Below are 144,179 nucleotides of genomic sequence, written 5' to 3'. Positions count from 1 at the left end.
GATGATGACATTCATACATAAAATAGCATATCTACAAAAGATGACACTCATATAGTGGTAAATGTAACTAAAAGCATCCGTATATTCAAACATGATGACATACATATAATGGTAAATGTAGCACAAAGTATCAGAATATTTTAACAACAAATTTCTTACAATTTATACCATATATTTACAGTCTTTTCTCCAGCTTTCACATCATTTTAATTGAGTCAGACAGTGTTGCAATAAAAAGTCCCTGAAGCAACAAACTGTCAGCTGATGGTGGCTGCTGGAATAACAAGAGCACCACCTACGGGTGCCATCGCTTGTCTGCAACTGTTGGACAATATGTAAGAAAAGGGTTATAGTTCAGATTTTCGAAGTACAAAAAGGGCCATAATTCTTACAAAATGCAGATTAGAGTTATGGCTCCTGAAGTACACAGTCCCATAATGATGATAAACGTGTGTGTTAAGTTTCAAAGCTGTAGCTCTTCTAGTTGTTGAGAAAAGGTGACCTAAACAAAACATTTTACCAAGAAACTCAAATTTTCAAAGTACAAAAAGGGCCATAATTCTTACAAAATGCATATCAGAGTTGTGGGTCTTGGCCTACACAGTCCCCTAATGATTATAAATAAGAGCTCGTAGAATACAAAATACCCCTCCAGCCCTCCCCTTGATGCATTCAGTAAATGCACAAGGAACAGACCTCAAATCAATAATTATGGGTCATTTACCAATCATAAGTAAACTGTATCAAAAGTGATCTTAGACCAAAGCATTCTTTACTTATTTGGCAAAAAAAGTTCTACTGTTCTGGGTCAATGTGACCTTGACCTACTGACCTCAAAATCAATATGGGTCATCTGCTGGTCATGATCAACATCCCTATTAAGTTTCATGATCCTAGGCCAAAGTGTTCCCAAGTTATCGTTCGGAAATAGTTTAACTGTCCCGAATCACTGTGACCTTGACCTTTGACCTTTTAACCTAAAAAAATTAGGGGTTGTCTGCTGGTTATGACCAACCTCCCTCTCAACGTTCATGATTTTAGGCCCAAGCATTCTTCAGTTATCATATGGAAACCGTTTAACTGTTCAGGGTCACTGTGACCTTGACCTTTAACCAACTGACCTCAAAATCAATAGGGGTCATCTGCTGGTCATGACCAACGTCCTTATCAACTTTTATGATCCTATGCCATAGCATTCTTGAGTAATCATCTGGACATTGTTTAACTGTTCAGGGTCACTGTGACCTTGACCTTTGACCAACTATTCTCAAAATCAATAGGGGTCATCTGCTGGTCATGACTAACCTCCCTATCAACTTTCATGATCCTAGGCCCAAGAGTTCTTGAGTTATCATCCGGAAACCAATTGATCAATAGACCGACCGACATTGCCGACTGACCGACATCTGCAAAACGATATACCCCACCTTTTTCGAAGGGAGGCATAACAAGTGTGAAAAGTTTCAAAGCTGTAGCTTTTATAAGTTTTGAGAAAAGGTGGACCTAAACAAAAATTCTAACAAAAAAAGGTCATAATTTTATCAAAATGCATATCAAGAGTTATGGTTCTTGGCCTACATAGTCCCCTAATGATGATAAACAAAAATTTTAACCAATGCAAACGCCGAAGATCAAGGGATGACAATACCTTGTAGATTTTTTTCAAAAGTCAGACAAGCTAAAAATGCTATACCTTTGAATGATAACACACAGTTTTCATATCTAATGTCCAATAAAATGCATGTATCTCATATGAAATGATGAACACTCCACACTTAAAGCCCTGCACAGCAGCTACTCAAATTCTATTGTGTGTATGCAACCCATGATTACAATAGGTAACAGTTAACGGCCATGCGCCACACTTTATTTCATAGTTCATAGTCAGGATTTTCATGCTTTTTCAATGACAATTTAAGGTTAAAAGGTAGGACTGGAGCAGGTCTTTAAATGTCATCATAGCATGCAAGTTCACTTGAAGTTGTACAAACAGGTCATGCAGGTTTATCATAGCAAATGCTACACACAGACAAAGAATCAATGTAAATATCCAGTAATATTCAGTAATACAGTAGATGTTTTCATGAATGATGTCAGCAATAGTGGTAAATGTAACTTAAAGTACAAGTATATTCATGAATGATGTCAGCAATAGTGGTAAATGTAACTTAAAGTACAGGTATATACAAGAATGATGTTAGCAATAGTGGTAAATGTAACTTAAAGTACAGGTATCATGAATGATGTCAGCAATAGAGGTAAATGTAACTTAAAGTACAGGTATATTTATGAATGATGTCAGCAATAGTGGTAAATGTAACATAAAGTACAGGTATATACAAGAATGATGTCAGCAATAGTGGTAAATGTAACTTAAAGTATAGGTATATTCATGAATGATGTCAGCAATAGTGGTAAATGTAACGTAAAGTACAGGTATATACAAGAATGATGTCAGCAATAGTGGTAAATGTAACTTAAAGTACAGGTATATTCAAGAATGATGTCAGCAATAGTGGTAACTTAAAGTATAGGTATATTTCCATATGAAGGCCCTTACACAGCAAAATTTAAGTGTCAGTTATGATTCTAAATTTACAATGCCTGTAAATCAGATCAACCTAATACAATAGTAACATTAATGAGTTTCAGTCCTATTTGCTAGTACATGTTAACAGACAAAAGCAAAATGAAATTGGCATAGAACTTATTCCCTGTCCAGTTTACTAGAAGCCAACACTTGCAAAATTCTGTTGTATAAATTCTGCTCCTGGCAAATTTTGTTATTTATTTTGCCAATCTGAATCAAGAATTACTATAACAGGATTCAAATTTAAGCTCGCATACTCACAAAATGCAAGTACATTATAAAAATTGTGAGTGACTGTTGCCCAAGCTCGCAAAATTTTGCGTGTCAAATTTTCCGATTGTGTTTTTCTCGGAGCAGAAAGTAGCGTGCACATCCTCATCTGCAGATTGTTGTGACATATAGGTAATCTCAGATAATAACGCACTGCCATTGGTTGTATTAAGTTTAACATTTTTAACCTCTAATTTTGTTTGCAAGCTGTTAAATAAAATGGACAAGTTTTTAATCAAACGTTCTGCGCCCGAGTCTGATCCATCTATATATTGGCTGCAAAACAATTTAAACCAGGTCTAAGTAATGATACCGAAAGTAGTTTAAAGTTGGTCTATTCTGCCAGCGAAAAGACAGTTAAATAGTGGATAAAAGATATAAACATTGACCTTGACATAATGGTTGAAAATGGCATAGTGACAAAAATGACCTGCAAAACATGCACCCTCATCTATGTCCTTGTCAATCCCATTTTCGATAATTGTTTTACACAAATATTAGCCAAACGTTTGAACATTGATTAAAAAAGTAGAAAATATTATTGAATCAATTGTTTATAATTACCTCCCTTATGGCCCTAACAGTATAAGTTCACGACAGTGTAATATTGAAAGTAGTGATTTTCTTACCACATAATTATGCATGCATTTACTGGATACCTGCTGCTTTACCTGTTTTTAACATAAGATTAAAAGCTTTATGGAGCTTTAAGAACAAGGTAAACATATGATTTTTCAATTGCAGGTTTTTGTGATACAAGAGGAAACATGTCTGCCTACAAACATGTTTTGGGTGATTCACGCCATGTACCCGGATAATCTTAACTCTGTTCAGCAACCCTAACTCAGTGCCAACATGGCGGATGTAAAGCCGACACAACTTTGTTTTCTCTGTAATTACGATGTATAAAGGAATGTTTCTGTTGTTATATCTATCTCCATTGATCAAGTGTATATTTATTTCAAAATGTATCATGTTAAATATATCAACCTTTGTGTATTCAGGTGGAAAAACGACGAACAAGGCAACTTTTTCAATGAAAAATTTTACAAAAAATCTTTAAAAATACTTTTATGCTTTTGATGCCTCGACTATTTTGTTGTTTGAAAGCAAAGATATACTGCTTTATAGGCCCCTTTACACTATGTTGTTAACCCACTACATGTTGACACAATACATGTTCAAATGTACTGACAGCGAGAAAAGGGATAAAAACCTAACTTTGATTTGATAAAATCCGAACTCAGTTTACATGAGGAATGGATAAAAACCTAACTTACACGAAACTGTGTGACGAATAAACACCTAACTGACTAGTATTCTATAGAAATGAATGAGTTGACATGTACATGGTCTGATTATTGTAAACATTACTTTATAAGCGGTATTGTCTTCAAACTTTGTCGTTAATTTTAAGATGTTATATGTATGCCCACTACAGTCAAATATTTTTCCATAATTTTAATATTATGCAAATAGCAATGTTTGGAAAAATCTGGATAAACCCTAAAAAATAACTCAGTATAAAAGTCAAAATTATTATATTTACATAAGAAATTATTTTAGTTGCGATCTCTGTGTGCTTTTCATTTTAATTTGGCTGACTACTGGGTCAAATATTTCCTTTGACAGTGACTTATTGTCTCAGCAGTTGGAATTCTACTTACAAACTTGTCATAATGCTTTTTTAAGTTGTTTATGTTTCTGATGTCTTTAAATGTCCTTTTAGTTCTCTGTGTGTAACCCTTGTTTTCCCTTTTTTAGTTTCAGTTACAGAATGCTATATGCTGATGATGCAAATATTTTTCTTCAGCTACTTTAAGTAGTTCTTATGTTCCCTTTAGCATGTATATGGTTTCTTCTTTTATGTTTTTTTTTAAATGCATGTTGTAAAATGCGACTCTTCTTATTTTTGTGTAGTGTCAGCTATTTTTTTATGTTGCTTTAAATGTGCTAAATCTGTCTGTGGTAAATTACTTTTTCGTTTTATTTGCTAGTACATATGTGCTATTTTGTTTTAATGCGCTGTAACATGTATGTGATAATTTGTGATTTGTTTCTTATCTACTTAGAGCCAGATGCTTTATTTGCTTTAATGTGCTTTAACATATTTGTATTTTATTACAGCAGTTTTACTTATGTTGAGCTTATTTACATGTGTTTGTCGGAAAATAGCTTTAAGCTAGTGTTATATGTTGATACTTTTCCGACGTTAAATAAATCTTCTTGTATCTAAATCTTCTCTGATATTTTATCATAGTCACCGAATTACAGTGTGCGCGAGACCTAGTCAAAGAACCCATTATCTTTATCACCTCCATACACTTGAGGCAACACACAATCTAAATGATATTTTGTTTTCTCATTTTATACCTGAAAAAGTATGCTTGTCCGCGGACACACAGAATGAAAAATGCACTTGTCCACCGACAAAAAATCATGAGTCGGATAAGTTGGACATAGGAATCCCACATCCCTGCAGGGGTGGGTAGATCAAAGAACTTCGAGCATCAGCAGTCCATAAAAAAGCACAGACGAACAGCAGTTTTCGTTTGGTTAGGTGTTTATACATTCTAAGTTCATATTTATCCAGCACTGTTTCCTATATCAGTTAGGAATTATCCGCAAATTTAAACCCACCTCATAATCAATACAATTTTTAAGCTATAAAAATCGATTTCAAACTTTGATACTGTTAAACATTGTCAAAGAGATATTTATAGAACTAATACATTTAATAAGCAAGGTCTTACTGCAATTTCTGGTACTTTAAAACAGTTAGAAACATAAAACATGTTCATTTTGAAGACTTTTGAGTACATTTTAATGAATTCCAGCCACATAATGTGACATTTCAATTGAAATAATTAGTACACAAAGCATGTTATCAATACAGGATATTATGACTATCAAAAGTTTTACGCTAACATTGCATACTCACATAAAAACACGAAAAAAGACAAGGAAATTAACTACATACATCGTCTTTCTGTCAGCCATGTTGGCACTGAGTTAGGGTCGCTGAACAGAGTTAGGATTATCCGGGTACATGGCGTGTGATTTAAAACAAAACATTACTGCAGAAGAAAGACTTTACTGTGTCAGGCTATGCTTTGAAATACAAACATTACTGTCAACAAGGTCCAGGTTTTATCTTGTGTTGAAATAAGAAAAATGAGGTAAGACTGGAACAACATCCCAAATAAATAATATCACACGAATTTTCAGCAAAATATTATGAATGTATAGATTTATTTGTTAGTCCTCTACTGGTTGAAAACCAGTTTCTGGGACTATATGATAATGCTTTTCCATCAGTCAGTCCACACTTGGTCCATAACTCTGCCATCCTTCAAGAGATTTTATTAATTACCAGACATGGTAAGTACACATGCCATGTGCAACACCCAGGCCTGCTCAAAGGTCACACTTAGAGGTCAACAGGGTTTTCTTGTCTGGCTGTAATTGAGGAGAACACTACTCCTGAAGGATATCAGCTGCTAGCCCCTGGAGTGCCCACTGCTGAGGTTTTGGTCAGCATTGGGCGCTACAGAAGTAGGAAAGAAAAGAGGGCAGAGAGAAAAAAATAGAAGCATCAGGGAGGACAAGTCGTGCGAAGTCATAAAGAGACTTATGGACAGCTTTTTTTTTAGCCTAGTAAATTGGCCAAAGAGGGGAGACACAAGTCTTTGCTACACACCCAGTGTTTGTTGCCTTGAAATGTAAGTACACACAAAATGTCTTTTAAATTTATGCAAAGGTTGGAAGGTATACCTTTGTGCAGTTGCACAGATGAGCATCAAAATGATTGTGGTAGATGACCATAACAATTAATATGATAACATCTATATGATTAAAGGAAAACTGGTAGGCAGTAGCTAAGAAAATATCTTGAAGAATAGAATAACATTGATCAAACTAGGTGAGCAATATTTCACTCAAAAAGAAAATGAAGATGATGCCCGCTTATTAATTTGTATCTGTGTTAATTAGCTATGGATACTTTGTTATGTAAACTCACAGATTAGATTCCTCTAAACTTTGTGGTAATCTGACTATTTCAGATATTATTAATTGTTAAATACAATGTACTAATTACTACATTATTAAAGCCAATTCCCTTTTCAATCATTGAAAAGATTGACATTTTTTTCTTATGTAAGTCATTGATTTATTATTCAGAAGATTTTTTCAACATTTCAGGCTATGCACCCCACATCCTTAAGGTGGATGTTCCTACATTTCATCGTTGCTGGAACACCAAAATGGCCACTGCAAGGGCAACGATGAAGAGACTAAAAGAATCATCATTATGCTTGTAATCATGTCTGAACGACTGAAGTACCTCGATTACGCCAATTTTGAATAGTCGTTGCTTGTGACTCTGTGGACAGACCGTCAGGGGAGGTAACTAGAGTCACGGATTGGGACTAGTATCATACTATACCATCTTTTTCAGAACTTTAGTGGACTCTTTAAAATTTTCGATACACTTAAAAGCACGTACCTACTTCCAGTAAACAAAACGTAAGATAAACTTTAACAAATATTAACAACAAGTCGTTCTCTTTTTTTTGAAACTCTAAACAAAAAGAATCGTAAGTTGAAACTTTTGAGAATCTACACTCACCGGAAAAATGTAACAGAACATGTTCTGCATGATTCGGAACTTCTGCAGTTTTGGCTCAGTCTATTCAAAGATAAGAAATCTTCTGATGATGATGATGTTATCATTGATGTGTCAATACTAGAAGAACTCTTCCATGAAATCTGTCTAAAATTCATCACTGTTTTGGCGTCTCATTTTAGGAAAGACTTTCTATTGCATATAAAACATGAAAGAAGTAAAGCTCACAGGAAGAAATTATGGACGAAAAAGAAAAAACATCCAAAAAAGTTAGTATACAAGAAATTCGAGCAGATAAATCTGAGGAGAAGTACTTCATTGACAAATTCTATAAGAAAAGGGATATTCAACTGTTTTGTGAAACATACGAAATCCCCACTCTTAAGAAGCATTTACTAAAGAACTTTTAAACAATGTGTTAGTACATGTGGTAAAAAATTGTGATGTAATGTTAACACTTAAGTGTTTTCAGTCCAACAACAGCAAAATGAAACACCGGAACTGAGTGATGTACATGAATCTGCAAAAACATCTGCATTCCAAGCCACTGTTGAAACAGGTAAAGGCAAGGGAAAGGGAAGTCAAAAGATCAAAACCAGCCTGTAAAGTTTACAAGACTAAAAGAAAGAAACTTGAACAAGAGCTTGTAGAACATGAAATGACCCCCTTGATGCATTCAGTAACTGCACAAGGAAAAGAAATTATTTGGTCACTGTGCACAGGAAATTTGACATACTGACCTCAAATCAATTATTATGGCTCATTTACCTGTCATAAGTGACCACCGTATCAAATGAAATCGTAAACCAAAGCATAGCCCCTTCTCAAATTATATGCATAGTTTACATTCCAATGCCAGAACGAGGCTTAGAAGGGTCAAGTGTAAACATTATCTCAGATCAATATGGCTACTATTTTAAGTGAGAATACTGAGGCGCGTTCAACAAACCAAGCGCTTGGTCGAGCACCTGACGTGCGTAATTTTGGTTAATTGAACGCTTGCGAGCGCCCACTCTGAATTTCAAAATGGCGTCGAATGACAATGATTTCAAGAATGTGATGTTACAAGTTGTAATTGACGAATTATCGGACAGTATTGACATTAATCAGTACGATCCCATATTGGAGCTAGTTACTCGCAAAAGAAAGAGACCGGCCGTATTGTTGGGAACGGCCAGGATAGAAAATTATTTCGAAGAAACTGTGCCAACATACAGCGATCCTTTGTTTAGGGCACATTTCCGTATGACGAGAACATCGTTTCAGGTGAATATTGTAGGAATCTGAGTATTTCTTTATAGCAGAGCTACCGGCGCCGACAGCGTCGCATTACGGTTAAACGTGTGAAAAACAAAATGAATGAAACTGTGTAAAGAATTACTATCGAGTTGAAAATTTGTGGTACTTTTTTGGAATCGGAGTTGTTCGGGTTTCTTCCAGCACACAATGCTCATAGTAATTAATCAGTAAGACGTCAGTAGACGCTTGCTGTTTACGGTTGACAAAAGCATTTCGCTTACTGCTTTGAACGTTGAATAAAAATGTAAATGAGCGTTTGATAGTAAGAATTTAGTGCTAAATACATTTTTTAACGAAGAAAAAACAGATAAAATACAATATTTTCAATGCGAAACGATTTTCATCACGCTTCCATAACTGAAATTTATTATATATACTTATATTTGAGTTGAGGACGTCATACTTCCACACTGGTGCAGTGGTTAGCGAGTTCGCTTTGAAAACAAAAGGTCGGGAGTTCGATCCTCTGCAGATGCATTTTTTTAAATTGTTTTTTTGTTGTTTTTTTTCAGTTTTTGTTTTATATTTATTATGAGTTTTAAAAGCATTGTAAAAAAAAAAATAAAGTCATTCATGGGAAATTTAACAAGTGTTTTGTTAGTGATGTCAGGTTCCAAAGTACTGTCTGTAGATAAAACTTTAATACTTTTAAAAAAGTTTTGGGATCAAAATATACAGGCATTGAACTGTGAAAAGCACATAATGCTCTTCTCTCCGTTCACATATATTTCATCAACAAGCTTAAAAATCACTGACAAGAGTTTATTACTAGGAAAAAAACCTATTGCCTATGAATTATCAAACATCAAAAAGGCTCCTACTACCATCCCTATTCTATACCAGTAGTGCTATATTTAACCATGTAAAATGTCATAATGATTTTACGTTCTAACATAACAGAAGTACGGTTTCATAGCAGTATTTTCTCTGGGTAAAATTCTCATCACTAACTTTTAAAGATGGCTAGTCTTTTGGATTTTAAGCAAGCTTTGTACATGTAAATGATTTTCGTTCTCCCATACCAGACGTCTATCATAGCAGTATTTTTGCCATAATTAAAGTTGGACACATTCTTCCTTCCTAAAAGAATCGTAACTTCCTTTAGTTCGTATATAGCATATTTGTAGAGTTTTCCCATGTCAAGATTTAATCTTAATGCATTCTAAGAAATTCATTCAGAAATCATGAATTATCATCAATTCTTAAAATTTTAATAGAATCTAGATCTTAATGAACATAAACTTCCTAAAACGGATTCCAGATAATTCCAGCAGCAGTCCTTTAATTTTCAAGGGGCACTGGTGACTTTTTCAAGGGAGCTCTGCCTTTAAGGTGGCACCTAAGTTCATATTAATTAAATCTGTAGAGATACACATTTATTTATTCCTCGTTCTTTTTTAATTCCACGTTCTATATTAAGGAATAGATTTGAAAGCATGTGGAATCATAGAAAAAATTTCGGGACAGTGTTATTTAAAGTTTTGACTAAAGTGGTCCAGACTTACTCTGCATATTTATGGAATGAAATCCACGGTGAATGTTTTCCGGTTGATGTACTGTGAATTTGTAATAAATACATCTCTGATAATGCATTTATCTTGACATAAAAGCATAAAATGGCCTTGCTGACATTTTCTGTCTTTTGTGTTTATAAGTGTCTAGCCATCCGGTAACTGGATGCCTAGCCAGCGTTCTAGCAATCCGGTAACAGGACACCTGTCATATCAGCTAGGGTTTTCTCTAGCCTGCCGGTAGTCTATTTATTTAGAAAATAATATCTAATTATTATTATTCCATTATTATATACTACATGATTTTTTTTAAAACTCTTGTATGTGTCTGAATTAAGAATCGATTGTGTTTTTACTGTCAACTTTTATTCCATAATCCATATTCCATATCAGATTTGTTTTTCTCCAGATTGAAGGGTTAAGGTAATGAACTAATTCATTAACGGTTGTGTATTGTATATGTAACAATAAACATCTAACGGATGTTTGGAATCTGCTTGGCTTCTTCATTAAAATAATTGGGTCATTCCAGTCAGATTCATCAGTGTCTGACTCTAGACTTGCTGGTGGTTTTCATGTAAATCTGAAAAATATTTTTTTATCATTTTATCATATAACATAACACTGAACATTTATATGAATTGTTTCTATTTTTCAGTCACTCTTGGAGCTGATAGGACCACATACAGCAGTCAGGTCAATAAGTCTGGAGCGAAAGACACTCGCCTGTCTTTGGTATCTGAGTAACCAAGAAACTTTCCGCAGTGTTGCAGATCGCTTTGGTCTAAGTTAAGGCTCCCTACATTACTACTTGGGAAACTTTTGTCGGGTGATGAGTGGAGAAAGTGTGCTCCCATCACTGATATCATGGCCAGAGAAATCAGAATATGGGAGAATTGCAGAAGGTTTTGCCTAGCGACAAGGTTTTCCAGGAGTAATTGGAGCAGTTGATGGAACATACATTCCTATCCCAGGACCAACAGAATTCCGTGACTCTTATATCTGCAGAAAAGGTTTTCCAGCATTTCATTTACAGGGTGTGTGCGACAGTAATATGAGATTTCTTGACGTATATTCTGCCTACCCTGGGTCAGTGCATGATTCCAGGGTATTTAAAAATAGCCCTTTGAATCATTATTTACAAACAGAATGTCCACAAACATACCACCTTCTAGGAGATTCAGCATACAGCCTAGCATCACATTTGCTTGTTCCTTTTAGGGATAATGGGCACCTAACCGAGGAGCAAAAGAAGTTTAATTTTGTCCACAGTTAAACAAGAGTTGATATAGAATGGTGTTTTGGACTTTTGAAGGGCAAGTTCCGCAAACTGAAGTTTTTGGATGTGAGTAAAGTGTCGGTGATTCCCAATATTATAGTTACTTGATGTGGTCTCCATAACTTCATCTTGGGCAAGGAATCATACATGGAAGAAGAACTTATAAATGTGCAGGAAGATGATGTGCCTATTACGAACCAACGTGATGATACATCAGCAGTGGGTGCCACCAAAAGAAATGACATAATGAACTTGTTGGTTTAAACTCTCAGAATTGAAAAGTGTGTGCAAAGTGACCATTCATGCGGATAGAAATGATGTGAAGGATGATTTTTTCATTTCTATAAGCCTTAAATTGTAAACATTACTTTTATTAAGATAGTATCAGACAAGTTATAAGTCAATATATGTGTAAATCTGAGGTCTGCAAAGTTTGGATATTCTGCTAAATTAACTTTGCAAATTGATTGAGAAAAATGCATGTCAGAGCTCTATCTTTGTTATTTAATGTTCTGAAAAGGTTTTCCTGTTATTTTCTGATTTTATATTTTATTACAGCCAACAAAACAAATTGCATTTGGTTTTCCTTTTTAATTATAAGTTTGATTATTTAAGGTGACATACCTTGGTTGAATATTTGCATGCAAGTATATATGGCTTTCATTCAAAGGCACACAGCTTTGATTGTTCTACCTGGGTAGTCCATTAAAGTGTTTTGGCCTTATTAGTCCCCATTTTTGGCTTAGAAAATCCTTATTTAAGTTATTCATGCAAGCTACTTCTGCAGATATTGAACCTAAGGTAATATACCCATTTCTAAACAATTCAAATAACTGAGCATTGGCTGTCTTACAGACAGCTCTTGTTCACAAGTAAACTCTCATTATGGTAAACATTTATGCCAAGTTATTTCAAAATCCCTTCATGAATGGCAGAGTTACAGCCCAGACAAAAAGTTACATGGACGCACAGGGCGATTTTAATATACCCATCTTTGGGGCATGAAATAAAATCTGTTTAGGCAAAAATACAATTTCTTACCACTGATACATCGATTGTATACTTTCTCGGGGACCATCTCGGGGACCATCATCGTATAATACTGCTTGGCTGCTTCATTACTTAATGTTAACTCTGTCATTTGCAACAAGTGACTTACAACGGACGCCATCTTGGAAATTTAGCCGCAACACCTAGTGAGTTGAACTGCACGCAATTGCAGGTACTCGCGGGAGCACTTGCATTCAAAACGAGAGCGCCCCGATTAAGTCCGAGCCCTTGCATTGTTGAACGCACCTCTGTTATCAATCAGACAGAGAAAATTAACAAAAGCAACAATTACCATTGTTGTGTTCCAAAGTGTAGTTCAAATGGCAGATATGATTTCAATCTAAGCTTTCATAAATTTCCAAAAGATGAAGGAATTAAAAAGAATTGGGTGGTTAAAATCAGACGAGTTGTGGGTCCTAATTTCCAGGTATGTACCATATTGTTTATTATTATACACCTTTTATTTCATTAAATGAAATTTTGCAGTCAAATAAAATTTCAATGGAAAAAAAAAAAAAGAATAAGATTTAATTTTAAAAAGTTATAAGCCTAATAAGAGTAAATTGTATTTTTAGAAATTTACATTTCCAACATAATGATTTTACCATATTTATTCTTGATACCATGGATTTCTTTTTTTTTTTAACAGATCTCAAAGTCAACAGTTGTTTGTTCAAAACACTTCAAAAAGGAGGATTATACAGGCTGGACACCCCTTAAAAAGAGGCTTAAGAAGGATGCAGTACCTAGCATTTTCGAATGGACAGATGACACAGTACCAAGAAGAATTATAAAAAGAACACCTCCAGGACCTAAATCTAAAAGGTACCTATAATTGAAAAATAATTAAATTATTGCTTCACCATTTTCTTGTCATTCATTCTTTTTTGTATTGTACTTCAGTGATTTAAGCTTTCAGATATGAAATGAGGAGTTTTTTTTTTTAAATTCTTTTAAAACACCTTATATACATGTATCAATTATTTTATTTTCGGACAAAAATGTGAAACAATGACAAGTTCGACAGAACCATCTACGAGTGGAGAAGAAACATTGACTGCAGTTCCACTCTATGTAGAACAAGAAGAAGAAATATCAAAATTAAAGGATCAGTTGAACCAGAAAAATTATGAATGTGCAGCTTTAGAAAGCCAACTGAAATTTGAACGCTTCAATGTTAATCGATTTTCAAATGATGACACTATGATTCAGTTTTATACAGGATTTTCTTCATACATGATGTTCGTAACATTTTTTCAGTGTATCGAACCATCAGCAAGGAATATGTTGAGTAAATACTATGAAGCAGGAGAAACCATTAGTCTTGCAGGAAGGAAAGGAAGCATGTTGTTAATTGTCGAATTTTTAATGTTTTTGTGTAGGTTGAGGGTTGGTCTCTTAGAAAAAGATTTGAGTGTACGTTTTAATTCTACAATTCAGTGAGTCAAAAAGTTGTTGCATGGGCAAACTACCTGTATTTGACTCTGGGACGAATACCAATATATCTTTCAAGGGAAGTTATAAAAGCAAATATGCCACAGTGTTTTAAGGATGTATACCCCAATACTAGGAATATAATAGACTGCACGGAAATTAAAATACAACAGCCATCTTCTCTTGTACTAAATTCCCAGATGTATTCAACATATAAAAGTGCTTGCACTCTTAAATGCCTTCTTGGGATTGCACCTCAGCTTAAAGTCGCAAAGAACATTGAACAACAGCATTACAATTCAACTCTCCCAACTATATGACACTCATAAAGACAGTCTGAAAGTGTTAATTCCAGAAGTTGAATGGCAAGAGAATTCATCCAACTGTGGTGCTTTTGCAGTGGCATATTTGACCAAACTGTTAATGACAAACTTCACAGTCCATGTTTCAACTATTAGGTTCTACATATCCAAAATTTGAGCTCATTTGTACGAATGTATTGGCAAATGTTCTTTCAGTGCATTCCCAAAAATTAACAAAATGCCAAAAATGCCATGTAAAGATCATGCACAAGTTCAAACAGTAAGACTGCATTGTACATGCAAATTACCAGACACTGTTGGGGATATGGTTAAATGTGACAATAAACAGATAAAGTGATATGTCAATATTTATGTCATGATGAGCTTTAAGCCTTAAAAAATACATAAACCATCTAATTGTCAATGGATTATTTCTCATTTTATGTTGATTATTATGCAATTAAATTTATCTTTATACGTGTGTGTTTCTTATTAATAACTAGACATGGAGATAGTTAGTGAAAGTAAAAAAAAGGAAACTTTTTACAAAGTTTTAGATTTCCGTTTAAATGTCTTACAAGGAAAAACTAACAAAAGATTTTCTTCCTATTTCAACTTTACATACTTGAAAATGAAATGAAAAATATGATAGGTTAAAATAATTATATTTCAAAAAGAAAGTAAGAAACTTAGTACTTGATTTCTGCTTTTTTTATTATGACGATTTTGACGGCTAAAAATGCTTAACTTTGACAGACATTTATTCTTTAAATGTAGAGTTATTTTCATAATTTTTTCTACTTACCCCATGAACAGATGTTCAGAAAGGTATCATATCAGAATATTTAGATTTAAACAACAACTTATAGCCATATAAATGATTTCTGGCTTTTCCTAATATGACAAATTCACGATAAACAAGAGGGCCATAAAGGCCCTGTATCGCTCACCTGACCTATTGACCTAAAACTTAAGATATGGTCATAAATGTAGCCTCTAAAGTGTTAACTAGCTTTTCCTTTGATTTGACCTGGTGACCTAGTTTTTGACCCTACCTGACCCAGATTCAATACTGACCTAAAGAATATCAAGATTAACATTCTGATTAAGTTTCATGAAGATATAACCATAAATGTGGCCTCTACAGTGTTAACAAGTTTTTCCTTTTATTTGACCTGGTGACCTAGTTTTTGACCCCAGATGACCCAAAATCAAACTCATCCAAGAATTTATTGACGGTAACATTCTGACCAAGTCTCATTAAAATTTGGCCAAAATTGTGACCTCTAGAGTGTTAACAAGTTCTTCCTTTGATTTAATCTGGTGACCTAGTTTTTGACCCCACCTAACCCAGATTTGAACCTGACCTATGGATCATCAAGATTAACATTCTGACCAAGTTTCATTAAGATATGGTCATAAATGTGGCCTCTAGAGTGCAAACTAGCTTTTCCTTTGATTTGACCTAGTGACCTAGTTTTTGAACCTACATGACCCAGATTCAAACTGGACCTTGAAATCATCAAGATTAACATTCAGACCAAGTTTCATGAAGATATAGTCATAAATGTGACCTCTACAGTGTTAACAAGCTTTTCCTTTGATTTGACCTGGTGACCTAGTTTTTGACCCCAGATGTCCCAATATCGAATTCATCCAAGATTTTATTGAGGGTAACATTCTGACCAAGTTTCATTAAGATTGGACCAAAATTGTTACCTCTAGAGTGTTAACAAGCTTTTCCTTTGATTTGACCTGGTGACCTAGTTTTTGACCCCAGATGACCCAATATCGAAATAGTCAAAAGATTTTATTGAGGGTAATATTCTGACCAAGTTTCATTAAGATTGGGCCAAAATTGTGACCTCTAGAGTGTTAACAAGCTTTTCCTTTGATTTGACCTGGTGACCTAGTTTTTGACCCCAGATGACCCAATATCAAATTGGTCCAAGATTTTACTGAGGGTAACATTCGGACAAAGTTTCATTAAGATTAGGTCAAAATTGTGACCTCTAGAGTGTTAACAGCCTAATTGTTGATGACGGACGAATGTTCCTACACTATGGATACTTATGTGGCTACTCTTTTGTTCTCTCTATTGTTCTTTTAGCCACGTAAGAGAAAAATAGCCACATAAAAGCCTCACGGAATGAATGACATCAAAGAAAAAGTACAGTTACCTATTGTTCCTATAGCCACCTAAGTATGCAAATGTGAGCTCGGACGGATGCATGGACGGACAAAAGCAAATCTATATATGCCCCACCACTCACTGGAAAGCCTCTATCGCAAAAACAAGGTTTTTCTTTGATTTGACCAAGTGACCTAGTTTTTTAACCAAGTGGGCACATATTCAAACTTGGCCTAGATTTCATCAAGTAAATCATTTTGACTAAATTTCATGAAGATCAATTGAAAAATACAACCTCTATCACATACACAAGGTTTTTTCTTTGATTTGACCTAGTGACCTAGTTCTTGACCCCAGATGACCCATATTCAATATCGACCTAGATTTCATCAAGGCATTTATTCTGACCAAATTTCATGAAGATCAACTGAACAATAGCTATCTGTTGACAGTGCACTCGACTATTCGAAGCATTGATAGAAGTATACAATCAAAATATTACCTGAGATTTTCAGACAAAAGAAAAGGAACAGATAAGACAAACAATGTACCTGCATTTGTAGATCTGGTTTAGTCCTGCACTATATGGAAATGTGTGACCATGTTCGTAAGCAAGTGTTCAAAGTTTCAAAGCCATTTATCAAACAGTTAATAGATAAAATATTGAATGGTAGGAACCTAACTAATTTCTATGTCTAAACATGTACTCTTGCCTACAGATGGGAATCATGATGATGAACAAATGTTAAAAGTTTCAAAGCCACATGTAAATTAGCTTTGACAAAATGCTGACTTGTATGAAAACTGAACCAATTTCCAAGTCCAAAAAGGGCCATAATTCTGCAAAATAGTTGACAGAGATTTATACTCTTGCCTACAGATAGAAATCAATATGATAAACAAGTGTTCAAAGTTTCAAAGCAAAATGTCAAATAGTTTTGACAAAACGTGGACTTGTACAAAAACTGAACCAATTTCAAAGTCAAACAAGAGTTGTTGGATGACAGCGCGCTCGACTATTCGAAGAATTGATTGAAGTATGGGGTCAAAATATTTCCATAGATTTTCAGACAAAAGAAAAAAATGGATTAAACAAAAAATGTTCCTGTATTTGTGGATTTCGATTAGTCTTGTAGTAAATGGCAATGTGTGACCATGATGGCAAATATGTTAAGTTATATGTTAGGCAAAATATGGACTTGTATAAAAAATTTAACTAATTTCCAAGTCCAAAAAGGGTCATAATTCAGTCAAAATAGTTGACAGAGTTATGTACACTTGCCTACAGATGGAAATCATGTTGATATACTAGTGTTAGAAGTTTCAAAGCCACAGTTCAAATAGTTTTGACAAAAATTTCAAAGTCCAAAAAGGGCCATAATTCAGCCAAAATAGTTGTCAGAGTTATGTACTCTTGCCTACAGATGGAAATCATAATGATAAACAAGTTTTTAAAGTTTAAAAGCCATATGTCAAATAGTCTTGACAAAACATGGACATATACGAAAACAGAACCAATTTCCAAGTTCAAAACGGGCCATAATTCAGCCAAAAAAGATGACAGAGTTATATACTCTTGCCTATTGATAGAGACTATAATACTGAACAAGATATAAAAGTTTCAAAGCCATATGTCAAACACTTTACACAAAATATAAACTGGTACGAAAAACTTAACCAAGATTTCTAAGTCAGAAGGGGCCATAATTCAGCCAAAATGCTTGATGGAGTTATGTACTCTTGCCTACAACTGCACATGGCCATGGTAAACAAGTGTTGAAAGTTTCAAAGCTTTATCTCAAAAGACTTTGTCAAAATATGAACTGGTATGAAAAACTTAACCAAGATTTCTAAGTCAAAAGGGGCCATAATTCAGTCAAAATGCTTGACAGAGTTATGTACTCTTGCCTAACTGGACATGGTGATGGTAAATAACTGTTGAAAGTTTCAAAGCTTTATCTCAAAAGACTTTGTCAAAATATGAACTGGTACGAAAAACTTAACCAAGATTTCTAAGTCAAAAGGGGCCATAATTCAGTCAAAATGCTTGACAGAGTTATGTACTCTTGCCTATAACTGGACATGGTGATGGTAAACAAGTGCTGAAAGTTTCAAAGCTTTATCTCAAAAGACTTTGTCAAAATGTGGACTGGTACGAAAAACTTAACCAGGGTGTGACGCCGACGCCGTGGTGAGTAGGATAGCTCTACTTATTCTTCAAATAGTCGAGCTAAAAAGGGCCATAATTCAGCCAAAATAGTTGACAGAGATATGTTCTCTTGCCTACAGATAGAGACTGTTATAATAAACAAGTGATAAAAGTTTCAAAGCCATATGTCAAACACTTTACACAAAATTGGAACTGGTAACTTAACCAAGATTTCTTAGTTAAAAGGGGCCATAATTCAGCCAAAATCCTTGATGGAGTTATGTACTCTTGGCTAAAACTGGACATGGTGATGATAAACAAGTGGTGAATGTTTCAAAGCTTTATCTCAAAAGACTTTGTCAAAAAGTGGACTGGTACAAAAAATTGTAAGGTGTGACGCCGACGCCGTGGTGGGTAAGATAGCTCTACTTATTCTTCGAATAGTCAAGCTAAAAATACAGCCTCTATCACATACACAAGGATTTTCTTTGATTTGACCTAGTGACCTACTTTTTGATCCCAGATGACCCATATTCAGTCTTGATCTAGATTTCATCAAGGCAATCATTCTGACCAAATTTCATGAAGATTTATTATAAAATACAGCCTCTCTTGCATACACAAGGTTTTTCTTTGATTTGACCTAGCGACCTATTTTATTTATCCTAGCTGACCCATTTTCAAACCTGGCCTATATTTCATGAAGATCAGTTGAAAAATACAGCCTTAATTCCATACACAAGCTGTATGTTGACAGACAACAGACAGACAGACGACGGACATCAAGCGATCACAATAACACCTGAGCATTGGTCATGTGAGCTAGAAGGTGGAAGATAAACAAACAAAGGCTGTTACTGTTAACAACTCGGTAGAAACTGAACAGGCAGTGATTGCTAATGCGGTTTTGGTTGCCTTGGAAAACAGAGACGTAATTGCCCCTGCACCTACTATTCTAAGCAATCAACACCAAGGAACGTGCTAAAGATACAAAGGACTTGACATCTACAAGTGCAGGAGTATAATCACCACAACCCGAAGAAATCACAAATGAAGTGCGTCAGTCACTATTTATCTCAACTATAGAAGGCTCTGCTAGTGTTCCACATACTCAAAGTATTGTAAATGTACATTCGCATCCTCTGCTACTTGGTGCACTTATACTGGATGAAACTAAAAGTGAAATCTGGAACAACAAACATATTGATTTGGCATCACTAAGTGATACACATTACAGCAATGATGAAGTTATTGTGAAATTTTCAGCAGCAGGCAAAAATGTATCAGTATCTTCCAAAGAACAAGGGAAGAACTTGTCCATTGGAAAATGGCTTACAGTTTTCACAATCTATATGGAAATATACATACAACACTATCCCCATGAAGCCTCTGGTTTATTGTAACACATAAACATGATTCGGCATTTGGAAAGAGTGCATGGGGTTGCAGCATTCAATTTCTATGACCGTAATTTTAGAGCACACAGGCAAAGCCAGCCATTAGCTTCAGGAGCTTTACATCATGAATTATGAATTCAGCCTTGTCAGCTCTCTAAGTCAAACAGTTTTCATCCGATCTTCATCAAACTTGCTGACAATGTTTGTGGGCATACCTCATATTAAAATACAGGATCCCTGGGATGAGACTTCCATAAGTTTCATGTGATACTGTTTTAATTCCATGTTGCTAAAGGGAAAGACGAGCACAAAGCCAGTGCTATATTACATGTGTCTTTATTGCATGGCTGAATTCAAGAGTGATCTTTCTTTTCCATCAGGTTTTATCATAAACTGCTGTTTTTAATTTCTCAAACATTTCAAGAACAAATGTTTTTCACTGGAATTTCATGTTTCATTTCAGACCCAACCATAGGAACATTTGGTGACCATCTGCCTGAAATATTCAAATAAAAAATTTGCAGTGCAACTCAAGCATTTTACTTGGTTAATGATTTTGAAACTGGGACTAAGTTAAGAGAACTCATGCCAGATATACCAGTTACTGTATGGGAATTCCACTGTGACATCTATCCAGCAGGCCTGCAGAAATTGAATAACACTGAGAAAAATGGACATGGAACAAATCTTAACAAATGCATGTACTAGATTGTACTCTACATTATTCGATTGGCAGAACGGATGGAACTGTCGGAACTTAGTTCCAGCACTGTTCTGACTGGCCAATCGAGCGTGTCCATTGACAACCTAGAGTTCAGAACAAACATAATCAAATCAGATAGCACAGAAACACTCTACTCAGACGAGAACAATATCGAACATTTACACACTGTTCAATTTGAATATTTTACAAGGGAAAATTTCTATTCACTTTGATGGGACACTTAGTACATATACCCGACTGGTATTAATTTAAATCATGATTGCATAACACTGTGTATTCAATTGTTTAACCATACTGACTGCAGCACATACAATTCATTTTGATAAGCATGTTTATACAAATTATTTATTGACATACTAACATAATACTTTATGATTGCTGTAGGCCAAACATCTTCCCTCATTTCAAGAAAGTCCCACATACACTTGCAGTAATAGAGGAAAACCTGCATCTTCCTTCATTTCAAGAAAGTCCCTAATACACTTACAGTAATAAGAGGAAAACCTGCATCTTCCCCCATTTCAAGAAAGTCCCACATACACTTACTGTGATAGAGGAAAACCTGCATCTTCCTCCATTTCAAGCAAGTCCCACACACACTTGCAGTAATAGAGGAAAACCTGCATCTTCTTCCATTTCAAGAAAGTCCCACATACACTTGCAGTAATACAGGAAAACCTGCATCTTCCCCCATTTCAAGAAAGTGACACATACACTTGCAGTAATAAAGGAGAAAGTCCCACATATACTTGCAGTAATAATGCCAATCTCCGCCAATTCATCAAACACGATGCGCTGCTCTTTGTAGAATCTGCCCGGATACTCGAATTTGTTCTTCTTATCGCAGATTTTGGCGTGCTGCTTGAAACTGCCTTGATGGTCGAACATCTGGTCGCACAGCTAACACTTGAATTTTTTGGCGTAGTTTGCGAAATCTGTCACGTAGGAGCAGTGATATTCTTGCTGACTGATGTACATCGTGTGTGCGAATCTGTCTGTAGACTTGAACACGGGTACCAACACGTCATCTTCATGCAGACTGTACATGCGCACGTTAACCGCAAAACACGCTCAAACTCAGGGAGATCTCGCAGTTGTATGCCTTTAAATTCCAAGTGTGGGGTGACCTGGACTGTACTGCGACCGTCGAAAAAATATTCATATTCTCGCTCATAAAGAAGTTTTTCCCACTGGTTGTACACTTCTAAATCTTTGGCTTTGTCCGCAGATCCGTACCGATGCAAACACAGACACCAGAAGAGGGATAGGTTGTCTGTGTAGGGCCACTTTGTCACGGGGTCCTTGTCCAGTGGCACGATTGACATGTGTCTGGTAATGTAAACCAGCAGTTGTTTCGCGAAAATCGCGTTGCCCTTACTGTAATCCCGCTGATTGGGAAAATTGGTTAGATTATTAACGATGAAAGCTATAATTAAAGCTATGGTGAAGGAAGGCCTGTCCGCGGAGCAATTTCAAGCCTTTGTTACAGACTGTGGTATTCAAGATGACCCTTACATATGGGAAGTCTTGAATCAGTTAGTGGCTAAGGAGACGTGTCCCGCCACTCCTCGACCATGGACAGCTGACGACACCAACGATATTCTGGGTATGTTAAAATCTCCGGAGAAAAATGCCATGTATCTAATAATTAATGTTATCAGTCATTTGTTAAAACAACTTTTCATTTATTTATTTATTAATTTAAGGCATATAATAAGGTTTTTTATTAGGGCATGTCATGTGATAGGCAAAAATAAAATGGTCGCCGGTTGGTATTAACGTAGCTAACAGTTCGATTTATACATGTCTGGAGAACAAAAGTTGAAAATTTCAAGCAAATTGGTCGTTTCTTTCACTTGCCTAATTGCCCTTCAAAGTACTCCCTATAATTAGGAACTTGGTATCTGAGTTACTGCCCTTGAATAGTCTTCATTATTGTGAAAACGGCGCCGATTGATATTCGAAACTCTGCAGGTGTTTTTTTTTACAGTATTCGGTAAGTACGACTTGAATATTTGGTCCACAAAGTGTCCTAATATGTTGTTTTAACTAATGGTACCTTAAATTTATGATGACATCTCCGATTTGCACTTTAATTTATGAAGAATTGAGTGGAATCCGAATTATCCGAAAATGGTTAAACTATTAGTTGTGTAGACTGTAGAAATGCCATAACAAGTTTGATATGCATAATTAATGCATTTTGTTTATGTAGAGATTATGTGAATGGTTTAGTCAGACCTGTTTCTTTGATATCTAGCCCTGGCTACACATGGGACTTGTGGTAAATATCCAATAATCATAAATCAATCGGGTTAACTACAGTTCAACTTCCAAGTTCTTGCCATATTCTTGGCATGTATTGTATATCTTTCAGCTGAAAATCATAGGCATATATACATGCATAAATCATGTATCCTATTTCACCTTTTTACAGTTATGTACAGTGGTGATTTGTTTGATTCACAAGACTCGTCTGGCTCTGGATCTGGACCGTCGTTTGCTTTCGATGTTTCCCTGTATCAAAACCAGTTAAATGTAGTTGAGGTTTTTTTATGTCATATATAATATATCTTGTAGTTTATACTAAATTTAATTTTAGCTTGATTGCAATGAAAGCTGTCACTCTCGAGTTCGTTTCCTAGAAAAACCAGTACTGGTGTCATGAGAAAGTGGGGTTGAACCAGTGACTCCCGGGGTGTGCAGCTGACATCACAACCACTTAGGTCTGTGTCAGAAGTTGAATACATCTTGTAGACGATATATATTTTAAGACGATCAAATTGAGCTTGAGCTTAGAAATGTATATACATTGTATTATTGAAGATATTTGTAGTAACTTGTAATTTTAGTTCTATACAAATTGCTGATCAAACATTTATATGCATTTTTTAAAAATTTGTTCAATGCATAATTGAAATGTTTATTTTACTTCTTCGGATGCAATATTAATTAATTCTTTTACTTTTTCAGTTGTCAGAGCAAGATTACACTGACCAATCAGAGCAAACAGAAACAGGATCCAGCCCATTGACTGACTTGATTGACTCACCGTCTGTAAGCATAATATACACTAGCATCTAGTAATTCATTTTATGGTGCAATATGTGGTTATGTTTACTTACTTAGATTTAAAAAAAAAAAAGAAGTTGGTAGTCTACTTGGTTAGGATATAAAATAAATTGACATATCTGTATAAATGAAATTAATTGTTCTTTTTAAATTTTGTTCAGAATAGCCCACTTTTTTAATATTGTTCTGAACAGCCCAGTGTTTAAAAGGCGAAGAAGAAGACATGTCGAGTATGTAGAACTGTCATCCTCTCCATCTGTTGTGGTAAGTTTTCCCAAAATATCAGTATGTACCTAACTCTACACGATGCAAGATGCACATACTACTTTGATTGTTTATATGTATATACATTTGCTGTAAAATGATTTCTCAAAACAAAAACAAAATCATAATGTTGCGATAGTTGTGCTTCTTGTGATGTTAAATGTAACCTGGTAATGGAGTGTAAGATATATTTACTCTTTGCTTGTCTTAACCTAACTGTATGCTTTCTCCTCTAATATATTATTATGAACTACCTGATATATCGTCGTTGACGTTCGAAAAGGACGTAACTGCAATTTTCCGAAAATTGTATTTTTCGATTTTTTACCCTACTTGAGGTTTGCCGCTCTATCTGGGAAAATATATAACTACTGGCCAATAAAATAACTGAGAAACTGTCATGTGACAAAACGCTGTAAAATCATTGGTTCTTGAAATTGACGTTGAAAATATCGTAACTGCGCGACATGATAGTGCGCAAAGTTTTTCTTCTTTTTATGGATATTTTGGAAAATTAGCTTAAGTGTTGACTGTTTCTTTTCATTTTAATATAAAGCTACGTATGATAAATGTCTTCTATGTTTATAAATGCAAACAAGAAAGATTAAAATGATCTTGAACGGAGATCAAAAAACACTCCTGTAAAATGTCACTTTCTGAGCCCCAACAGTATATTAGTAGCACAGAATCAATGCTAAATGTTGCTGTATTGGATTTAAGCGAATTCCATCCTTATTATAATCATTAGTTACCCTTACCTCCATAGTTTCTGTAGATACGACATTTTCAAATACGGCATTTATATGTCATGTCGCAGTTACGATATTTTCGCATCATTCGGCAACAGGTGTCCAGAGATTAGTTTAGTTCAAACTTGGTCTAAACCTCTTTCCTTTATATTGTTTCAGATGTCGTATATTGACGAGTGGTACTGTGTGTTATGTTTAAAGAAGCCTATCGATGCATTACATCTAGAAATTCAACTTATCGAAGGAGAAAAAGTTTTCCTTAAAGACAAAAATAGTGAAGTTTGGTTGTTTTGCCGCGGCTGCAAATTCCGCTTCCATCTTAAATGTGTTGATAATCTGCCTAAATCTGTTCAAGAAGGAGACCTCCGAAATGGTAACTATTACTGTGGTGACAAATGTGGAATGTTTTTATCAGGCGCATATGATTCCGAATAATTTCATTTGCTATAGAATTTAATATGTCGACTTCAAAGTGGCTTCGAAGCATTGAAGATCTTAATCACCGGACAAATGAACCTATGTTAAAATCACTCTACTTGCGAGAAATTGGGTATTATTCTCTAAAAGGAAAACAGTTAAGATTTTTAACAAATTCGTATTATAGTTTATACCCTGTTACAATGCCTAGGTACATTGTAATTGAAAATAAAGGTGGCAAATACAAAACTATTGAACTGAAATTCCATGAAAACTGCAAAAATGGATGTTAACATGAATAATTGTATGTTGTCTAGAGGTAAATACTTAGTAAATCCAAGTCTTCAAACATTAAATCAGGGTAAGACAACTCAAGAACAAGAAACAGCATCAAATCAGGTACGTACTCCAGATGAAACTCCAGATAAAGCAAACGTTTCAGAAACAAACAGAGACATCGATTTTACATGTTACGAAAGCGACGATACAATTATAGACAACGAGTATATAAGAGGGGACAGTACGCAAACAACATCTTTCGACATTCAGCCAAATTTCAAAGAAGTCAATGAAGAGTTTGATGATTTTGACTTCGACGACGACGTTATCGATCCAGACTGGAGACCTCTGAAGAGAAAATGGAAAAGTTTGGATCCGTTAATTGGTGGGTTTGAAATGCAAGACGGTGATGATTCAGACCAGGAAACAGTGACTTATGAATCACAGCAAAATCGAGAAGATAACTTGATTCTAGGCGATGATACTGAAGTAGATCATGAAGAAGTCTATTATGCGGCGACTGAATCAGAAGCCATGCGGCAAGAATATGAAGCGTCCATGAATAAAAAAGAAGCCCACAAAAATTTGAGAATGAAAGGTTTGAAATATTTAGGTGTTAAAAAGGTTGACGGTAAGAAAACTCACTGACTGTATTGAACGAGAGGTAAGGTCCCTGACTGAGCGCCCGTGTTCAGATAAATGTGACAAGATGAAAGATGGTCGAAATTGTAAACTGATTGACGCAAAGTTGAGACAGGACATTTTTTCCTCTTTCTGGCGTAACATGAATTGGGACCAAAAGAAAATGTATGTGTTAGGTCTGGTGGAGCAGGTCGAAGTGAAAAGGCGCACGAAAGATCCAGGAGATGATAGTCGCAGAAACTACACATATAAGTATTTTCTGAGAAATAATGAGCAGCGGGTGCAGGTGTGCAAAGGAATGTTTCTTTCCACATTAAGGCTGAAAGAAAAAATGGTTTACCAGTGGGTTAAATCTACAGATAAGGGTATTCCAAAAGCAGTCAATCCAAATCAAGAACCTACGAAACCATCGGATGCAAAGGACTTCACCAAAGTATATCTTACAGAACTTCCCAAAATGCCATCGCACTATTGCGGCATATCTACATCAAAGCAATATCTGGAACCTGTGTTCAACAGTATATCCGAATTCCACAAAGAATACTGCAACAAAATGCGCTCAGAAAATAAACCATTCCTGCATAGAACGCAGTTCTCAATACTCTTTCATGAAATGAACCTAGGTTTATATCAACCAAAAAAAGACCAGTGTGATACTTGCTGTGCGTTCAAAGCAAAGACCCTAAATGAAACAGATTATAATGAACACATACAGAGGAAAAACGAAGCTCGACAAAACAAACAAAACGACAAGGATATTGCACATAGAGACAAAACGATTAAAATGTATACACTTGACTTACAGAGCTTACTGCTTTGTCCTAAACTTGCAGCAAGTAGCATCTATTACAAGATGAAATTGTCTTGCCACAATTTTACAATTTATGACATGGTTACAAGAAATGTTATGTGCTATTTTTGGACAGAGATAGATGCAGAGCTAAATGCAAGTTCATTCGCGTCGTGTTTAATAGATTTTCTTGAAAACGAAAATCTAGAAGGGGTGACCAAAATAATTATCTATAGCGACGGGTGCACATATCAAAACAGAAACGTCACACTTGCAAATGTTCTTTTGCGATTTGCAGTCAAATCTGGCATAACCATAGAACAGAAATACTTAGAACGTGGTCACACACAAATGGAATGCGACAGCATCCACAGTGTCATCGAACGTAAGATAAAAAAGAAAAACATATACTTGCCACAGCAGTACGTAGATATCATAAAGGATGCAAGGCCCCAAATGCTGTATCAGATTAAGTATGTTGATTACACATTCTTTATGGACTTTACCAAACTTGCGATGTATTCTTCAATCAGACCTGGATCGGGCGTCGGATCAGCTGTAGTCACTGATATCAGACTTCTACAGTACACCACAGATGGAAAAATTCTGTATAAATTACACTTCTCTGACGAAAATTACAGCGAAATACCTCAACCAAGAGCTGCTCGAAGGTCAGAAGTTGCAGATGCGACCGTAACCAGGCTATACACAAAGGCCTTACTTTTGAAAAAGACTAAATTCCAACATCTGCAGCAACTGAAACTTGTGATTCCGAAAGATTATCATAGTTTCTATGATAATTTACCACATCACGGATAAGCCATTTGGTTCGAAACACTATTCAATACTGAACCAACTGAAAAGTCAGTGATCGAACTTTTCGGTCAGTAGTTTAATGAAAGCAGTTGTGTTACGGTTTAAATAGTTCATCTCATGGCCAGTACATTTCGTTATAGTCCGACTACTTAGGAACAATATGCAAGTAGTTCATAATTAGTAAACATAATTGCAAAAAATCCAAAGTAATATGTTGGACATGTTTGACGTGGTTTTACACGTAACATGATGACGTGTATGGCAAGCCAATTGTCCAATAATTACGTGAACACTAGTTCACGGTCGAAAAACTAGGATTAACGATCGATAAACTAGGTTTTTCGAACGTAAAACTAGATTCTTCGAATACTAACCTATATTTTCGAGCGAAAACATAGGATAACGCCGTGAACCATAGTTCACGCTCGTAAATGTAGGTTCACGATTGTAAACCCCAGTTCACGGTCGTAAACATAGGTTCATGAGCATGAATTTCTATGAATTTCGGTCGTTATCCTATGTTTACGACCGTAAACTTGGGTTTACGAGCGTGAACGTAGGTTTACGTTCGATAAACCAAGTTTTTCAAACCGTAAACTTAGGATAACGACCGAAATTCATAGTTCAATCGAGAAACCTAGTTTATCAAACGTAAACCTGGGTTCATGAGCGTAAACTATGGTTTACGCCCGGTATCTAATGTTTTCACTCTAAAATATAGGTTAGTATTTGAAAAACCTAGTTTTACGTTTGAAAAATCTAGTTTATCGGTCGTTAATCCTAGTTTTTCGACCGTGAACTGGGGTTCACATAATTATTGGACAATTGGCTTGCCATAGACGTGTATGTTTGTTGTTTTACTGTTACTGTTAGATAATTGTTTAATCACGGATGGTACAGGTCATTTTATATTCAGACTTCTTAAAAGGTTTAAAATGTTTTAACTCTGATTAAGTGTGTGTTTTGACGTTTTTACTTTAACGCCAATCTGAAGAGTATTTAATGATTTCAGCACGAGTTGAGAAAATTCTTAAAATTCGTAACACAGTGATATGTAACTGTAATTTTAAAGAAAAGTGTTTTAGAAATGACTGTTTAACACCGCTGAGATTCGGCAAAAGTTGCTTAGGTTTGAGAGAGTAATGGTTTTTCTTAAGTTTAGCTTCTTTTTTTTCAAATAAATTGTTTCACACGATTTAGATTTATACAAATGTGTATGTACTTGTTAAATTGACACGGTACAGTTGGATATTGAGTAAATGAACAAAACAAGCGACTGCCGAACTTATGTATAAACATGTTCATCAGTTACAAAATAACTCAGTGACAGATGTTTTTGAGACCTTGATTGTATTACACGCTACAGAAAATGTTTAACTGGTTGCATTCACAGACACTTGGGGTCTAGAACTACCAACCCCTCCAGCCCAAACTACTACGCACCTGTGTATATTCTTATCATCATCATCGTACATCCAGACCCAAACTATAATCACACATGCAATGTTAAACTTATTTGAACTGATTTGAAAATATAATTATATAATCTCTAACTAGCTTAAAAAATGTATTTTTAAGCTAGTGACAGGTTATATATAATTATTTTCAAATTAGTTCAAGTAAGTTTTAAGTTTGCTTGTGTGATTATAGTTTGGGTCTGGATATACGATGATGATGATAAGAATATACACAGGTGCTTCCAGATACGCAAAGTTAAAAGAAATGAAACATCGAAGGCGGCTTCTATTTGAAAACACAAAGGAATATAAAAAACAAAATTAAAAGAAACTTAAAAATCATTCATCAAACATACAGAAAGAATTGCGGGAGGGTACAACTTACAAGCCAGCCATTGCTACTACTGATGTGGCGGATATAAGAGAAATTCCACCATCTCAAATCTGCCCAGTTCAAGAGAATATTCCATTAAGTGATGATTACAACAATGTGTATTGTGATATTGAAACTACATCTTTAAGGAAAGACTGAGATTTTGCAGATAGCAGCAGTGCGTGGCAGTGAAAGTTTCAATCAGTATATTTTACCAACCCAAACTATAAGCCAAGGAGCATCTACAGTGACTGGTCTGTCATATACTGGAAATGTGTTGTTTTTTAATGAAAACCCGATAGAAAACGCTTTGCATTTGAAAGAAGCACTTTCAGTATTTCTTGCCTGGCTTTCTGATATTGGTAAATGTGTTCTTATTGGTCATAACTTCAGAAAATTTGATTTTCTAAGGCTGATACGAGCATTTGACATTTGTGACCTGCTGGCCTCCCTCAAGACCTGTGTTGTAGGGATTACTGACACTCTTCCAATGTACAGAAACTTATACCCACAACTAGAAAAACATACCCAAGAATTTCTTTTGAAACATAATATAAATGAAACGTATAATGCACATAATGCCATTGCAGATGTTGAAAGTCCGAGAAAGTTGGTGTTTGTCTTGAATATTTCAAAGGATAAACTTTTTAATCACAGTGTGACAACTGACTCGGCCATCAGCTTATATACATATTACCTAAAAGGTTCATGCAAATTATTCTACATTACTTGTTTTACAAGAGGAAAAAATGCTTTCTAAAGAAATTACAATGAAAATGGCAAGAAGTGGGCTTGTCTTTGGTCATCTAAAATTGGCTGTTTTAAGGTCAGGATTTGATGGGTTATTTGCATTATTGTCTGAAAAAGTGAATGGTAAGCCAAGGGTAACTGTGACAAAGCGCATCATTGAAAAACTCTTCGGTTATTTAAATATGACATGAGGTACAGACAAATGTAATACATGATTGTACGTTCAGAAGATATACCAAAACCGAGACAAGTAAGGCCACCCTGAAAAAAATAAATGTTAATTTGCAGTTTCGTAACCTTGAAGTTTTTAGAAGGTAGGTTGATAGGGATCAAAATCACTGAAATGTACTGCAAATCCCAAGCTTGGATTTTGAGTAGGGGCGATTTTGATGGGGTGGTCGGGAAACTGTGAACAAAACTTTTTAACAATGGCCTCTGTTAAAAGTTGGAAATTTCTGTGGCAATGTATGCAAAATGTGGGAGAATGGCTTTTTGTTTAGGAAAAAACTAGGTCCGTTTCCGGTCGCCCTACCTACCCATTTTTTTATCCCTGACCCTATACTTTTTATTGGAGATAATTTTCCTTCTTTCCATTTTTGTAGAGCCCGCTTGCAGATGCGAAGACATAGTTGTCCAAATGGCTGTTCGGTGTATGTGCGTGCGTATATGCATGTGTGCGTTCCGATTTGTTTGTCTGGACCATAACTTTGACATGCACAAAGCAATCTTGTTTATATTTGGCATGAATGTTAACCTCAATGAGACGGAGTGTAACCAAGTTCCTATCTCAAAGGTCAAGGTCACAGTTATGGGTCAAAGGGCGGGCTCCACATGTTGCCCGTGGGCATCTAGTTTATAAAACATTTTCGTTTCATTTTAAACTTATCATGTTGTTTCGCAGAAATACGGGATTCTGATTGGTTGGCAGTTATATCAAAGATGGCAGTGCCCGTGTTGCCAGCTTCATCAGATTTGGGGCTTCGATTTAAAGCTTGTTTGCATTATAAAACGACCAAAAATTTATTTACCACGGTTCCAGATCACAAATTAGTTGATGACATAATTCACCAGTACCATGATTTACCTGGCAGCTCTAAATCATCGGAGAATTTCAAGGCCTCAAAAAAACAACAAAAAAACACGATTCCTACCAACCTACCCTCTATTTTTTGAAGGAGACCAGAAACGGACCTATTTTTTTGGCCTTAGGTCCATAGTTCATCTGGCCAGAGCTTCACTTTGTCAAATGCAGCGAAAAGTAAGAAAAAATGTATTGAACACTTGAAGTTTTGATTTTTATTGGCCTTTATGACCAACGATTGCATACTGTAAAATGAGAAATTTTCATGAGGGATTAATTTTTGCTATGTTGTGGGTACATCGGTCTCACAAATTTTGATCAACGTTGATGTATTACCAATTTTTTAAATAACTGTATAAATACCGATTGTGTGTTTCTCTGCAAATATTTGTCCTTGCGAAATAGTTCTGAAACATGTTTTCGCGAAATTTGTGCCTCTTGAAAATTATGTATGATTTTACAGTCAATATTGCAGCTGATCAGGATCTACACTGTTCGCTACATACAGGATATTTGTTTGTTTTAGTGTAAGATCGAAATATATTTCACCGAGTGAACACTATAAAGCAATATTTTCACGAGTGGCGCAGCCATGAGTGAAAATGTAAATTATGGTGTTCACGAGTGAAATATATTTCGATCTTACACTAAAACAAACAAATTTTCTATTTATTTTATGCATTTTTAATGGTTTTAACCAAATTATATCCAGTTTGTCCGCGTAACGTCACGTGCATCGTATCTTGACGTCATAATACCGTGACGTCAGAATATCTTTGTAGGAAAAATGTAAATAGTTCTATTATGTTTCCTGATTTGTTTTACATTTATTTATAAAAGCATTTAAATATTTATGATCCTGTTATTATCTTTATACATTTATACCTTTACGGACGTACATTTTGCAAGGAATTTTCTTTTATTTGTAATTCATATTCTTTCGCATTCAAGTGTAGTTCCGTACCAGTGAAAAATAAAAATGATATTTTCACTGTTTCAAACAGTGAAAATATCAATTTTATTTCATTGACAAATTTCAGTATTCCACTGAAGAGCATAAAATAAATTGACCTAACCAACTGATTTAGGGGCACACAGTGCCTTATCAGCGGACTTGTTTGCATGCTGGCTGAATATGGGACATTTAAAATTTTGAAGTTTATTTGCCTTTGTGACCACTGAACACTCAAATCACTTGAAATCACATAACCATCCCAGCTGATCAGGATCAACAGTATTCACTGGGCTGATGCTAAGGCCATACCAACTGATTTAGGTGCTAACAGTGCAGACCCTGATCAGCAGGAGTCTTTGCATAAAGTGGGTTTACTCTGATTACCATGATCCAGTTCAAAAGCCTTATGGGTTAACAATGTCTAGTAGAAAACTGAATTCTGTTGGGAGAGTAAATGGCATACAAAATCCATGCTGCAACAAGGCAGTAGATTCATTACTGTTATCAACTATATTATGGAAGACATCTGCATTTAATGAAAACTGATGATATGGAAACATGTTTATTTTAATGTATTTGGTTTTATGGAATCATTTCATCCACATGTGACTGTTAAAAAAAAACTGCAGTATTTTTACGTTTTAATGCATCATTGTTTTAGTATTAAAGATGAATGTTTAATTTTCTGCTATATTGGAAAATACTTAAAATTACAAATGTACCTGTAAAATGAAATTGATATTTTCACTGTTTTAATTCAATATTTAGTACGGAACTACACTTAATGTGAAAAAAAAAACAACAACAACATGAATTATAAATGATTTTGAATCTGACTTGCGTGGGGTCAAAAACTAGGTCATTTTGTTAAGTCAAAGGAATAGGTTGTATACTCATTAGAGGCCACAATTTTACTCCGATTTCCTTGAGTCTTTATCAGAATGTTGGTTTTCATTAAATTTTGGACATGTCTGAATCTGGATCATATAGGGTCAAAAACAAGGTCACTAGGTCAAATCAAAGAAAATGCTTGTTTACACTCAAGAAGATACCTTTTTTGTCCAATGTTAATACAAATCGGTTATTTGTCAGTGGTAAAACAAGGGAAAACATGTTTACACTGTTATGATGTGTTAATCAGGTGAGTGGCCTAGGGTCATCCTGGCTCTCTTGAAACTTCACACACTATTCCACTGTCATGATATGACAATGTAGTGCACACATTTCATAACTCTACTTTGCATTTGTACAGAATTATTCCCCTCTTCAACTTCCGTATTCATTCAATTGACAAGGCTGTTAAATAGTTCCTGTACCAGTCATTGTTTACATTTGTGTTTTACAGGAACCATCTTATATTGAGAACGAGTATGAAATATCAGATCGAGATGTCAGCATTAACAACTCTAGTTTTGAAGATGCTCTGAATAATTTCAAATTACCAGCACCCACTTTAAGAAGAAAAAAATCAGTCTTACACTCCAAGGCACTCCAAACAACAAAAAAGTTGTTACATTCAGTTGTTTAAAACAATGCATGAAGCGTGTGACAGAAGATGATATTTCAAGAATGAGGAATAAATTTTGGAAAAAACCTTTTGAAAACAGAGTAGAATGGTTCATAGACAAAGTGGTTGAAAGTGTAGACAGTTTAGGCAGAGTGAAGTGGTTGTCTTTCGTGACTGAGGGAGGAAAGGTGTGCGGTACTTGTTTTCGCAAATTATACAGAATAGATAAGAACTTTTTACAATAACAAGAGGGCCATGATGGCCCTATATCGCTCACCTGTTATCATTGCACTTGAGGACAAGAAGGTCCTCAGAAAAAATATCTAAGCCCAAAGGACAGGAACAACAAAGGAAAGAAATTTAACCAAAAAGAAAAACAAAATTTTTATAAGGTACAGATATGTCAAAATACACCTAAAAATTGGAGGTACCATCCATGTTGTACCACAGAAAAGTGGTCTCGGTTTTTCCCTACGGCCAATAATAAAAAAGTTACTAAAATTAGGCTATTTATACTAACGTAAAAGGGAAGTAATTCAAAAGAAAATTATTGAAGTTAACAAAAGAAGGATCTGCCAAATAAATCTGTTAACATAAATGAAATTTCAGATCAGTATCTTCATTAGTTACGGAGATATACCCACTTTAATTTCAAAAATAAAGGGAGGTAATTTGACATAAAATCAGTCCATAGTTATCTACCCTGATTGCCTCGGTCCAACTAATGACAATAATGAAATTTCAAATAAGTCCTGTAAGTACTTACTGATATAAATCCATTTTGACTACAATCAGGGGAGGTAATCAGATATAAAATAACTCTGGAAACTACGAATGGATCTGATTTGTCATGGAATCCAAGATTTATTGTTGTTGAAGATATTTTGGAAGTTTGTAATCAAATAAAACCATAAATGAAGTCTCTATATGGCTGCAAAAGCCAAAATAGCCAATTATGGACATTTAAGGGGCCATAACTCTGGAACCAATGATGGAGTCTGTCCAGTTTAGGAAAGGAACCAAGATCTTGTGGTGATACAAGTTGTGTGCAAGTTTGGTTAAAATCAAATCATAAATGAAGTTGCTATTGTGCAGACAAGGTCAAAATAGCTAATTTTGGCCCTTTCAGGGGCCATAACTCTGGAACCCATTAGGGGATCTGGCCGGTTCAACAAAGGAACTGAGATCTTATGGCAACACAAGTTTTGTGCAAGTTTGATTAAATTCAAATCATAAATGAAGCTGCTATTGTGCAGACAAGGGCAAAATAGCTAATTCTGGTCCTTTCAGGGGCCATAACCCTGGAACCCATAATGGAATCTGGCCAGTTCAAGAAAGGAACCAAGATCTTATGGTGATACAAGTTGTGTGCCAGTTTGGTAAAAATCAAATCATAAATAAAGCTGCTATTGTGCAGACAAGGTCAAAATAGCTGATTTTGGCCCTTTCAGGGCCCATAACTCTGGAACCCGTAACGGGAACTGGCCAGTTCAAGAAAGGAACCGAGATCTTATGGTGATACAAGTTGTGTGTAAGTTTGGTTAAAATAAACTCATAAATGAAACCACTATCGTGCAGACAAGAAATTGTTGACGCACGGACGCACACACGACGGACGAAGGGTGATCACAAAAGCTCACCTTGTGACAGGTGAGCTAAAAACATTGATGTGGTCCTTTAAAAAATTTGACTGCAAAGTATAATTGTAGACCACTGAACCATTTCATATAATGTGTGAATTTCTATTTTGAAATAGCCGAAACCATTACAGTACAAGTATTATTTATGATGGACAACTGAAAATAATAGTCTTATTGTATAATAAACCTTTTGCTGAGGTTTCAACTGTCAATACCTAACCTAGTATTACGAAATTAAATGAATGCTAGTAATCTGCCTGTTCAAGTAATGATAGTTTGTTTATGATTTTTAAGGGTGTAGATCCAAACAGATTTTTGAAGACTCGTGTACAGGGGATTCTAAACCATGGTTGCAGTACTTTTAAATGCAATGTCAACATAAATGAATACAGCCATGATTCCAATCTTGTGATAAACACTCTACTGCGTGTCATTCATGACTCGCAATCAAAGGTATGTCTGTGCCATTATATTTTTATTCGATTTTGTCTGAAGTAAAAAACAGGCATGTAATTATAAGAAACATTGCAAATACAAATTTGAAACAGCATAGTATCACACGACTTACTGATGAATTTCTAAACAATTATTTTCTCCTTTTCTGAAAATAATCTCGTGAAAAAAGAATACCAAATAAAAAATCCCAAAGTTTATATACTATATAATGACAGTTTACTATAATCTCTGTTTTTAGCTGCTCCATGTTTATTGCTTATGCTTACTCATAGACAAGTTAACGACCAAATGTGCTAATTGTATTAAAATGTTTGTATTATTCATCTTATAAATTAAATTAATTCTGTTTCAGCTTGGAACTTTACCAGAGGTGTTGTTTCTTCAGGCTGATAACTGTGGAAGAGAGAACAAGAACAAATACATGATGTCTTTTTGTGCATTACTTGTACGTCTACATGTATTTAGTGAGGTAAAGATAGTTAGTTGTTCTGCACTTACTTTCAAAGTCTGTATACCGTAGATACCCATGTATAATGCGCAGTTTTTTGACCCCCGGGACCACCCCCGAATCGTGGGTGCGCATAATATACAGGTATAGACAATTTTCCTACTTCAAAACAAGTTTGTTACAGATGTTCGCCATTTTGGTAAAGGGAAACTACTCCCCGCGCTTACTGTCTCCGCTAAAATCTAAGATTGCCGTTACGTTCCGTAAGAGATCGAATTGTTTATTTTTCTTTGAAACAAAATTAATTTCATATAAATTTAAAAGTATTTTGACGAAAGAAATGTTTATAAATCACAAAAATTATGATACTAATTAAAGATCGAGAATTATCTTTAACCGAGATCAAACTGTGAACAACATAATTGACACGAGGTGACACGTTAATTGCCGGTAATTACTGGCTTTATGATCGTGACAAAAAGACTATCACACCTTTTGTTATCAGTTTGAATTGAGAAGCTCATGTCATTTTGAAAGATACCATTCCGAAATATTGAATCAGCTGCTATTTATTTATTCAAAATAGTGAATTAAAAAAGGTAAAACAACAAATATAACAATAATTTACTGGTTTTATTTCCGAGAAAACAAAAATCGATAGTACCGTGAGACTGATGCTGCTCTCCGCCGCGGAGATAAAATTTATTACCGGTGTCGATGTAAACTCTACTTTCGTTTTCCATCCACCTCAAAAATTGACCAAAAATTTTTTTTTTTTTTTTTTTTTTTTTTTTTCCCCCCCAGGATTTTGGACTAAGATCGGGGGTGCGCATTATACACGGGTGCGCATTATACATGGGTATCTACGGTAATTTGAATTCAGAGATTTTCATTTTGTTTTGTATTTCTATACGCTGTATATCATTTAGAGAAAAATGAAGGCTGGTTGTACTGAAAAGGACGTAAAGGGATGTTCCCCTATGTATGGCTATACTGTATATGCCATTTGAAACTCGAATTGTAAGGTTTTCATGCATACCACGATGTTAAATATTATATATTTTGAAATGATTTTGTTAAATGAGACGTGGGGTATCTTCCCCTAAATATGGCTCTACTCTATGTGCTATTTGAAATTCGCTTCCTGAATTTTATATGCACACCTAGACGTTGTATACTATTTAAAGAAAAATTAAAAGTGATTTTTGTGAAAAGGATTAGAGGGAATGTTTCTCGATCTACGGCTATAGCTAAGTGTCATTTAATACCTGAGTAGTTTGTTTATTATGCATGCTAAGAGGCTGTTCAATATTTAAAGAACAAGGCAGTCTGAAAGACAGCTAAATCCCCTGCCACTGCTATGGATAGTGAAAGGGTAAACCTTTGATTTTAGCTGTGACCTTGACCTTGAACTGACATGGCTGACTCATGAATTCTGCACAACGTCTTGATGAGGTGATCATTTGACCCAAGTTTCATGAAAATCCTTCAAGGGGTTTAGGAGATATAGAGCTGAAACCTTTGACCTTCAGTTGTGACCTTGACCTTGAGTTGACATGGCTGACTCATGAGTTCTTGATGAGGTGATCATTTGACCCAAGTTTGATGAAAATCCTTCAAGGGGTGTAGGAGATACAGAGTGGACACAAAATGGAAGGCTCAAACCTTCGACCCTTAGTTGTGACCTTGACCTTGAGCTGGCATGGTTGACTCATAATTTCTGCACATCGTTTTGCAGAGGTAATCATTTTACCCAAGTTTTATAAAATTCCTTCAAGGGGTTTAGGATATGAGCGGACACAAAATGGAAGGCTCAAATCTTTGACCCTAAGTTGTGACCTTGACCTTGAGCCGGCATGACTGACTCATGGGTTCTGCACATCATCTAGATGAGGTGATCATTTGACCCAAGTTTGATAAAATTCCTTCAAGGGGTTAAGGAGATATAGAGTGGACACAAAATGGAAGGCTCAAACCTTTGACCTCGAGTTGTGACCTTGACCTTGAGCCGACAAGGCTGACCCATGGGTTCTGCACATCGTCTTGATGAGGTGATCATTTGACCCAAGTTTCATGAAAATCCTTCAAGGAGTTTAGAAGATATGGAGCGGACACAAAATGGAAGGCTCAAAACCTTTGACCCTAAGTTGTGACCTTGACCTTGAGCCAGCATGGCTGACTCATGGGTTCTGCACTTTGTCTTGATAAGGTGATCATTTGACCCAAGTTTTATAAAATTCCTTCAAGGGGTTTATGAAATATAGAGCGGACACAAAATGGCAGGCTCAAACCTTTGACCTTGAGTTGTGACCTTGACCTTGAACCGACAAGGCTGACTCATGGGTTCTGCACATCGTCTTGATGAGGTGATCATTTGACCCTAGTTTCATGAAAATCCTTCAAGGGGTTTAGGAGATATGGACCGGACACGATTTTGTTACGGACGGAAGGACGGAAGGACGGACAGACGCAGACCATTCCTATAATCCCTCCGCCACGGCGGGGGATTAAAAAAAAAAAGTGATTTTGCGAAAAGGGACATAGGGGGATGTTACCCTATCTATAGCTCTACTGTATGTGAAAAATGAAAAGTGATTTTGTTAATAGGGATGTGGGGGGATGTTACCCTATCTATGGCTCTACTGTATGTGAAAAATGAAGTGATTTTGTTAAATGGAAAGTGGGGGGATGTTACCCTATCTATGGCTCTACTGTTTATGTTATTTGAAACTCGTTTTATTAATTTTATATGCATACCCTAACATTGTATACTATTCAAAGAAAAATGAAAAGTGATTTTTGTGAAAAGGATGCGGGGGGAATGTTCCCCTTTCTACAAATAAAATGTATGTGACAATTAAAACCCGAGTTGTTAGTTTGTTATGCATACCACGAGGTAGTTTAATATTTAAAGAAACATGAAAAGTGATTTTGTGGGGGATGTTACCCTATCTATGGCTCTATTGTATTTGAATTATGAAAAGTGATTTTGTGAAAAGGGATGTGGGGGGACGTTACCCTACCTATGGCTCTACTGTATTTGAAAAAATGAAAACTGATTTTGTTAAAAGGGACGTGGGGGGGATGTTACCCTATCTATGACTCTATTGTATTTGAATAATGAAAAGCAATTTTGTGAAAAGGGACGTGGGGGGACATTACCCTATCTATGGCTCTACTTTATTTGAAAAATTGAAAATTCATTTTGATTTTGTTAAAAGGGAAGTGGGGGGATGTTACCCTATCTATGGCTCTACTATATGTGTTATATATCTGTATAATCATTTTTCAATATCACCCCAAAAAAAGGACAAATGGAATTTCCTTTTTTATTCTGGAAAGCCTTATTCATCAATATTTACTTGACAAAAATGAACTTGTCTGGCTCAGAACATTTACTAAAGGTGTAGGGTTAACAAGACAACTAATGCTACGCTGGGATGGTCCATATAAAGTTATCAGAAAGTGACGAGATGTCACTTTTCAGATTCATAAGACTCTTAAAACTTCCCCAAAAATAGTACATCACAATCGCCTGAAACCTTACAAAGGAAAGTTGAGTAAGTGGTTTGCCCAGTAGATCCTCTAAATCTGTAAAATGTAAGATAGATTCAGTGCTGATAGTTATTTTGGTCATTCATAATTGTTTTTATCTTTCCAGAAACTGTTTATATCACCTGATGTCATGACCTCTGCCTTCATTAATGGAGTTGGTGCCCCGCCCTTCAAAGGATCTAATTAGTCGTCTTGTGCAACTACAAGCACACGAAAATCTTATATGTTTAAACATGTAGAAAACATACAACATGATAAATCTATGTCTTTCATTGATGATTTTGACATTCCTAAACAAGACGCCGATGAACTCTTTGACCCTGAAGAGTTTGTCCAGTCAGTAGAAAATTTTGCAAAAAGTAAAAAAAATTCCTAGCTCTGCATCCAGCACTTCATCATCCAAGTCCTCCTCTTCTTCTGCAAAGTGGTCATCTTTGTCTTTCACCTCACCTTCCTCTTCATCGTCGTCATTGTCTTCAGCTTCAAAGAATACTATTGTCAAGCCAATCAGACCAAAGCCCAGCTCTGACCCTATGCACTATTTTGCAGATGCCCCTTCCCTCTTCCAACCATCCAATAATATCCCAAACAAGAGCTCCACCAAGCGGGGCAATATACGCCTGAAGGGTTAAATCAGAGGAGGATGACAGCAAAATTTAAAGAACTTGACTGTTGAAGCCCAAAGGACAGAAAACAAGAGCACCGCCTTGCGGGTGCTGACGCTCATCTGATTTTTTTTGTGTAATAGAAATATTGTCCTACCCATGATTTTCTAAGTCTAAAAAGGGCCATCATTCTTGCAAAAAGCAGGATAGAGTTATGTTTCTTGATGTACAGTGTCCACTTATGATGGTGAAAAACTGTTGCAAGTTTTAAAGCAATAGCTTTGATAGTTTATGAGAAAAGTTGACTTAAACATAATACTCAACCAAGAAAATGATTTTCTAAGTCCAAAAGGGGCAATAATTATTGCAAAAAGCAGGATGGAGTTATGTTGCTTGCTGTACAGGGTCAGCTTATGATGGTGAACAAGTGTTGCAAGTTTCAAAGCAATAGCTTTGATAGTTTAAGAGAAAAAGTTGACCTAAACATAAAACTTAACCAAGAAATCTGATATTTTCTAAGTCCAAAAGGGGCCATAAATCTTGCAAAAAGCAGGACAGAGTTATGTTTCTTGCTATACAGGGTCAACTTATGATGGTGAACAAGTGTTGCAAGTTTCATAGCAATAGCTTTGATAGTTTAGGATAAAAGCTGACCTAAACATAAAACTTAACCAAGAAAACTGATTTTCTAAGTCCAAAAGGGGCAATAAATCTTGCAAAAAGCAAGATGGAGTTATGTTTCTTGATGTACAGGGTCAACTTATGATGGTGAACAAGTATTCCAAGTTTCAAAGCAATAGCTTTGATAGTTTAGGAGAAAAGCTGACCTAAACATAAAACTTAACCAAGAAATCTGATATTTTCTAAGTACAAAAGGGGCCATAAATCTTGCAAAAAGCAAGATGGAGTTATGTTTCTTGCTATACAGGGTCAGCTTATGATGGTGAACAAGTATTCCAAGTTTCAAAGCAATAGCTTTGATAGTTTAGGAGAAAAGCTGACCTAAACATAAAATTTAACCAGGCAACGCCGACGCAGACGCCGACGCCGACGCCGACGCCGACGCCGACAACCGCTCAAGTGATGACAATAACTCATCATTTTTTTTCAAAAAATCAGATGAGCTAAAAATGGAAGAAATTCAAAAAAAATAAATTCAACAGAAAAAAAATCCAAGTCCACAAAAAAAAATCTTAACCAGGTACAGATATGTCAAAATAGACCTAAAAATTGGAGGTACCATCCGTGTTGTACCAAAGAAAAGTGATCTTTATTTTTTCCTACGGCTTATAATAAAAAAGTTACAAAATAAGCTATTTATAGTAACTAACAAGAGCGCCCCCAAGCGGGGCAATATACGCCCGAAGGGTTACATCAGAGGATGGAAACAAAATTTAAAGAACTTGACTGTTGAAGCCAAAAAGAAGAAATTCCCCCCCCCCCCTCCCCACCCAAAAAAAAACTAGGTCCACAAAAAAATTATTACCAGGTAAAGTTATGTCAAAATACATCTAAAAATTGGATGTACCATCCATGTTGTACCACAGAAAAGTGGTTGCGGTTTTTCCCTACTACCAATAATAAAAAAGTTTCAAAATAAGCTATTTATAGTAACAAAAAGGGAAGTAATTAAAAAAAAAAATTATTATAAGAGAACAAAAAGGGATCTGCCAAATAACAAGAGCTGTCCATTTTAAGCTCGACTATTCAAAATATTGTCCCAGAAGCAGGAAAATATTACCCAAAAAGGCTAAATATCAAGAGACTTAAGTTCAAAAGGGGACATAATTTGACCAAAATGCATACCAGAGTTATGGGACTTGCTGCTATCAACTAGTTTTATAACCCCGAAGGCACATGTGAAGTTTCAATTCAATATGTGCATTAGTTTTGGTAACTTGCATGTAAAACTTTAACCAGAATTTTCTAAGTCCAAAAGGGGGCATAATTTGCCCAAAATACATGTCAGAGTCATGGGACTTGACCCAGTGAGGCTGGTAATTGATCTAGAAAAAGAAAAAATAAGTTTCAAATCTATATGCCTTTTAGTAATAGCTGTATGTACTTGCACGCAAAACTTTAACCAGGATTTTTTCCAAGTCCAAAAGGGGGCATAATTTGGCCAAAATGAAGGTCAGAGTTATGGGAGTTGATGCTATCAACTAGTTTTATAACCCCGAAGACACATGTGAAGTTTCAGTTCAATATCTGCATTGGTTTTGGAGATAGTAACTTGCATGTAAAACTTTAACAAGAATTTTCCAAGTCCAAAAGGGGGCATAATTTGCTCAAAATACATGTCAGAGTTATGGGACTTGACCCAGTGAGGTTGGTAATTGATCTAGAAAAAGAAAAAGTAAGTTTCAAATCTATATGCCTTTTAGTAATAGCTGTATGTACTTGCACGCAAAACTTTAACCAGAATTTTCTAAGTCCAAAAGGGGGCATAATTTGCTCAAAATACAACACAGACATAGGCCATTTTTATGCCTATTTTTACTAAATCAAGGGCCAGAACTCTTGTCTGACTGTGGGAGATCCAAGTTAAAACCCCTGGTGCACTGTTTCCCAAGCTGAATAACAATCCTGTGAGGTCTGATAACCCTGTCATTTGAGATAATAACAACACAAATTTGGACGAACATACAAACAAGGGCTATAAATCTTGTCTTACTCAGGTAATCTGATCAAAACTTGCAGGGCAGCCTTTCCTTACAGCAGTTCTATAATCATATCTATTTAAATACTACAAACCATGTCACAGATACCACTTCAGACAGACCAATGGAGGTAATGACAGATGGACAGATGGAAAATTATATCCTTTCGCCTTTGTCTGGGAATACAAAATGCACCAGCAAATACATGTATGACCATCTCGGGGGAGGAAAAAATGCCCAATTAACTGTATGCCAAGAAAATAGTGCTCAGTTAACTCTGCATTTACATTTTTAACACAGCTTAAACTGGTGTAAAGTATAAGTTTACAGATTTTTCAATCTAATAGATAAATTGAATAAAACTGCTGGAATAAAACTTGTAATTAACAGATGTGTTTATGGTACACATAAATCAAGGTCAAGTGTGGATTTCAGTTGTTTGTGTTGACTTCGAACTCAATATTTGCGTCAAAAATTACTACAACATTAGTATTGTAAATAAGTATTAGAAATATTTATTGCAGATATTCCGTTTGTTACATCCATGTGTTTGAGACTGAGACTGTCCCTTTGAACAGAGCATTCCGTGTGCAGTGCATGAAAGCCATAGGCAGAAAGACCCAGAGTGTCGGGTAAGCTTAAACATTAAATGTGAGGAGAGTCTTTTAAAAAATAAAGAGCTGTCACTAATGGTGACAAATGCCCCCGCAGCACCTTGACCTTTGACCTGGTGACCCCAAAGTCAGTAGGGGTGGTGTACTCAACAAGTACTATCAGCATGTGAAGTTTGAAGGTCCTGGGTGCAGTACGTGGTTCGCGAGTAAAGTGCCTTCATGCAAAAAGTTAACGTTGTGACGAACAAACGAACGAACTAACTAACGAACTAACGGACGGACAGTTGAAAACTAATATGCCTCCCTTCGGGGGCATAAAAAGAGTTTCATTTAAGATATTGATCATCTTAAGTTGAAACTTTACATTGCACTGTTTCTTTCAATACAACACAAGGGAGAGTAAGGAAAATTTCGTAAATGGGGCTGAATGCTTGAAATGATTATCTCAACTCTGGTTTTTTTCTCTTTTCTCAGGTAGAAGTGATTTTGTTGACACCCCTTCCACTCACAGTGACCCCTCAACTTTACAGAAACGTTAAACAGGTTTCTAAAAAACCTAATTTTAAAGCTAAATGCTTTTAGACCTCAGAAAATTTTCAGCATTATAAGATAATCTCAGTTTGTGAAAATTATGTCCCTTTTTAGCACAGAAACTATATGACTGGAAACTTCACAAGTCATTAGCATCATGAAATGTTCTCAAAAAGCATGCTTTGTATCTCAGGCGGCTTACACTGACAAGATTGAACCACAACTAATGTTTTTAGGAAGTTAAAATTAGATATATATTAACAAATATGTAACCAAGTAATATCCTACAGACCCTACAGCACAATTTCATGCTAGCAGTATTAAATGCAATTCAGTGTAATGAAAAAAAGCTAAGCACATTTTTCACTAGTTTTTCATTTTATTTGAATCTTCTTTGGCAGCAAGTTCAAGGTTGCTACTGAGGTGGCTTGTGTGTCAAAGAGGTGTTTTGAGTGTGTAACACACATGTTCCAGAGAATGGGTGACTTTCTGAGTCTAATAAACACCTCCCTTTTCCGAGAAGTCTGTGGATTCAGGGATGAATCGAAACTATTCTCACTGTTGAATGCTCTAGCAGAAGGAAGCATAATCAAGAAAAGATTTTAACAAGAGTTAAATTTTTCCAGCAGAAAGTGGTGAAACTCCAGGACATAGAATCAAAAAGGGCAGAATATAATGAACTCAAAGTTTAAAATTTAAGATAAAAAGTTTGCGGATGAGCTGATAAACATGCCAACTTTCAAGTTACAAAGTATTCATTTAGAAGACAATTTTAACAACCTTTTCCCAGTAGGTGTTTACTCTGTTCTTTATGAAAGTAAATTTTGGAAACAAGTAACTATCATTTAGTTATAAAATGATTTATTTGGATTATCTGGCAATGTGGGAGACATTCTTGGGCAGATGAAGAAATTTTCAAGTATGTCCTATAACTTGCAATGGGCTAACTGATATTTTTGTTTAACACAAAGAAATTTATTAGCAATTGCTGATCAAACTGAAAGTGATATTATACAATCAGTGCTAGCCCTGGCCTTTATAAATTAATAGCCACTTTTTTTTTCAGGGAAACTCTGAACAGGTACTAGAAATAATTACATTAAAACGGAATAAATGACAACAGTTAAATAATTTGAACCAAGAAGTCATTGCAAGTAATGTAAATGAATAAAAAAAAAATGCAAAATAGGATGTTAAAAAGTACTGAAAAATAAGATAACTATATAGACATAATTATATCTCTTGTGATTCAAACAAATTTATATTTGCCTTCCAGAGAGTGAGTCCGAGGCTGACAAGGCGGAGGCCTCTCAGCTATCGGTCCGCAGTTTAGCCCTGCCAGGATGAGTATTTCAGCCGCTTCACGGGAGGATGACCTGGACACAACATTAATACAGATATCCGCTGACACAACCGCTGACGCAACCATTAATTATAGGGAATTTTCAAACACAGACAAGTATGCGCCAAATGGTACTATAATATCACCCGTACATAGGTCAGACAATGTGTACGCCCCAAAGGGGTTTCGTCCAGTAACTGATGAGAAATTAAATAAAAAAAATGAAAAAGATGAAGTCTAAAAGCAGTAGGAAAATGTCTGAGTATGTTAGGCCACAAACATATCAATGGTCTTCAGATAATAACTTTGTTACACCTGTAAAGAAGATCGGTGCCGGAAGATCTGAGAAACGGAATTAAAGACTGTGGATATATATCTTATCTGTGAAATCGTACAATATATTAGTTACATTGTGTGCATTTTGTTTGACCAGTAAGATATTTCAGTGCAAGACAAATTGGAATACCAGAAGAGTATAAATTTTTACTTATATTACGCATTGCATACTATTACAGGAGTTGATCTTCTTAAACACAGAGAAGACATTTATTAAATCACAAACCTATGTGTCGGGGCCGGATGGAGATTATGAAAAACTGAAATAAACACTTAAATTTTCTGTTTTCGCATCATCATGTGCAATTTGTTTTACATATAAGATATTTCAGTACAAGATAAATTGGTATACCAGAATAAAGCATAATTATATTTACACTCATTTCATGCCTTATTTATGTCTTTGTTGTCTTATATATATACTCCTTGTTTAGCCCCCGGATGTATACCAGGAGTATATGTAAGGGCTAATTTTAGAAAATACCCTGTGTTATTTTTAATGTTAGGTACAATATTAGATCAAGGGATTAACACTTTTTAATGTCTTTGCGACTTAATAGCAGAGCTACCGGCGCCGCAAAGCGGCGCCGACAGCGTCGCATTACGGTTAGACGTATGAAAAAGAAAATGAATAGAGAGACCTAACTGTGTATACTATCGAGTTGAAAATTCGTGGTACTTTTTTGGAATCGGTGTTGTTCGGATTTTTTCATGTGCACTATGCACATAGTAATTAATCAGTAAAGACGTCAGTAGACGCTTACTGTTTACGGTTGACGAAAGCGTCTCGCTTACTGCTTTGAATATTGAATAAAAATGCAAGTGAGCGTTTGAAAATAAGAAATAAGTGCTAAATACATTTTCTACGAAGAAAAAAGAAATAAAATACAATATTTTCATTTTGAAATGACTTTCGTCACGCTGCCATTACTGAACTTTATTATATATTGTTATGTTTGACCTGATGACGTCGTAACTCCACAATGGTGTAGTGGTTAACGAATTCGCGTTGTTATCCAGAGGTCGCGAGTTCGAACCTCACCTGGACCAGATTTTTTATTTTTTTATTTCTATTTTTTTGTATTATTATGAGTTTTGAAAATACTGTATAACTAAAATCATTCATGTGAAATTTATCATGTGTTTAGTTTTGATGTCAAGTTCCACTGTAGTGCCTGTGTAGTAGATATAACTTAAAAAAAAGAAAAGTTTTAGGATCAAAATATACAGGCATTAAACTGTGAAAAGCAAATAATGCTCTTCTCCCTGTTCGCATATATTTCATCCGTTAGCTTTAAAATCACTGACCAGAGTTTATAAAAAAAAACAAAAAAAAAACAATTGGCAATGAATTAACAACAAACATCAAAAAGGTTCTTACTGCCATCCCTATTCTATAGTGCTAAAAGATTAACCATAAAAAGCCATAGATTGTTGACTCAGAAGTTCAGTAAATAAACAGGGGTTTTCGAGAATATCGGCAAACACTGTTTTTCTCTAGGTAAAATTCTGATTATTAACTTTTAAAAATTGCTAGTCTTTTGGGCTTAAAACAAGCTTTGTACAGTCATGTAAATGATTGATTGTAATTTTCTCATACCAGGCGTCTGTTATAGCAGTGTTTTTGATTGAAAGTTGGACACATTCTTCCTTCCAAAAAGAACCAAATTTTGACAATAATGACATTTAAAATAATTACTTTTGATTATATACAGAATATTTGTGGAGTTTTCACATGTCGAGAATTAATCTTGATGCAGTCTAAAACATGCATTCAGAAATCATGAATTATCATTAATACTTACAATTTTAGTAGATCTAATAGAACATAAACTTCCAAAACGAATCCATAATTCCAGCACCACTCCTTTAATTTTTAACGGGCACTGGTGATTTTTCATGGGAGCTCTGCCTTTTAGGTAGCACCTAATTTCATATTATTGTTAGGCCGTCCAGCTGATCTAAACACGATTAGTAACCTGAAACTTGTACATGTATATTTTTGATCGCATAGAACCAGAAGTTACATCAACGTTTTCGGCGCGCGTATTTTATGTCAGACCTAAACCACGGTATTAATCGATAGCCCTACCTGTTCTTGATCAATCTATATCGGTGATCCGCTCGGAATACTGTTATTTAGAAAGATATGCGAGAAATACTTCGCTTATATCGGTCTTTCGCTCCGCGACATTGTTTACTTCCGGTTGCTCCGGTGTCACCGTACGTTTTATGTAACGTCGTTTTCGATTGGACAGTAGCTACCTCCACGTACGTCACGTACCGTTCACGTACCGTTGTCGTATGCGGAGCTGTGCTAAAACTATAAAAGGCCCGTTTTTTGGCTCCTCATTTGTCAATCTTTCCTCCACCCTGAAGACAGTAACCCCTATGTTGAATGCATAAAAATCGGCTCCACAAATATTAATTTATCCTGACATAAGCATACTGTATAAGAGTCATAGAACAGTAACTTCTGGAGTTATGTGGAATTTATGAATACTTTATGAACTACTGAATATTTTACCCTGGAACTGCTAAAACTTTATATCTGAATAAAACATGTGTGACTGAACACTGATTTTGCCTTTTTGCTAGAGATATAGGTACAATGTCATCACTCTTTGTTAGGACCCAACTCAACAACTGTTCCCGGTACTAGGCAGGAGTGCCGGCGGAACAACTGGTGTCAGAAGTGCAGGATATTTATTTCAAGACTGACTGTAGAGAATCAACACAACAAACAAAGTAACCAGTATGTACCAACATTTAGTTCCAGCAATCTGATCAACTAAGCTCCGTAATATAGCTCCATGAAACAAATTGCTCCATAGAATTGCTCCGGAACGCTAAAGTAGCTCCATAAAAAAAATGTTCCCTAACAATAATATTGCTGCATAGCCATAAAGTGGCTCCACACAGAAATAGCTCCACAGCATTTGTATTTTGGCTCCACGAGGAATGAAGCTCCACAATCGGCTCCGGTGAAGACATTAGCTACGCAGAAACCATAAGCAACAATCTACCTTGAGTATAATAGTACATTAAAGGAACGATTGACCATTCTATCACCCTATTACTAGTTTAAGTCGACACTCCTGGGTGATAGAATTTAGCTCCACGGATTCTATCGGCTGGTTCCATTAGATCCAAGGACCATTTGTTAGGGGGACTGCTGTTACCAAATATAAGAGAATCTCTACATCACAATACCTGCCAATTACCTTGAAATAGACAAAAGGGATGGCTTGTTCCAATACATTGAAATGTAACACAACTGAAATGGAGACTGGAAACAAAGCTGTTGGTGATGATCTTCGGCTTGAATATGAAAATACAGACCTGAATCATGAAACAGATATTGAATCATGTGAAAGCGAAAGAGGAATGCACCTTGGGGGAAGCCTGAAAACTTCTGTAATGATTAAAGAGGAAAAGAGACTTGGTAATTTGGTAGAAGATTTTTCCAGTAGTATTGAAGCCCATAGAAAATACCATAATGAAATCCATGAACAATTAAGAGTCTTAGAACATGACCTTCAGGGTATTAAAGAGTTACAACAGAACAGTGTGAGGTAATATCCTAGTGAGAATGCCGTACCAGAGGCAAATCAAATTTCACTTCCTCATATGCTCTATATAGACAACACGATGTCTGAGACAGAAAATGACTACCAATCAGTAAACCAAGAAGAAGAAAGCAGTACAAATTCAAACTGTAATATAGTTCTTAAACCACCTACTTATGATGGAAAAGAAGATTTACAAGAATTCCTTGAATCATTTAACATAATCTGCCAAATAAACAGCTGGGATCAAAAGACAAAGGGACTTTATTTAGCAAGTTGTCTTACTAAAAGTGCTAGATCAGTTCTTCCAGATCTAGACCAGAATGAGAAATGGGACTATAACAACTTAGTAAAGAAACTGAATGACCACTATGGAACCTTAAACCAGAAAGAGATATTTAAAGTCAAACTGAGAAACAGAAGACAATTTCCCGGAGAGTCTATCTCAGACTTAGCTCAAGATATTATGAAATTGACCAAACTGGCACATCCTAATTTTTCCATGGGCTTGACTGAAACTTTTGCAATAGACAAATTCATTGAAGCTATCAGTGATTCTGACATTCCATTACGTTTATTGGAGAGGCTACCTAAAACTTTAAAGGAAGCTGAGATAACCGCAACCAGGTTTGAAGCTTTATGCAAAGCTGAAACCCTTCGACAACAGATGATACCCATAACTGCCACAAATACGAATGATGGATGTGAAAATGACAGTTCCTGGAATGAACTCCCAGACCCTTTCTTGAAGGGCAATGATCACGGAAATTACAGTGCCTTTACTGGATGCCATGAACAGCTGCCGAGACTTAACTCCCAGTTTCCGTGTGAATACTCATTAATAGCCCAATATCCAGAGGCTAACATAGACGAGGATTTATTTACTGACCAGTGCATTGTCGAGACTGACGACCACACACAAAACACACCACGGAGGACGTACTACGACTGAGAAACAGAAGAAGAGAATTGTCTGATGAACTGTTATGTAGTAGAATTAAGTAGTGTAATCAATTTTTGGCATCACTGTTGATGTTATATTGTTCTTCAAATTTGTGAAAGTAGAAGTTTAATTATAATTAATGTTTTATGCTAAAATAGTGTTACCAGTAGACTGTCCGGTTTATGCATAAATGTCTATTTAAACTAAATGAACAGTATATAACTTTTCCTATTAATTAAATGCTTTTTCTTTATCACTAATTGATTTTTAATTTTTAGCCATTAGTCTGTATTGTTTTATTTTGACACTGTACCCAAAATACCATCTGAAATGGTCATACTCTGTTAATAGTGCACTATTACTTTAGGATCATATTGCTATAGCTATATTAGAAATGTATATGGGATTTTGCAGTATATAGATGTTGAATATTATTAAAGGTATCCATGAGCCATCTTTATATGTAATGTGTAAAGGTTCCGTACGGTCAGTTGTTTATTGCACATTTTTATATGTATATAAATCATTGTCAGCACATGCGTTATTTCTGCTATTACTAATAGAATATTTGAATATTATGGGAGACTTGTTTATGGTAACTAGAAGATGTTACTACTTTTAGGCCTACACCTATTGCTGACTTAAATCCTGTCCTATTGTTATTTGCTCATGAGCCTTAGCAGGGTTCTCGGTATGTAAGTTGATTAAGAATGTCCGATTGGAGGCCCTGCGGGTACACCTTTTACATGTACCTTGCACACCTTTACATGTGCCATTTCACACACCTTTACATGTGTTGTTTGACATACGCCGGTGGGCCGGGGGTTAAAACTCTGTTTCCTCCTTTAATAGGCAGTCACTTTTTGGGATCCCGACAGGTATTATTATTGTATTATTATATTGGCGCCCAGGGTCGTGCAAGCCCTTTTGTCTCCCCACTCTTTATACTTTTAATGTGCCAATGTGATTGAAATTTTGATTTTGGAACATTTACATTCCTATTTTAGTTTATGAATCATTTTATAGTAGGCCTGGCACTTAGGATAAGGATACCGTGTTTAGAGTTTATTATGAATATAAATGAGAATACCAAGTAATAATATTGTGAGGAATTTAAGAGTAAATTTTATATTGGGTGCAGTGTAATTTTGTTGTACAGTGTAATTTTGTTATACGGTGTAATTTTGTTGTACGGTGTAATTTTGTTAATCTGTTTATGTGATTATTTTAAAGCAGAATACCTTTAGTGTGACAGTTTTAGTGAGCAAGACCTATTTAAGTCATAAAAAGTATCACGTCAAATTGTAACCATAAATTTAATTATTAATCTTATACCTTGTTTTAAAGTAAACTATTCTTTCGGCCGAGGATAGGATACTTATTTATTGTTAAGTTATTACTTTTGAGAAACATAGTTCTAAGAATAAGTAAGAAATTACAGACTAATATGTTGCTGAATTTGCTAGTTGTATTATTACTTGTTCGTTGTCATAGTTGGGAATGTTTAAGGAATTCAAAATATGTTTAGCTGCGGATTTTGTATAAAATATTTGAAAAACAGTCGCTATCTTTTACCATTATTATGCTATTGTATATTTGTGTGATTTAACATGCATGTCATTCTTAATTTCATGATTACAGGAATGTTTTAGTCAATCTAGTTTTGATCAGTTTGACTCCCCACCAGCTTTCATTTACTAAAGTTTCCTTACTGAGTACTATCATTTTCACTCCAATTCAGGGACTGAATTCCTTTTAGGGGAGGGTGCAATGTTAGGCCGTCCAGCTGATCTAAACACGATTAGTAACCTGAAACTTGTACATGTATATTTTTGATCGCATAGAACCAGAAGTTACATCAACGTTTTCGGCGCGCGTATTTTATGCCAGACCTAAACCACGGTATTAATCGATAGCCCTACCTGTTCTTGATCAATCTATATCGGTGATCCGCTCAAAATACTACGTATTGACAAATTTTATCACGTGACCCGAAACAGGTAAACAGAGAGTTTCCCAGCCAGTGTGTTTATATACATACCGCATGTACACATTGCAAAGATTATCTAGTATTATCTTGAAATCATGGTGTTTTACTGCTGTGTTCCCAATTGTAAATCTTCAGGATTTGATGAAAATGTATCAATGCATAAATTTCCAAATGATGAAAGGCAAATTAAGGTAAGAAAGCTATTTCATATTTTTTATTTATAAAAATAGTTCAGTGTTCAAAATATTAAGATAGAAATGTTGCTTGTTTAAAGAACATACAGAATTCATCAAAAAAAAAAAATCCCAGCTGCTGTTACAAGGAAAAGTGAAGTATTGTTAAGAGTGCCTTCTGATAAATAGTGTTTTCTTTTTAATTTTAGGTGTGGAAAGACAGGATACGTAGGTCAGGGTCATCGGCTACAAAGGATGACTTTAGAGTAACAGCCAGCACCAGAGTCTGTTCAAAACATTTCCAATCTGTAGACTATGTTTGCCCAGATGCAGCAAAGAAACGTTTAAAGTGTGATGCAGTTCCATCTGTTTTCACATGGATTCACACACCAAACGGAAGTCACCGAGAAAGAGAAAGTTTGAGGACAGCGATGAGACAAACACTGCATCAGAAGGCGAGGAGAGAGTGCATCAGGAAGTACAGGCTAATATAGTCATGCTGTGTACTAATAGATTCTCAATGAATAACATCGTACATTCCAATCCTAAGCTGAATTTGTTACGTTTTTATACAGGCTTTGCAACTATTGCAGTTTTCAATACCGTTTTAGAACTGATTGTGCCAAAGAAGGACCGAAGTTCAATAACATACTGGGATCGACGCAAAAGTAGTTCATACACATCTGGAGCTGAATATTTTGAAAGTGACTATGAAATGTCAGAAAGTGAAAGCAGTGATGAAGAAGATTTTGATGCATCTCAAGCATCCAGGACTTACAAACTTTCTTTGGAGGATGAATTCTTACTGACTGTAATGAAACTTAGACAGGGGTTATTTAACAAGGACTTGGCAAACAGTTTTCAAATTTCGTTATCAATGGTGTCAAGAATTTTCAATACATGGATAAATTTAATCTACATAAGACTAGGTTCTATGAAAGTTTTTCCTCATCGTGATATAATATCAAAACATATGACACATGATTTTAAAAAGCAGTATCCAAATGTAATGCTAATTATTGATTGCACTGAGTTAAAAATACAAATGCCTTCTTCGTTAGTACGAAAGTCACAAACGTATTCTGACTACAAGTTGGCAAACACATATAAACGCCTCGTTGGAGTAGACAGTCGTGGAGGAATAATGTTTGTGTCACATTTATACACTGGTGGAATTTCAGACAAAGTAATTTGTCAACGCAGTGGTCTCTTTGATTTGTTAAAACAAAAAATAGAGACTGGCGAATTAAAACGTGGAGACGGAATCATGGCAGATAAAGGATTTACAATTGCAAACGAATTGAACGAGATAGGTCTCTGTCTAAACATTCCTCCATTCCTTGGAAAAAGAAAACGATTGTCTGCTGCAAATGTACAGGATACACATGTAATAGCTCATCATCGGATACATGTTGAAAGGGCCATAGGAAAAGTTAGAAACTTCCATATATTTGACAGAAGATTACCTATTAAATCTGCTGGTGTTGTAAACCAAATATGGACTGATTGTCACCTTTTGTCAAATTTCCAGGACCCTCTTATTGCAAAAACTTCAACTGACGATGACTAAAGTACTCACTTAAACGTCCGTCTGCTTGTTTTTAAGATAAGGCACTGCTGAGTTGACGTAAAATTGAGCAAGCTTTGGGAAAATTCTTGCCCACACGTTTTTGTCATAAAATGTACGTTCTACAAATAGCCCTTTGTTCGTGAAAACAACAAAGTCGCACCAATTTACACCGGCTATTGCCATCTGTCCAGTCACTTGGTAGAAGTAACTATGTTACCTTTTTAAATGCAGCTTCTCGTCCCTTATTTCAAGACAGAAGTCTGTATTTCTTGCTGCTTCCGCGGGTGTAGTATTTCTATATTTATATGGGTACTTAATTTCCAACAGCCCGAAGTGATCATAAGATGACCTGTCTAAAACTTTGCCGTCTGGGGAGGCTCCAAGATAAGGACAGCTTGGATTTATTAGGAGTCCTGTGCGAAATACTGACACATTATGTTTACAATTGTTTTTCATTTTTTTAGTGTACAATTTTCGTGCAGTATCTTCTTTATCTCTGCCGTGTGAAATTGATTTTACACTTGATAAATCTTTGCATGTAAATAAATTTTTGACAAAAGCTTCACTTGGTTCACTTCTTCTATTTATAACGTCGCCAAACTTTGATGCTGTAAGTCTATTTTTACGCATCTCATGCCATAGTTTATTCTGAGACTGATCGATAGTGATTTGTTCAATCTCCTCAGACCTGGCTTTAGTTACGTCCAGTGATTGCAAGAATGTTTTGCTTGTTTCATCAAGTTGAGTTAAGTCTATGTTAAGACTTGAATTTGGTACAGGTATATCAGGGAAGCGAAGGTTGTCTTGCAAAACAATATCAACTTCGCTGAGAATGTACGCTGAAAATTCAGACTTAGAGCTGTGATAGTCTTGGAGTTGATAACTGAGTGGGGAACCTGTAGGAACTTCTCCAAATAATGTGTCAGTTGAGTGTGTTGTTGAGTGGTCTTTAGTTAAATACACTATAGGAATGTTACTGTTGCGTGCTCCAACTATTTCTTGTATAGTAGCTACCTCCTCTTTTGATGGTGCCAAAGTTCCTTTACTTTTTTTTGCACGCCCGTCATACAAATAACATTTCACAGGTTCCCTTTTACGTAGCTGTCTGTCAGTTGCTGCTTTGGCAAAGGTGAGCTTCATTACTGGTTCTGGTTCAATTTTGTCCCCACGTGGCTTATGCCATATTTGGCTCACTTCTGTACATGACATATCTGCTGGGATCTCTGTCATTCTCTTGCTACTCCAGTGATTTACATTGTATAACAATGCAATTATATGGTGCAAACTCCTCCGGTTCTGAAAGCATATATGAAATCATATAATGAGAATTTATTTGATAATATTCATTATTCTTTTAGTGACATTTGTTTGAAAACTTCAGTATAGTTTTAATGGAATACAAGACAAAATAATTCACACACAAAAATCAAATTAAGTTTCAATCATTTAAAAAAGTACATAATTTTCACTCACCCAGCAATACAGCTGCATTGTCCATCAAGAACGTTTGATTCTTTTAAACATATCTCTGCCGATAATATATGTGGCAATTCATTTTTCTTCTGACTTCACCAACATTTTGCTTTGACAAGAAATTTACTGTCTGTTTTACAAACAAAAGCATCATGTACATAACTTTCAATAAAAAGATTGTATCCTTTTTCAAATGCCCTGTTTTTTCCTCTTACTTTTATATAATCAGCAATTTGTAAAATAGTAAATTTTGGAATTTCATTTAATTTTTTACTCCAATTCAAAGAACTACTAGAGGCCATTTCTGTAATTTTCTGTAGAATATTGTAAAGACTGAGATTAATTAGGATTCTGTGTAGGTTGAGGGTCTAATTGTTTATTTATTAGCAAGTGATAAGAAATAGATTAACTGTGGTTATTAATCTGACATGGTTGTAAACTCATTGTAGAGGCATTCTCTCTGCAGTGTAGTGAGAATGTTTACCTGTTTCAGATCACGTGATAGGGCTGTCGATATGCAGTATACTGTTATTTAGAAAGATATGCGAGAAATACTTCGCTTATATCGGTCTTTCCCTCCGCGACATTGTTTACTTCCGGTTGCTCCGGTGTCACCGTACGTTTTATGTAACGTCGTTTTTGATCGGACAGTAGCTATCTCCACGTAAGTCACGTACCGTTCACGTACGCGGCGGAGCTGAGCTAAAACTATAAAAGGCCCATTTTTCAGCTCCTCATTTGTCAATCTTTCCTCCACCCTGAAGACAGTAACCCCTATGTTGAATGCATAAAAATCGGCTCCACAAATATTAATTTATCCTGACATAAGCATACTGTATAAGAGTCATAGAACAGTAACTTCTGGAGATATGTGGAATTTATGAATACTTTATGAACTACTGAATATTTTACCCTGGAACTGCTAAAACTTTATATCTGAATAAAACATGTGTGACTGAACACTGATTTTGCCTTTTTGCTAGAGATATAGGTACAATGTCATCACTCCTTGTTAGAACCCAACTCAACAACTGTTCCCGGTACTAGGCAGGAGTGCCGGCGGAACAATATATACTCCTGGTTTAGCCCTCAGGGTGTAAACCAGGAGTATATTATATAGTGGTGGTGGACTTGCAACATTCTTCAGTCAAAAGGAGGGAAACAACAGGAACTGCTGAAAAAGGAAAAAGTACTTTCAAAGGAAGATCATCAAAAGTAACCCCTACAAGGAAATCTCTCTCTAATAAATCAGCTATCAAGACTCGACCACAACCATCAGAAAACAAGAAGGATCCAAAGCTTTCAACTAATCTGGAGGCCCACATGGAAGACTGGATAATCCAAATGCGTTAACCTCATAAAATAAAATCGTTATTATTATTATATTATTATAGTCAACTAAGAAGAGTAACTGCAGTGTATAACAGAGTATCTCATTTACTGAGTTGTCTTTCCTAATCCCAAGATTTTTCCGAATAACAAGCTTCAGAGTGTTTGAGACTTCCGAGTGTAAGATAAGCAAATGAATACTTTTTTAACACGATTCCTGTGGGGTCTAAAGCAGGATATTGCCTAAACTTCTATACGATCAACAGTGCACACCTGTGGATCAATTAGTGAAGTATACCGCGTACACGTGTTGGCGATAAACAAATCAATTAAGCAAGGTCACCGTTTAGAGGTGGTAATTATGCATCTGGGCAAATACACTTCCAGCTACCAACTTCGCACGTTTTTGTCGATAAAACTACTTATGTTCAAGCAGATTACTGACAGTGTTTTTGCAATATTGCAGCGCGAGCATTGTACAATTATTGCCTTTTGGTGAGGTCAATATGTGGATTTATCGACCTGATAAAAGTGATATTGACCGAGGGCACAGCCTTGGTCGATATCGCTTTTATCAGGTCGATAAGTCCAATCGACCAAACTAAAAAGGCAACAATTGTTTTATTATTAAATCCAGCCTTCTCATAAGTATAAACATTAAATACAAATATCTGCAACCTTTGGTAATTTTTGCAGTAAATTGTGTACGACGTCGCATTGTTTTGACGTGAAACCGTGATGACATCACAGCTGGCGGTCAATATATGTTTTTGGCTACGCCTTCGAGTCAGTATATGACTTTTTATCATTGATCATGTGACTACATCTAGACCAATGGAAAGGACTACAAAATTTAATAATTATAGATTTAATAATAATGATTTCTCTGGTGATTTCTTCATTAAAATTTTGCCAATGAATCGTACATCAACTTTGCAAAACTCTTCAGTAACAGAAACAACTGTATTGATGTTAAAGAACATTCGGGATGCAGTTCCATGCAAATGCAAAGCCTAAGTATACACTATCTGAGACTACAAAAATGCTTTACCTTCATACAAACAACTCATACCGCAAAACAAAGAGAAAAACTTGATTTATCCATGTCCTCAAAGACATACCCAAGTAAATTACAACATGAAAGTCAACAAGCTTGATTCAAGACTATCAAACAAGAGGGGATGGCTCAACCTCAGTTTCTGAGCTTGCCTGAACCATTTTGGTAGAGGGTCTCAAAAGGAAAATATCAGTGAGGTTGTTTTGAAATGGAGCCAGCATTTTTTCCCAACCAGCACTAAGGATTCTAGTAAATGGGAACTTTCTGAAGACTCACGGTTTATTGAGATCTTGCAGGCCACCGAATCAAACGGTAATGAGCTCACTACTCCACACTGTCAATCAGAACCTGCGGTCCGTTATCGCCGAGATGCAGAATCTCTACCGTGCTTTTATGTCACTAGAAAGAACTTGCACCCGCAGAACCTTTCCCAGGAAGATTTTTAGAGAGGACCTTAAAAGGACACCACATTTCAAAATGAAAACTGTGTGGATGTGTTCATTCTTGCAACAAAATTATCTCTACGTTACAGGCAATAATGTTGGTATTCTCATTCTGAATATAAAATTGATGAGTCTAGTAAGGGAAATTGCCATCTGGGTCCTGTTATATGGTTGATATGAAGCCAGACAAAAAAAGAAATCCGTTAACTGTCTGAACAAATTTCAGGAAGGGATATACAAGGATGCTACAAACCATTTCAGGTGAATTTATCAACCAAGCAGAAGAAATAACTTAAAGATTTATCTATTTTCGCCAAGGTGCTATAGACCAATTTGTTGTAATTCTGACCTGTAAATTCTGAATAAATATGCTGATGCATACAATGGATGCTGGACCATCCAACTATAATAATACCTCACCCTGAACAAAGCACCGAGGTCAAAAGATTCTTTGACAGGGTAAATTCAGTACTCTGTGACATATAAAAGTAACAGTGCTCAAAGCCAAGTCTGATGTCAGGGCAAAGAGAACAATAAACATTCTGTATGTACAGAATTTACTTAGCAAAACCAATTTGTGTAGAACAACAGGGAGGTTTGTAGTTGTGTATTGGAAAAACTGTCTAAAAAATGGGGGAATAGGTAAAACAGTAGAAACTGACGAGTCAAAGTTAGGAAAAAGAAAAATAAGGGCAGACTGGTAGATAGGGTTTTGGTTTTTGGGGGAACAGAAAGGGAAAACAGAAAGAAACTGTGTATAGAAGACAGGACCAGTTCTACTCTAGGAGAAATCATCAAAGAAAACATTCTTCCAGGTACCACCATTATAATTAGTGATTGTTGGAAGGCACATGATTGCACCCAGCAAGAAGGAATTCAACATTTAAAAGTAAATCATTCTCTCAATTTTGTTGACACAGACACTTGTCACTGGAAAGTAAGTAAATGAAGAGGTAGAAAGTTACAGGAATGAAAGAAGTAAGAAATAAAGAAAATCAAGAAACTAAAGGACCTGTTCACAGGTCTGGTTAACATCCACAACTTAAGAACAAATACACTGTATTACAAAGAAAGACAGGTTATCTTCAAGGATTGTCTCTAGAAACAATTATACTTCCATTGAATGGAGAAGTATAAGTTAACATATCCAAATACCCTGCAAGAGTCTTATATTTTTCAACACATGTTTTCCAAAGAAACATTATATCAGGTTCCATGGAATAGCAGCAAACCAGAAAGACATGCACTTAACATGCATATTAAATTCTCAAGTATGCCTTTGTGTATTGCTTGAAAACAGCAGTAAACTTATATAACTTTTCTTGTAAAAATTTGCTTCATACTTCAGGTTGTTTCAGAAATAATAAAAATGCTGTCTAATCCAACATCAATACTGACGTTTTGTAATATTACAAGAAAACCATTATTTTACGAAGTTCTGCCTTCAGTATAACTTTTTTTTTCCCTAGTTTAAGACTGGTCTTACATTCCTTGGTACAAATTTCACAGCTGTTGGCTTTCTTTTCAACTGGACAGAAAATTAACACTAAAATTTTTAAAGATACATAATTAGAAGTTCAGTCAAGTTCAGACACATTTCAATCATACTTACCTTATTCTCTGTTTTAATCTGGATTTCTCAGAGTACTTGGAGCACAGCAAACAAAAACTGCACAAAAAGGAATTTCTTGACTGACTTATTCTTAAATTTGTCACAACTAACCATAACTAAAATTACTTTTACTATAAGGAGATAAGCTGCAGAGTAAGAAACAAATACTCTGACAATTATCCAGCAGACTTCACATAATTAAAACACATGCTTTTTAATAGTATGTTGCAATTCTAATTAAAAGTGTAGAACAGTTTACTCACATTACAAAATCAGTCAAAATAAATGATTTTTTTTCATATTTCCACTTCATAATTGATGCATTTACTGGCATATGAATATGAACTGATACAGCATTACTACATTTTAATATTGCAGTTTTAACATATTAAGTTTTCAACCTGTGTTTTAATTGTGTTAGGTATATGATAACAGTCCATAATTTCATTAACCTTTACCCTTCTATATTTCTACAATGGACTGGTCCATCAATCTGGGCCATACCACTTATTATTCAAAGGGTTACTTGCCGCCAGCAGGCTAAAGGTTAAACACAATAAACATAATACAACCTGGATACCTAAATGTCTCAAACTTTGAAATACTGTGAAATTATTTCTATTTGTGGAGGACTATTTTTTGCAGATTGAATCAATCCAAAAAAATTTAATCCAAACTTACATTAGTAAATGTCCAATTCATTTTATGTTCAAAACTTGAAACCCACAAATTCAAGTCCCTAGGAAATAGCTATTCTGACCCAAACCACACAAACTTTCATGCCCCCGAAACTAAATGATTTCACAGTAGCTAACTATACATTCAATAAAAGATTCATAATTCATTGAAAAAGACCACAAAAAATCTTATCTTTGCAACCTTGTGTTCTGCCCAACAACATTCAAGTAGCCTGTTCTAAATATTTTCCACCACTTGCCAAGTGTACTTTGTGGAACATAACACACAATTCAAACATCCTGTATTTTCTTCCTTGCTTTTGTTCTTTGTCCAGTTCTGTTCCTATGGACTTGTCTTTTGTTTAGATGCTATACTTCTCTCACTCTCTTCATGACTAGTACTGTGTATATCCATGTGTACCTTGATCAACATCTCTGGTAGTAATACTTTCATTATGTAATCTAAATACTGAATAAAATGAAAAACTATTTTAAGAACTAAGGAAAAAAGATAAATGCAAATTATCTCTCATATCAGAGTATCTGAACATTTAAAAGAGAAACAATTAGGAAATATGAAACAAAAGCTGTCTGTTGACAGCGCGCTGGACTATTTGAAGAATTGACAGAAGTATACCAGAGATTCTGAGACAAAAAAACAACAAAAGATAAGACAAACAATGTAACTGTATTTGTGGAATTGGATAAGTCTTGAACTATACTGCATTGTGTAACTAAGATGGTAATCAAGCGTTCAAAGTTTCACAACTGTATATCAAACAGTTTAGACAAAATGTGGAATGGTATGCGAAATGTAACTAATTTCTATGTCAAAAAAAGGGCCATAACTGAGCTAAAGTACTTGTCCTAGTTATGTAGTCTTGCCTACATATGTAAACTATGATGGTAAAGAAGTGGTCAAAGTTCCAAAGCCCCATTTGACAAACAGGTTAGGCAAAATATGGCATGGTAATAACAATTTAACTGTTTAAACTGATTAATAATATCTGCCATGTGTTTACCAATCGGATAGAAATATCCGTCCCGAGGGCAACTGCGCATAAGGCAGTAACGAGGCTAGCCCATGCGCAGGTGGCCAAGGGCCGGATATTTCTATCCGATTAGTAATCACATGACTGATCTTTTTTCTTGCATATTGTATACATATAAGCATTTTATTCGGAAAGATTTTTTTTGCATACTGTATTTTACAAAAAATAAAATAAACAAAGCAAATAGAAACGCACTCTTTCTTGTAGCAGAGTATGTACACAAAGCGCGGGAAATTAACATCGGTAAGCAGAAATGACGTCATGACGTTTCAGTGACGCACAATAACAAAGTTCCCCTTTAGTTTTATCATTTAAGGCGTAATGGTAAGTTCTTACCGTAAAATAACGTATTTTGAACTGAGAAATATACTATAAGGAACAGAGAGGAACTATTAAGGCACCTGATTTTTTTCGTATCTTACACATTCAATGCATGAATTGCTAGTTATCATAACAGCACGAGAGTCATCTGGCATGGGGGTTGACAGATGGGTTTTACCGGCATGGGTAAAATCACCGGAAACGCCAGTCCGATATGCAAGAATTCCAAGTCCAACATGAGCACCGCCTTGCAGGTGCAGACACTCATCTGATTTTTTTGTCTCTATATCAGAAATATTGTCCTACCCATGATTTTCGGAGTCCAAAAGGGGCCATAATTCTTGCAAAAAGCAGGATGGAGTTATGGTACTAGCTGTGCAGAGTCAGCTTTAAATGGCGAATAACAGCTTCAAGTTTTAAAGCAATAGCTTTGACCATTAAGGAGAAAAGTTGACCTAAACACAAAACTTAACTAAGAAATCTGAAATTTTCTAAGTCCAAAAGGGGCCATAATTCTTGCAAAAAGCAGGATGGAGTTCTGTTTCTTGCTGTACAGTGTCCGCTTTCGATGGTGAACAACTGTTGCAAATTTCAAAGCAATAGCTTTGATAGTTTAGGAGAAGAATAGACCTAAACATAAAACTTAACCAAGAAATCTGATACTTTCTAAGTTCAAAAGGGGCCATAATTTTTGCAAAAAGCAAGATGGAGTTATGTTTCTTGCTGTACAGAGGTAGCTTTTGATGTTGAACAAGCGTTGCAAGTATCAAAGCAATAGCTTTGATAGTTAAGGAGAAAAGCTGACCTAAACATAAAACTTCACCGGGCAACGCCGACACTGATGCCGACGCCGACTTTTCTTAGTGCCTGACTCAAATTTAGAGCTTTGCCAGTAAAAACTTTATAAAACTTTAAACAAACATTCTAAGTTAAAAAGTGGTATAACTCTGACAGCATTCAAACCAAAGTTATGGTGTTTGTTTCTCCAAGTGTACACTCTGATAGTTAATAACTATTTTAAGTTTCAAGTCAATAGCTTTGATAGTAACAAGAGATATTTGAATTTATCAAAAACTTCACAAAACAAACAAATTCTAAGTTAAAAAGGGGCATAACTCCATCAAAATTCAAATCAGAGTTATGGGGATTGTTTCTCCTGGTGTAGACTTTGATAGTAGCTTTGATAGTAACAGAGATATCTGACTTTATCAAAATCTTTAACGGAAAATTCTATGTTAAAAGGGGCATAACTCTGTCAAAATTCAAGCAGAGTTATGGGGATTTTTTCTCCTGGTGTAGATTTTGATAGTAAATAACTATTTTAAGTTTCAAGTCAATAGCTTTGATTGTAACAGAGATTTTGACTTAATCAAAAACTTGAACCAAAAATTCTAAGTTAAAAAGAGGCACAACTCTGTCAAAACTCAATCAGAGTTATGGGGATTGTTTCTGCTGGTGTAGACTTTGATAGTAAATAACTATTTTAAGTTTCAAGTCAATATCTTTGACAGTTACAGAGATATTTGAATTTATCAAAAACTTTAACCGACGCCGACGCTGGGGCGAGTGCAATAGCTCTACTTTTCTTTGAAAAGTCGAGCTAAAAAGGGCAATGATTCAGCCAAAACAGTAGACAGATTTGTGTACTTTTGCCTACAGTTGGAAATCATAATGATAAACAGGTGTTCAAAGCTTCATAGCCACATGTCAGATAGTTTTGACAAAACATTGACTTGGACAAAACTTTTACCAATTTCCAAGTCCAAAAAGGGCCATAATCCAGCCAAAATAGTTGACAGAGTTATGTACTCTTGCCTACAGATAAAGACTGTTATAATACACCCATGATAAAAGTTTCAAAGCCATATGTCAAACAGTTTACACAAAAGATGAACTGGTTCGAAAACTTAACCAAGATTTGTTAGTTAAAAGGGGCATAATTCAGCCAAAATCCTTGATGGAGTTATGTACTCTTGCCTAAAACTGGAAATGGTGATGGTACACAAGTGCTGAAAGTTTCAAAGCTTTATCTCAAAAGGTTTTGTCAAAATGTGGACTGGTACGAAAAACTTAACCTAAGTGTGACACTGACGCAGACGTCGTGGTGACGCCGATGCCATGGGGAGTACAACAGCTTTATTTAATATTCAAATAGTCAAAATAAAAATGTTACCGAAATTTATTATAATTACTTAGGCTTAGCAATATCTTGAAAATATAAATGAACTGCTATCTAAGAATTTAGATGTATGTGCACTTTGTTAGATTTTACATTTAAACTTTATATAGGTCACTTTCCAGCTTTTAGTGATGGAGGAAGATCTCAGATGCCCCTTTTATCATGATTTTATCACAGGCAGGCACCTTGGTAAAACCCACCTTCCATAAGCCAGCTGAATGGATTCCTCACATGAAGAATTCAACGCCCTGAGTGAGGCTCAAACCCAATGTACATATCAACTGAAATATCTGAATTAAGTGATTCAGTTTAGCTTGACTGTCCAAGCAGTATTTCACAGTGAGGTGGGCACTCTGGTAGAAACAAGGACCTCCCCTAAACTAGCATATCACTTTTGTTTTGCATTCTTTCCATGATAATTCAAACAATTGTCAGCAAAGGGGTTAGAGTGGTTCAAAGTTAACTACTTTGCCAAATATGTCTCTCTAGAAAATGGGCACTGTCAAATATATTTCATACTACATAATGTGACTTTTAATTACCATTATAAATTTTCAATAGATATACCTTGTGATGTCTTTTACAGAAAATGGCAATAAGACTTTCCATCACTGTGTCCACTTGTTCTTCTGTATACTGACCCAGTCTTGAGTTATAATTTAAGTCCCCTAAAATACAAAATTATAACAATCAAAATTAATTACATTCCAGGTCTATCCTGAACCTAGCAATTTCCAGATGTACAAGATCAGAATTCAGAGAAATCACAGTCTGAGGGTTTTATGTAATAGGTCACTCCATTTGTTACAAATACAGAAGGGTTAAGCTCTCCATAGAAAAAATGTTTCCTTATCTAAAATTTATGAGCCCAAACTTCTTATAATTATCAAGCTTTTGTAAATGACACCGATATATTTGGGTTATAAAACTTATTTCACTGAGTGTTTTGAAAATACATATTTTTCCTCACATCTTTTGGAATAAATAATTCTTGGTTATACAGTCATAGTAAACATTCAACCAGATATCACTTTGTACTCACTTCTGCTCTTTCCACCTTTTTTATATGCCTGATGCCGTTCACAAGCGACCTTCCCTTCAAATATGCTCCGAAGATATTTTTCATTGTTCCTTATCAGATACTGAAGATGTTCTTCATTCAATTTCCCAATGGAACTATTATTATAAACAAAAGATAACTGTCAGTCACAAATGTAAACAAAAGAATTCTGCATGAAAAGCAATGACATATAATGCAGTATTTCACCTATCAAGGTTAAATCATACAGACTTGTTCAGTATACAAACATTACTATTCTTAAATCATCTTCTTTTATTTACAACACTAAAGACTGCTGTTTGTTTCTGTTGTTATACTAGACAACTACTAAAAATTCAAAGTTCAAACTGTTAAATTTAAGACCCATTGTCAACCAATTCTATGGAATAATCTTATAAAGAACAGAAACAGAAGTACAAAGAACATTAGAAACTCAGTTTAAACTTTCATTTCAGCCTTTTTCTCTATATGTATCTAAATTCAATTCTGTCAATACCTTATTGCCCTAATTTCGTTTTTCAATTCAACATCTGCTTCATTTTTCACTTTTGGAAAGTCCGAGAGTTCTTTAATCAATTCACAGTCTATATCACCTATATCATCATCATCTTCATCTTCTATATCCCTTGACGTTCCTGCTTCAGGCCATTTTGCTGAAGATAATTTCTTATTGGTCAAAGATTTCTTGTTTGACATGAAAAATGACAATGTTGGTTGAGCTTTACCACCTTCACCAGAAAAGAAAGAGTTTGATATTTGAATCTTTTTTGAAGTTTTTTTCATGTTTTCTAAATTCACAAATTTCTCACTGCTTGGTCCGATTTTAGCTTTCTTGTCTGGTAAGCTTCCATCAGAATCAGAATCCGAAAATGTTGGAAATTTTCTTTTAAATTTTTGTTTATGCAATGTTTTAGTATCCCCTTTATTATGCCCCAACATTTCTGGCTTTATACTGCTAATCTTGTCTACTTTAATTTCATCATGTTCTGATTTATCAACTGATGCAGAAGTAGCTTCATCATTGCCTTTCTCTTTTTCTGATTTGCGAGTTCTAAATTTTGGTGATTCTGTGACCAAATCAGTGTCAACATCTGCTTCATACGACTTTAAGTAATTCTTAAGTCTTTTCATATCTATTGCACTTGATTTTCGTCTAGCTTCCTCAGTGCAAAAGCTTGCTGATGGAAGTGCAAGCATTTCATTGGATGAATCAAACTGAGGCTCTGACTGGTTCTCTAATGTGTCATCAGCAGAATCAGACTGGTTATTCATATACTGATCTGAGTTTGAATGACTGTTTCCCTTTTCTCTCTGAATATCATTCATTTGTTCTAAACTAATTAATGTTATGGAATCTCCTCTATCCTTTTTTTCATCTTCTATTTTCACAACAGGGCTGTCTACTAAACTAACCTGAACATCACCTACCATAAAAGACTCTTTTGAGTCTATTTTAATAAGAGGACTCTGACAAGCTGTCACGGTTATATTTTTTATCATTTTCGTACTTGTCTGTTCTCTTTTACCATTATTTTCAGAAACTCTCTGATCACACATATCCACACTGTTTTCATTAACAACTTCGCGTTTTCTCGACTCCTGGTCCAGTTGAACAGATCTACATTTTTCAGTATGTCTTTCTTCAGAATGCTCAGATCTGATTTCATTGGAGCAATTTTCATTCAGCTGTTTCATTTTTTTAGACTGCTGATCTGACTGATGAAGTCTGCTTCTTACTGAAGTCACTTTGTCTTCATTACTATCTTCAGCATTGTTTTTGTTCACACTACCTGTTTCCCTCGATTGCTGATCTGCTGGATTAAGTGGTCTTCGTTTTCGTCTTTTGGAATGTCCAATTTCACCTCGTTCTAATCTGAAATACACCTTATGATAAATTCATATAACAAAGATCTAAAATTAAAAGCATGCATTGTGGCAGTTGCCATTCATAACTTACACCAAGTATTAACAATATACTCATCTATTATCTACTATCCATAACGTTCTGATAATGGTTAACCTGGGTGAACAAAGAAGATGAACAGAAAGTGCTTTGTTGAACTTTTTTATATGAAAAATCCAACTTGTCACAAATCTGCATCATTGTTAAAGACATGAAATTCTGCCCTAGCATGACAACTGATAATTACTACAGAGAAATCTTATAACAATGTTGTAAATAATATAAAATTTCAGGACCACTTAAATTAAGAAAGAATATATAGCAAACCCAAGTTTTAATATATTTTAACATCACCAGAGGTTATATGCTGTGGAATAATTTCATATGTAGCCCAAATGAATTATTCCATGCAGCATGTGTCTGAATATATCAAAACTTGGTTCCTTTTACGATTGCATATTACTTCAAATGTAATATGTTTTCAGTGCAAAAAAGTAGATGAAATACTGAAGCACTACTTCTAAGGTCATGTATGACATCAAAAAGGTCAAATGTAACTGTGTTTTAATAAAATTCAAATACCATAAAGAGATAACACCTCCTGAAGAATGCTTTGAGTGCATAGACTTCTAGCTAATTAATTCTATGTGCAAAATTACCGATTCAGAGTGCATAAATTAAAATTTAACACAGTTCTATCATTTTGATGTCTTTTATATGAAATAAAAGATCAAATATTTTACCACTCCTTCTAGACATCTGTTTTATGATTAATATTTATTCAAACTTACATATTTTTTATTTTCTTTCTATGTCCCTCACTAGGAGGTGCTTCTGGTATACATGTAACAGACTGGTTCTCCTTAGCAGTCAATTCCTGAGAATTCTGGGAATGTGAAGTAGATTCAGCTACACCTATATCTGAATTTACAGTAGACTGTGACCCTGATGTTTCCTGTGAACTAAGAATAGTTTGCGGCACAGTCTGGGTAGGGATCTTCTGGAAGTAACTGCTGATACTGACACTTTGCCCAGTTGACTGTCGCTTCACATTCAGAACTTTCATCAACTAAAATCAAGAAGTTAAATGCATTTTATCTGCTCCAAATTTTTTTCGGCGACATCGTCTAAATTCGTTTTCGTTACCTATGCCACGTGACTTCAGTTAGCAAATCAAACTACTTGATAACGCATTATAGATAATTTATCAAAATGGAAGATTTATGCAACACTCTGCCTGATTAGACGAGAGTGTCAATTTCTTTCACTCTGTTGAGTGTGCTACGCTGAGTGAAATGTAGACAAAGCGTTTATCCTAAACGACGCTGTTCACAGTTTTAAAGCTAACTTTGGCTCAGTATATTTAGCAAGAATATTGATATATCTCAAAATGATAAGTAAGTTTAATAAATATGGTAAAAAACCTGTTCAAATACCAACATATATCAAATTAAAGAAAGGGCTGAATACGGTCTGCGTATCACATGAATAAGGGTGTGATAAGAGTCTTTTATGTAGAGAAGTGCTTTTTAAAAGATTTTCCTTGTTACAATTGTCGTCTGTATATGAAAAGGTGTCTTGCTTTTGTGACTTATTCAGATTGCATATTAAAATGAGTACTTGTTTGCTTTGATATATTTGTTATAAATTATTCAACTGATTTATTATATATGAATATCTTTCTTTAGTATGGTATGCAAATATTGAACTCAGCTGAAATCTGTTTTATTATATATATGCTATATAATGACTGAATCTCATTACACTGAAATGGAGGTATGCTGCATACAGTTTATCTATGTGATATAACTACGGTCAAACTTTGCTTATGAAACAGAAATATTGAAATGATTACAATTGTATGTTTTGCTTGACCTTCACTTTTTTATAGGTGTGACGTCATTGTCCAAAGATTCATGAATAGCGAATATGCATTTGTTAAAGTGGGATCAGTTGGCCTATTTTAGAAATAAATAAAAATAATAAATAAAAAATCCTTTTATTGATTTTTTCTCATGTATTCTAACCAAACTTGATTTGTAGCATCTTTATTAGGCCCGCAGCCAACTTTGTTCAGCTGGGACATTTAACCCCTTTTAGGGGCTGCTACAGCTAAAACTAGAAATGCCTTTATATAGCGTCTCATGAACAGCTTGGTGGATCTTTGTCATACTTGGTCTGGAGCATCATTATAAGGTCCTCTCCCAAATTTATTTATATAGGAACTTGGGCCCTATTAGGGACCACTATAGCTAAAAGTAGATATGCCTTTCTTCGCATTAACCACTAAAATGTAATGGATTTTTATCAAACTCGATGTGTAACAATATCGTAAGGTCTCTTGCTATTTTGTTACAAATGGGGATAGGGACCAATTTAGCTAAAAATATAAATACGTTTAATGACCTCTTCTCATGAACCGCTTCATGAATCTTCATCAAACTACTGCTGTAATTATTCGTCTAAGGATAAACGAAACAAAATTGCAACCCTACGAAACCTTTGCGAAAAATTAAAAGAGAACCATTTAAATTGTTAAAGTGCGGTGTTTAGTTTTGCAAAATGTTAGATGAAAGATGAATGTTAGATGAAAAATTCATAAACTTCTTTCCTTATTACAATTCGCCGACCATCATTTTTAAAGATATTTCTTGTTTCATGTATATGCTTTCTAGAAATGGTTCCAGTTTCAAAAGATAGAAATTAAATATGAATTCTGAATACTTTGTGGGCACTTTATAAACAAATTGTTTATCAATCAGTTAACCTACTTCTCATGTCAATCTCTTTCTATATGAGTAAGATGCTGTTAAGACCACAGGTTTTGAACAGGTACATTTGTAAAGGAAGATTGTTTGTTGGGTTTAACTTCGTACCGACACATTTATAGGTCCTATGGCGAATTTCCAGCTTTGATGGTGGAGGAAGACCCCAGGTGCCCCCACGTGCATTATTTCATCACAAGTGGGCACCTGGGTAGAACCACCGACCTTCCACAAGCCAGCTGTATGGCTTCCTCACATGAAGAATGCAACGCCTCAAGTAAAGCTTGAACCCACACAGGTGGGGGGACAAGTGATTGAAGTCAGCGACCTTAACCACACAGCCACAGAGATCCCTTGCAACGGAAGAGTACAAGGCTTGCAACACCTTCATCAGAAAAGTGGTCTGAATTAGAAAATGCAAGTATCTGAGCACACATCTTAAGCATAATAATATTAGGTGTTCAAGCAGCCAAATATAAATATCAACATATCAGTAACATTTACCTGTGACATTCTATTTGGACTACCAGGTATGAGAGGATGTGCAAACACTACCAGCTTGTCCTTCAACACATGGAAACTTCTCAGACTACAATCTAAACAGAAAAACTACATTTGAACAACACCATAATGCATACTTGATATAAACTAGTTCTGGTTCTGGTTCTTTAACTGACACTTACTTATATTTTCTGACAGTTGAGTTCATTATTATGGCCTAACCCCAATTATAACATTACCAGAGCCAAACAGCAAGAAGAAACAATGCACTTACGGGTACAATGAAAAAGTTTTATGTGAGGCATAGATGGTACCACGAGGTTAAATATTTGAAAGCAAACATGGTAAGGTTGAAATTTGACTAAATATCAGAAATTTCAACATATTTTATTTTTAACAAAACTATTGTAGAAAGCTGAAATGCTCAAAATTCCACAGAAAAATAACAATTCTACTAATCTAGCATGTTTACAAAATTAAAAAAAGAAGGTTGAAAAGTTCTCGACAAAAAATCATGTGAAAACTATCATGGTGGGCTTTGCCAGTAAAATCTTTATAAAACTTTAACCAAAACATTTTAAATGAAAAAGAGGCATAACTCTGTCAAAATTCAAATCAGAGTTATGGGGATTGTTCCTCCTGGTGTAGACTTTAATAGTAAATGACTATTTTTAAGATTTATGTCTAAAGCTTTGATAGTAGCAGAGATATTTGACTTTATCAAAACTTTTAACCGAAAAAATCTAAGTTAAAAAGGAGCGTAAGTCTGTCAAAATTCAATCAGAGTTATAGAGATTGATTCTCCTATTGTAGACTTTGATAGTAAACAAGTATTTTAAGTTTCAAGTCAATAGCTTTTGATAGTAACCGAGATATTTGACTATAAAAAACTTTAACCAATGGCGACGCCGACGCTGACACAAATGCTGAAGCTGGGGCTCTACCTTTTCTTCGAAAAGTTGAGCTAAAAATTAAACACACCATGAACATCCTTTTTTAACTGATTTCGACCTCTTTCTTGGCAGGTGACTTACCATTCAAAGCACTGATTTATGTCAACTGCTACCTGGTACATGTACATTATGCCTCCTCACTTGGGAAAAGAATGAAGATGCCCCAATTTGGAAGACACTAATTACCCTTGTTAAGCTATGTGTACAGACACTAGGATACACATAATACAAATAAAAATCTTCCAAAACTTTTCTGAGGATTTGTCTTGTTTTTCTAAAAATGTTAGTTTCTTCTGATAATCAAAACAATATAAACCTACTATCAGAGAGTTCCGAGGAAAGGCCATCTTCAATGAGACACATCTGACTGGCAGGTCTTGATCTGAACATATATCCAAATCTTACACTTGATCCTGTATAAAAAACGTATAAATGTAAAAATATTTATAATAGTTTCACTCATTATCAAAACAATGATACTTGAACAGCAGAAAATTCTCAGTTCAACCTCCTCAATGTTAATGTTAATCTACTGGTTTAGGCTCAGCAAAAAAATTAGTATGATTATACTAGATAATTCCTGAAATATAACTGTTTAAATCCATGACTGTTGAAGCAAGCAAGATCACAGTCACTTTGTCTGCTTCATTTACTTTGGTTGTATTTTTCTGTCTCAACAATACTTTTAAATAAACACAATGCACAAGAATGCCTTATTTCTCTTTTTTTGCAAGATGGGGTATTCCTTGGTATTTAAATTATATCAAAAGCCACAAACCAATGCCATTTTTCACTGCCTCAGTCAAATTTAGCCTCTCACTACAGCTCTGAAATGTGACTAGAAATTATTTATATAATTTACTTCATCTAGGTCCTAACTATGTTTAAATCAAAATCATCAAACTAAATCTTTTACCTGTCACAATATCTGAAGGTTTCTGTAGCTGTTTATTACTAGTTTGTTTGTTTCTCTTCATCTCTATGTATGTTGTAATAGTTCCATGCAACAGTTGTAAAATTTCCTAAAATAAAAATGGATTTTTTGAAATACTGTTATATTTTGCTAGGGACCAATACTCCTAAATGCTATGAGAAGTAAAATCACAACAAATACAATCATCACTTATCATAATAAAGTATTACTCACAAATATTTGTTGTTCTGGCTGGAAGCTTACTTTTACCTTTTACCAGATCTAAGGAAAATACAAACACTTGGATATGTTACCTGTACATGTCTGTCTCTAAGCCACTCCTCATAACCATCTTCCATAGAATTCTTCACACTATGAATTTCAACAGGAATAACCTCTTTTTCAGTCACCTGTAATACCGTAATGAAAACAGAATGATGTTATTTTTAACTCAGCATAATCTGTAAATTCAGACTGAATTTGGTGATTAGCTCTAGAGAATTACATGTTACCTCTACTGTCACTTATACAGAGGATTTTTACTTGGAACTCTGTAGTATGGTCCACAGAAACTAAAGTTTAACTTTACACTTATGGTTCGAACTAGTACGTTCCTAGTTCATAAAATTAAATGGAATGCAGAAATTGAGGGTTATAGTAAGATGCATTAGAGGATTTTATTGAATATTTCTTGTTTTGAAAATGCATGTTTTATCTCAATACCAGACTATACAATAATTTCAAAAGAAAATCCAAACTGAAGTAATCTTTGTAGTAGACACATTCGTATCCTTATTTCAAGCAAGTAAATATTCATCACTATGGACAGACTTTTCCTAAAGTTTCTTGTCATCATAACTATAACTATTACTCAAAGACAAATGGCACAAGCCAATCAAGTATTTGTATCAATACAGAGTCCCCTAACAGAAGGGGGCTCCTACCAGAAAAGGACTAATAATCTCAACTGCAGCATAACCTAATGATGGTTTTAAAAAAAAAGCAACTTATTATTCGATGTTGAACATACTGGTTGGGAACCAGTAGCTGGACAAATTTTCATATTTTTCGATTCCATTATTTCCTAAGAAAATATTTGACATAAATGAAGCCAACACTGCACAAACTTCAGCTCCTGCTGCATCCAATCTAATCAGCATCACGTTGTGACGTAAAATATGGGTTAAATGGGGCCTCAAATGGGGTCACAAAAAGAAGTTATTTTCCCCGTGAGGTAAGCCAGTAGCCAGACAAATATTTTGACAATGTTTTGCTGTTATTTTGATATCAAAATAAGTACTGTAAATAAACTATTTCTACAGATTTCTTTATCATTAATCTCTCCAAAAATGCACATGAAAGATAACCCGACTTTCAATAGCAGCTACAAAAGCAAATAGACGCTAACTATAAAAAAATCGAATTTCATCTAACATGAATTCTTGATAATTTCAATAGATATAGAATAAAACTAGTGCAAAAAACTACAGCCCTGCATTTTATGTAACTATTACCATGAAATTAAAAGTAGCACATGATATCAGCAGACAATCAATATGTAGTTTAATTATTTCTTCCCCACTTGATACCTGGACAAGTATAAACTACTGCGCATGTGCAATGCTATTTTCATGCCCCGTGAAGACAGAGAATTGTTTTGTAAACACAGGTGAGGTATCATCATAAAACCTACATTTAATATACAGTCTTGTAATATAATGGTTTGTTGTAGACACGAAGAACAAACATCCAAATGATTTTGTACACTTAGGTCTACATAGGTTGTACAAAATTCTTAAAATAAAATAATGTAACTGCTGGAAAATCCTTATTTTGTTCATTTGTAAAATCCGAGAGATAAAGGAGGAAGAAAACATACTGACTTCCAATGATTTGAGATGCAACCGCATATTTGTATCCCCCTGCATCCGTAACTTAAATATGGCAACATTTATCTCCCTTTATACTATTTCAGTTATCTCCCTGCTTTCGCCAGCATCAAATGGCTACTTTCAGTCACATGATCATAATACAGCTGAAAAATTGCAAAATGGCGGCGAACTGATCAGTGATGAAACACAGCAAAATAATGTATAAAAGTTGAAAATTATCGTAAATTTGATGCAAATAACTCCTGCTTTACTGACAGTTCTAAATCTGTTCCATATTCTCTTCGTTTTGAGGCAAAAATCTAGTCAAGGGAGCTTATATAGCTTGTCTGAGCACGAAGCACATGCTCAGAAGTAATCGTACACGCCAAGACAAGATTGCGAATGTGTTTCTAAGAGCATATTTTTACAAGTTTTTCAAAACAATTTGATATTTATGACAAATATGGTTCATTAGGCCTATGTGTACATGTCTTGTTATGGGTCAATTGGGCCAGCCTGGTTCAAACAGGCCATCTCTCTGACCTCGCTGCTTAAATCCTCGAAAATATGATGTGACAGATGCAAGGAGATATCTACCCTGACACTGGTTTCAGTAAACAGCAAACCGCCGATGACACTACACTGCAGAAACAAAACACAAACTATACATTCATAAAATGTCAGCAAGGCAAGTTTATGCTTTAATGTCAACATAAATTCATTAAAAGAGATGAATTATCACCACAAAATACTTGTACCAGAGAATGTTTCCAATGGATATCATTGGGATTTCCAAGGAGAAATATGCAGAATATAAGTTTGGGCTCCTGCTTTAACACCCTGGGGAATCAGCTCTAGGAATGAGTTACATTGTCACAAAATAGTTAGTTACAGACTCACATTCACTCCGTAGAGTTGATACCATGATGCCTGAATTATTTTGAATATTTTTATCTTCTCAATCACTATTATATACTCCTGGTTTAGCCCCCATTCATTCCGTAGAGTTGATACAGTGACTCCTAAATTATTTCCATTTCTCTTTATTCTCACTATCTCAGTCACTATTATATACTCCTGGTTTAGCCCCCGGGTGCTAAACCAGGAGTATATATAAGGCAATGATGATGGACTTTGCAACATTCTCAGGTCCATTCTTATGTACGAGTAGATCGACACAGTATAAACTCTACGGGGGCTAAACCAGGAGTATATAATAGTGACTGAGATAGTGAAAATAAAGAGAAATGAAAATAATTTAGGAGTCACTGTATCGATCAATTTAACTCTACGGAATGAATGAGAGTCAGAGTAACTTATAAGCAGATGACAGCTGTGATGTTCTTCATTCTGTAGGAATAGTCCCCCCGGGGTCTTAACCAGTAGATTGCCGTTTGGATGTGACGGAGACAGCGACAGTCAAAAGTTATCACGCTGTCATGAAATGCCCTATTATATTTTGACTAGCTGTCACAATGTTCGACTAAAATAAAGTCATCCCTGGAAATGCCAAATTCTAACACATTACAAATGGCAATAAGCAAACGGATATTATCAAATTGCAAATGGCATGTCTTAACTAAAATTCCATACTAAAGAACTGTCAAAATAGTAGGGAGCCAAATCAAATCTTCTATGTCCAAAATTAAAACCATGTCCGAATACACAACACATTCGCCAATGTTCAATAAAACAATTTATACTGAGTGACATAATGTTTATCATTATGATTCTGCAAAAATAAACTTTTTTCGGAGCTTTTACCCGTAAGTAACGAGTTCTTGGACCCTTCATTTTCACGTAAAGTCTTGCACGCTGTCTTTGTTGTTTTGAGTTGAGTTGAGGTCACAGCCTAAAACTTGGCCGATTGAACACTTCGTCGGTATCGTCTACTTCCGGTAGGATCCCTCAGGTAAAAACACTCAGGTATGTTTATGAATTATGTGACGTCTATGTTTAAAAGTGGTTACGCGAGAAACTTTCTCGGACCACGGGTTCCAAAACGCTTGGTGGCTTCAATAAAGTCATTCAGTTCGTTGTTGATCGCCCGTCGCCATTCTTTGTAGGGGTCATTTTCATCAATGGTTAGGAAAGGCTTCTCACTGAAGACTGGTATACCCGTCAAGAGGAACATCTCTTTCTTTGCCTTCTCTCTTGCACTGGTGTATAAAGGGCACTCACAGTAAAAGTGCTCCACTGTCTCACGACTTCCACATTCGCAGTATGGACAGTCAGTCAAACCAACTTTGTAATTGTAGTCCTTCAAACAGTACCCACTCTGTAGCGCTAATATGCTTCTTTGATGTGGTAGACCATCAAAGTTTACTTTGTTGCGGTTGACTTTTGGTTGGTACTGGAAAAGAGTTCGCCCACTTTCTGAAATTTCCCATCTACGTTGCCACTTGTCACAGGTAGCCAGGGATGCTGCAGCACGTATCTCTGTCTGACTGGTGGGCTGATCAAACTCCTCTGCCTCCATGTCTTCAGCCTCCTTGGCTGCTTCTTTAGCAAGGGCGTCAGCTTTGTCATTTCCATGTATGTTAGCATGCCCTGGTGTCCACTGGAGGTCTATTTTGCAGCCGGTTTCCTCCACTTGCCTCCATAGTTGGCGTATTTCGGAGCAAAGGTGGGGATGTGAATTGTTCTCCCAGCCTAATGATAGGATTCCCACTGCCGACTGACTATCACTCAGGATCTTTACTTTTTGTATCTGCCGCTTTTTGATTTCCTCTGTGACAAGGACCAGCGTTATCTTAATTGCAACCAGTTCACCAACCAGTATTGAAGAGTGTTTGGAAACTGGCTGTTTCAACTCTACTGTCTCCCCATATGGCAGGAGAACAAAGGCTCCTGAGCCACAGGGTCCAGGGTTTCCTCTACATGAGCCATCTGTAAATGCTACCATTGACTTGTCATCGGTATCTTCTATCACGGCGGTTATCATTGTTTTCCGCGATTTTGGCATATGCTAAAACTTGAAGTGGCGGAATGGCATATACTAAAACCCGGCATGGAGTAACTTAGAGCCTTTAAATGAAGTGCCACATTTATTTTAAACAATGGAAATTATAATTATAAAGAAAACATATCAGTTTTATATGAATGATGGGTCGTTTCTTAAAAAGGTCCATAATGCTTGAACTTAACCTATATGATTACATTCCTACAGGTTAAACTGCCCAACAATCAGTTCTGATAAATAACTGGGAGGCGCTTCGCTTGTCTTGGACAGACTTTTAAAAGATGAGCAAGATCATTAGGTGCAAAATTTAAAAAAACTATGATTACTAAGATTAAAAACATAGATATAGCTTAGAAGGTTACAGTTGCCAGCCTTTCAGTGAATAGAATCAAACTGGGGCTCAGGACTGTATGTGTTACCAAGGGGCAGACCATTCAAGAAACAAATTGCTCTTGGAAAAAAGGAGTTAAACAGTATTGCGTATGAGATTGTGGGATCAAGTACTTCAGGTTCCTTGTGTAGGTGTGAGGTGGTTATGGTCCATGGCAAGAAGACTGTACTTCATTTTAAAAAATATAATACTGTGAAATCATTTAAATACACTGGCATGAAATTTCGTGCATATGTGAAAAAGGACTGTTTCGCGCTGGCTTTAATTCGCGCATTTTCAATTTTAGAAATAAAAAATAAAATAAACATTAATAAAAGTGTGGTCTTTAATTCGCGCATCGGTCCTAGCGCGAAATACGCGAAAATTCGTCCTACACAAATAAAAAGGATTTCACAGTAAGGGAATTTTTTATGCAGCGTTGTTCAAGGGATTGCCAATAATTTTTTGAGATCTTTATATGCATTTGGGTGACACAACTTGTTTGACCATAGTAAATGTTACATACAAGCTGCAGATCGTTGTACTCATTCAATTTTGTATGCGAGGGATTTTTGCCAAGGGTGCCATATAGAGGAACAGTATTCAAGCCAATTTTAATGCCAACACCTCTTTTCCATGACATGTTAGGACATCTGCTGCAGTACGTGATGATAAAGTATGATCACTTGTTTGATAGTAGGCCTATCATTGCAAATCTGCTGTTTTGTGTGCCTTTCAATAACAAGGATATCCCCTAATTTCTCCTTAAATTTTAGATTCTACCAATCATACATCATTGGTGGTATTATAAGTATTTTGATTAATTGAAGTTATAGGAGAGATCGCCCTGACGTCACGCATCAACACCTGTTTATCTGGTGGTGGGCAAAACAAATATTTTTACATCGTTTGTGTATGGGATCAGAATTTTTAATTTTTAATACCTTTTTCGTCCATTTATGGATTTTAAAAATTCAAAAAGTTTTGAAATGCTTACAATTTTCATATTTTCTTAACAAATATCCTTTGAAAATGAATAACCATTTTAAGTGACATATTATTTTAATAGTGGCGTAGTAATGCTCCAAACTTTTAGAAAAAACACTGTAAGTTAAGCGTTCATAATAAATCCATTTTATTTCGAAATAATAATTATCAATAAATTGCTTGTCTTATATAATAATCCTTTCCACTGATAAAAAAATTATTGATATCATTTGTGTTTTAAAAAAGTTTAAGCTGTTAGAAAAACATCACTGTTAACAAAAAAACATGGACGCTTAGCGTCTGCCCACCCGATCTATGTCTTATCAGTTCTAAAACTAGAAGGCCTGACTAAACTAAAGGAACCAGCGTGGGAGCCATCTGGTCTAGTCGCGTAATGGCTGCCAGGTATTTGAACACTAATTTTTCACTTGGCATGGCAACAGAGGTCTAAATTGAGGCTAGTTTTTGTTTAAATTTCATTGTGGATGTATTGTTGACATTTTGGTAGGAAAAATGGGAGAGCAGGTTGTATTTGGTGAAGTCAAGCTTAATTTTAGTATGAGTAGTACTTCCAGGTCACAGCAGTGTGATTTTGATGTCAGTTTACAGTAAGTAAATGTGACCAGAGAAATCTCTCTTAGAAGATACATGACCCCTACTTTTCTCTTCATTTTGTATCAGTTTTATCATCTCTTTAAATTGAGTTAATGATTTGTTCTCTGAAATGGGTCTAGCTATGTTTGGTAGCTCTTTGAAAAAGGTCAGTTTTATATAGAATATATAAGGAAAACTATTTAGGCTATTGTGACCTAGAATATACAACGGATCTGTATACAAACACGATCTCTCCTATTGTCAAAACAGCCATTTTGATGAGGTAGTTTCCACAGTAAGGCACAGTTACTGAATTCCAAACAAAACAAAGCAGTCTTTAAAGGATGCATGTTTCTGTCCCTTCTAAAAAAACAGTCTGCCTGTAGTATGTTTTAATCTCTGTCCTGGCCTGGTCCACCCTGGCCAAGCCTACAGTTCAGGCCAGAAGAGGCCATACACAGTTTTCAATCCTTGTAACAAAGTAGGTCACAGTTTTTGAAGGAACTCGAACACCAGGGACTACAAGAGTGTGGCATTTGCACCAGGTTTATTTTCTCTTTCAGTGTTAAAATCACTTCTCTGAGTCATCTTAAATTTCACTTTGGGTAGGAAGTCTTTTATGATAAGTGAATTCAGTGAACTTATAGCCCCACCAAATAGGTTATTTTGTGAATGCAGGTACTATATTTACTATAAAAGGACAATGCAGCTTTTTGTTGGTTCCTGTATGAAAATCTGCCCTATAGTGATCTATATTTGTATTAAGTTTCACCAAGATCCTTCAATGGTTTACTTTGTTTTGTGGGAATTTATGAATTTTAGAACAATTGAAGGGCAATAACTCTGAAGTTACTATAGAGATCCTGATGAAAGATGTGCACACACCACCACCATATAGTGATCTATATTTGTATTAATTCTCATGAAGATGCATCAATAGATTACTTTGTTTATAATATGGGAATTTATGGATTGTAAAATAATCAAAGGGCAATAACTCTAAAATCAATGAAGTGATTCTAATGAAACAGCACACACACTATCATTCTGTCAGATCTACATTTATTTTTTCATTTTTTTTTTCTTTATCTACATTTATTTATAAGCCCACCTTCTTAGCTCAATAGGGAGAAGTCAATATGGGGAAGTTGGCATTTACTTGCAGAGAACAGAGTACTGGTACAGAATCCAGGAACACTGGTTAGGTTAACTGCCCGCCAATTTCTTGTTCAAATAAATTAAGGGAAAAAGTCTACTTTTAATTGGTCAAGGTGGATAACATCAAATGTGAGCAAAGGTCATGATGTGTTGATTAATGCTTATGTGAGATTTGGTGATTCTAGCTGAAAGTCTTTTTTTCAACTTGGGATGGAGAGACACATAGAGACTGATGAACAGCCAGTCATACAACACCAAAACAAATCCAATGCCTACTGTAGGGGATAATTAAAATTTCAACTTTTCATAACAATAAAATTTCCAATAAACTGATTGGTTAGTGTTTTTGACCCATACCAAAGTTGACCCCAGATGCATTCACTGGCAGCAGATATGTAAAATAATTGCCATCTATCTGTAGAACTAACAATAACTTATGCTGTCACCTGGTCCATGCTCATACAGATACCTTAAAACCAATTTTCTTATAATATTAAACAAGCAAATTCAGATTCCCTGCAGAATAGGCTGTTTTCTGGATGAGAAGTCTGTATTTTGAAGATATCCGTAAGTTATGTACAAAAGACGATGCAATGGTTTGTTGGTTTCTAATTTCAACAAAATCAAGGGAGAAAACTCTCCCCTTCAGTGATCTATATTTGTCTTAAATTTCATGAAGATCTGTCAAAGATTACTTTGTTATGTGGGAATTTATGGATTGTAATATAACAAGAGATGCTTTTGAGAAAAGCGCATGTCTCCCGCAACTGCCCCTTAGATGATGAAAAATGTTAGTTTCTCTAGATGTTTTAGACGAGTGGATCCAATTAGATGGTCTGGATGAGTGGATCCAATCAGTAATTCAAGGGCCATAAATGAAAAGTGCCTGGGCGGATTTGGCTAGTTATCGAACTTGGGTAAGTTCTTATGGCCAAACACATTTTGTTCAAGTTTGGTGAAGATCGGATGAGAAATGTTCGACTTAGAGAGCGGACAAGAGTAAATAGACGGATTTTTTCGGTAATTCAAGGGCCGTAACTCTAAAATGCCTGGACCGATTTGGCTAGTTATCGAACTTGGCCGAGGTCTCATGGTCAAACACATTTTGTTCAAGTTTGGTGAAGATCGGATGAGAAATGTTCGACTTAGAGTGCGGACAAGAGTAAAAAGGCCGATTTTTTTGATAATTCAAGGGCCTTAACTCCAAAATGCCTGGACCGATTTGGCTAGTTATCGAACTTGGCCGAGGTCTCATGGTCAAACACATTTTGTTCAAGTTTGGTGAAGATCGGATGAGAAATGTTCGATTAAGAGTGCGGACATGAGTAAAAAGGTCAATTTTTCGATAATTCAAGGGCCGTAACTCCAAAATGCCTGGACCGATTTGGCTAGTTATCGAACTTGGCCGAGGTCTCATGGTCAAACACGTTTTGTTTAAGTTTGGTGAAGATTGGATGAGAAATATTCGAATAAGAGTGCGGACAAGAGTAAAAAGACCGATTTTTGGTAATTCAAGGGCCATAACTCCAAGATGCCTGGACCGATTTGGCTAGTTATTGAACTTGGCCGAACATTTTGTTCAAGTTTGGTGAAAATCGGATGAGAAATGTTTGACTTAGAGTGCGGACAAGCTTTGTGACAAACACACACACAGACACACAGACTAGAGTAAATCAATATGTCTCCCACACCACTGTGTGGTGGGAGACATAATTAATGGTTAATAACTCTGAAGAATGAAGTGATCCTGACAAAATTGCAAGTGCACTACCACCCTTCAGTGACCTACGTTTGTGTTGAGTTTCATGAAGATCCATCAATAGGTAACTTATGTACTGTCAAAAATCCCTATCTTTTACCACAATCAAGTGGGAATACTCTTCCTTCACTGGACCAAGGGGGAATAATACTACCGGTATATGTGAGCAAAGGCCATGTGCTAATTAATCACTATATGACGTTTAGTGATTCTAGTTAGAATACTTTTTGAATTACAAGCATTTTCATATTTTTTTTTAATTTTTCAATTCAAGAGGAAAATCTCTAGTTTTACTATGTCAAGGGGGATAATATAATATGTGAGCAAAGGTCATGTGATAATCAAAAATTCTGTGAGGTTTGGTTATTCTAGCTTTTTGAATTAGAAGCATTTTCTTTTTCAAACAAATCAATGGAATAAACTCTGCTTTTACATGGTCAAGGGGGATAATACTAAATGTGAGCAAAGATCATGTACTAATAAAATAATTATGTGAGGTTTGGTGATTCTGGCTTAGATACTTTTTGAATTATAAGCATTTTTGATCACTGATTTCAACTCATTTAGATTTGAAGATTGAATACTGCTTAAGCCGGTGCTAGGGGGCGTGGGAAGTGTTGCATATTCCATTACTGCTTATGAACAGACTCAATAAAACCAGGTCTGCAATTTTCACTGTTTGCTTTGTTCTCCATGCTTCTGAGGGATCTACTTTCCAGATTTTATTTACTTCACAACAGCGGGTGTTAAGTGCTGTGTGGCAGCCGTAAAAAGTCGCCCCGACTTCATCTCCGAGTGTTGTTATATTTTCTGGTCTTTCGGGATCATTGATTTCAACTCATTTAGATTTGAAGACTGAATACTGCTTAAGCATGTATATATTCTGTGTGACATTGAAACTTGGATCATCATAATTGGAACATAGTTTTAGTTTAAATTTCTTGTGTTTTTCTAGCTTACAAATCTATATAGTGTAATACATGTTTTGCGGTAATAAATTTTCCAAGTGGGAGAACAAGGGTGGAATAAGTTCAAATAACCAAATCAGCACATGCTGTTCAGATTATGGCACAGTGATCTTCCAGCATTGCATGTGTATACAGAGGATAATGTTTTGTTTCAGTGCAAGATCTATATTTGACCGAAGACCTACAAGTGACTTTCCAACCAAACAATCATCTTCAAGTGCACTTGACCGATTTATTGTATGGAGAGCTTTTGCTACTAATTTTAGGTTTCATTAATTACCATTCAACATCATGTTTGTAATTACATTAGAATGGGATCAGTAGCCCGAGCCTCACCAGGTTATCCACACATGATGACATCACCTCAGGACTGAAACATACATCTGTCACAGGACCAAACTCCAACGCAGTGATCTCCCTTGCTGCTTCGAGCGAAGAGGGAGATCACTGCGTTGGAGTTTGTCACAGGACAGCATTTCCAGTACATGACATTTTAAAAAGAATCATTGTTGAGGCAGAGGTAGATTAAACTACAATACAGTTTGACGTTGTTCAAGAGAGGTCCCTGCTGAGCTATTGCAAATGCTAACGGCTGACTAAACCTGCAGGGTGATTATCAGCAATGAACTCAGTACTGTCACTGGCATTTTTTTATTAATTTAAAATTGAACTGAATATGAAACACTTACGAATATTTATTGAAATGCAATTGCAAATTATATTTGGTAATGTTAATTGTTTAATACAACAATTATAAGTGTGAAATCACAACACCATATCGAACTTATGTTTTATAAATAGTGAAAAGTACTTTAAGCATCTACATTTATAACAAATTTTCAAAGTACCTTTTTCAATCCCTTATATATTTTAAGTAAGAGACATTTGAAATATTAAAATGCCTAAATGGAAAATTCAACAAGCAGATTTTCCAAATACTGTATTTCAGTACCGTATGTGATTATATCAAATTAAGGATATCAAAATATAAGCGAATTTAAAGCATACACACGTTTTCTGATATCTGTTACTTTATGACACCTTTACATTTTATTATGATATTACATTTTATTTTTGATATAACAGGATATTTTGATAGTGATTAGTGATATCACAATCATAAAACTATTGGTACTTCTAAATGTTGTGATTGATATCCTGTATACTGCTTTGTTCGAGTAAAAACCCTTAACTTTCATGTGTGAATTTTATAAATTAAGGATTCAAGCAAGTAATTTTTTTTTTAAGTATGTTATCTCAGCGAACAAAAGCACCATCTACAGGTATCACTCCTCTGCAAGTGCTGGACAATATGTATGAAAAGAGTTATAGTTCAGATTTTCAGTACAAAAAAGGGCCATAATTCTGACAAAATGCAGATTAGAGTTATGGTTCTTGGCTTACAGTCATCTAATGACGGTAAACAAGTGTACAAAGTTTCAAAGCTGTAGCTCTTATAATTTTTGAGAAAAGGCGGACCTAAAGAAAAATTTTAACCAAGAAACTCATTTTTCTAAGTGCAAAAACATTCTAACAAAATGCATATCAGAGTTATGGTTCTTGGCCTACATAGTCCCCTAGTGATGATAAACAAGTGTACAAAGTTTTAAAGCTGTTGTTTTTGAGAAAAGGTGGAACTAAACAAATTGTTTAACCAATGCTGAAGCCGACGATCAAGTGACGAAAATACCGCTTAGATTTTTTTTAAAAATCAGACGAGCTAAAAATCAACTTCATAGCTCTTGTGGCATATTTGATACAGGTGATGATGTGGAACAACTATTTCAAGTCTGAATCAAATTCATTTTGGTGATAGAGTGAACGTGAATCAAAACTAATAGGAAACTTTGTTAAAGTGATAATTGAGCCGCGCTATGAGAAAACCAACATGGCTTTGCGACCAGCATAGATCCAGACCAGCCTGTGCATCCGCACAGTCTGGTCAGGATCCATGCTGTTCGTTAATGGTTTCTCTAATTGCAATAGACTATGAAAGCGAACAGCATGGATCCTGACCAACTGCCCCATGTGGTTCTGGAACGATCTGTGTATGAAAAGAATTGGAACCACTGCCTTACCCTTGCATGATCGTAAGAGGCGACTAATAGGGTCTTAACACTTGGTTTTGCAGTAACTCTGATTCCAGCAGGTATGCAAATTTTGATTCCATACCTCGTTTTTATTTCAATGTAAATGAGATGTGGAACCAAAATTTGTAGTCCTGTTTGGCGTCATATAACCTATACTGTGTTGGTGCATCGTAAAACTCAAATAAATAAATGACCAGATTGCACGGATGCGCAGGCTGGTCTGGATCCATGCTGCATGCAAAGCCACTATGTTGGATTTCTTACGGCGCGGCTCAATTATAATTCATGAAAATTGGTGCTACCTGCTTGTGCTATATGTGCATGTTCATAAGGTACAATTATTTTTACATTTGAAACAAATCCATTATGTGATAATAAAAGAGATTTAGCAAAATGTACCATAATCTAGACAGATGGTTGCACATGAGTGAGTAGAGTAGCTCTCCATATACTTTGTACAGTTGAGCTAAAAATGAAAGAGGAACACAAATATTTAAATTATTTATTTAAATGAAACTTACTGATACAAAACATCATAGACTGGAATACGGTAATAAAATAGTCCTCTGTCATAACAATGCTTTGCAAATGATAGACTTAATATTTTTTGCTTTGCACATAAATTTTGCAATGAAGAAGTACATATTTTAAATTTTCCTACTGTCATTTTGCTTCCAAGTTTTTTCATTTTATATTACTACAACCTTGCTCAAATGTTCATTATGATATTAGTAGTAACTTTATTTAAAGAGGATAACAAATTTGGCTATAGCCAGTATAACATAATAGTCCGTAAAAGTTCATCCTAATTATGTAACATAGACAGTGAAGTGAAAGACATAAATTGAAATACATGTACCATACATATAACTTAAACGAGTTTGTATATTGAGAAAATTAGCATGTTTAAAGACATACTGTGTTTCTATTCATTTCAAAGGAATTCTTATCAACCGACTTGTCACTTGGGCCATTCATACTTATACATTCATCAAAGTAAAGCATCTTGTACTAGATCACATGCTAAAAATCTTATGAAAAGCTACTAATTTCTCCCAAAAACTGAATATTCAATTGTTGGATATTTTTGAAACACTTTCGCATATACAGTCATTTTCTTGGTTATTTTCTTCTTCCATTCATGACTGTCAGATGCTTACCATTTTTGTCTGATAAGCCTACTAGCCTCAACTATAATATGTTGACATTTCCTGTGCACTGAGAACTTTCAGCACTGCTCATGTTCACCAATAATTTTCCACCTTTCTTCAAATTTCCATTTTGTTCTACTTTGATTTAGCAAAACTGGTTTAAAACTTCCTGTATAACTGATTTAAGCACTGTATAATGTTCTGTGGTTTCAGCCCAAACCAATTTTATTTCATCACTATTTCAACAGCTTAGAGAAAGTCTGCCAATCTCGTGTAATGACCCCTGAAATAAAACCAGAACTTTTGACAATACCTGGTAACATTTCTGCAAAATGCAAAAAAAAAAAAAAATAATGAAACTATATTTTCTTTATATCTACTATCATACAATCAAGTACGATCAAATACAATCGTTCCAATGTACATGTAATAAAGAAACAGTGTAATAAATCTGCTGAATTTTCATAGCACTGAATTGGATCACCGCGACAAATTTAAACTGCCCCTATAACAATTTGTCTTGAACAGAAAATATCTTCAGAAATTTAGTACCCACCTTAGCACTTAAGAAAACCAGTTGATTTTTGCCTTCTATGTAGCTAACTATTCTGCAGACACATGTTTTTTGTCATTCTCTATGACTTACTAAGTTACTTGCTAATCAAAGTTCACATAACATTTTTTTTTCTACTACACTTGCATGTATTTCCAATATTTTTGTTACATTACTTCAAATTTTTTTTTTTTTTCTTTCGAAACTTGGTCGGAACCACGTTTAAGGCCCGTTTATTTCGTAAGTACATCAATACATCATATACAGATATTTATACAATATTATAATTTTGAATGCATTATATAGCTAGAAAAAAGGGAAACAAACAAGAAGAGTATGAAAAGGAATAATGTCAAGAAAAAAAAAAAAAAAAAAAAAAATTCTTATTTGTTAATTTTGACCAGCATAATTAACTGTATTAGTGTGAGGATAACATTTTTTCCTACCAGCAGCCAAACTTTGCTTAAGAGCACCTCTGATTAAAGGGCACTACTATAATACCCACTTATGCAGGCCGTTATTTCCCATTCCCTTCTGACAATATGTAAACTTTGATCTATTGTTTTCTTTTCATATACTAACCCTTACCCTTCTGAGTTCTATAATAAAACTGGTCAATCTTTCAATTTTGACAGTACTATTAATTGTTAAAAAAATGTGCAGGCGGATCATGATCTGCACTGGTCGCAAAGGCAGAATCAATTGTGTCAAGCATGATAAGGGCTAAGGTTGGTCTTTACAGTTTTGACTGCATATACTTAGTTTTAAAATGTTCCATAAAACAGATACATAGAGCCAGTTTTAATTTTGTAAAAATGAAACAATAATGAAATTGTTTTATGTAGGGAACTAAAGGGAAAACTGGTGATTTTTTAAAACTATGTATGTAAGCTTGTAACACTGATGCAAAAGGGACCACTGTGGAATAAACATAGTTTCTAGACATAGCTATCACAATGCTCCTTTAGCAATGTTGAAATGCATGAAACTGTTTTGTGAACTTTAATTTGGCATAAAATTATATTAAGCTGTACTTTGAAGAGGAATATACTGTATGCAAAATACTTACTTACAGAAGATACAAATAGCTGACTAAAGGTAGAAGATATCTGCAACAACTTGCATTATTTCACCTTTCCATGGGTCTGAAGTCACCAGCTCCTGCGCCTGAAATAGAAGAGCCAAAAAGGAAAAAAAAGTCTGAAATATTTTTATGTTTAAAGAAAGTTTGCTTGAATAAGCTTAGAATTTAATGCTACAGTAGTGAGTTGAAGTGTGCTGACAAGAAATAAAGGTCTGCGAACTTTGCCTGTCCTGGTAATGGAGGCAAACTTTTTCAAGGAAATCTGAAACAAGATGGCCATGATGGCCCTATATCGCTCACCAGAGTTTATCTGGCCTACTGACCTAGTTTTTGACCCCATATGACTCAGTTTCGTATTTGACCTAGAAATCATCAAGACAAACATTCTGACCAAGTTTCATAAATATTGGGTTACAACTGTGGCCTTGAGTGTTCACAAGCTTTTCCTTTGATCTGGCCTACTGACCTAGTTTTTGACCCCACATGACCCAGATTTGAATCTGACCTAGAAATCATCAAGACAAACATTCTGACAAAATTTCATAAAGATTGAGTCAAAATTGTGGCCTCCAGAGTGTTCACAAGCTTTTCCTTTGATCTGGCCTACTGACCTAGTTTTTGACCCAACATGACCCAGATCCAAACAAGGCCTTAAGATCATCAAAACTAACATTCTGACTAAATTTCATCAAGATTGAGTCACAACTGATCCCTCTAGACTGTTAACAAGCTTTTTCTTTGATTTGACTGGGTGACCTAGTTTTTGACCCAACATGACCCAGATTCAAACCTGACCTAGATAATCAAGAAAAACATTCTGATTGATTCTAATGATTTTCAAACTTGAAATGTGGCCTCTAAGAGGGTTGAAAAAATTTTCCTTCGATCTGGCCTACTGACCTAGATTTTGACCCAACATGACCCAGTTTCAAACTTGACCTAGAGATCATCAAGACAAACATTCTGACCAAGTTTCATAAAGATTGAGTCACAAATGTGGCCTCTGGAGTTTTAACCCCATATGACCCAGTTTCAAACTTGACCTAGAGATTATCAAGACAAACATTCTGACCAAGATTCCTAAAAATTAGGTCACAAATGTGGCCTCTTGAGAGTTCACAAGCTGTTCCTTTGATCTGGCCTACTGACCTAGTTTTTGAACCAACATGACCCAGTTTCAAACTTGACCTAGAGATCATCAAGACAAACATTCTGACCAAGTTTCATAAAGATTGGGTCACAAATGTTTTGAAACAGCACTTCTAATTAAGCATTCTGGATAATTTTTTCTTGACCTACTAACGTTGGAAACTAGAAAATGCTTTTGTAAAAAGCGCATGTCTCCCCCAATGCAAAGTCCTATAGGCAAGAAGTCAATAGGGGTCAGGAGCAAAAATCAAAGAGACACTGATGGTTGGCTGCAATAGGGATCATCTACTTGGCGTGTCCAGTCATCCCGCTAAATTTCAACACTCTTGGCCTAGTGGTTCTCCAGTCACTGTTCAGGCTCCTGTGACCTTGACCTTTGATCAAGTGACCTCAAAATAAATAGGGGTCATCTACTCTGCATGTCCAGTCATCCTATTAAGTTTCAACATTGTAGGTCAAGTGGTTCTCAAGTTATTTCCAAAAAATGATTTTACATGAACAGGCCACTGTGACCTTGACCTTTAACAGACTGACCCCAAAATCAATAGGGGTCATCTACTCTGCATGTTCAATCATCCTATGAAGTTTCAACATTCTGGGTCAAGTGGTTCTCAAGTTATTGATCAGAACTGGTTATCAATGTTCAGGCCCCTGTGACCTTGACCTTTAACGGAGTGGCCCCATAACAATAGGGGTCATTTACTCTGCATGAACAATCATCCTATGAAGTTTCATCATTCTGGGTCAAGTGGTTCTCAAGTTATTGACCGGAAATGGTTTTCAATGTTCGGGCCCCTGTGGCCTTGACCTTTAACAGAGTGACCCTAAAATCGTTAGGGGTCATCTACTCTGCATGACCAATCATCCTATGAAGTTTCATCATTCTGGGTCAAGTGGTTCTCAAGTTATTGATTGGAAATGGTTTTCAATGTTCGGGCCCCTGTGACCTTGACCTTTCACAGAGTGACCCCATAATCGTTAGGGGTCATCTACTCTGCATGACCAATCATCCTATTAAGTTTCAACATTCTGGGTCAAGTGATTCTCAAGTTATTGACCGGAAATGGTTTTCAATGTTCAGGCCCCTGTGACCTTGACCTTTAATGGAGTGACCCCAAAATCGATAGGGGTCATCTACTTTGTATGTACAATCATCCTTTGAAGTTTCAACATTCTGGGTTAAGTGGTTCTCTAGTTATTCATCGGAAATGGTTTTCCATGTTCAGGCCCCTGTGACCTTGACCTTTGACGGAGTGACCCCAAAATCAATAGGGGTCATCTACTCTTCATGACCAATCATCCTATGAAGTTTCAACATTCTGGGTCAAGTGGTTCTCTAGTTATTGATCGGAAATGGTTTTCAATGTTCAGGCCCCTGTGACCTTGACCTTTGACAGAGTGACCCCAAAATCAATAGGGGTCATCTACTCTTCATGACCAATCATCCTATGAAGTTTCAACATTCTGGGTCAAGTGGTTCTCTAGTTATTGATCGGAAATGGTTTTCAATGTTCAGGCCCCTGTGACCTTGACCTTTGACGGAGTGACCTCAAAATCAATAGGGGTCATCTACTCTTTATGATCAATCATCCTATGAAGTTTCAACATTCTGGGTCAAGTGGTTCTCTAGTTATAGATCGGAAATGGTTTTCAATGTTCAGGCCCCTGTGACCTTGACCTTTGACGGAGTGACCCCAAAAACAATAGGGGTCGTCTACTCCAGCAGCCCTACAACCCTATGAAGTTTGAAGGTTCTAGGTCAAATGGTTCTCCAGTTATTGCTCGGAAATGAAGTGTGACGTACGGACGGACGGACGGACGGACAGGGCAAAAACAATATGTCTCCTGGGGGAGACATAATAACAGGTTTTTCATTGCCGAAGAATCATGTTCCTGTGCATTATATCTTGAACCTAAATTTTCATTTTTGAATTAAACTGTACATAGTGCAAATACCATATATATTGAACAAGAAACCAACATTTCACTGCTGTGTCAAAAAGTACAAGGAATAACAACAGTGCCAAAGTCACTATATACGTCACTATATACTTATCACAGCAAATTGATTTGGCTAAGATATTCTATTTGGTGGGGGTAATGGTCAATTTCTGAAATTTGAACTATTTTAAGGTCCATTACTCTTAAGAATTGCTTTATCTGACATGGCCTAAATTCTATAGCAAAGCATTCTGCATAATTTTTTGGGATCAAAGAACATTTACTAATTAAGTTATTTGGCAAACACTGCAATTTTAACTAATTCAAGGACCATAATTCTGGAGAAACTGGTTCAACTTGGCTGGTAGGTAAACTTGACCTTTCTTTTAATTGTAAAAATATTCTATATAAGCATGGTTGATATAAAAGTACAAAATACTCATCTGTTGAGGACATATCTAGATATTGAGAAAAGACAAGGGAAATAACTTTGGTTATACTAGTCTGAACTGGTTAGTTATCAAACCTGTCTTCCATTTTCATACAGGTACACATTCTGTATAATTTTTATTTAGAACCAATTATGATCTGACTGGTTATCACATTTTGGCTAGATTTTATGCCCTAAACATTTTGACCAAGTTGGGTGAAAACTAGATAAGTATTGTACAAGAATAGACACCAGTTACCGGTACTATTGTAAATAATATAACCTTGTTGTGGCTGATTCCATTATACACCCATCAAAACCTGTCTAAATAATAACACAGAGAATATCTATTAGTTGTGGACTAAATCCAAAACAATTCCCACTTAGAAATAAATGTAAAGTGATGTTCCAATTTTGGAACATGTCTATTCCTATAGGATCTTTGTCCTCGTTTTGAAAATAACACTCTCTAATCTTAGTTTTCAAAAAACTGTACCAATACATTTCATCAGCTTATATTTGAAAAATTACCAAGTACTTTTATTATGAGCAAGCAACCATTTTAATGCTGGCATTTCCTGAACATGTTTGAAGACACATTTCATACAAGCTTTTCTGTTTTATACTCTATGCCATAAACTGTAATTGTTACCTCACTGTTACCAAAATAGGTCCCATATTTTCATTTTAAATGCCTAACTGATTTTATAGTTCAAATCAAAAGTTGTTGAAAATATTTAAAAAGACTGAAAGACAAGGGTCTGGAGGAAAGAACTGGCAGCTTATTAGAATAAAGCACAATGGGAGAGAGTGGAAAATGGAATGAACAGTCAATAGAATGGTAGAGAGAATCAGCACGGGCTAGCTGGCTGCATGCAACAAGCATTGGCTAGCTTGATGGATGTAACATATATTAATGCCCAGTAGCACAATAGAGAGAGAGAGAGCTGAATGAAATATAGACCTTGATGGCAGCATGGGTTAGATGTCTATATGCAACATCTTACTTGGTGGCAGCTCGAGAGAGACACGGAGAAAGACAGCAGAATGGTATATAGCACAGTGAACAGAATGACTGGGAGAAGCAGCACTAGCTAGGTGGCTGTATGTAACATACAATACCTGGTAGCTGAATGAAAGAGAGAATAATTATACAATGAATAGAATGATAGGGAGAATCAGTATGAACTAGCTGGCTGTATATGACATACAACACCCAGTAGCTCAATGAAAGTGGCAGCTAAAAGGAATATAAGCAAATAGAATGATAGGGAGATTCAGCATGAGCTAGCTGGCTGCATGTAACATACAACACCTGGCGACACACTGCAAGAGACAGGCAGCTGAATGGAATATAGACCCTGATGGCAGCATGGGCTGGTTAAATGGATGGATAAAAAACAAGAGAACAGACTGAGAGAATATACTGGATGTCATACAGAAGACCTTATCTTCGAGACTCCTTATTTTTTTCTAATAAAAAGACCCTGATGGCAGCATGGGCTAGCTAGGATGGCAGCATAGGTTGACTAGGATGGCAGCATGGGTTGGCTAGGATGGCAGCATGGGTTGACTAGGATGGCAGCTTGGGTTGGCTAGGATGGCAGCATGGGTTGGCGAGGAAGAATGATAAAAAATCAAGAGAACGGACTGAGTGAATGTGTTGGGTGACAGACAGAATACCTTATCTTACAGTCCTTTTTTCTAGTTATTCATTCAGTAATTTATATTGTACTTAATCACTTACAAAGAAAGATTAGGAGAAGAGGAAACCATGGTGAAACAAGAGCACCGCCTTGCGGGTGCAGACGCTCATCTGATTTTTTTGTCTCTGTATAATAGAAATAATGTCCTACCCACGATTTTCTAAGTCCAAAAAGGGCCATAATTCTCGCAAAAAGCAGAATGGAGTTATGTTTCTTGCTGAACAGAGTCAGCTAATGATGGTGAACAACTGTTGCAAGTTTGAAAGCAATAGCTTTGATAGTTTAGGAGAAAAGTTTACCTAAACATAAAACTTAACCAATAAATTTGATATTTTCTAAGTCCAAAATGGGCCATAATTCTTGCAAAAAGCTGGATGGAGTTATGTTTATTCCTGTACAGGGTCAGCTTATGATGGTGAACAACTGTTACATGTGTCAAAGTAATAGCTTTGACAGTTTAGGAGAAAAGCTGACCTAAACACAAAACTTAACCAAGAAATCTGATTTTCTAAGTCCAAAAGGGGGAATAATTCTTGCAAAAAGCAAGATGGAGTTATGTTTCTTCCTGTACAGGGTCAGCTTATGATGGTGAACAAGTATTGCAAGTTTCAAAGCAATAGCTTTGATAGTTTAGGAGAAAAGTTGACCTAAACATAAAACTTAACCAAGAAATCTGATATTTTCTAAGTACAAAAGGGGCCATAAATCTTGCAAAAAGTAAGATGGAGTTATGTCTCTTGCTATACAGGGTCAGCTTATGATGGTGAACAAGTATTGCAAGTTTCAAAGCAATAGCTTTGATAGTTTAGGAGAAAAGTTGACCTAAACATAAAACTTAACCAGGCAACGCCAATGCCGATCAAGTGATGACAATAACTCAACATTTTTTTCTCCAAAAATCAGATGAGCTATAAAGTAAACCGGAGTTAAACAATAACTTTTAAATTTCAAACGTATCCCTCTTCACCCCTCTACAAAGACAAAAAATGTGTTTGGTGTAAAAACTGCTTTTAAATAGACCACTCAGATATGTTTTACAGTAAAAGATTTCAATAAGCAGTAAAATGGTTGAGTCTTGCATCATGATAATATACCCTAAACCTACAGAGTATGTAAATCAGCCCCTCATGTAACAACATTAGTTCATAATTTTTTTTCTGAGGCAAGTCCAACAACAATGGGATACTCATTCTATAATTACCTAGACTGGTCTTGAAAATAGTGCATGCGTATCTATACAGATTCATTTAAATGGTAGCAAGAATTGATTACTAATACCTGTCCTTAGTTCAGTGAGAGATGTTGACCTTAAAGCAATATGACACTGTCTCATTCTTTAAGGTCTTTCAAAATAATAACAAGAGCTGTCCTTAAGACAGCACGCTCAACTTTTCTCAGTGCTTGACCCTGAATTAGATCTTTGCCAGTGCATTTGATCCTGGCAGTGAATTAAACTGTCTTATCAATGCTTGGTATATTTGTTTTCACCAACCTAAAAATTCTAAGTTAACAAGAGCTGTCTCCATAGGATGACACATGCCCCCGATGGCACTTTAAATGAATAGTTATGGCCGATGTTAGAGTTTAGGACCTTTGACCTATGGAGCTGGGTCTTGCGCGCGACACGTCGTCTTACTGTGCCACAAATTTATGCATAGTTACTTGAAAATCCATCCATGGATGACAAAGATATGGACCAGAAACGCCCATAAATGCACTATCATGAAATATAACCTTTAACGTCTAAGTGTGACCTTGACCTTTGAGCTACGGACCTGGGTCTTGTGCGCGACACGTCGTCTTACTGTGGTACACATTCATGCCAAGTTATTTGAAAATCCATCCATCAATGACAAAGATATGGACCGGACACGCCCATCAATGCACTATCCCTTAATGTCTAAGTGTGACCTTGACCTTTGAGCTACGGACCTGGGTCTTGTGCGCGACACGTCGTCTTACTGTGGTACACATTCATGCCAAATTATTTGAAAATCCATCTATCGATGACAAAGATATGGACCGGACACCCCCATCAATGCACTATCCTTCAATGTCTAAGTGTGACCTTGACCTTTGAGCTACAGACCTGGGTCTTGCGCGCGACACGTCGTCTTACTGTTGTACACATTCATGCCAAGTTATTTGAAAATCCATCCATCGATGACAAAGATATGGACCGGACACGAAAAATGCGGACAGACTGACAGACCATTTAAAAACTATATGCCTCCCTTTGGGGGCATAAAAATGGGCATAACTCTTTCAAAATTCAAATCAGAGTTATGGGGATTCTTTCTTCTGGTGGAGCCTTTGATAGTAAATAACTATTTTAAGTTTCAAGTCAATAGCTTTGAAAGTAACAGATATTGGATGTATATAAAACTTTAACCAAAAAATGCTAAGTTAAAAAGGGTCATTACTCTTTCAGAATTCAAATCAGAGTTATGGGGATTGTTTCTCCTGGTGTAGACTTTGAAAGTAAATAACTATCATAAGTTTCAAGTCAAAAGCTTTGATAATAACAGAGATATTTGACTTCATTAAAATCTTTAACAAAAAAGTTCTAAGTTAGAAAGGGGCATAATTCTGTCAAAATTCAAATCAAGATTTATGGGGATTGTTTCTCCTGGTGTAGACTTTGATAGGAAATAGATTCTAACTGTTTCAAGTCGATAGCTTTGATAGTAACAGCGATATTTGACTATTAAAAACTTTAACCAAAAAATTCTAAGAAAGAAAGGGGCATACTTCTGTCAAAATTCAGATCAAGAATTATGGGGATTGTGTCTCCTGGTGTAGACTTTGATAGGAAATAACTGTTTTAAGTTTCAAGTCGACAGCTTTGATAGAAACAGCGATATTTGAATTTATTAAAAACTTTAACCAAAAAATTCTAAGTTAAAAAGGGGCATAATTCTGTCAAAATTCAAATCAAGAATTATGGGGATTGTTTCTCCTGGTGTAGACTTTGATAAGAAATAACTGTTTTTAGTTTCAAGTCGATAGCTTTGATAGTAACAGAGATATTTGACTTTATGAAAAACTTTAACCTACGGTGACGCCCGGCGAGTGCAGTATAATCTCTACTTTTTCTTCAAAAAGTCGTGCTAAAAAGTAGAAGTGACATGCAATACTGCCTACTTGACCTTTGATAGCAGTGTATGACCTTGAACAGGTAAGACTTGAAGTTATACCTGTAAATTTTCCCAGAGGTTAAAGCAAATGAAGCCAGCATGTGAACTTGCCTTTCTGACCTTTGATCTTAATATACCACCTTGACCTGACATGACTGAAATTTCAGTTTTTGAAAAATTGTAATTTTACTGCAATCATTTGAGAAAACGTGGTTAACCCTTACCCTGCTATATTTCTATAATGGACTGGTCCATCTTTCAATTTGGACAGTACTATTTATTATTCAAAGGGGTTTACACTGAAAATTTACTGACTGAATAGCGAACAGTGCTGACCATGATCAGACTGCACGGATGTGCAGGCTGATCTTGGTCTGCACTGGTCGCAAAGGCAGAATCATCTGCCGCCAGCAGGCTAAGGGTTAAAATCCTTTCAGTGATCAAAGACATGCAGCTAGCATGAAAGCTTGCTTATCTGACCTTTGACATCGTAAAACCTTGACCTTGAACTGGCATGACTGAAAGTTGCATTCTGTACATCATCTCATTTTGCCAATTTCATTAAAATCCTTTAAACAGATATGACCTTCACTTTGAACAAACTTTACTTACTAGTTGTTTTATAATGGTAAAATATAAGGTGCACAGTTATTCCTACAATTTAGTGACACATAACAGCTCTATCTGTGGCACACAAAAGGAAAATATATGTACATGTATATAATTAGAACTTTTCAAAAAACTGAACTTGCAAAAGAAACTAGAGCTATCACTAAAGGTGATGAATGTACCCCCCGCATGCACTGACACAGTACATTGCAATTTGATGCACACAAGACTGCATAACTATGTGGACTGTATGTATATAGACTGTATGTATACAGTATAGTAACAAAAACCAAAGTCCCATAACTATGCAGAATATTTATCTAAAAGAACGTAACATGCACCATGCACAACTAGGGTTGGTACTGATCACTTGTGTGAAGTTTCATTAAATTGTGTGCAAGGGTTTGGAAGATTATGCGCGCACAAGACTGCATATGCAGACTGTATGTACACAGTATGTTAACAAGAAACAAAGTCCCATAACTCTGCAGAATATTTATCTAAAAGAACGTAACATGCACCATGCACAACTAGGGTTGGTACTGATCACTTATGTGAAGTTTCATTAAATTGTGTGCAAGGGTTCGGAAGATTAGGCGCGCACAAGATTGCATATGCAGCCTGTATGTACATAGTATGTTAACAAAAAACAATTTCCCATAACTCTGCATTTTTTTTTCTGAAAGAACCTAACATGCCCCTTGCACAACTACTGTTGTTACTGATCACTTGTGTGAAGTTTCATTAAATTGTGTCAAGGGGATGAGGAAAGATGGTGCGCACAAGATTGTGTCTATGTATATAGTATAGTAACAAACTAGAAATGTGTCCATAGGACACAGATGCCCCCACTACATAACAAAGGACACAAATTTTTTCCTATGTCAGGGGCTATAACTCCTACAATACTGAATGAATCCGGATGCGAAGGCCCAGGAGCACAACTGCACATGCTGACCAACATTCCTGTGAACTTTGGTGACTCTAGGTCAAATACTTTTGGAGCTATGTGCGACACAACATTAAAATGACCAATTTTTAACTAAGTCAGGGGCCATAACTCCTACACGACTAAATGAATCCTGACGCGAAACCCCAGGTGCACAACTGCACATACTGACCAACATTCCTGTAAACTTTGGTGACTCTAGGTCAAATACTTTTGGAGCTACGCGCGACACAACATTAAAATGACCAATCTTTAACTAAGTCTGGGGCCATAACTCCTACACGACTGAATGAATCCTGACGCGAAACACCAGGTGCACAACTGCACATGCTGACCAACATTCCTGTAAACTTTAGTGACTCTAGGTCAAATACTTTTGGAGCTATACGCGACACAACATTAAAATGACCAATTTTTTACTAAGTCAGGGGCCATAACTCCTACAAGACTGAATGAATCGGGACGCAAAACCCCAGGTGCACAACTACACATGCTGACCAACGTTCCTGTAAAGTTTTGTGACTCTACATCAAATACTTTTGGAGCTAGGCGCGACACAACATTCTCAGACGGAAGGACGGACGGACAAGGGCAAATCTATATGCACCCCCCCCCTCAAAGTGGGGGCATAAAAACAAAGTCCCGTAACTCTGCAATTTTTTTTTCTGAAAGAACCTAACATACCCCATGAACAGCTAGTGTTGTTACTGATCACTTGTGTGAAGTTTCATTAAATTGTGTCAAGGGGATGAGGAGAGATGGTGCGCACAAGATTGTGTCTACAGACAGATGGACGGACAGACAAGACAACCTGAAACCAGTATACCCCCCCTTACAACTTTGTTGTTCAGGGGGGTACAATGAGCATTTCTTTTAATATTATTTTTTCTTCAGTCATAACATAGTTCATACAAAAGTGCGGTCCCAGCTTACAAAATCAAAAACACTGTGCAATGTCTGATGAAGAAATCTTTAAAATCAACAAAAATTATAACGAAATATGCACTTTTTATCATGTTGTCCCTATCTATGAAATTTGAACAGAAATACCCATAACTGGCCTGAAAGTACTTATTCGTGATCAATAACTGTTTATTGCAGGTAGGACAACATATCTTTTTTGTTGCAATTAGATGAACAATTAGATGGGAAACTAATGACCCCTAGAATGTAGTGATATGGTTCTTTCACAGAAATCAACTTTCATTCAAGTTTGGTTAAAACAAAGCATTGTTAACATGCCCCCCTGAGAATATTTGATAGAAAAATATAATAAAGTCCCATTAAGGGGGCATAACTCGAAAAGAAATCACTGGATACACAAGTCCTTACAAAATGCCCACACCCACTTGATGTTGATGATGTATATACCAGTGTTTTAACTGGATAGAATATGTAAAAGTTTATCACACACTGTACCAATGAAACTGTACTATTATACAGCAGAAATGGGAATAACATGAACTGGACATTCAATTCTGCAGTACTTTTTATATTGATTTAACCTTAACCTTTAGCATGCTAGATAAATTGTCGTCTGCTGGAAATGTCGTCTGCTAAAATTGTAAAGTTCATTCAATTTGCTCCAAAATTGGAAGAAATATTGTCAGAGTAGCAAACAGCTTGGAACCTGATCAGACGCCGATTTAATCGGCGTCTGATCTGGTTCCAAGCTGTTTGCAAAGGCTGTTAAATTCGCCTGCAGCAGGCTAAGGGTTAAATCCCTGTCACCAGTATCTTGGACATTAAAATTAACCTAAAGACCTTGCCATTGCCACTGCTTTTCTTGAACATCAATTTAACCTGAAAGCCTTGCCGCAGAATCTTAAACATTGATGTCATTGTCATCATTCTGGGCACTGATTTAATCCAAGAAACATTATACAGCCAAAATGGGCATAACATAACAAACTGGACATGAAATCTGACAGTAAGATGAATACTAAGTCTTTTTTTTGAATAGGATGAAAACTGTTTATGAAGCCAAGTTCACAATTTATGTGTGATAAACAGATTAATAGATGGACAGCTAAAAAATTGTCCCAGATAAAGAGTAGGCACTAAGTCTTGATTATCACAGTATTTGCTTATTCAAGGGCCGAAACAATGAAATTACTGGTCTTAACAAGCTGTCTATCAAATTTAACCTACGGTATATAAACATTTTGTTACTAGGTAAACACCACTACTTGCCTTACAAATTATTCTAACCTGAAGACCCTGCAACTCTTGTCTTGGGCAATAATTTAACCCGAATGCCTTGCCAATGTATCTTGGGCAAAAGCTTTCACCATAACTAATTAATTTAACTCAAAAGTCACTTTAGACATTAGATTTTAAAACCTAAAGACCTTTGACACTGTATTTTGGATATTAATTCAACCTGAAGACCCTGCCACTGTAAACTGGACATTGGAGAATTATACCGAAGCCTTTGTCAATGCCACTGTGTCTTGCACATCAATTTAACATAAAGGTCCTGCCACAGAATCTTAGATATTTATTTAAAGACCCTGTAATTGCCAATATCTTTGCCACTGCTCTAACTTAGAGACCTTGCCTCTATGTTTTACACACCCAGTGAGCCTAAGACCTTACTAATATCACAGACATTAACTTGTCACAGTGTTTCACACATTAATTGAACCTAAAGACCCTGCCACTATATCACAGACAATTCAACCTAATGACCTTATCATTGCCACTGTCTCCTTTACATAAATTTAACCTGAAGACATTGCTATTGTGTCTTACACATCAATTTAACTTAAAAGACCTTGTCAATGCAGCCATGACATAAATTTAACCTACAGACTTTGCCACTATTTCTAACATAAGGAACTGCAGCTGTATTTGGGACATTAATTTAACCTTAAGACCTTTCTGCTGAGTCTTAACTATCAATATAATGTAAATACCTAGCCACTGTGTCTTGAACACTGATTTAATCTTAAAACCATTTCATTGTGTCTTTGACATTACTGGTAATTTAACCAGTGTATATCTCTGACATGAATTTAAGCAAAGACTTTGCCAATGTGTCTTAATTATCAATATAACCAAATGTTCCTGTCACTGTATCTTGGACAATAAATAATTGCATCTAATCTATAGACTCTGCTACTTTGTCTTGGGATGATAATGTAACCTAAAACCTCTGCCAAATAATACATTTAACCTTGCCACCATGTCTTACACATCAATTTAGCTTAATGACCCTATCAATATATCTTGGACATTCATTGACCAAAAACCTTGCAACTGTGTCAGGTATTCGATTTAACCTGAAGATTTTTTCACTGTGTCTTGGACAATAATTTAACCTAAAACCCTTGCAAAAATATTAATTCAACGTTATGACTTTGCCAATATATCTTGTATTAATTCAACATAATGGCTTTACCACTGTACAGGGTTTCAGAAATCTACAAATTTATTGGTAGCCCACTGGGCTACCAAAATTTTAATCTGGTAGCCCAAACATTTAAGTTTATTTGGCAATAGTCATTTCGGTTTATTTACTATGTGCTTCTATACTACAGTGGATAGAATGATTAAATTATTAGAGGTTTCATAATTTTAGCTATACGCACATTGTTATAAATTTTGTTCTCTTAAATAGCAATTATTATACTCCTTTTTCTCATTTTAAAAGATAAAACTACATGTTTTTAAACTGAGAAATATTATCAGGAGTACTCCTGATAGTTATTGCAACATGGCAATAAAAAAAATGAATGCAAATCAATTTTTATAAACTTGCAAATTCCATAGAACTTACTAACTTAGAGCTGTATGAATTGTAATTTATCTCAAAATTATTTAAAGTTGATCCTGTCTGATTCTAAACATTTGTCTGGTTTAATAAACGGACTAGAACCGTGTATATAACGTCTGTCAGTTTCTTGACACTGTGTATTCACTTACCCGAATTTATGTTTGTCCAAAATTCTGTATAATTTCTTATATTTTGCAAAATCATGGTCGATTTTTTTGCATATTAGGCAAGTATTTAAATTGAAAAGCATAAACAATCAGTGTAAGCACTAAACTGCCTCAAAATCAAATATCTGTTCTTTCTGATCGCTCGATAAATATTGAGGTCAGCGAAACCGAAAGTACACTTTGGCAGGTGGCGCTAAAATGACGTAATTTTAAGACTGGTTTGCATATTGTTTTAAACAATACCGGTCAGTGACTTTGATGTTATTGGATCAGTCTAAAATCACTCTTGCACATGTTTTTGTAAACATTTGCCTGCGGGTACAATTAAACGAGTAATTGTTTGCCGATTGTGACAGTAGGTGGTGAGATAATTAAAGCCTCGGGCATGTATCTCTTGATAAAGAAGGGGATTATAGACAACTATCAAAATTATATTTGAAGACTAAATTATTGATTTCCGGGCTACTCGATACGGAGTTTCAAGGTAGCCCGGTGGGCACGCTCTAAAAAAATTTAGTAGCCCGACAGAATTTTCTGGTAGCCCCCGGGCTCCGGACATGGGATTTCTGAACCCCTGCACTGTATCTTGGACATTAGTTTTCTCCGACGAAAGACTGCCACTGTGACTTACACATCAGTTTAGCAAAAAGAACCTGTCACTGTGTTTCAGATATAAATATATCCTAAAATACTTGCTGTTGTGTCTTAAACATCAGTTTTACCTAAAAACCCTGCAATTGTGTCTTAGACAATAATTTAACCTAAATACTTTACCAATGTCTTAGACATTTATTTAACCTAAAGGCTTTACCAATATACCAGTATCTCTGGTATTAGTTTTTCATTACATTAATTAAACCAAAGACTTTGCCATTGTGTCTTACTCACCAATTTCACCTAAAGACCCTGTCACTGTATCTCAGACATTAATTTTAACTTAACAGCATTGTCACTAAATCTAAGGCATTTGATTTAACCTAAAGACCCTGTCATTGACTTGAACAATAATTCAATTAAAAAACCCTGCCAAGGACATTATTCAACGCAATGACTGCCACTGTGTTATACAACAATTTTACTGAAAAGCCCTGCCACTTTTCTTTGATATTAATTTTCCTAAAGACCTTATTGCCGTGTTTTCAGCAATTTATCCTTTACACCCTGCTACCTTGTCTTAAACAATAATTTAACCAATAAACGTTGCTGCTGTGTCTTCCTTAAAACTCTGCCACTTTCTTAGACATAGATTTAACTTAAAGGCTTTACTAATGCATCTCTGACATAAGTTTTCTTTGACAGTAGTTTAACTTTAAGACATTGCCACTGTGTCTTACACAATTTAACCTAAATACCCTACCACTATCTCTGATATTCATTTTCTTTGACAAAAGTTTATAACCAAAGAATATTGCCACTGTGTATTACACATTTTACCCTGCCACTGCATACTGGACAATGATTTAACCTGAAACCACTGCCAAAGAATAAATTAAACTGTCACTGTTTCTAATACAGTAACTTAACCTTAAGACCCTGCCACTGCGATATGCATGCGTCTTGGACAATGATTTAACCTGAAACCACATTTACTTAACCTAAAGACCCTGCCACTGTGTCTGAGACATTAACTGAACATAAACACCTTGCTTGTGTATCTCAGGTATTTGGTTTAACCAAAAGACTTTGCTACGGTATATCTGCCAATAATTGAATCTAAAACCCCTTCCAAGGAATTAATTCAGCATATGACTGTCAGTACAAGTATCATACATTAATTTAACTGAAAAGGCCTACAACTATAATTATCTTGGACATTTATTTTACTGAAAGACCTTGCTGCTGTGTCTTTGACAAGAATTTAACCTTACACCCTGCCACTGTGCCTCCCAAATTCATTTAACCTAAATGCTTTACCTTTGTATGTCGGACAATAATTTAATTGAAAGACCCTGCCACTGTATCTTGGACATCAATTTAAACTTAATTGCCACAGTGCTGTGCACATTTTAACTGAAGCAATCTGTTAGCGTATTTTGGACATTACTGAGCCTATCAACATTGCTGCTGTGTCTAAAACATCAATTTAGCCTAAACTGTAAGGCTTAACCGATGTATATCTGACATTGTTTTTCTCTGATGTTAATTCAACCAACAGACTTTGCCACTGTATCTTAATACATCACTTAACCATGCCAAAGAAGAATTTTTAACCTTGCCATTGCCACTTTATCTAATACATCAATTTAGCTGAAAAACCCTAGCTGCCACAATTTCTTGGACTTTAATTCAACTTAAAGAATCTGGCATTTGATTTAACCTAAAAACCCTGCTAATTAAGTGTCTTGGGACAATAATTCAATCTAAAAACCCCATCACAGAATAAATGTAAGTGAAAGGCCTTGCATTTGTGTTTTACACAATCTCGTCAATATAACCATCCAGTAAATACCCTGTCACTGTTCCACAGACCAGTACAGACACTGCCACTGTACATGTATCCTAGACATGAATTTAACCTAAAAGACCTTGCCATTGCCACTGTTTCTTACATGTAAATTTAGCCTAAAGCCCAGTTACAGTGTGTTACAAATTAAAACCACTTAACAATCTTGAAATTGTGTGTTACAAATCAAATAAACTAAAAGACCTTGAAATTGTGCATTACAAATCAAATCCATTAAAAGACATTGCCATTGCCACCGTCTTACATGTAAATTTAGCCAAAACCCCTGCAACGGTGTAATACAATTTAAAACCACTTAAAGACCATGTCACTAGGTGTTACAAATTAAACAACTTAAGGCATCGCCACAGTCACAACTCAGTATCAGTTCATATTTTCAGGCCGAGTATTTTTCTCTTGAAAATTGCACTAAAGCCTTTACAGCTGGTCAAATTATCATCAACATAAGAAGCATATGATGATTTATAGTACATATGTCGCTTGTAAAATGTTTGAGTCTCGTTTAGACCGAAAGTTTAGCCCAAAATATTGAAACTTTATGTGCAGTCAAACTCCAATATAAAAAATATAACAAAGACAAAATTTAGTTAATTTCATAGTACAATATGTATACTGCAAACTGTTAAGGATTTTTGTCGAAATTGTTCCTGGTTATTGCATTAGACATAAAAAGACAACCCCATGTAAATTTAATCTAAAATGTTGTTTGTACATGCATTACTGACCACAGGTAGCCAGGTAAACCTATACATAATCCTATAATATCACCTGTTTATATACATGTAAAATATGTGTGAACAGATAACACAAATTGGATAAATTGATGGTGTTGGGATTTTTGTGTATAATTCAGTAATCAGGTAAAATTTCAAAATAATTTCTGAAGACTTTATTCTTCACGGTCTGCTTTACAATTGGCTGTTACAATTATCTTTGAAATGTATTGAATATAATTATATTGAGTTTGACTGCATGTAAAATTGCAAAATTTTGTCATAGAAAAATATCGAATAAAGGCATAATACAGGTAGTAAAATGCACATCCTTTTACTTGCATATGTTCACATAGATATTTAAAACATAATTATGACAAATTTATTGACTTTACTGTTTCCACTTAGTCATCTTTTATTTTTATGAAAATTTGCATGTAAAATTTTGAGTCAAATGGCCGCCACTGTAGGCGATGCCTCAACAATTTACAAATAAAACCCACCATTAAAAGACCTTGAAATTGTGCGTTACAGATAAAATCCATTAAAAGACATTGCCAATGGGTGTAAAAAATTAAAGTTTTTCAGAAGCATTTAACAAAATAATCTAACCCTGCCACTGTTTTACAATATTACTAATTTCACAGTCCGTCCATTGTGTTATAAATAACAACTTCCTTTATATTTGAATTCAATATTCATTCACTATGTTTTACAAAACAATTCATTTCACATTCACTCACTCTGTTTACAAGATAATTCATTCAACATTCATTCACTGTGTTTAGCAAAATAGTTCATTTAACATTTCAAGATAATAATCTTGCCCTAGTGAAATAAATACCTTAAAATGTGAAAAATAGCTAACAATTATTTCATGATAAATCTTAAAAACTTAAAATATCCAAATAACTGCCATTATTGCAAAAATAAAATGGCTGACATTTTCTTGTACTCGACCATATCATCCCTATTTCTTGAAATTTAGACCAAAAATACATATAAGGCCATCCTTATAATTTTTTTTTCATTTGCAGTGCTCCGCGGTTGTATATGGTAGGTAATTTTTCCTTCTATGTTTTTCATTCTTTCAGTCCAAACCAATACTTCTACTGACAAAATATATGATGACTGAAAGAAGGGAACAGGATATTTCACCAGTGACCACCGACAAAAGATGTCACTTCTTTTTCACAGGTCAAACTAGATGTGTGTCCATAGGACACTAGTGCCCCCACTTCCTGTCACTGTAAAAGGGTTCATGACTCTAGGTGAAATATTTTTTAAGATATAATTACCCAACATGAACTTTTAAGCACTTTATGTGTATCTTTAAAGTCAAGGACCATAACTCTGACAGACTGGGCGAAATCACAAACAGAACATTTAGTTGCACAACTTCACATGCTACATAACAACCCTCAAAATGTTTTATAACTTTAAGTCAAATACTTCTTGAGATACATGCAATACATGCTTGTATGCCATTTATGCACGTTTGTTTATTTTGGACTAAATTAAGGGCCAAACAAAATTCCAGGTGCACAACTTCACATGTTGAATAATATTCCTGTCATGTTTCAGGACCCAAGGTCAAGTATGTTTTAAGATACATGTATGTGTGCGGCACAAACTTTTATGCCCTTTTATGCATATTTTTAATTACCCAGGGGCCATAACTCTGTTCTGGATGAGTGAAATCTCAAAACAAATCTGGTGCACAACTTCACATAATAATGTTTTTGATACACATGACACAAAATTTTAGGCCCTTATAATGTATATTTATGACTAAGACAAGGACCATAACTCTAGCTGTGTAGATTAATTCAATGCCAATTAAAACACCAGGTGCAGAACTTCATATGACAATCCTGTGTAGTTTGATGACTCTGGGTCAAATACTTTTAGAGATATGCACGACACGAATTTGGACGAACGGACAGACATATAGACAGACAAGGGTAATTCAAAGTGCTCCCCCAAAAAAACTTTGGAGGGCACAAAAATGTGTTCCTATAATTTTGATGAACTGCTTGGAGCACAGAAAACAAACTAAAAATGTTTTAAAAATGACCTAGCCGAAACTGTCCTTTAAATGTCATGATATGGTAGCCTTCTGAAACCAGTAGCCAGTATTTCTATGCTTATCCTACCATATCCCTAACGATTATTACAAGTTTAAATGCAGAATGTGGTAGTTCAACTTTCACCAGTAGCCAGTTACGATCGTTCTGATCATTGAAAACTGACCCACTCTACCACAGTCCTAACAATAATTAATAAATACGCAGAAAAAATATAACATAATATGAAATTAAACATCAATGGATAAAATTGTCCCTAAAATACAGAAGAATGTGATAACCAGAAGAAAGTCAAATCATTACTTTGCCTTTAAACTAGTGATTTGAGGATTTTTCCTAAACTTTGATGACTGGACTGGCTATAATATATCCTTCAAATATAATGATATGGTAGTATAGTATACTTAAGATTGTCAAGTTTGACAAGAGCTAACATCATTTTTGAAGAATAAACAAGTATACCTACAGTCAAGGATCTGCCAAGTGCAATGAAAACTGAAACCAGATTTCAGCAGCATCTCCTTATCAGTCAAGATGACTAACAAAAGTTCACTCACACCACTCAAACAAACAATGTCTGCATTTATGAAAAACTTACAAAAATAGTTAATGGCAGAAATCTTCCTACATATTACCATATCATCCTTATCTTTAAAATTTAGTCCAGAAATACATGTAGGTGTCCAAAACTGTCCTTAAATGTGCTGATATGGTAGTTTTCTTAAAGACCAGTAGCCAGAATCAAAACATCTTTGATTAATTCTACCATATCCCTAACAGTTACTATCATTAGGAAATTATGAAATATGTATGAAATGTAAATGGTTAAATTTCAATCTTAACCAATGGCCAATTTTTATACATAATTGGCTTTAGTAACCAGTAAGACAGCCCTAGCAAAATATTCAGTGTTCTCCTCAATCACCAATTATAAATGGTTAATTTATTTTTTGAAAGCAAGTGTACCGCAATACCTGAAACTGCCTGAAATAAACTTGTATATAAATGGCAGAGCTTTTATTGGCCATTTTATATATAAGCATCTTCCACTCAGCAGATTTCTTTCAAATCACAGTTTTCTCAAAAAATAAGACTACTTAAAGAGAATTCCGATAATTTTTTTTCTTTCATAGAATTTTTTTAAATTCATATATATGATAGGAAAATGTGTGCTGAAAACAATGAACAAATAAAAATAATAGGTCACCAGGCTTGTTTTTGTGAAAAATTGCTTTGAACACACCAACTGTTGCTGAAACTGCCGGCGATTTTTGAACATTTTCATAATTTTCTGCTTTTTTATAAATACCAACCAAAATATACATCCAGGCAGCACAATACGGTTTTTTTCTTATTACAGATTTTATCATATACTTACTTGATATCATAGTCATATTTGTAATACTCTATCCTTACAATGATGGGTACAAATGAAAAAAAAATATTGTTTCATATTTACTTTTGTGAACTTTTTTCAATGAAAAATACCCATAGTGAAGAATATTTTTTTTAAATTTTGAAAAAACCCTTCATAGAATTTTTTCCTTTTTTTCTTGTGTATAGATAATTGTATTGTGAGCATAAAAATGGCTAAAAATGTATGGGTCACCAGGCTAAATTTTATGTTAAGACCGCTAGAATACAAACACCTGTTCGGACGGAAATGGCGCGAACCTGCCCAAATTGATTACATGTATGTCTGCTAAAAGTTTAAAAAAAGTTTTTAAAATTCTTAATTCTTTCTATAATTGCATACTAAATAATCTGAAAGGTGATATTGTCTTATCAGTACTAAGTCAGTTATCTTACATAATATGAACAACACTGTCTTTATACTAAAATGCGATGTGAAAACACAACCACAAAAATAGCAAGATACCTGTCAGGCATGATACTTGTCAATACAACATAAACCAGTATCAACATCTGATTACTGATATAACTTATCAAAAATGTTATTTCATTCAAGATTCCTCATATTTAAGATTGTCTGTAACATGTTTCAACAAATGCTGACTTCAGTTCAGTTTTCCATAGAAAGTTTCGGCTGCGCAGAAAGATGCGCATTAAAAACTATAGGAATTCCCTTTAAGAAATTGTGCCCAAGTACCTAGAACTGGTCCCCAAAATTGCAGGTCCAGTCCAGGCTCCTACCACTCATAGTAAAATATTTGAATGTGTAAGTCACCTAATTAAGTCAAATATAACACAATCATCAAGCAATGTATTCCAATTGCCAATAACAACTTTGTCCAGAAACTGGTACACTATTTTAAAATACATTACATTTTTGAAGAAACTGACACCTTATCAACACAAGCTGTATTCAACAAGCTAAGACTTTTAAAACATTCTAAGGAGAACACCGGGATTAAAAGAATTATCAAAGTCAATGCAGCCCTCAGTCTTAATGTTAGACTTTGTCTAAACTAAGTAAACGGTCTGGCTACAACTGTTGCACATGTATAATGATATGGTAATATCCATGACTTTGTTACTTTGAGGGCTGACTTACACACTATCATACTGTGCACTTTCACACAAACAGTGGCAGAAAAGAAACACCTTGAACTACCTTATCATCCCTACCAACTGAAATTTAGTCCAAAAATACATAAACCTCCGGCCAAAATTCCCCTAAATATGCTGTGATATGGTAGTTTTCTGAAACCAATAGCCAGTATTTCTTTCCCTTATCCTACCATATCTCTTAACAAATGAGATCATTTCTAAATGCAAGAAGTAGTATCTTTTCAATCTTAACCAGTCTCATTCTTAACCAGTCATCTGCTTGCTCTTGGATTTCTTCTAAACTGGTCTGGCTACAATCTTGACAAAGCAAATGATAAGGTAGTATCTACAATGGCATATTGTGGTTTTGCGGCAAAAAAATTCATTTGCAGACACCATTCTTACATAATTACATTTACCTTACAACAAATTAAGTGTCTGCATTTGATATAACAAAGGGGCAGAAGTGGCATCCATTATTTAACCTTATAATCCCTAGGTAACATACATTGTAGTAGATGAAATTTATTGCCCTTAATATGATATGGTGTAAATAAAAATGGCCGACTCCTTCCCTTTACTTCCTTAAAACGTAATTAAAATGGTTCACACCTTACTTAAAACTGTGATTGCAGTTGCTTACACCTTACAGTGGCTTGAACCTTTTTTAAAATGTGATAACAGTTGATGGCCCTTTTACAGTGGCTTGAACTTTTCTTAAAATGTGATAACAGTTGGTGACCCTTTTACAGTGGCTTGAATCTTTCTTAGAATGTTAACAATTGGTGGCCCTTTATAGTGACTTGAATATTTCTTAAAATGTGATAATAGTTGATGGCCCTTTTACAGTGACTGGGACCTTTCTTAGAATGTGATAACAGTAGGCGGTCCTTTTACAGTGACTGGGACCTTTCTTAGAATGTGATAACAAATGATGGCCCTTTTACAGTGGCTTGAACCTTTCTTACAATGTGATAACAGTTGATGGCCCTTTTACAGTGGTTTGAACCTTTCTTAAAATGTAATAATGGTTAGTCGCCCTTCTACAGTGGCTTAAACCTTTTAAAAATGTGGTAACGGTTGATGGCCCTTTTACAGTGGTTTGAACCTTTCTTAAAATGTGAAAACAGTTGATGGACCCTTTACAGTGTCTTGAACCTTTCTTAGAATGTGAAAACAGTTGATGGACCCTTTACAGTGGCTTGAACCTTTCTTAGAATTTGATAATAGTTGATGGCCCTTTTACAGTGGCTTAAACCTTTCTTAGAATTTGATAACAGTTGATGGCCGTTTTACAGTGACTGGGACCTTTCTTCAAATGTGATGAGAACAGTTGGTGGCCCTTTTACAATGACTTGAACCCTTCGTAAAATGTGGTAACAGTTGGTGGCCCTTTTACAGTGGCTTGAACCTTTCTTAAAATGTGACAACAGTAGGTGGCCCTTTTACAGTAGCTTGAACCTTTCTTAGAATGGGATAACAAATGATGGCTCTTTTACAGACTCAGTGGCTTGAACCTTTCTTAGAATGTGATAACAGTTGGTGGCCCTTTTACAGTGGCTTGAACCTTTCTTAAAACATGAAAACAGTTGATGGACCTTTTACTGTGGCTTGAACTGTTCTTAAAATGTGATAACAGTTGGTGGCCCTTTTACAGTGGCTTGAATCTTTCTTAGAATGTTAACAATTGGTGGCCCTTTATAGTAGCGATGGGCCAACAATCGGCGACAATCGAATAATCGTCGGCGTTGCATTCATGAGCGAGATCGCCGACTTCACTTTTCCCTGACCGATTAATTACTTGGCACCCTAAAGGGATAATTTCGTTGTTTCTGACCCTTTTCTTTTTGGTATTTACGGTTCTTTAGGGCAGTTACGCCAAGGGAAACTACTCTACGTAAAAATGGCTTCCTCCAAAGTCTCGAAAGAAATTGAAGTCATCTGTGATAACCCAGATTTTGGAAGATATGTGGCTTTGAAAAAAATTAAGCCGGGAAAACCATCAACCTAAACTCTTGATATATGTATGGCAGTATGCATTGCATGCCGTAAGACTTACGCAAACATATTAGCAAAAGTATTTTCATTATTTGCTTTTGTGGGATTGAAATCATTCCAATCGTTAATTAAGAATTAATAAACGTTAATACTTTTTTTTTTGCTCCAAATGTGTTTAATTAAATATAGCTTGAACCTTTCTTAGAATGGGATAACAAATGATGGCTCTTTTACAGACTCAGTGGCTTGAACCTTTCTTAGAGTGTGATAACAGTTGGTGGCCCTTTTACAGTGGCTTGAACCCTTTGTAAAATGTGGAACAGTTGGTGGCCCTTTTACAGTGGCTTGAACCTTTCTTAAAATGTGATGATGGTTGATGGCCCTTTTACAGTGGTTTGAACCTTTCTTAAAATGTGAAAGCTGTTGATGGCCCTTTTACAGTGGCTTGAACCTTTCTTAGAAGTTGGTAACAGTTGATGGCCCTTTTACAGTGGCTTGGACCTTTCTTAAAATGTGATAACAGTTGCCTACTATACAGTGGCTTTAACCTTTCTTAAGATGTGATTACAGTTGCTTACACCTTACAGTGGCTTGGACCTTTCTTAAAATGTGATAACGGTTGATGGCTGGAACCTTTCTCGAAATGTGATAATGGTGGCTGGAACAGTTGACACATTTACAGTGGGTTGAACCTTTCTTAAAATGTGATAACAGTTGATGGCTCGAACAGTTGACACATTTACAGTGGCTTGAACCTTTCTTAAAATGTGACAACAGTTGACACATTTACCATACATGTGATCTCCCGTGCGGGAGGGTCAAAATCCCGATTTTTCACCTTGCCTCCCGTCTCCCGTCCTAAACCATATTTCTCCCGCTTTTCAAAAAAAAAAAAAAAAAAAAAAATAAATGACTCGGTTGATAATTTGATAATTACCGAGATCCAAACATGTTACAGTAAGTCAAAGTGTCCACCGATGTTGGTATTAACAATGTTGACCACATATATGAGGAAAGAGCTGTTTTTCACAGGAATTATTATTTGTTGATATAGATTTAGTAAAGCAAGCCTTTTCCACCTTCTCACGGGGCGAAATTCTGCCCATCTCAAATCCATAAGCTACCAATTTTTTACCAGTTTAAGCAAATCCAGTCATAAGAAATAATTCCCACTGAAATGAATTTGATTATTCAAAGAAAAATTTGTCTCGTAATAAATAACATAAATATTGTTGAAAAACCAACCATTACATTTTTGAACAGGAGTGTTATTTCGCCTTATGATTACGCCATTTTCTTCCAATGTTACCAATTATTTGCTACTAATAGACTTATTTCATTGAAAATTGATGAAAAAGACACTATTTATTAATACATCAATCACATTATTTTGGTAAGGGTAAATACATGTTGATGCAATTCTGTTTTTCTATTTTTCATGTCAAATCGCAATATTTTATACGAAAGTGGTGGGAAAGAATTACATAATTTATGAGTTGATGTTCAGAACAATTAAACTTCTTTTCTTTTTTAAGTTTCTCGAGTAGAATAATGTTAATGCATGTTCACCTCTTTTCAGACTAAATTGAGCTTTGTTCTAACAAATTAATCATTAAGAAAGTTTAAAGTTAAACAAAGGAGCTTCTGTAAGATAGCATGCTGACTTTTTCTCAGTGATTGACTCTAATTAAAGCTTGCCAGTAAAAGGGCAATTTAAAGCTTTGCCAGTAAAAGGGGCATAATAGCCAAAGCTTTGATGTAACAGAGATTATTAAACATTAACATCAAACTTTAACAAAAACAATGAAGTTAAATATACATAACTCTGTAAATTCAAATCAAGCTTTGAGGATTTTTCTCTGTGTAGACTTATATATTTATTTGGCCAAAAATGTTGATTTGTCTCTAAGTTATGTGTCCTCGAGCGCTTAATTTATGTCGATAAAATCCTCCAGTTTTGGACCCCAATTCCAGTGAAAATGGCAACCTCCAGTTTTGGATTCTGAACTTATTCACATGTATGCATTTACTGTGCTTAGAACCTTTCTTAAAATGTGATAACAGATGACACATTTACAGTGGCACCATTCTTAAAATATAATTGTTTGCTTTTAAATGTCATTTCAATAAACCCATTTAATTGTTGCTTAAAAATTTGGTGCTTGTATAATAACCATAAAAATTATAGATGTTCATGAAATAGCTGTCAAGATTACCATGCTTACCAACCAGATATTTTGAAACTCTTATGCACAGACTTCAGATAAAGCTATAATCCTGAACATTGCGAATGACTGAATGGTTACTACAGTACCTTAATATACTTAACATGCTCATACCATATACCTCTTGAACATGCTTCACTATTGACCCAAGGCACCCCACAAATTAGACCCTAATTCACTGCTGTGACAAACAGTTACAGGGGAACAGTAATAAAACTGGATGAGATTTTAAATAATTTCCACTTAAATACCCCGGTAATGGTCTTTAACAATTTCAAAAAACTTCTCCCATATCTCTCATCTTTTGATTAATTAACAAGGTGTTTGTTATTTGAGAAGTACTACTTCAATGCAGAATTTAAAATACTAAACTTTTCTTAGTTTCTTGAAGGAACTTTAAATATCAAAATTCATTTAATTCATTAAGCTGTTGGTAAAGGTAAGGACTGAAAGACTAGGATCAGAAAGGAAGAGCAAGATAGAATTCTGGCAGCTAAATGAAATAACACCCTGACAGCAGAGTAATAGAGCTTGCAAAATGGAAAATATAGGGAATAAGAAGCAAGGAAATATTAGCTTAATGGAATATGCAGCAAGTAAGGAGCAACAATATGCTGGCTTATTGAAATATGCAGCAAGTAAGAAGCAGTAACATGCTGGCTTACTAGAATATGCAGAATATAAGAATCAGAAGTTCTGACTTAATGAAATATACAGCAAATAAGAACCAGAAGTGCTGGCTTAATGAAATATACAGCATGAAATATACAGCAAATAAGAATCAGACGTGCTGGCTTAATGAAATATGCAGCAAATAAGAACCAGAAGTACTGGCTTAATGAAATATACAGCAAATAAGAAGCAGAAGTGCTGGCTTAATGAAATATGCAGCAAATAAGAACCAGAAGTACTGGCTTAATGAAATATACAGCAAATAAGAAGCAAGAGTGCTGGCTCAATGTAATATATAGCAAATAAGAAGCAGTGTATTGCTGGCTAAATGAATATGCAGCAAATAAGAAGCAATGAAGTGTTGTCAATTTAATTTACAGCAAATTTTTAAAGAAGCAATGGATTGAGGATGAATACAATTTACATCATGTTAGGAGCAATTGAGTGCTGGCTTAATGGAATATGCAGAAAACAAGAAGCAACATGTGGCTGGCTTAAATAGTAAATTCAGCAAATAAGAAGCAAGGGAGCAAACTGAATGGAATGTGCAGGTGTGGGGACATTGGAACGGCTAGTTGAATGGAATATACAACAAATATGAAGCAGGAGGTGGGGGAAGAGGGGTAGTTGAATAAAAGCTGGCTTAACAGAATAAGCAGCAGATAAGAACCAAGGGAGTGCTGGCTTAATGGAATAGGCAGCAAGAAGCAAGGGAGTGCTAGTTTAATGGAACAAAGCAAATTAGAAGCAAGGGAGTGCTGGCAAAAAAAAATGCAGCAAATCAGAAAACAAATTAGTAACAGCAGGGGCTAGCTGGTTGTACACAACATCTTACTCAGTAGTAGCTTGGGTTAGCTCGTTAGATGAAATATACAATGCTGTAGCACATGGTCAAGCTAGAAGGATATATAACAGACCCTGGCAGCATTGGCTAGCGTCATGGGAAGCCTACATGGATGTTAGATACACCAATGAAGCACCATGGGATAGCTAGCCTGATTTAACAGCCATTTAATAAGGCAGCAATGTGGGAAAGATAGCCAATACCAGCATGGAAAACAAGTAAGACAGATAGAAAAGTAGAAGAATGAAATGGAGAGTAGGCTGTGTAGGATTACACAAAGCATAGATTGATCCTCTTCTTCAGTCCTTTAAAAAAATTTCCTAACAAAGTGAATTAAAGATAGCTATGTGAATATAACTGTATGTAACTAATAAATATCCAATTTTTCAACCATAAAGTCAGGTGTAAATCACCATTATACAATGCAAAATGCAACATATTTGTTGCTATAAGCTCAATAAATAATTTTAATACAAAACACTGGTTATTTAGTCAGTAATAAATAAAGTAGAAAATATATAAATTTCATTTCAAGTGAAAAAATACATAGTGGAAATTATTTCTTCCTACTTGACCTTTCATCTCACCCCTATGACCCTGACACTGAACAGTCAAGAGGGACATTGTATTCTGTATGTTGCCTCATTTCGGCAAACATTTGTGCCAAGTTATTTGAACAAGTTAATTGAAAATCCCTCAAATAAAACAAGAGTTCACATTATTATTGTTCTCACCCTTTGACCTTGACCTTGAACTGACATGACTGAACAATGCATTATGCATGTTGTTTCAATACAGCAAATATTTGTGCAAAGTTATCTAACAAGAGCTGTCCTAAAGACAGCGCGCTCGACTTTTCTCAGTGCTTGACTCTGAATTAGAGCTTTGCCAGTAAAAAAAATCCAAGTTAAAAAGGGACATAATTCTGTCAAAGTTCAAATCAGAGTTATGGGAATTGTGTCTCCTGGTGTAGACTTTGATAGAAAATAACTATTTTGAGTTTCAAGTCAAAATCTTTAATAGTAACAGAGATATTTGACTGTCAAAAATTTTTTTTTTTAAATCTAAGTTAAAATGGGGCATAATTCTGTCAAAATTCAAATCAGAGTTATGGGAATTGTGTCTCCTGGTGTAGACTTTGATAGAAAATAATTATTTTGAGTTTCAAGTCAAAAGCTTTAATAGTAACAGAGATATTTGACTTTATCAAAAATTTTAACAAAACATTCTAAGTTAAAAAGGGGCATAATTCTGTCAAAATTCAAATCAGAGTTATGGGGATTGTTTCTCCTGGTGTAGACTTTGATAGCAAATATCTATTTTAAGTTTCAAGTCAATAGCTTTGATAGTAACAAGAGATATTTGACTTTATCAAAAACTTTAACCAACGGCGACGCCAACGCCGAGTGCAATAGCTCTACTTTTTCTTCGAAAAGACGAGCTAAAAATCATACAAAAACCTAAAAAGATATGGTGTAGGTAATTAACACTGTCAAGGCAGAAAATTTAATGCTCTATCAAAGTTTGTGTGCATGGAGTTTTGCTTTTCCTTAACATCACAAAGGGTATTATATGCCAAATTAAAGTGTTTCCTAATTACAACTAGCCATACAATAAATAAGAGATTTTCTTAAGAACCAACGCATTTGACATTTCCTAAATTGTGCAGGAGCAAAATAATGAAGTTTTACTATATTATCCCTATCTATGAAACCCATTATCAGGTCTGTGTGTTTCCAATTATATGACCAAAAATTATAGGAAAGGCAAGTATAATTTTTATCTCAATATCTGACAACTGGCAGTCCTGATTGACCTTGACCCTAGCTTCTGTTTGAGCTGTCTATACACCAAGTTTGATGACTGGAAAGAGCTTTTCTCTATCTTTAGGAGAAGCAATATGGACCTTGACTCCAGCAGCACCAAATGCATCCCTTGTTACCAATCAAAATCACCCTAAAATAGTTCTGTTGTAATACCTAACTATAGTTACCACGGCAAAATCTTTTTTTTTAATTTAAGTAAATGTTGACCTTGACTTTGGCCTAAGTAGTCCTATATACAGTTGAAAGCTAAGTCTTCAAATAAGCTTGCAAACAATATTCAAGTCTGATGATTCTGGTCAGTCCAAAGCTTAACATCTCATAGAAAGTATGCATTGGCCAGAAAATTGTTTTTCTGTTTAAACTTCTGTAAAATTCAGTGGCTTAAATAAACCTTTCTTAAAGTGTTTGTGGTTCTGTAGTTATTGATCAGTCTTTAAACAGTGACAATTTTAGAAAATATTCTGTCATTGTTACTGAATGAAATTTTGCTCTCCCACCCCTATCCTCAGATTAAATACAAGTGTAAGTTTGTCTTAGACACAAATGACACTGTCTTATACAATATATGAACCAGTAGGCAGTCTTATTTCCCTTACATGTGAATTTTTCAGTATTTTTGGAAGACTGATCTTGTATTCATAGTGGCTTTTACATTACATTTTGGATAAATGTTTTTCTCAGGATAAAATCATTTAATTAATTATTGGCCCAATTAAACAGCCAAGACAGTCTAATAATGTTGCACACAATTTCCTGGCTAGAATTAAACTTCATTTAAATGAATCAGTGTCCTCAAAATGTTCAGTACTTTGGGAAGATAACCATAGGATGACACAATCACTTACAGATGTATACTTTCTTAAAAATGCATACTGTTCCCTATATGAATGAATCCTCTGTAACGTTAAGTTACATTAAAGGTGTAATATCAAATGAACAACAGGTAAGTCATGAAAGGTTATTTAAAAAAAAAACGATTACTGAGCCAGTGTCCCTTTGAATTGTTTTTTGTACTATATGCTTACAACCAGTATCTTTCAGACAGTATGTCTAAACTTTATCACTTTCTCTAATGTTGCCCTGAGTAAATGACATGTTCTTAAAATAAAGAACAAAAAGCCTTTTTCCTTGGGCAGTATTTTTTGCTATTTTGTGTTGCTTGTATGTAATCTTGCCCTGAATTGATGAAAATACATTTTTTTGTGTATCTGTAAAATACAATTAGCATGCAAATTTATCTGCTAAACTCTACAGATGAGAATTATAATTCACTAATTAAGTTCTTTTTGAACATTTGGTAAAAGTTTCATTGGAATTGCTTCAGTTGCCCAAACACAAAATACTAAAATGAGTTTGTGTATGCATGAGCCATTGTCTGTCACCTTAACTTTGGAAGAACTGACCTATCTATTATGAAGCAAATATTTGTAATTTTTTTTTATACAATGCATTTTTTATAAAATTTAAAATAATATTTATATTTATAGAATACTGACATGTTTAGTATCAAACTGTTTGTCTTTTAAAGTTAGAGTTGATTTAATAATTAGTTTTTGTAAATTCTTATGTTTATTTTAGTCATTGGAAATTTTCATTTTCTTTTACTATAGGGAATTACTTAAGTGTCAGATTATGTTAAGCTGACTCTCAAAGTCTCAAAAAGATTGTTAAGCCAGGAAGCCAAGCTGTCAACTTGTAAAAATGCTTTTATTTGTTTTTCCTGTTCTTCTGTTTAATCATCAAGTACCAGCCAAATATTGTGTTATAATAACTAAATAATTACTTAAGCCATATGTGTAAAAATGTCACATGTCATTTCCCATAACCAATGAGAATCCTTCATATATTTTAATGTTATGTTTCTTTTAATCTTAAATAGCATATTCTTGCACTTTACTTTTAGATGTCAAAGTAGAAGGTGTTCCTTCATAAAGATTAACTTTACTAATTTTATTTGTGGTGTTCCACATGGACTTTAGCATTTAAAATTGTGTTTGGTGTTCCAACATATTCTGGTGAACCAGATAAAGTTCTATAGTGCTTAAATATTGGAACTTTAGTAAATTAAAACAGATAAACTACACTGGACTTGATTTATTTTTAATGTAGTGCAAATCACCACATAATATATCTATTGCCTTATACCTTGACTTTGGAAGAACTGACTTAACTATTGTCTTATACCTTGACTTTGGAAGAACTGACTTAACTATTGCCTTATACATTGACTTTGAAAGAACTGACTTAACTATTGCCTTGACCTTGGAAGAACTGACCTGACTCACACAAAACACCTCATAAGCTTCAAATTTCAATAAGGGCTATTGGAATCTCTTCATTTGTTCTTGTTTTGGATGCAAAATGCTTGATCTTTTAGTGTAAGAAAAGTGCCCTTGCCTTGTGGTTCAGATCAAGACTGTTGCTCTCAGCATTCCTTTTCATTAACATTTATTCAAAGTTTCACTGGAATCCCTTAAAGGGACTGACCCACACATTTTAGGTGAAAAATAATTTCTCTCAAAATTCCATAAAATGGGAGTACTCTGAAAGTGACTAGTGGTACAAACGTATTGACATAAGATTTTTACACGATATTGCTATAAATAACCAAAAATATTGTGCAAAAGGCAGTAAACCATTGCAACACTTCTAAAATAATGCAGAAAATTTATATTCTTGCATTTTAAACAATACATAACTTTTATTTTCACTCACTTTACATTCTATGCCAAACTTGGTGGAATTGAACATGTGGTGAAAATTTCACCCAAACTGTGAGTGAGTAGCTTTAATGAAAACTTCAGGCCATATGCAAGTATTTTAAAGGAATGTATATACAAGTGCCCTTTCCTATTACATTGATCTTTGAAGGGAACTGACTATTGCACACAACACAACATATCACTATACTTAACTTTACTGCAAGGTTTCATTGGAAACTCTACAAATGTTTCAAAGTTATAACTTAAGACACAAAATATTTAGAAATAACTGCATGCTTTTGCACTTACATACAGGCCTGACTTTTGACCTCAGCATCCCTTTTTCATTAAGGTTTGTTGAAAATCTCATTAGAATTAATGTATTCAAATGATGAAAACTTGCAACTAAGACACAAAATATAAAGGACTGTGCAATTGTCTGTGACCTTGACCTTTGAGGTATGGACCTTTTATCATACGTGACACAATTTCACTTTATGCTTAATGTTCCTCATACATTCTCAAAATTTAGAAAATAAAACAAAAGTACCAAAAGTCTGATTATGTGAAGGCAAAAGTATTTAAAATTTGGATGGCACATTATACTAAAAATTGACTCAGAACTTATAAGAGGCAAGCATAGTGGGGAGTGCATGCTGGGGAAATGGAAGAGTGCAGTGGTATAGTGCAGCAGAACAGTGCATTGGAAAAGTGCAAGGGAAGGATATAACAATCAAAGTTCCAAGTCAAAGTTAAGTATAATGGGCTCACTAGATTCTAACCTTACAGACCTTTTTTTCTTAACAGGTAAATATACATTATGCAACAAGGTCACCAAATTGGAAATAACTGCAATATTCCAGAAATTGGTCAGCTATTCAATCTCAACCTTTAGACTGCTGGCAGCAAGTGATTCTGCCTTTGTGGCCAGTGCAGACCAAGATCAGCCTGCACGGAGGTGCAGGCTCAGATCATGGTCTTCACTGTTTGCTATTCAGTCAGTAAATTTTCAGTGAACACCCCTCTAAATAATTAGTGGTACTGCCCAAACTGAATGAAGGAACAGTCTATTTTAGAAATTTCTAAAGCAGGGTTAAAGTTAATTACGTTTTTTTTCTAAAGAGTTTATGTTTTCTTGTGTCACACAAGAGCATACCTCATTACATATTACAATCACAGAAAAATGAATGTCAAAACAATGGCTTTTTATAGGAAACTGGTTAGGAGTTCAATGATCTGTACAAAGTCAAGACAAAGGCTGCTTAAAAACCTAACAGTCCTTTCTCAATAAAGACAATGACTTTTTAGAGAATAATTCTTCTGACCATGACAACATGTTCCAAAATAAGTCAATAGCCAGTTCTAAGAGGATAATTATTTTGAGTCTTACAATATGTTCTCAGTTAAGGCAACAGCTTTTCAGAGAATAATGTTTCAGACCCATATAAACTGTTCCCAGTAAACATAATGGCATTTAGAGGATACTGCCCAATAGCCCAACTAGCTTTTCCATATGACAATAATTGGTTCAGATGCAGCTTAACGAACTGTTCCAAATTAAGATAAATTTTTTTTAGAGGATACTGCTTCCAAGTCTAACAATCTGTTCTGAATCAAGATCATGGCTTTTTGAGGATTCTGCTTAAGAGCCTTTCATTTTCTTACCAATGTTTTTTTAGATGTCAGCCCAACAGTCTGTTCAAAATGAAGACAATGACTTTTAAAGGATACTGTTTCAGTTCTTTACAATCTGTTCCCAATTAAGATAATGGCCATAGTGAGAATACTGCTTCAGTCTAAATCTGTTCCCAATGATTTTTAGATGTCAGTCAGATACTGGTTCTAAGCCTAAAAAAGTCTGTTGCCAATAAAGACAATGGCTTTTTATTGCCAAATGCTTAAGAGATTTACAAAGTGTTCCAAATTAAGACTATGGCTTAAACTTTGTTCCCAATGCCTTTTTAGATGTCTACAGATATTGGTTCAGAACCTAACAGCCAGTTCCCAATTAAGACACTGCAAGGCCTTTATAGAATAATGCTCTACAGCATCTAACAATCTGTTCCCAATTAACACAATGGCTTTTAGAGAATAATTCTAGAGTCTTAATTACAACTTGTGACCAATTAAACCAGTGGCTTTTACAGCATATTGCTTATTAAGAGCATAACTAACTTTCCCATATGATGTTTTTTTTGAAAATACTGATTTAGTGTCTACTGTTCCCAACTAAGCCAGTGGCTTTTTTTGAGAATTATGTAACAGCTTTAGAGCCTAAAAGTCTTTATAAAAAGAGACATTTGCTCTTCCTGGGATACTGCTATAGGAACTTATAACCTGTTCCAAAATGAGACAATGTTTTTTTAGAGAATAATGCTTGTTCCAAAATTAGACAATGTTTTTTTTTTAGAGAATAATGCTTCAGAGCCTTGCAATCCCACAGTTCCCTATCAAGGTCATGACTTTTAAGACAATACTAACTTAATGTTTACCATATGAAGACAAGTGCTTGTTACTTGTCAGATACTGTTCTATGCCTTACAATCTGTTCCCAATTACATGTAAGGCAATGCATTGATTTTTAGAGAATACTCCTTCAGTATTACAATCTGTTCCAAATTAAGACAACAGCTTTCTATGATTGTGTTGCACTTGGTTTTAGGGTTTGCTTATATAAATTCTATTAACTACTAGTATATTAACTATAACAAAAGTAGTCATTAAATGTCATGTGCCTGCAGTAAAAAAAAATGTAACTGTCTTTTGACTTATTAGAATTGTAATATTTTCTGGTCTTTTTGAATCAATGAGTTCCACTTGACAAAGTAATAATCCTTTCAAATAAAAAAAAGTGTTGTGATTTGAGCCAATATAAAAGGCTTTTCCTGGTGATTTGTCTTGATAGTTTTAAGATTTTAAAAGGGGTGTGGCTCAAAATTACAGAAATATACTGCTATCCAGTGAACTTTGGCATTTTGTAAGGACATTTGTTTAAAACACCTGCTTTTTGTAACTACTGATTTAAATGTTATTCCACTGAATATATTGATAGATGGCAATGAGAAGAAATGCAGTGGCAAGAACCATAACTATGTACTGTACATATAGATTCTACCTTCACATTTTGTCAAATTTTGAATTGCATTATTTTGTAAATCAGAAATTAAATGTCTTTATATATTGAAAGATGATTACAGACATGATAATATATTTAGGACAAAAAATGCAACTGAATGAAGTTTATCAATGAATGTGACCATCAGAAGATAAGTTCAGACCAAACACTGACTGCCATCAAGACAATGGATTTTAGAAGTTACTGGTCTGTAGTCTAAAAAATGATTCCCAATGAAAAGCTCTAAGTTCTAACATTATCAGGTCGGAGACTTCCCCTGGATTGAGAGACAGTCTCTCAATCTAAACACTCTCTCGTTTGAAAGAGAAAATGTCTTTCGATCGAAAGACTGTATTTAGCTTAAGTGTTGAAAAAACATGAAATCATTATTAAAACAATCATTTCATTACAGGAGCATTATTTATTCATTGAAACAACTTGTTATTTCAAGTAAACTTTACAAGAAACACATTGTCATAGAAGTTTGCTTAAGCATTATAATGCTTAGGCAAAATTCCCAAATAATTTTGATTTTGAAAATTTGATAAAAGAAAAATAATTTTCTATATTTGAAATAAATTTGCGCATTCTAAAAAGAGAGTTTTAATTACTCTTTCATAGATTTTCATTGCTTAAGCTAATTTGAGTCTTTCGATCAAAAGACATTTTGTCTTTCGAATGAGAGACAATGTTTAGATCGAGAGATTGTCTCTCAATCCAGGGGAAGTCTCCGACCTGATTATGTTCCTATTAAAACACGCCATGAACTTTAGTGCATACTGGTTTGTTGCCTCCAAAATGTTCCCAATAAAGACAAGTAAATTTTCACATCATACTAGATCAGACCTAACATTATATTACCCGATTACCAGTAAGGACAATAGATTTTAAGAAATACTGGATCAGACTGTAACAGGATGCTCCCTATTATACACAATGAATTAAAGAAGATACTGCTAATTAGCTAACCAAGTTAGTTGTTACAGATAATACTAGTTCAGACCTTGTATCACATACCAATCAACATAATGGCGTTTTATTGACACACCGACACTAATCAAAACAATGTTTGCTACCCAACATGTTTCCAACAACAAAAAAATGACTTGTCCAGATCTAACAATTGAGACAAAGCAAGTTTTGAAATAATGAAGATCTATGCAGCCATGGTTTGGGGCCTGACAATTTATGACAAATACTTGCCAAATTACTTGCCTGATACTCAAGATAAAATGCCAAAATTATTGGCGGGAAGTAGAATCTGGAAAAATGCAGCATTTCCTCAACTAGATCTACTTGAAATTTACCTTAATTATGTATTCTTATTCACTAAAGGTAAGTAAAATGAAACTCTGACCTAAAAATGCAAACCTTAGAAATTAACTTTATCAATTTTGTTACCTTCCTTCTTTGTTCTTTCTGTGTCCTTCCAACTTGGGCGTCTTGACTAAACTGATGTGCACGTGAATCACACATTTGCGCACCACTGACGACGGCCAGGGTAAACACTATATGTTATCTGCACCACTAACATTACTATTCAACCGGAGCGTTGGATTCGTATTTAATACCGGAATTAGACAGAAATAAAAAAGAATTTATTCAAACGTGGGATTCGCATTATCCGGTGTTGAGAGTAGAATGCTACCTTTCAAAAGCCAAATCATTCCACAGCCAGTTCCAACAAATCATAGAAATCTATAGTGATCTTGAATTTTAATCCTAACTTACGGATTGTACTAACATACAGACCTGTCTCCGACCACGGATATTTGCCGTAGCATCCATATTAGAAGAGCAATCAAATTAAATTGTGCATTTGAACTTCTAATTTTATTTGTTTATCTCTTTAAACAGGTCAGTTTGTTCTGTTTTATCAGTGATAATGAGGTTTGAAGGTGAGGAATTTTAAATCAATCAGTTTGTCTGTTGACAAATATAATGTCATAAGTAAAAAATGCAATCTTAATAAAATATCAGATGACACATAAAAAGAAATGTATACGTTGAACGTTTGAGATAAAGGAAACAAGAAAAAAACAGCCTCACAATGACTTATCCACACACCTGCTCTATGAATATGGAAGTTTTGAGTCGAATGTCATAATTATTCAACTAGTATACACAGTTATAACAAGTCTATATGAGACATGACAAATAAACATCTAGTTATAAAACACTTACCTACTTTTTCTTACTTCTCCTGCTCGGAGTCTTGTAAGATGAATTCTTTTTTTCTACTCCCATCGATCAGTTTATATATACTATTACATTTGTATATATATTCTGTAGATCAATCCCTTCTGACATGCATTCTGTGTCTGATCAGGTTATAAAAATGTTAACACTTTCGCTACAAACTGTTTCTTCGTTCAGTTGGTTCCACACATTTATACAATAATAATTATGGGAACGTATTTAATCTCAGAGATGTTCTACCATTGTTTTGCTTTTTTTTTCAGTTTAAAGATCTGTCCTCTAGTATTTTTTTTTCAACTTCAAAATGTTTATGCCCATTTATAAATTCAAATAATTGGATCGTAGAAATGTAACTAGAATGTATATTTTAGACAGGAATTACTCAAAGTTATGCTTGATGTGGGTTTTCAAAGCGCTTCAGTTTAGAAGCAGGAACGATGTCCGAAGTTCCAAAGAATACATTGGGAGAAACTGGTCTGTTATTTGCAGTATTTGACCGATCTTCTTTCTCGAATTCTGGAGCTACATTTGCATTATTCCAGTCTGATGGTAGTTCTCTACTGAGCCAAGTGATTTTTGAAAAAAGAATTTGCAAAATGGGAGATAGTTCAGCTAAGAGTGGAGTGATTTTACTGATTTTGACTAGGCAAATAGCTGAAGTTTCCTGCAGTATACTCATGTTGCCTTAAAATAAGTGCTATGCCATATTCAACAGCAAAACAAAATGTGTTAGACATGCGGATCATATACTGATTCACGTAACAGATACACATAGGTGAATAGCATTGTTGTGTGAACGAATTTATGCTGAATGGCTAATCAGAAAATGCAGTATTCCCTACAAACTTGTTTTGCTGTGTAGGCAAGGTCTATTGTCCAGTTGAAAATGACCTTTCCCGTAGTACAAACAAGTTTTGCAATATGTTAAACGAGTAGTGGAGAATAGGCATGATATAACTTTGAATATCCAGCATCGCATACACATATATTATGCCCAAATTTCAAATTATGAACAATATTTATGAAAGTAGCCCTGTAGAACGTTAAATAAACATGTTTGAGTGTATACACAAAACAAATGTTATAACGCAACACTGGTCAATTTCTCTACAGTATTTTACAGAAAATTTAAAAAAGATCAAAACTAGGAATCATACAATTTTAATCATTTCACGATCTCCACGTGCAAGAGTCTTCACCTACTCTCATTTTTGAAAAGTCACAATAGTATGGAATTTAATTGTCGCATATCACAAAATCATAACAACAAAAAAACATAACTATTCTGCCAGACACAAGAATAAGCGCAGACAAATGGTAATTTCAATTGACATTTTCTTGTAATGTTGACCAATACACGTTCCTTGGCCCAATAGCCTTCGCTTATAGCCTCAATAAAGCCTATAGTTGTACGTCGGAGTGTGTTATAAAATTAAGAGCCGGGATTGACGGGAGCGCAAGTCTTTAACATTCATGAAATGTGCAAGAAGAAAAGTATGAGTTTAAATAACTTAATTGTTGAGTATACAACCATGCATCAGTTGTATACAGGATTTTTTGTTTTGTTACTTGAGGGAGTATGACTAAAATTTTATATGAGGTCCGTCGTCGGCAAGGTGGAAAAATGATTTAAATGAAAATAATTTACTTTGCATTGCACACAATGTTCACTATTTCGTATATTTACTAATATGTAAAATACTAATAAGAGCTAGATGGTACCTACCAAAGTTACGTTCTGTCCCCGACAAGACCCACAAATTGAGAGCTGTTTTTGAACTAAACCAGTTTATGTTTTCTTATGTAAATTTTTACTGGCTATAATATCGTGGACAAAAATTTTAGAATTGAAACTCGCATGATAAGCTCGTGTAATACACGTTTTTCATACATGTGTGATGCCGTCAATTCTGGGATGTCGGGTGTATGTAGAACGAACGTTTCTGTGCAATTTTACTATTTTTATTTTATCCACAATAGTTCAGATTAACAAAAGGTATAAATTTGTAACAAAATAAGTAGTCAGCTTTTGAACACCGGTTATCCAGTTAATATGATTAGATAAGAAATTTAGTGTCACTTTCAACGTCGGTTAACCGAACTAACAAGAAATTAAACATTAAAGTATAACACGCTTGTTCTGTGGATGTCCACTAACTAACTGTTATTTTTCCTGGATGCTGCATTATTTCTTATCTTTTCAGTTTTACGATTTTCAACCAATGAAATCACAGATTAGTATCTTGACAACCAGTATATTCGAATTATACAAATTACTCTTATACAGTCTTCTTTAGATCTTATCACATTTATGATAGTGATCGAAGGAAGTGGCAAACAATGGAACAAAGACCTTGTTAGAAATTATCTACACTTCGCACTCTTGCATTGCATAACAAATAATCAGCTTAATTATCTACAAATATTACAGAACCTAGCAACTTAAGGTGGCAGGGGAGCGGTTTCGTAGTTTGGCCCCGTCGATTTTCTGTATAAACAGGACAGGGTAGATATAAAGGCATATCTATCTTACTGGTTATTAATCATTATTAATTCTTTAATATATCTGGGGAATGAGGAATGGTTAATGATTCTACATGGCGGGTGTTTTAAAATTCCTAGCTCCGTACTTTCGGTTGAGGCTAAAACATAAACATCAGAACAAAAAGTCGGCCAGACGCTCGGCTGTCATCCATCCACTTTTTTTCAAGTGAAAATTAGGGAAATAAAGTGGTGGTTGGGAGACACATTCCACATCACCTGGGTATGCATCTATGTTCGCACTATACATATATGCTACGAAATTGGATTTAAAAATATAAAATGGATGAATGGCAGAGTTCAAAGTGAGGCCCGGTTAGGCTAATTTTGGTCTATAAAATTTGGGTGATTTGGCCAAATTTCACTACATCTGGCATGGAAAGCGACAGGTGCATAGGACCGGAGAGTCGTCTTTATGTAGTCTATAGTATCTGCAATGGTCCATAGTAGTTTCAAAGAAAAATAAGCAAAAACGAGATTTCTATGGATATTTCAACACTGGTACCCACACGTCAATGTGGAATTCGCAAATCTGCACTCCCCTCCCACCTTAAAAGTTTACAGCAGGACACATGTATAGAATCAAGCGCTCGAATAATGTGTAAAATGATGAAATACATACACAGATGAAATGTTGTAAGAAAAATCTGCCGATGAAATGCCACTGATTTCTTTTTAATCAGATGGCTTTTATTACATATAACATTTAACTATGTTAAACAATTCATTCATGTAATTAGACATGTTTATCGCTCACCGATATGGATTCGAGCCTCACTCGTGGCATTGAATTCTTCATGTGAGGAAGCCATCCAGCCGGCTTACGGTTGGTGTGTGGTCGCGCCGTGATGAAATAATGCATTGTGTCGGTGCGACTATAAACCCAGCATCATCATCAACAACAAGAAGAAAACTGATGAAGATTTTTTGATTTAATCTAAAGTTGAGCATATATAGAACATCTTTAAGGCAATGCTTGATATTTTTTTATATCTTTAAAATGACTAATGTCATGAATATCGACCCATGTCAGATTACAAATGGCACAATCATCGTAGATTGCAAAGTCTCGTCAGTCCAAAGTGGAACAGCATCAGCGTGTAATGTATGATATATTATCTGGAACGACTGATACGTTATTAGACCTTCCTGATATTATGTAATATATGTACCTTTAAATGATGAAACTAGAAATGCAAAGTGTTTAAGAAGTGATAGTTTCGATATTAATTCAGCAGTCATGCCGTGAATTCCCAGTCAAAATTACCACTTTAGATTTTCGCAGTAGAGAACTGTGGCAAGTCTATACCTGCATGTAGTTTTCGTGTGGCTATCGGCGTGTAACATTAACGTATTGCATTGACCGTTAATTGTAGGCTCTAGCATTTATCTTTATCCATCGGTATTTAACAAGTTAGAAGAGTTAAAGACCCACCAATACCTAATGGTCTACTTTTCCTCCCACATGAACTTTGTGCAAATAATTCTGGTAATACTGGTATCATACAACTATTCTACAAGATGATAGGTGGACAAGCACAGTCCGGTTTTCATAACTTCATCTGCAAACTTACTCAGCCATTCTCTTCTCAGTATAGTTTTATAAAAAATAGAATAATAACTATCTTACACTGTATATAGAAACAAAGTGTGATCTAAACTCACCTTAATACATGAAGTAACGTGCATACTACTACATTAATTGAATAATATATTTAGTAATACATTGTCTTAGCCTTATATCTGTTACTGTCAAACTGTAATTAGACACTTGTTATTTCTCATTTCTCCATACAAAAATGTATAATTACAATCATGGAACAATCTGACTGAAGTACTTGATCTTCTAAACGAATATCCGAGAAGGACCCATTCTTAATCGTGTTCTGTATATTTTTGATTTCCAGAATTGCTATTTTTATTTTCGCAATTCTATTTCCTTTTTTATTTTAACCAATCAGACGACTTGTTCGAATGTCAAAGATTAAGAAAAATGTGTAGGCTGTCAGGGACTCAAATTCGGGACCAGTCGCTTACAGAGCAAGTGCTCTACCGACAGAGCTAACGCTTTACCGACAGAGCTAACCGGCTGACACTTTACGTCATAAAAATGTAACTATCAAAAACCCAGTCTATATATAGATTTTTTATTCTTACAAAATGTTGTAAGTAAGTAAAAATGTGTAGGCTGTCAGGGACTCGAATTCGGGACCAGTCGCTTACAGATTTTTTATTCTTACAAAATGTTGTAAGTAAGCCTTCTGCCTGGCTAACGGAATGGTCGTCAGAACGAGGCTATCAATAGCACGTCTTCAGATCCTAAGTATAGCGTAATAGGAGATGTACTTTAGTCAGACAGCATTATGGAAATACAAAAGGTTACAGTTAGTTAGTGGTGTGTCTTTAAGGTAACTTGACAATAGCCACTACTGACCTTGACATTTTAAAGGGATAAGTACAAATATATATAACTCTCAAAGTTAGAATTGAAGCTCAAACAAGAAATGGCACTATTAGTGACAAACGCCCCCGAGGTTTGTCCAAGAATGCTACAGTTCGATGCGCAAAATATGCCAGAATAGTTAAGTTATGACTAATTTTTCGACAAGAGAAAAAAATTCTCCGAAGGTAACCTTGACCTTAGAGCTAGGGTCTGGGTCTTGAACATGACACACTAACTCATCATAGGGAAAATTGTGACAAGTAATGTTTGATGATGGCAGAGTTATTGACTGGACAAGAAACATAAATGTTAGCTTTTTAATCTAAGTTTGACTTTGACTTTGAAACTAGAGATTTTGGACTTGCGTCTGACACGTCATTTTAATATAGGGAACGTTTATGCCATGTAATTTTAAAATGTCTTCACCGACGGAATAGGTATGGAACTGACAAGAAACACACCATGTAAACCGTTAACCTCTAAATGTGACAGCGATAGTGGAGCTAATGGTCTGGTTGTTATGCACGACACGTTTTCTCGTTATCGGGGAATATTTTTAATGTTTTCATTTTCATTCCCATAGTTTTGTTTCTTTCCTTGATGGTTTGTATTTGTATGTATGCCTTTATATAAAACAACAGTATGTTTATTATTTGCATGGCTTAAATGCATGCATTTAGTCAATATCATCTTTGATATAATGGTAAACTTTTCTGATCTGCCATATCGGCTTATGATACTTCTCTGTTGTGTTGTCACATAGTTCATGAAGGAATCTTAATGTTTACGATAAAAAAAAAATAATGTCGATGGTGAGTTTCGAACCCACACGGTAAAAGATCTGTTTAACATGGACTGTATGCTTTACCACTGAGCTAATTTGCAATTGGTACAAAACCTTAAAATATTTAGATTGTAACATGATTAATGACAGAGTTACGAATCGGATATGAAACAGACCCTCTAAACCTTTCACTTGACTTCTAAGTGTAAACTTGTTCTTGGAGCTAGGGGTCTGGGTCTTGCGCGTAACACATTGCCTCCTTATGGTAAACATTTATGCCAAGTTGTTTCAAAACCCCCTCATGGATAACAGAGTTATATATCGGACACGTTAAGATCTATTATGATATGACTTCTAAATATGACACTGACCTTGGAGCAAGGGATCTGGGTCTTGCGCGTGACACATTGTCTGATTATAGTTACCATTTATGCCAAGATATTTCAAAATCTCTCCATGGATAGCAGAAATATGGATCGGACACAAAAATAACTCTGTTAACACCTTGACCTTGGAGCTAGGGTTCTCATTTTGATAAACATTTATGCTAAGTACTTTTAAAACCTCTTGATGAATGGCAAAGTTACGATCCGGACACAAAACAGACTGTTTGACTTCTAAGTGTGACCTTGACATTGTAGAAAGGGGTCTGAGTGTTACACATGAAACGTCGTCTCATTAAGGTTAATATATTTATGCCAAACTATTTCAAAATTCCTTCATTGATGACAGAATTACAGCCCGGACAAGAATTTTCAAAGTTACGGTCGGCATTAAAATCAAAGAACATACTGTAGTGTAAATAAAAAGGTTATTTCCTGAAACATCTTTAAATGATGTAAGGATGTTATCATTAAATAAAATCCTAAAATTATCTAATGATTTTTTTTTGTTTTTTTTTTCTTGAAATAGATATTGATATATACTTAATCACTTAATAACAACATAATATACTAGGCCCTAACAAAATCTGAAAAATAGATCCCTCAGAAGCAATGAGGACAAAACAAATAGTAAATATTGCAGACTCGATTTGACTGATAGTTGGTTTAATTTGTACGCAAGTCAGCAGTGTACATGTATTAAGATAATTTACAACCATGCTTTGCACGGAATGAATTTGCAACCATGCTTTGCACGGAATGTCATGGATCAGAGGGATAGACTGGCTATATTCATCACTAAAACCCGGCAAACTGTATGAAATCTAAAGTGGTAGGATATTCATGGCATGAACTGCGCACAAAAATATACCGCCGGCATATCAGAAACCCGTCGGCAATGCCATATGTACATTTTTTGCGATATATTGACGTATTTGCAAACTCAAACCCTCATCAACGCGTGGAATGAAAGTAGCAACAAGAACCCGAGTCCATTTTACGTCACTCGAAAAGGGAACAAATCAAAGCGCTCAAAGCGCTGATGGTGGCTGCTAATCAATGTGTAAAATATTACAAAGAAAGTGACATTTGAGGAATTCTTAATATAAACCAGAAGAACTTTTTCTTTTGGGGTGGGTGGGGGTGTGTGTGTGTGTGTGGGGGGGGGGGGGGGGGGGGGGGGGGGGGGCAAAATACCCTTTGGTTTTAAAGTTAATCCTTTTTTCATTGCCAGTCATTGTTTACATACACACTGATTCTGACTTTAACGAATAGTTTTGATCCTTTTTGATTAATTGTGACGAAAACAACAACTTAAATTATTTTACTGTAAATAAATAATATAAGCTTTTTTCTACAAACCATTCAGCTTTTAAGATTTCTTTCTAAAGCTTTTGGACAGTGCCTGTCATTAATTATATACACACTGATTTAGTCCTTATCGGATAACTTTGGTTTTCATGAATTTTTTGTGGAAGAAAACAGCACAAAACATGCACCACAAATGCACCTCAGAATTTCAATTCTGCAGCCAGTGTAGTTAAGAGGCGCATTAATTATCACTCCATCTGTTATACCGGTACTCAAAAGTCCGCTAGACATAACAGCAGGCTTCGCAAAAATGTTGGACATTTAAGTCAGACAAACTTACAACTTTAGTCAGACCGTGAAAAAAATCGAAAAATAAATTATGTAACTGGCGAAACGAAACCGTTTTAATTTTGTATACATATTTGTATCAATCCAGATATTTTGAGCCGCACCATGAGAAATCCAACATAGTGCGTTTGCGACCAGCATGGGTCCAGACGAGCCTGTGCATCCGTGCAGTCTGGTCAGGATCCATGTTGTTCGCTTTCAAAGCCTATTGCAACTAGAGAAACCGTTAGCGAACAACATGGACCAGACTGTGCGGATCCGCAGGTCCATGCTGGTCACAAATGCACTATGTTGGTTTACTCTTGGTGCGACTGAAGTGAGCAGAATCTGTCTTAAAACAATATTCAATTTTTAAGTTGGTCAAATCTGTTATCCGATGGCTTGATACAGTCTGACATATTGTCGTTTCAAAAAGGCGAGTATTGATATCATCGCTGCGCCCTTGGATAATTCGTGTTTTGTTAGACGAAATTGTACCGAATACATGTGTATCTATGCATTAATATAGTATCTTATGTTGTACATTTGCTGAATGAAGATTATCCGTGAGGGAATATTATTTAGAAAACATACATGTCTTTGATTCTCATAGCAGGTCACATTGCAAACAATATTGAATGAATTTTAGCAGAATATTCTTTTGTTTTGTTCACTCTCGTATTGCTAAGCATGTTTAATTATATTTTGTTCTTAATATAACGATGAACTGTACATGTTTAAGTTACATCAATAAATTACTGTCCTGTTCTATTCTGTTCATAAATCATCTTACTAAATTAATGCGCTAATTAGTGTTAAGTGGCAGTAGCAACGCCTGAGGAAATCCGTATCACTACTGATTATCGATTTTCTATAAATAGCCTAATTAACATGTGGTCATATTTTCGAGTGTTTGAAACGACAACGAGACAATACTGTCTAAAATTCGGTAACATTCTTAGATCACAAGGGTTGCATTAACATAATATCTTATATTTTGATAGCTAGATTGACAACATTTAAGTTATTATCTGACATACTTGAAAATTGTTACAACTTGCTGGAAAAGCTATGGTAGGTACAAACTGTATTGTCTATGGACCGGAAATGTTGCGAAACTTTCCGTTGAAATTCCGTTTCTATTTTTAGCCGTGGATTATCTGTAGATGTATATAATCTGTAGATTATTGTTGCTATTAGAAGTCATCGTTCTTTATCAAATACAGTCTTATATTTCGGGAGTTACAGAGTATTCTTTTTAACACTGGTGGCAGCAGCCACCAAAAATGGTTTTAAACAGTTTTGACCATTTGTCGCTGGTATCGATATAAATCTCAATGCCTTCAGGGTGTCCAGTCCCCGACGATATGAGCGGACCAATCATTGACTGGAGACAGCAGTCTCAGTGTAGAAATAGCAGTAACTGAACTATTATGTAAAAAAAAACACAGCTTTTTGAGCGTGTTGAAAGTAAACTCCTTCGATACAAACAATTGGATTTAAAAGCATACTCATAATATTAAAAGTAAAATAAAAACAATAGTAGCATTAAACGGTCCAACAGTTGTAACAGTAGTTCTGTTGTAACAGCTTTAGAAGACAGTTTTTGATAGTAATAGCAGTAATAAAACTTAAACTGAGGTTAAGTTTTTTGTTTTGTTTTTTGGTAGTTAAGCAGCACTATCAGAAATGTTTTTGTCACTGTTTATGTTATATAGCAGTAATAGCAGAAATGCTGTTGTTACTGGTGTTGGTAGTTAATGCAGTAATATATAGCTGAAAGACTACTTAATTGCTACAACTTGTAAAGTTATTTTACTCATAAAAAGGTGTTTCCCAAGTCGCACAAGTGTCGTGGCTGGATTACAAGACACAAGGAGCGAGGTTACTTGACCCAGTATTAAATTGACCTCTAAAATATGTTATATGCTTAAGTAATGAAGAATTTTCAAGGGGTCATCAGAGAAGATGCTATAAACTACGACCTTGACCTTGAAGCCGCACGACTGGCTTAAACACATGGAAGTGTCTGTGAACACGAGAAATTGTTTACTAGTATGTCTTTTTGGCATTTTATTCTCAGAACAGTGCGCTCTTATCTCAGTGTGCCTAAAATATAAACTCTGACAGAAAGCGCAAAAATATTGATAATAAGTTATTCATTATAACCACTAACAATTACCGGAATTGGTGATTATGAGTGCTAACACAGTCTTTATGTAATCTCTGGGGAAAAAATCTTGTCTCGACATGTTTGCTTCCGTTGGTATGTTTTATACTATCATTTATTCCCATTTCTAGCCATAAATGTCTTTGAACCATTGAAACAAAAGATTCCTAAATGACAAAATGTACATATGGCCAAATAGTCTTACATTGATACTGCGTTGTAATGTTGCCATTTTGGCTGCCAAGGCTGAGTTTGGAGACCTTGTAAAATTTCAGAATAGCATATCAAAGGTCAAGAAATCAATACCTGGGTCAAGCACATTTCTGTTTAAATGGCGCATAAAACCGTGCTTATATCAATTTACAACCTCTGAATATCATACGGAATATTTGTACTTCTTGAAATTGATGACAATACGGAAGGATGGAAGAGCAGTGCCCTAGCAATCAAACTAGGTCTATGTGACTTTGAAACATAAGTTCGAAACGTTCAAGTCGGGTTTCAGTATATCTTTTTTTGTTTGTTTCTGTTTCGCCGAACTCCGCACCCTCCACCCCGGCCAACTTATAACAAATGTAATAAAATAACAAGAAACCTGAGAGTCTGTCATAAATTTATAAATTTCCTATTTTTGTTACTGGAAATCTTTCCGCAGAGTATCTATTATAATATGAACTAGGGTATTTATATGGAACAAAGTTGTGACTTTCTGTTACTAGAATACAGATGGTTTGTTACTGGTAACAAATATACGCCGAGTACTTGTAGAAAACAACTCAGATTAGAGCCATATCTAAAACTGATGATTCAACTTGTATACGATTTTATTTTAAGTTGGCAAGACACGAAGACATATAACAATACAACATAGGCTCTGAATGAGCTTTTTAATCGACCACGACTTCTATAATTTTCAATGATTATTAAGATGAAATCACAACTGTGTTAAATTTTGGAAAATGAAGACAACAAAAAAATAAAACCTTTACTAACAAAAGATTCCGGCTCTGGTTTCGTGTAAAAGTTATATTTTGAAACATAACAAAATATGTATGAAATTCATTTGGAAGCATAGAATGCAAACAAGCCAAATAAGTCAAGTATGCAATTGACTGAGGATCAATTTCAACTGTGATTTTACTGTGATTTTACTTTTCGTGGAGAAACATGAGAAAGTTCTATTAGAAGTGTTTTACCGTTGATTTATTTAAATCAAATAGGTTTGGAAAAAACAAGGATAGATATCCAACAGGGTAGCCATGCTCCATAGTATATTCCTTCGACAGTTAACTGAACGACAGATGAATTCCACTCCAAATCCACTGCAATTTTACATCATCATCCATGAGTGGCTCGACATTGTTCTAAGACGCACCAGGGAATCATGGTAGACATATTGTATGCGAGAAAGTCCTCTCAAAGACTTATTACCACGCCACTCCAAAATTCAGATCCGCCATTAGGTTTGATAAAAGCCTGGTAGAGATCTCGCACTCATGATTTTTGTATAGATCGATGAATATCTGCGACGTTGAATGGAGCTTATCTTTACCTTTAACATTTGTTATGAACTGTTTAAAACATGAAGAATAAACATGATATAAGAGTTTTAACATGCAATACAAATCCTCTACCTGCAATGACATTGATATTGCGAGTAGGTGGTCCCTTTACATAAAAAATTAAAGTAATTATTTCACTAACTAAGGTCAGCACCTGTGAAAAGTTCTTATATGCAGGAGCGTGTGTATGAAGTTTCACAGAAATGCAGTTTGTTGGGAAATGAGGAAATGTTGAAAGATAATTATTTCAAAGTTGTGGCTCATAGAAACCATTATATTTATTATCATGTTTGTAATGAGTGTTTTCTATTTACTGATGAAGTTTCATGGGCCTTAGTCACCTATATTATAGATTTCAGAATGCAGATTATACACAGCATTTTACTGTTTCCGTTGCCGAAACAACCAAAACATTTGTCCAAGAAAAGAATGATATAACATGAATAATCTCTATATTGCCCCTATTCACAAAGCATGAATCTTTCTTATATACTTTTGGAATATCATAGAATTCATGTTTTTTCGGACGAACGATAAACTTGAAGTCCTCGTTGAACCGTAAGGTTACTAGGAATACGTCAAATATAATATTACAAGAAATTTAGCAAGCATAATAACCCACTGCCAAAGTGTAAAAAATTTTGCAATGAAAAGTTATGGTCCCATGGCTTTTGATATTTCGATCTAACCACATTTAAAGAAGTATTAACTTGTCACTGACAAATTCAGCCAAATGCTCTTTAAATTAGCCTATTTAAAGCCTATTGCACACCTTAGTTGACAGTGTATATCTGTAAACAATGATTATATGACACATAAGCAAAAAAAAAAAAAAAAAAAAAAAAAAAAAAAAAAAAAAAAAAAAAAAAAAAACAACAACAACAAACAGACAAACAAATAGAAATAGGAACTTGCAAAAATGTGCGAATTCTGATATTACATCACTGTACCTATCAACAAAGAAAATAAGACAAAAGGTTAAAAATAAGTTAACAGCGGCACTTCCTTCGTTCATTTCAACATATCTATGCTTATTGATTCCTTTATTTAATTTGTAAATACGTTTTTTCAAGGAATTTTATGCAGGCAAATTGTAGTTTTCCGTATTTTTATTTTTTAATATTCTCTTCGAAGTTTACTGCAAGGTTATTGCAAAATTTGTCCAGGCGATTCACGCGTTGCAGTATGGTATATTTGCGGTGTGTTCTATTTATAGAAAATGAGATAGGTAAGTAAGTCATGCTAAGATCAGAAATGGAAAACTTGACTTACAGAGTAACCTCCCTTATCAATAAATCTGATCAACATTTTGACGAAATTGTAAATAAAAAAATATTTTCTGCTGTACAAATAAAGAGAGGAAAGACAGATAGCATTGATTTAAATCACATAATAAGTTGCATTACATACATTTTTTATGTTTTCTTTTTGCCATTTTTTGTTTGTTCACTAAAATCTATTGTGCAATATCGTTGATCCTTTTACAAACTATTCACTGTGTTCATTTTATCACTCCGAAACTATTCATTACCATCTTTACAGGGTCCGAAATAAAAGTGTATCCCATATACTCCCATATATATGTGGAAGTTGTCTTGAGTTTGTATTGGTTGATTGTGGGAAGATTGATGTAAATAGTTTTGTGAAATATTGTGAAATACTTGCATTTTGTTGGTATTTTTTCAATTTATTTGTGCATTTTTTTTTTTCAGAATAACGTTGAAATTTTCAACTGATTTCTCTTCACACCAATGATTGGCCAATTATCACTTGTAGCTTTTCATGTCAAACACCAATACAATAGACGTGAACTACTTGATATTGGAAAGTATGCCCGGGGGAAATTTCGGCCAGATATTCCTCTTTTAACAACAATAAAACAGTTAGGTATTTTAAAATACAGAGGTTCAAGAGGAGGTAAACATAAAGTTAAATCAATATGGGATGTCAATAAAGGGGTCCATTTGTATAATTTACAAGTACTGCCTGAAGAAATCATAATTATAGTTCGACCCACGAAATGAAATCTGTATAAACAGTTCAAATTGTATGGATAGCCAAAACCTTGAAATTCAGCAGCAAATACCAAAAATGTTACCAAAATTAGATGTGAATCCATTACAACAGGAAGAAGTGAGAAGAAAATTTCGTGTATGCAGTTTCAATCCAAGATCTGTCAAAAATAAGACAGTTTCTCTGTGTGATCACATAGTTTCAAATGATTTTGATTTGGTTAGCACTCACTGAGACTTGGCTCGGAACTACCATGGATAAAACGTGTATTGGCGAACTTGTACCGAATGGATATTCAATTAAAAGTGTGGCACGGTGCAGCGGCAGCCGTGGAGGGGGTGTGGCTCTCATACATAAGTCTGCATTTACTCTTCGTGTTGTTGCATCTAGTCGTGACAAAGATTTTAAACAATTTGAATACATGGATTGTAATTTGAGCATCAATGGATTTTCTGCACGAGTGGCAGTGATATATAGACCACCACCAACAAAACAAAACGGTTTAAAGACTAGTGGTGTTTCTAGAGGAAGAATGGCCTACTTTCCTAGGCAGGTATGCTACAGTTGATAAAGACATCATCATTGTGGGAGACATGAATTTCCATCTTGATATTCCATCAGACCGAGATGCTGTCAGATTTAAAAGTGTACTTCAGTCATGTGGTATGCATCAACATGTGAACGGACCAACCCATGCCCGCGGTCATACATTAGATGTTGTAATAACCAGGACGACAGCAAAATAATATCATGTGTCGAGGTCATCGATCCAGGTCTTTGTGACAATACTGGTAATATGTCACAGGATCACCATGCAATTCACTTCAACGCCAGTGCCGCAAAACCAGCTCCGTATACGGAAGCAAGTTTCTTTTCGGAAACTACGCTCTATTGACGTAAGTTCTTTCAAACAAGACATCTCAGCGTCCCTTGCACTAAATACGCTTCCAGAAGGCGCAGACGTGGATCAGCTAGTAAATGCATATTCAAAAGGATTATCCTTTACTGATAGATAAACACGCTCCTTTACGCACAAAATACTATCGTTCTTCGACCTAGCTGTCCGTGGTTTACAGACGAACTTCATGAGGCTAAAACTTAAAACGCAAGCTTGAGCGGAAGTGGCGTAATCCAAACTAACAATCGACCATCAACTTTATGGGACCAATGTGCTACCATGAATAAACTCCTAATTCAGGCCCGAACCGACTACTTCTCTGATAAGGTGAAGTCGTGTGGCACTGACCACAAAAGTTTGGCCAAGATAACCAAAAATCTACTAGGAGACAGCCAAGATGCTTCCCGTCCCTCTAACACATCACAAAGGAACTTGCGCAGAAGTTTAGTGACTTTTTCATCGAGAAAATTGAGAACATTAGAATGATATTATTTCGCATAGCCAAACTGATCGTGATTCAGTAGACTTGCATTGTCCAGAAACACCAGAAGTAGCAAACTGTCTTATTGATTTGGCTCCTACAACGATAGAAGAGGTAGAACAATTTATACAAAATCTCCAAACAAATCCTGCGAACTTGACCCTTTACCAACATGGCTTCTGAAGAAATGTCTCGATGAGCTCTTGCCGCTGATAACAAACATCATAAATACATCAATGGAATTAGGTTATGTACCAAAAGAGTTTAAAAGTGCTAGGATAAGATCCCCTGCTTAAGAAACCAGGTCTTGAACCAAACTTCTCAAAAACTACAGGCCTGTATCTAACCTCCCTTTCATTTCAAAAATCTTAGAAAGGTAGTAGATGCGCGTCTTGAGCGGCACTTGAGTGAAAATGAGCTACATGAGGGACTGCAGTCTTGCTTACAGAAAGTTTCATTCAACTGAGTCGGCTTTGATAAGGTACAGAATGACATACTCACATCTCTCGATCAAAATTCTGTAACAGTCCTCGTGCTACTCGATCTTTCTGCGGCTTTCGACACGATTGATCACCAAACACTGTTACACCGGCTCGAACATCATTTTGGAGTCACACACAAAGCACTTGCATGGATGTCATCATATCTTAGTGACCGCTATCAAACTGTATGCTTGATGGTGAGTTGTCGACGCCTACGTTGATGAAATAACAGTGTGCCCCAGGGATCAGTGCTTGGTCCAAAGAACTATATCATGTACACTAAACCCGTGGGTGCCATATGCAGACGTCATGGACTTCTTCATCATTTCTACGCTGATGACTCTCAATTATACCTATCTTTTAAGCCGATAGAGGCTGTGGCAGAAGTGAAGCTTTGCGCCGCATTGAGAGCGTCTGACTGAAATTGTCTCGTGGATGAATTCCAACATGCTGAGCTCAATGCTGACAAAACTGAGGTAATGCTATTGACATCAAAGCGTAACTCCAAGTACATTGATGACGTTTCTGTGAAGGTCGGTGATTCTGTGATAAAATCCACGAAATGTGTTAGGAATCTTGGAGCAGTATTTGACAGCGGTATGGATATGGAACAACAAGTCAACTCGGTGTGCCGGCTGGATATGCACAACTTCGCAGAATAGGTCACATCAGACGGTATCTTACCAGTGATGCCACAAGAACCCTTATAAACAGCCTGGTTACTTCACGGTTAGACTACTGTAATGCCTTGTTAGTGGTATACCAAACAGCACACTTAACAAGTTGCAACATGTCCAGAAACACTGCAGCTGCGCGTAATCACTAAGACGCCCCGTCGCAATCATATAACCCGGTTCTGAAGGAGCTTCACTGGTTGCCAGTGAAATACAGGGTGCAGTACAAGGTTCTGACCCACACCTTTAAGGCGTTACACAATCAGTCCCCTGCCTATATTAGGGATATGCTAGAAGTGTATAAACCGGTCAGGACCCTAAGATCGCAAGACACGCTGTCACTGGTTATGCCAAAATCTAATACCATGATGTATGGCAATCGCAGCTTTTCGTGCACTGCTCCAAAGCTTTGGAACTCTCTTCCTGTCAAAATCAGGGAAGCTGACACGCTAGCTGCTTTCAAAAGCCTGCTCAAAACCCACTTTTTTGTACAATATTTTGTTAACTGACCGATACATTTATTTTTTTTTTATCTTGTTTTTTTTTAAATTATACTTGTTTTCATTCATGATTTTTGTTAATGTGGAATGCATTATCTTTGTATACGTATTTGTTTGTATTTTTGCAATTTATTCTGTAAAGCACTTTTGAACGTGTACAAGTGCATGAAAAGAGTGCTATATAAATGTGGTATAATAATAATAATAATAATACTCGACGCCGCCCAGCTTTACTGAAACATAGTCAATATATAGAGCTCATCAGGAGGCTAACAGGAGCATAGTCTGTTTCACTGATCTGTCTTATCGAATACAGTTAATATGTAGTATCTAACGCGTGGAAGAGTCTAACAGGAGCACTAACAGCACGGTTATTTCACGTTAGGGTACGGGGTTTAGTCTTTGTTGGTGCAAGAATCATTTACAACTCGATTGTTTGGTCCTATGCCGGTTGTCTTCGCATGGTCAATAACAAAATAGGACGTTATACAGATAATGTAATAAATTAGGTAACATTAGCATAACCATTATTGAAAGTAAGCGTATTATCAACTTTAATGACTTCTGTTAAAGAAAAACACGCATGCCTTTGATAACAAGCTGCCATTCCAAACTTGACAAACTCAAAAATTCAAGGTCACTTGCATCACACGATGAATTTCACTTTCAAGGCTTGAAGGCACAGTTCGATATAAGGCTTTTAATGCCCTCGGTGTCAAAGACACTTTGGGCATATATTGTTTGAACTGTCAGTCACGATTTTCCTGGGTAACACATTAATAAATTTTTTGTGAGTTTTGACGCAGTAGATTCCTAAAATAAACACTGGGAGAGAAAAAACCAAGGTTCCTACTAGGGTTTGAACCCCGGACTTTGTGATCCATAGGCGGAAACTCTCACCACGTTGCGAAAGGCTGTTGGAAATGAACCTACAATCACTACACTTCTCCCCCTTTACTTTTCAAAGCTCGATCACTAGCTCTCCAGAATGACACCGCATGAGTCTGTCAAACATACTTGTCACCATTAAAGTAAACCTTGGGAGAGAAATACGAAGGTCCCTACTGTGGCTTGAACCCCGGACCTCGTGATCCGTAGGCGGCCACACTAACCATGTTGCTATTTAAGGGTTTAATCCAACACCTACTATCACTACATTCCTTAGTTTTACTTTAAAATGAAGTCTAGGTCTTGTTAGAGTATAAACACTTATTGGAGCAACAGGCAAACAGGCTAGTTTATTTACATTTATTTCACTTTTTTTCCAATTTAAGTTATAAAAATGACACTCAAAATTGAAAGTTACTCAATTACTGTATGACTAAAATGATTAAATAGATTCATTAAACAATTCCTTTTTAAAAATTTAGTCCACGGCCAGGCGCGTAGCTAGGGCATTTTTCATAGTACCGTACGCAGACGTAATGGGGGTGGGGGTCGGTGTATCCTCCCCTTGATTATTTATCAATGTGAAAACGGCAAATGGTGCATTTTAGCGTGTATTTGAAGCAAAAACATTGCATGAAAACCTTATTCTTTGTTTATATAAAATGTTTTATTTTACTAGGTATGTGCATAATACTGCACATGCAATCTGTTGTTTAGTGATCCATGTTATATTATTATGTGCAAGTATTAATTCAAAACAGATGGTTAGTGGTGACACACTTTGAAAATATCATTATGATTGGATATATCATTCAAGAGATATGTCTGTAAGTATATATACGATAGTTGTTAAAGGAATTTGCCATAACTCCAAACTGAATACTAGAATAAGTCAACAAAGACGTGCTAAGTTTCATGATACTGATACAAATGTACCAAATCTGAAACTGATACCTTGCATAGGGAACGCATTCCGGTATGGCGGCGTCTTCATTACGTCAACTTTGTTATAGGTATTTCCCTTATCTTTTTTTTTTAAACTAAAACAGTAATCTGCAAAATGTTTCTTACACCTTTTTAATTATTTCATGGTTCGCCATCGTGATCTCACGCTTCGAGCTTCATGCATCGCTTTCTCTAACGATATGCGAAGCGCGATAACGATGGAGAATGGCGCGATCACGAAACTTCAACAGTTTCGCGCTTTGCCGTCGTGATTTCGCGCATGTGAAATTCTCGATTTCACGCTTCGTCATCGTGATCTCGCGCTTTGCCATCATGATCCTGCGCTTCGCCTATCGCCTGCTCAGAGAAATTTGACATCCAGGGTTCAAATTTAGACAAGCATACAAGCTAAATGCTAGTGGA

The 144,179-nt window shown here is 35.3% G+C and overlaps 5 protein-coding genes and 2 long non-coding RNA genes across 9 annotated transcripts; 3 read left to right on the top strand and 4 right to left on the bottom strand.

Moving 5' to 3' along the window:
- The first annotated feature begins 35,852 nt into the window (after positions 1-35,852).
- On the top strand, positions 35,853-45,908 carry LOC123541748 (uncharacterized). Of its 2 annotated transcripts, none has more exons than XR_008371134.1 (4): positions 35,853-36,008; positions 36,364-36,456; positions 43,804-43,911; positions 45,701-45,908. It is a non-coding gene; the product is annotated as an uncharacterized LOC123541748 (long non-coding RNA). The 2 variants fall into 2 exon arrangements; XR_008371133.1 differs by having other exon boundaries at positions 36,364-36,480.
- Positions 45,909-52,657: 6,749 nt separating this feature from the next.
- LOC128556277 (52 kDa repressor of the inhibitor of the protein kinase-like) lies at positions 52,658-53,271 on the top strand. Its single transcript, XM_053540820.1, has 2 exons — positions 52,658-52,795; positions 52,987-53,271. Exons 1-2 carry the CDS (start codon positions 52,700-52,702, stop codon positions 53,269-53,271), a joined length of 381 nt encoding a protein of 126 aa, XP_053396795.1. The 5' UTR covers positions 52,658-52,699.
- A 26-nt stretch (positions 53,272-53,297) lies between these two features.
- LOC128556257 (uncharacterized) lies at positions 53,298-54,347 on the top strand. The gene has a single exon (XM_053540759.1). It carries the CDS (start codon positions 53,298-53,300, stop codon positions 54,345-54,347), a length of 1,050 nt encoding a protein of 349 aa, XP_053396734.1.
- Positions 54,348-54,469: 122 nt separating this feature from the next.
- On the bottom strand, positions 54,470-56,455 carry LOC128557216 (uncharacterized). Its single transcript, XM_053544319.1, has one exon. The coding sequence runs from the start codon at positions 55,575-55,577 to the stop codon at positions 54,561-54,563; it is 1,017 nt and encodes a 338-aa protein (XP_053400294.1). The 5' UTR covers positions 55,578-56,455; the 3' UTR covers positions 54,470-54,560.
- A 4,017-nt stretch (positions 56,456-60,472) lies between these two features.
- LOC128557215 (uncharacterized) lies at positions 60,473-76,312 on the bottom strand. The gene is made up of 10 exons (XM_053544315.1): positions 76,221-76,312; positions 72,900-72,995; positions 72,589-72,694; positions 71,993-72,085; positions 70,723-70,814; positions 68,245-68,522; positions 66,047-67,423; positions 65,533-65,666; positions 65,058-65,158; positions 60,473-61,407 (listed from the first exon to the last, which is right to left on the bottom strand). Exons 1-10 carry the CDS (start codon positions 76,248-76,250, stop codon positions 61,282-61,284), a joined length of 2,433 nt encoding a protein of 810 aa, XP_053400290.1. The 5' UTR covers positions 76,251-76,312; the 3' UTR covers positions 60,473-61,281.
- Positions 76,313-76,422: 110 nt separating this feature from the next.
- Positions 76,423-77,400, bottom strand: LOC128556236 (uncharacterized). The gene has a single exon (XM_053540684.1). It carries the CDS (start codon positions 77,398-77,400, stop codon positions 76,423-76,425), a length of 978 nt encoding a protein of 325 aa, XP_053396659.1.
- Positions 77,401-85,832: 8,432 nt separating this feature from the next.
- On the bottom strand, positions 85,833-124,700 carry LOC128557214 (uncharacterized). 2 transcript variants are annotated; one of them, XR_008371131.1, is made up of 3 exons: positions 124,557-124,700; positions 88,118-88,215; positions 85,833-86,778 (listed from the first exon to the last, which is right to left on the bottom strand). It is a non-coding gene; the product is annotated as an uncharacterized LOC128557214 (long non-coding RNA). The 2 variants fall into 2 exon arrangements; XR_008371132.1 differs by having other exon boundaries at positions 88,122-88,215; positions 124,557-124,695.
- Positions 124,701-144,179: the final 19,479 nt, after the last annotated feature.

This window comes from Mercenaria mercenaria, chromosome 1 (assembly GCF_021730395.1).
Source record: "Mercenaria mercenaria strain notata chromosome 1, MADL_Memer_1, whole genome shotgun sequence".
NCBI classification, from domain to species: domain Eukaryota; kingdom Metazoa; phylum Mollusca; class Bivalvia; order Venerida; family Veneridae; genus Mercenaria; species Mercenaria mercenaria.
This window is presented reverse-complemented; position numbering and strand designations above follow the sequence as displayed.

Coding starts and splice junctions, on each gene's coding strand:
- LOC128557215 (XM_053544315.1), bottom strand. CDS start 76,250: ATGAAGGGTCCAAGAACTCGTTACTTACGG. Junction 72,695..72,899: donor TTAGAGACAGACATGTACAG/GTAACATATCCA, acceptor TTTTTATTTTAG/GAAATTTTACAACTGTTGCA. Junction 65,667..66,046: donor AACGAAATTAGGGCAATAAG/GTATTGACAGAA, acceptor TTATAATAATAG/TTCCATTGGGAAATTGAATG.
- LOC128557216 (XM_053544319.1), bottom strand. CDS start 55,577: ATGACAGAGATCCCAGCAGATATGTCATGTACAGAAGTGAGCCAAATA.
- LOC128556277 (XM_053540820.1), top strand. CDS start 52,700: ATGGTGTTTTACTGCTGTGTTCCCAATTGTAAATCTTCAGGATTTGAT. Junction 52,796..52,986: donor ATGATGAAAGGCAAATTAAG/GTAAGAAAGCTA, acceptor TTTTAATTTTAG/GTGTGGAAAGACAGGATACG.
- LOC128556257 (XM_053540759.1), top strand. CDS start 53,298: ATGAATAACATCGTACATTCCAATCCTAAGCTGAATTTGTTACGTTTT.
- LOC128556236 (XM_053540684.1), bottom strand. CDS start 77,400: ATGATAACCGCCGTGATAGAAGATACCGATGACAAGTCAATGGTAGCA.